The sequence below is a fragment of the Arvicanthis niloticus genome, chromosome 18 (genome assembly GCF_011762505.2).
Source record: "Arvicanthis niloticus isolate mArvNil1 chromosome 18, mArvNil1.pat.X, whole genome shotgun sequence".
Lineage (NCBI taxonomy): Eukaryota > Metazoa > Chordata > Mammalia > Rodentia > Muridae > Arvicanthis > Arvicanthis niloticus.
The window spans coordinates 29,695,751-29,839,929 of NC_047675.1; the positions used below are offsets into that span (position 1 = coordinate 29,695,751).

A 144,179-nucleotide genomic window follows, 5' to 3' on the forward strand; every position below is an offset into this window, starting at 1 on the left:
TTTTATTTCTTTTTATTTTATTTCTTTACATTTCCCTGTCTTCTATTGATTAAATCTTAAGATTGAATCAAGGTATGCTGACTTATTAAGGCTTCATTTGTTAACTCTAGATTAGATACAAATATGACATCCAATTTTATTATACTTTAAAGATTCTTACAGAAACTTTATTATGAATATATAGGAAGCTATCCACTTTGGACCTAATCTGTCAGAGTAGCAGAAGGAGTTTAGAACTCTAGGGGCCCCAAACCCTGAGCAGAAATTTTAGGACAGGTTTAAAATAGTGCTAATGAATCAGAAGCCGAGCAGACAATGAGTGGAATAAAAGATTCCTAAGGCTTCAGTGAAGCTCTGAACACAAACAGTTCCATTTCTCTGCTCTCATTTGCCTGGTTTTTTTGCTACAATATTACACTCACATGTAAAGAACAAGACACATGGGAGACCCCCTGCTTGAACTAGGCCCCTACCTCTCTGCATTACATCTGCTTAGCTCCTAATGTATGCTGCTGCCATCGAGAGTTTATCAGCCATCTGCCCTCTTAGGTTGATATTCCTTAAGGTCAAGCCTGAGTCTTATTTACATCTGTACACCCTATACCCAGGAAGACACTTAGCTCAACACTGGCATTCCAAATAGGCTTGTTGATTGATGAAGTAAACAGTTTCATGTCTCATTATCAAATATAAATCTCCCCCCAAGAAGCTTTTGAACTGATGGAAACCACACAAGTGTTTGTTACCGTCATCATCATCATAATCAGTCACTTCATTTCGGTTGCTGTGTTTCCTGTATTTAATTTGTTTCCCCAATCTTCATTATCTTGTAAGCAGCGGGAGGCTGGGCTGAAATCCAGGCCTCCTGGCTCTGAGTCTGTTCATCTCTCCTCACAACGTTATTACCATTAGCCTGATGGAGACCCATGGAGGTCAACACAGCAAGAGTGTGGTACAGGGCCTTCTGGAGGAGCACATCACATCTATTGCCCCCAGGAACAAGTAGGAGAATTACCACTGAAGAACAAGACCCCTGTGCCATCACCACGCCCATCAGTCAATAAGATTTATCTCTTTTTAATTCTCACAAGAATTCTAGGAGTCACGTAATTATTATGCAAATGAGGAGACAAGCTCAGTGAATTTTCTAGGTAACAGAATGAATAGAGGGCTAACCAGTCATTAATTCTCCAGCCATCTAGCCCTCCTGCATACCCTAAGAACGTTTTTCATATAAGTTCAAAGTTGTTTCGATAGCCCCGTGTTCAAGCAGATTGGAAAAAAATGACAAGACATCTTGCAACAAAGCCAACTTTACTGGAGGCTGAGTAACAGGATAATGCTATTGGGAAAAACAGACAAATTGTTGCTTAACACTAAGTAGGCCTTGAAGACAGAAAGAAGCCTGAGTAGGCACACTTAATGGATACATTTCTATCGTTACCCGAAGCATCTGAGCTCTGAGAAGGTTAATATACTTAGTGTGACTCTGCTCCTAGACCATGTATCTTACAAGTAAACATGTTGAGAGCTTGACTGTTTCAGGAAAAATAAATCTCATAAAAGTTGCATGGGCATCTAAATAGTGCATTCAACTGTACAAGTCGCACCCCCTGTTATCTCAGTCCATAGCCCATTGCTAGATTCTGGAAAAATTGTAAAGAATACATATTTGATTTCCTTTGTAGTTCTGGAAACTGGGAGACCAAGCTGAGGCAGAACAGCCTCATACTGCTTAAAGTCACAGGGGAAAGTATAAGCGCAAACTGGAAATGAGAAGAAAAAAAAAGGAGCAAAATGGGCTGAAAAGGTAGCTCAGTGTGATGCTTGCTACACAATCCTGAGGGACTGAGCTGGATCACTAGCATTCCTGGACAAATCTTTGGTGCTGTGACAAGTGACTGTAATCCCAGTGCCAGACAAAGAAAGGACAAGTGAATCCCTGGAGCTCATTGGTCAGTCAACCTAACCTAACTGACAAGCCCCATCATCCAGTGAGAGACCCTGTCTCAAAAGACAAGGCATGGCATAGTGACATATAGTCTGCTAAAAGGAAACAAGACGAATAAAACAAAAAATAACAACAACATAATGACTAGGTAGATGGCACTCATGGTTGTCCTCTAACCTACACACACACACACAGGGGAGGGGGAGAGGGAGAGAGCGAGAGAGAGAGAGAGAGAGAGAGAGAGAGAGAGAGAGAGAGAGAGAGAGAGAGAATGAGAATAGCTCAACTGACAGCAACTAATACAATCCTCAGAGACCAAGAACTTATTCAATCCTCTAAGAATTAACTCAGTCCCAGAAGGGTGGCACTAATGACTAAATCTCTTATCAGGCCCCACCACCTCTCAGTATTGTGACACCGAGAATCAGATTCCAAAATGAGTTTTAGAGAACCAAACCATTTTCAAACTGTCACAGAGGAACTCACATTAAATAATTTATTAAAAAAAATTTAAAGTGGAACCTGAAATCCAGTATTTTTGTATGCTAAAAATGGCAACTATGTGTTGAATGCATGGGTTATTTATTTACTGCTTACTATAAGGATATTACAAAAAAAAAAAAAAAAAAAAAAAAAAAAAAAAAAAAAAAAAAAAAAAAAAAAAAAAAAAAAAAACTGGCTCTCATAGGCCACTGACCAGAACTGAGACTTCTCCTTCTACTGGCTCTTAGAATGGGCTATATGATGAAAGTATTATCTGTTAGCTTGTTAGAATTTAGAATCACCCAAGAAGTGAGTGAGCATAGCAATGGGAGGTTATTTTGATTGTGTTATTGAGGTGGGAAGAATTTCCCACTGTGGGTGGCACCATTCCCTAGCTGGGATCCTGAAATATATTCACCCTGGGAGAGAGGAGAGCCGAGTAGCAGCAAGCCTTTAACCCTCTCTGCTTCTTGATTATAGATGCAATGTGAGTTGCTTCTTCAAACTCTTTTAAATTGCTTCTGTGTCAGAGTATTTTAGCACAGCTCCATGAAAAGAAATCGAGAGAGGATCCCCATGAATAACTCCAACCATGGCATATAATCCATTTTGGCTTACTAATGCATACAGCCAAGAAGAATGAAAAGTGGGGCTCCTGGGACATAAAGAGGGAGGGTGAAGTATGGAGCAGCAACCAGCAGATAAAACCCCATTATTGCATGGGTTCCATATGGATATTTGCTTTTTAGAGCCTCTGTCCATGAGACTTGATCTGACATCTACAGAGGGAGTTGGATGCTTAACTTTAGAGAGACTCCAGCATATGCACACATTTGTTTCTCACCATGTTCTTCAGTGATAACTGCTTTACAGGCCTTACTTCTTGCAGGACAAAACCTCAGAGGAAAAACATCACCCTGTAGAAAGAGACTTAGTGTCCAGAGTAATAGACCCATCTCTGTATCATATATGGTCCACATCAAGTAACTTCCCCTTTAAGGTCTTTCTTTAGTTCTACAAGATTCATCATAAAATCAATAAGGTTTCTTCTAACCCTGATTATCTTGTAGTAGGGTCATTCCCAGTCCCTGTGATAGTTAGCCTTAATTGACAATGTGACCTGATTTTGGGTCACCTAAGAGATGCACTGCTGAGCATAGCTAAGGGCATCGTTTAGCTGAAAAAAAGAAGACCCACTGACCCAGTCTGAATGTGGGCAGCATGATCCTATGATCTGCAGTTCTAGATTTAATAAAAGAGATAAGGCAGCTGAGAAGGCATCCTTCCCTCTGATACCTAACAGCAAATGCAATATGACCAACTATTTCATGTTCCCACCACAATGCACTTTCATCCATAGTGAAATATATTCCTCTAAATTGGGAACCAAAATAACCACTCTTTCCCTTACATTGTTTTGTCACAAATTTTGTAATATGAACAAGGAAACAACTAACATACCAGCTTTGGCACCATTTAACATGGATGCTGAATGCATACTAGTTAATGTTGACTACAGAGGAACAAAATGTGTCTCATCGCTATATGTGAGCTGACAATGCAACAGAAGAGAGATACGCAAACATCCAGTTGTAATTTCGCATGGGGAGTGCCGTTACTGACTTGTAAACGAGGTACCAGAGCATTCTAAGAAAGAAGAAAAGGGGAGTTCCTGTCCCAGAGAATCTGAGAGGGAATTAGAGAGCAAAGGACTCTGAACTTTGTCTTGAAAAAAGAATCAGAAGAGTCTGGTGTGTTTGAATGAATGGCAATGAGAAGCTCTACATGGGACAGAGAAAGTTCTAGAATGCTAATTGGTAATTGCGTAAAGAGAGATAGGGGGCCCATGCTTCCTTAACAATGAAGACAAAACTGCAGAGCGAATCCTGTTAGTTTTCTGAGCACCCAAAAGACAGTTATTTTTGATCCATCAATTCTTAAAACGTCTTTGTTGGTGATATTAGTTGCTGTAGACAAAATTGGAGCCACCTAACAAATAGACTTGACAACTACACACTTCCAAAGAGGTGATGCAGGAAGTGCTTAACAGCAATGAGAATATATCATTCTGTAAGGTGTTTACTTCATTCATAGCATGAATCCCAGCAGAATGGGCGAAGTTCCCGAAGCAGCGCCCATCCCGACTCTTCATTTCAGAGTGTTTTATAACATCATCAACCTGAACGAAGCACCTAGAAAGAATAGCTGGTGGTTTTCAGGTTGAAAATCAGTGTCTATTGCCTATTGTAGGAAGCTGACACCTCATTTTTTAAGGATGACATGCCATTACAAAGATGCATTGAAAGGTTAACATTCAAGCACACTCTTGAACATCTTAAGTGGCATACCAGTGTGAGAGGGACTCTCATTAGGTGTAATGGCTCTTCTACCTTGAAATGCAGGGAAAGGACACACGCTCCTTGGATAAATAAAAAACATTCAAATAAACCAGGACAAGCAGGATTTTGTTCTGTTTCAAAATGCCAAAGCCTTGCACATCTCTGATTAAATGAATGGAGCCAAAATGTGAAGCCATGCAGAGGCCTACCAGTACACTGTGCTGGTAGTCTAAACACGGGAGGACTCTGATTTTGAGACAGTGGCATTTAGTTGCCATCATCTTTGGGAGTGTCTAAGAATGACATCCACACACCTTGTGAGAGCTAAAGGCTTTCCCTGAAAAACTTTCCCTGAGGTAGCAAGGCTTTATGTTCACTTTAAGGGAAGGAGACAGAGATACCTCAATATTGTATCCAAAGTTCCATTGTTTCAGTGATGGTCCTGGGCTATAACAAGGATCTCGGAGATCAAACTGATCACCTCTCTGCTGAGGACCAGAGGCAGTGTTCCCTCTGATTCACTAATGTAAATCGGTGAAGTGTTGGAATCTGAACCGAGAGCCTCATATTTTTTTTTTCCGATCGACTTCAGCTTGTGCCCTTTTAGTATGCTCCAAATAACACCCTCTCCCAAGCCTCTTGACCATTTTAAGTTTGCAGTCAACTTGCCTCAACAACTGTGGTCTCTGGTATTTCTGTTCTCTATTGAAAGGGAGTCACTTGATAACCTTTAAAATCCTCCTTTAAAGAAAAAAGAAACAGCCATTTAGATTCCTGCTGCAGTCCTCATGGTACAGCCTGCCTCTGAGCTGCCTTTCTTGGCCCCCATGCTCCTTGGGCTTTGTTAACAGCCTCCCTTTCAGCCGAGGGTAAAGAATGATAATTCAGCTCCTTGCAGGGGCTGCAGGAGGCAAGCCTGAAAGGTTTCCAGAAGGCCAGCAGGCAGAGAGCACGTTTTCAATGCACAAGGGCAAAGGAGTCAGGAGTCATTTCTCTCAAGTGGAGTTTGTGTGTGTGAGAGAGAGCGGGGAGGGGCGAAGAAAGGAGGGAGAAAGAGGGAACAAGGGAGGGAAAGGAAAGACTGTTATGACCAGAACAGGAATACATCAATATGAGTTCTTTTAAAGAATATAAGCTCTTCTCATAAAAATTCAACTTTTAGACAGCATCTCAGTTTACAGATAGATTTACAGACTCTGAAATTTGCCCAATTTCAAAGCTCCATGTTGCATTCAGCATTTCCAGCATAAACATTTTGGAGGAAAGGATTATTGTAAGAAAAAATGATGTGTCATAAAATGGAAATTGGGACACCACCCATCTTTTTTTAAAGACATCGACCTACCTAAAGTGTGACTTTGGCCCTGTGGAAGAAAGACTCCCAGGGATGAGTGTGGTTTAAGAAAGACCTTCTCACCTTTATGTCAGAAACTGAGACACATCAAGACCCAGCACCCAGACTGCAGCATACCCATGTACATAGCATGTACAAGAAAGAGCAGAACCAAATGTTGTCGAGTGGCCCCATGCATGGGAGAGTATAGAAAGCAGTGATCCTAGCCACTAGCTATGGTTTTCTTTTGTCCCTTTGAGGTTACTAAATTTGCTACCCACTGACACCATTAGAGCTAACTCTAGAGGTGCCTATGTTCCACTTAAGGCCTCTATCCAACCATCAGTGACTTCTGTCCCATAGTTAAGACAGGCTCTAGGATCCAAAAGATTGCACTAAACCATAAGGAAACTAGCATAGAAAAGAAACTCTGTGAACATAAAGTCTGTATATGAGCACACATTTAGGGCAGAGAACACTGTCTAAACTGTATGCTTCTTTCCTTCCTATAATCTCTTTAATTCAGGCACTCATACCTATATCATCCCAGAACCTACTGTCCCAACTCCAAATCCATCAAGTCAAAACCTGAAACATATCATGCAGAATCTCAGCCAGCCTTTTAAAAGAAGGAAAGTCTGCCATAGGCTCCCACCTGGAGGAAACCTAAAAATAATAAGTTGAGTGAAACAGGCCATTCATAAAACACAAATATAAAGAGAGACACGGTGCTTCATGTCTATGGTCCCAGCATTGGGGAGGCTCAAGCAGGAACTGTTGTGACTTGGAGTTTAGCCTATACTATGGAGTGAAACCCTTACAAAAAAAAAAAAAAAAAAAGGAGGTAGTAAATGGTGAATTCCCTAATGCAGTAAGATTCACAGAAAGAATAACGATTCTCAGCAACATATAGAATTTCACACACTCAATTAAAACTGTCTTTTAATTAAACCAGTGTGAACTAATATAGGAAAACACAAAGTTAGCCATATGAATGAAATACCATTTGGTACTTCTAATATATACTTTCTGTACTTGTCTTAAACATATTGATCTCAAATATTACTATGTGATAGCATATCAGCCGCTTCTTAGCCACACGGTAAACTAGTATTTATTGCCCAACCTTTACTATGCCTTCCTTCAGCCATCTGTCAGTGTTAACCACCAAAAGACTAAATATGGATAATACAGATAGACAGTCAGTTTGATGTGCATATCTTTCATGCGAATGTTTTTAAAACCAAAAATCTGAGTAGCTTTCAAGAAAGGCTTTGCCTTTGTGCCCAACTGCCATTGCTTTCCTTGACCTTGACAGTCTAGTTCCCACCCCTGGAGCTAATGAGTTACACAGTACTTTCTCTATCTTGTTGGAGAAAAATGGGATTTAAAAACTAACTTTCAAGTTTAAATAGAAACTCAGTCATCCCAATAGTGTTGGCTTTATTCAAATGAAGAACCGGGGATGCCTGTCAAGGTGAGCAAAAGACAGAGAGCTGGGCACTCTGGCATGAATAGCTCTCAAGAAGACACATCGCCAGATGAATTACTGAAAAGTGGCAAGATCTCAGTTCCTTGGTGTTAATTAATTATCTTATCCATTTGTTCTCCTAGTCATTCAATCAATAGCATTTTCCCAACACCCCTTCTGAAAACCTTACACAATAAGATATGTACTTCTTGCTTCCTTTCGTCTAATAGGAAGGGGAAAAAATGTACTCACAGCTAGCTAATCAACAGTAGAGTCGGCTGCCTTTTATTAAGCACCCACAATAAGTTAGGAAGTAGACAAATCAAGCTAAACAACCAATGAGTTTCTAATTTCATTCTGTTTCCTGTTAAGCAAGACCAAAAGGCTCTTATTTTTCATCTTAACAACAACCCATTTGACTCCCATATTAATCTATCTTTCTAAACCATCCACTCTGGCCATCCATATAGCTGGCTCACAAACATCAACACTCTTTCACAAACACATGGCCACGTAAAGCTGCACGAGGCACTAAAGGAAGGAAATTTTGGTGTCACGGATGTGAAGGTGACCCAAGAGAGATACTGAGGTAAGAAGAGGAACAAGGAAGAGACCTTGGCAAAGGCTGATACCAAAAGAAAGGTAGATACTTGGGAGGGCAAGAAGAGAGATGAGCTACCAAACTTAAGGGAGAGAAGAATTCGGACCTCAAAGTAATGGATAATTCCATCCAGTGTTATCAAGTAGGATGAGAAGAGATGAGTTCTTAGAATGGATGCAGCCTCCCTGAGATTTTTAGAAAATTGTTTTTATAGACTTGGAGTTGTAAAAATGACCCAAGATTAGAATGGGATACAATGGAACAGATACATGGTCTGTTCTTTTGAAGCAAGTGTTCAGGATATGAACTAGGTATAGAACAGCAGCCCGAAATGGAGCCAAGATTTAAACATTGTAGTGCTGCCTGTTGAACTTGGGCTAGAGCTGAGCACTTTTGTAAACTGAGGCAAGAATATTTATACAGAGGAGTACAGTGGGAATCCATGGCTAAGAAGGATGATGGGAAAAGGATGGTCTTCAGGAGGTGACAAATGCAGAGAGAGAGAGAGAGAGAGAGAGAGAGAGAGAGAGAGAGAGAGAGAGAGACTTTTACATTAAAAAGGAGGAAATATTTCATCCAGATGCCAGCTCAGCTGATACCCATTCTCTACCTCATCATGAAAGGGCTCCATACAGAGTGAGTATGGAGAAACTACAGAGAAGCTGTTGGTCTGTTGGTCACGTGTGTACAGGAAAGAGACTGCTTGGGGTAGCTCAGGAATAGCTTCCTAGAGACCAGAGTGCACCCAGCTAGCCCTGCACAGCCAGTGCTCTGACCCTTGTGATGTCTGTTTCTCTTGGTTTCCTTCTTCCCATTTAGCTTCAGATCCCAACAGTTCTTGTGTGTTTCTTTTCCCGAAGACAGCGGATCATTCTGTAAGGCGGCTAGGAAAATTCAGAGCTCTTCATGACCAGGCAAGCCAGCCTTTCTCCTCGGCAGTTTATGCAAAGCTCATCTTCCTCATTCTGTCTATTTCCTTGTCTGAAGGAACTTTAATGAACCACAAATCATGCAAAGTGCAGACATGGAGCAAACCTCCCCTCCCCCGCTGTCTCTGAAGAGGTCAGCAGCCACCTGGTGGGCAGGAGGCCAGAAAGAAATCAAACTCTCAGCTGGTGGGTAGCATGCTCTGTCTGCCTGTCTTGTCACCTCTGCTATCTACAGCTGGAGCTGATGGCACCAACCGAGAGGCTCGGGAGTATGCCTAGAGGCAGATCTGACCTCTCCCAGAGGACCTGATGTCCATTCTTGTCCACTGTCAGCCTGAGACTTAAACATCTTGGACCCTCACCACCTCCCTTCTCCTGTGATCTCGGTCTCTGGCTCATTTGCAAAGCAACTCCACTGTTGGACCAGACTAAGTCCCTGGCTATATGACCAACTCGGGAACCATAGCACTGCTTCCTTTTACCTTCCTGGTCCCTATATAGCAAGTCCGTCCTTTCCCTCCCCCCACACCACTCTTCCTATTCTCCAGCCTCCTCCATGAGTCCATGGCTGCTACATCAATTTTGAAAACAAATCACGGACAGATGCCTCCTTCTGATTTTTTTTTTTTTTTTTTTTTTTTTTTTTTTTTTTTTTTTTTTTTTTTTTGCCACCTACTATGACACCATTCTATGCCAAAAAGGACCTCCCAGCTCAGAGGCAGCTCAGATCTGAGTTTGAATCAAAGCTTTGATACTTAAATGAAAATCACTTAATCCCCCAGAGACTCACTTATTTGCCAATGAAGCCTCCCCAGCAGGATTTGTGGGATAATAAGTTGAGATGATGCATAGGATACACCTGGCATTCAGAGGCTTTGAATAGATGAATTCCCCCTGCCTGTCCTGAATCCTGAAGAAGCAAACAGGCCACCTGAGACTTTGATGTAGGCTCCATGGGACTTCCCAGAAGAAAGGCATTAGAAGTTTCCCCAATGGGAATTGAGCATGCCAGTAACACAAGGCTGCCCACCTCCTCAAAAGGTTTGAGAATCTGTCCTGATGTACTCAACAATTGCCTGGACTGTTCCCTGCATCTTGACACAAATTTGCTTCTGGAGAGGTTGCATGAGTTCCTCCAAATTAAATAGGAGTCTTAGGACTATTGTCAGGATATAGGTTCAGAAACCACCCTCCCACTCAACAAGAGCCTGCCTACAACCATGTGTCCCCCAGTGCCACAGGTCAGCAGCTAACCATACATTATTACTGAAGGACTTGAAGGGACAGGGACAGAAACATCTGCAGCCCCGTCCTCTGAGCCACACCGAGAGCATAAAAGAACAAAGGGACAAATGGAAGGACTCCTCTCCTGCTGAACCGGATTCCTAGATCATTAGACTGGGACTCTGGCAAGATAACCTTACATCTTTGAACCCTCTACTTCCTCATCTGCAAAGTGGGCATTGTAACATTGCCAGAGACAACAATATGGCCACATGAATGGCATGGGTCTACCATTCTATACCAGTGAGAACTATTATAATTAGGTAGATTTGGGTGAGCAGTTTATGAACTGTGAGGCATCTGGACAAGAAGAGAACCAGGGGACATTATGACACATGCTCTGGGATCAACTACTGCTGGTGCTCTTGTAATAGTCTGCCAACACGCTATGGACACATGTGCATTGCTGTCATTCTAAGGGAGAAAGCTGGATGTCGTGGAGAAGTTAGGCACACTGAGATCAATAGAAGACTATGGTCCCATGTGTCTGCCTCCTGAATACCCGGCTCTGCCAGGGCCTAGGGACACTGCAGAAGGATTGGGAGTTCATGGACCAGATTTCTGCCTAGACAATCCTTAGAAGAGATAATGGACAGTGAGAAAAATGTGTGTCACAATTCACTTTCCTATACCCACCTGGTTGGAACAGACTCTGGAATGAAATGTCATCTAGAAGTAACATGGATGAATCTAAGATTAGCATAGAGCACAAATCAAGAGATTCAGTATGTTCCTACTTGTAACTCCAGAGTCCAGCAGAGTCTTGGCCCTTTGTGCATTCTGTTTGCTGAATCTGCACTGCTCATTCCTTTCCTTGCCTTGGTCTGACTAACTTCTCCGTGTGCCTCAGGTCCTCTATAACATATACTTTGGGGAGGAATCTTCCTAAACATGTCCTGAGCTCCTGCAGTGCCCTGCATTCCTTCTGTATTGCCATCCTTTCAGTTCAGTTAATTGGGTATCCTTGCCAGAACTACACACTCCAAAAAGGAAAGGACTGTTTTCTTCAACCACATTGCAAACAGTGTCACATCCAACCCCACAAAACAGTAAGCACCGTCATCTAATCACACCATCATTAAATGGGAAGATGTGACATATACATGGGTAAAAGGTGGGTGATGAATGTGGGCATCCACACACCTCTGGATCTAGGCTATTGTTACATGTGTCTCTGAGTGGGTCCAATGTTTATTCATCCATGCAGCATGTGTTTCGTGTGCCAGGCTCTAGTATACTTTCCAAAGTCATAGAGGATAACAGAAACCTGACAGTATTTGGAATATAGATGTGTGAATGTAATAGAATATGGAAGGTGTTGTCATGGAGAGGCAGAGAGCTTGAGGGTGAGTAGTATGGGTAGTTCAACCTAGACCCTACAGGAAAGGCTTGTATGTCAATAACGCAAAACCTTCCAGGCATCAACAAATCACGATATACATATGACAACAGTACAGTGGGTAAAGTTAACTATAATTCCAATCTCAGATCATGTTTGGCTACTTTATAAAAATCCTCAAGCAATTCTGTGTGTTTAGTGAAGATTCAGGACCCAGGGCTCCAGGCTTCAGCTCCCGCTCTATTTTTCTGTTGGTGGGGAGTCTGCTGAGCAGTACTGAAGCCACTGCCTGGTATTTAAATCCTCAGTCCTAGTGAGTGTCAATATCATTGACAGATGCCAAGCCATGCTAGGCTGTAACCCTCAACCTTCCAAATTGTCTGAAACATGACAAATAGAGACCTTGATTAGGAAGGGCATTGTTTTAGGGTACCCTTTCTAAACTGAGAATGTTTTCATCAAACCAACCATACCTCCCCCCAAATGTTCCTTCCTTCTTACTCAGATGAGATTAGAAAAATGACCCAGCTCTGGGCTAAAAATATGAATGCTTTATGTTCCTCCACTGGGGGGGGGAGGGGGAAAATAAGACAAGAGAATCTATGAAAGTAACAAGGAATTTCATCCTTCAGTGGACTTCAGAATGGATATTTTAGACTCAGCCATCCATAAACATTGGGTAATGTCATACTCTTGTACTGCAGAATGAATTCCACAGAACAAGCCACAAATCTGCATTAGGATCAGAGAGGGGGCCTTGCTATGTGCTTTTAAAAATCTAAATAATGGCTAGCCTTCTCTGTGCCCAGGTAAACATACTCCTCAGGCATCAGCCAACTGACCAAACCCAACAGGATCTGAAGAGTGTGCTCCTGTGGATATGTGGATTCTGACGAGAAACACAGCCAGGCTGAACTGCACAGGTGCCTTGAAGTATGCAGGGCTCTGACTGAAATTCCAATCATGTCACACCCTGTCTGTGACCTGCCTTGGATTCTACTGACTGCAGCTTTAAAGGTCTTGGGCAATTTTACCCTAACTTCTGCCCACATGTTATCTCCTATCATTTCTCTTTCATTCTTCCTTAAACTCCCAGCTTAAAAGAGCAAGGCTGTCTGTTTTCCTCCTCTATCCTCCATAACCCTCAGGATTCTGAATTGGCTGTCCTCTCGGCCACATTCATTCATTCCCCAGACTTTCAGCCCTCAGCTTAAACAGCACACCTTGAAGGAAGCTCTCCTGATCCCTGGTATGGATTAACTGCCTCTTCTGAACTGACATGTTGATTCAAGGCAGCAAATGCCAAGCCTTTCCAAATGTTCCATGTCACCTCTCACCAGGCCCACTGTGTCCCAGCACCTCTGCTCCTCCTCATAGAAAAATCAAGCTTACTCACACGCATTCACATTCAGGCCCGTTGCCAAATGGCTGGGTTCTTCTTATCTGAGCCTACCAAGATGCTCACATGCCTGAGCCACTGTCCAGGCAGTTTTGCCAGCCACTCTCTCAGCTTTGTCATACTGAATTAAAAAATAAAAGCTTCCTCCACTCTTTTGTCTGAGGAACAACTCAAAAGGAATGTCACATCTCAGACCAGACTCACACAATTGCTTCCTTCAGACTGTGCCCCTCCCTTAGGCCCTGGTGACCCTGTAGTCCCTTTTACCTCTAACAGAAGTTTATTCACAAGCATGTGCCCAAGTAGGTGGATGAGCCTGTATCTCAGCTCAATATTTTTAAGCAGAATGTCCTCTTGTATTCTTAATGGGCCAAAACAACCATTCACAGACATGACATTAGTATGGCTCCAAACATGCAGAGTTGCTCACTCACTTTGGAGGGGGCAATGAAAAAAATGAAATATAAGGGATTCCTTCCTCTTTTTATGCCCTAGGAACCCAAGTCCCACAACCTCTTCTTTCACGCCCATCTTCTTCTTAGAGTTTCATGTCTATGATCATCAAATGCCAAGGCAAATACTGATGATTGTGTCTGCATGCAACCAAAGCCTGCCATCATCCCAAAGAAGAAGGCAGGTATGAAGACTGCACAGAGACGAGTCCAGTGTACCTTCGAAGCCCCTCCTAACTGTTTTAGAGTCCTCATCCTCATCATTTTTAACCCCCACAACAACTTGCAAAGCCAATCCCATTTTCCCTGCTTTATAAAATGAAAGAGCCCAGGTAAAGAATACCAAGCATTCAAACTGGCTTGGGGGCTTTGAGCTCCAGCAGGCTGGTCTAAGAGCTTCCATGTTTGCTCCATGTCTCTGCATGAATTTATTGCAGCGCACATTTGGGATTCTGTTGGAACGTGGAGGGGCTGCAGAGCCCATATATGTTTAGATCAACTTGTCAACAGCACGCTCTCTCACAACAGATCTTTTTCATCCCTCCTCCCCTGACTTGCCAGGCTGACAGAGTGGTATATTGGATTTCCACAGTCATCTTTCATTAGAAAAATATATGTTTTTGATCACCCTCTGCCTTCCCAAAATTGCAAAGGCTGAAGATCAAGTTGCCAACTGGAATTCCATTCATCAAGGAAATAAACATCACCTATCTACTCCCCCATCGCCATCATCAAAGAATGCATCTGCTGTGTGGCAGCTGGTGGTGGGACAAGAAATCTTGAGGCTGGGCTGGGGAGGCCTGGGTTTCCATCTTGGCTTATGTGACTAGTGACCCTGCCACATGACCTTAGGCAAGCCACTTCCCCAAATATGCTTTGTTCCCCTACTCTTAAAGTGGGCATCACCAAGTTACTAAATAACGAATAAGTGAATTGGCGAATTAGGGAATTGTGTAACATATCACCTATGGTCTTGCTCAAAACTGTGTCCCTACAGGATTTTTGGAAGCATTATTGATGATGCAGAACTAGCACATGCATATGTGTAGCACTGAACCTTCTCAATGCCCTCTTAACTAACAGATAACTCAAATCACCCATACTTTCAGCAGGACCAATAACAGTGTGAGCTGTACAGGTATGAAGCCTTCCTGTTTTTCTTCTTATTTAAACCCAGTTGCATCTTTTCACACACAGGTGTTCATTTGCAGCAGGGCCTTTCTAGAGCTACTGACGGTGGATTAGGACATAACTGACCTCTCAAGGTCTCCTTTGGCTCCAGATTCTTTGACTCAATAATAGTCCCGGTGAATAATAGATCTGCTCCCTGACACTGGGAATGATAAAGGGACCTGGCACAGAGTCCTATTAAGATAAATCACATTTAAGTTTAGGAAATTATATGTTTGAATCCTGTAATTTAATGTCACTGTGATGCCTGAAAGGAAGGAAAGGGAACTCAATTATAGGCAAATTAGACCAAGCAATTCACAAGGCCCTGGTTGCTTTTCTGTCTCTGCTAAAATGGAGTTAAGCCCAACCATACTCAACTCCAACCCTTCTAGGCTCAGCCTGATTTGGCCCACCTATAAAATGGGACAAGTCTTTGTGCAAAACAGAAAAGCAAAAGACTTTCAGTGCAACAGAGAAGGAAAGAGCCCTAAGAGATACTCCAGAATCCCAGTTCCATACCACCAACACCACATGCTACCACTGACATGACCCCAGTGGATCTTGCAGTCGAGTTTCAAAGGGTGTGTGAGCTGTGTACAAAATGGTGGAAAAGCTATGTGGGGTCAGGTTTGCAGAAAGGTCACTTATCTCTTCACGTGACTTTCAGGAAGTGGAAAAAGCATTGCAAACCACAATCTTCTTCAGCCTTCCCTTCAACAAAAACTATTTTAAGCATCTCCCTTTGAGCTAGTACTTCATTTCTTTCCATCAAAGACTCTTTCACCACATCCTATTGTGACCTGCCTTGTTGAAACAGTTGGCGGTGGTCCAATCTATCTTCATCATTCCTCAGTATCTTGTTAGACCAATGGCATCCATGCAACTCTCTATGCCAGGTAACTAGAACCCTCCAAAGAACCAACTGATTACACATTGACCATCTTGACCATTTTTCAGAATCAGCCACTGAATTTTCACCTCAATGAAATTCTGATCCTTTTGAATGTTGGACTCCTGGCATTGTCAATTCAGCATTACCACCACTCGAGTACATCTTGGCTCTCCTGGGCTCTCTCCAGGTTTTTCCTACTCAAACTCTGCAGTCTTTAACAGCCATTCCTTGTAAGCTAAAGCTATACACGTGTAGTTCCTAAAGATTCAGAGCAACATATCTAAGGAGCTCCTGAATGTCAGAAATTCAACCTTCAAGGATAAATAATTTTATGTTATCCCCTGAAGACAAGACAGCTAAAGCCTCAGTTGCTATGGTAGAACATTTTCTCCCCAACATCCCTCTCTTTCTTTCATCTCTGAAATCCCATTGGATAGCAAATTTGGGAACATGAGAGAGTTGCTCATTGAGAGGAGGTCACTGGGGAGTGAAATAGTCTATCACAGTAAACATGAAGGTCAAAGTTCTCTTGGAGAAATAAATGCTTTGAGTGGCTCTGTACTGGAATGGAAATTTCAAAATTCACAAGAAAAATAAGTAAGTGCGAAAGGATGGATGAATGCTGGTCCAGCAGCATGGATGCCATTGGAAGAATGTGAGAGAAGAGACCTCTGCCAAGGATGTGCCCCTTCAATAGCAGTGGAAGTAAGTATGATCAAACAGAGCAAGATTGGAGGAAAGATGCAGATAAGGTGAACTGAAACTTAGTGTCTAAGTGTAACAAGGGTACAAGGTTTTTAGGATGCTTCTATAGGTGCCCATGTGCAGGGCCATCATTTTCTGCTAAAGTCTATAGATCAATGGATAAGCTAGGAAGGGTGCCACAAGGAAAAGGACACTTGACAAAGGACACTTATGATAGTGGAGCATACACTTCTGAACCCAAAAAAAGCTATGTAAGGATACAATATGCATAAAAGACAGAAGCCTGAGAGCCATCTAGCCCACAATTCAGTAGCAAAGAGATGCCAAGCAAAACACACTTTGGATGTCTGAGAATGAATAATCATTATAGAAATGCCTTCTTTGTGATGTTGTCCAGCTGAGAATGATCATATAGTTCGTCCCCTGTGATAAATACAACAGATCCTTTCACACAGGCTGAGCGAAGCTTTCAGCTTTAATTTCAGAGTCATAGACACTATAAGGATACAAAGAAGACATCGTTTGAAAGTTGATTTAAAACATTTAAAACTTTTGTGAATTGTGGAAAAAAATAAGTCTTTATCTTTTCATTTTTACTTGGCTCCTATGGTAGCCCTAATAGCAACTATTGGCCAAAACAAAAATTAAAATTAAAAATTTATGAAATTAACAAAAAACTGCAGATAGCTAAAAACGGAAACAGTTCTGCTTTCACATGTGCTGATTTATAAGCAGATAGCATTGAGACTTTTTGAAGTTTTTAAAGCTCAAAAAGGCACTGAAGCTTCTGGAACATAGTGTATTCAAACACACCCTTTTCCATCCTCACAGTGAGGCTCCCACAAGGACATGAACCACTGTCAGCCCCATTTTACACCCAGAAATCCAGAGGTTCAGGGAGGTTCGGAGACCTGCAAGGAATCATTCTGGAGTCGAGGCCAATACCTCCTGGGACCAAAATGAGTGGAAGCCATGAAAAGCTTTAGGGAAGACACCTTCAGATCAGGACATGACATCTCTCAGCAGGCTTGCCAGGCAAGGTGCCTTTCAAAATAGCAAGGAATCTTCCCCATAGACCAGAGTGTAGACAGACTGCAAACCAAAGGAAAACAAAATCTGGGCCTGAAAGAAGATTCTCTCACAGCCCAGCATTCTGGGGAGGTAATCAGAGAAGGCATAAAAAGCCTGGGCTGTGATGGAGAGAGATTGTTTATCTCTGCCCAGAAGGGCCTCTAGGGATGTTTACAGAGCCTGCACAGAGTGTTTTGATTGGGACTTATGCAGACCAGATGGGGAAGGGTTAAGGCACAGTACAAAGGAAGTCCTGAGTGGTGCATGGCATGGAAGTGGATGAGAAATGTGGGACTTGGTGAGAGGCAAGCTCCATGTGGCTGCTCAAATATTAATCAACAATATATTTTAATGACATAAAACACCAGTGAGCTTCTGAAGGAACATGAAGGGCTTTGGGTATCTTGAATAATGGTATTGTCACTCGGAGTTTTTATGGTCTCATCTTTGGCAAGGGCCTCAACAAAACTCTAAGCAAATAGTGAGGGTGCTGTGCCCAAACTCTGAAACGTGAACCAGGAGCAAGACCATAGCTCTCTCCTGCAGGCAAAGTACCTGCCACTCTCAAAGTCACCCTTGCCACCATAGTGTGCCTGCAAATACCAAAGCTGCATACAGTTTGCTATGGAGGGTCCAGCAGTGTGCCACACTCCCACACCCTTTAAGGCTCAGGGAGTATTGCAGAAAAAGGGACAGAAGGATTTTTAAGAGCCAGGGGTTCAGAGGGAGTTTGCTATGGGATTGTTTCCTAGGAACGTCAGAAACTACACCTATAAAATGTCACCAGGATGACTGCCTAAATGTGAACTAAATAAAACACCAAAGACCATGCCAAAATGGACATGGAAAAGACCAAGATGCTCAAGCCTATTCAAAGAACTTCAGGCAAATGAGTAAAGCTGGGGGAGGGAGACATGGTCCTCCTCAGAGAACAGAGTACTAATTGATTATCCAGTTCCAAGTGGTTATCTCTGAAAACATGCATAAAATTAACATTATATGGACTCAGGAGGTTATACTTAGGAATATATATATACATATATACATATATATGCATACAATAACAACTGATGAAAGAAAAGATTATGAATTTGAAGGAGAGTGGTGAAGGATATATGGGAAGGTTTTATGGGAGGAAAGAGAAGGAAAGAATGTTGTAATTAAATTACATTCTCCAAAAAAAATCAATAACGAGGAAAGGCTAGATACTGGGTGACATGGACATAAAACAGAACCATTGGGCTTCAGTTTTGAGAGCTGGGCTGTGGCTAGATTTAAGTTAATGATGGAAGTTAAAGAAATGCATCAAGTGATAAGATCCAAAAGCACCTGCCCACTTGGGGATTCGGTGCATATTCATCCTACAGCTATATTCCTAATGTCAGATGTTCCTCATCATGGCTACATATCAAAGCTGAGAGGAAAATTACAAAACCAGACATGCCTGAAATTCCAGCACTTAGCACCAAGGCTGGAGAATCACAGGATTGAAGCCTGCCTAGGTTACCTAGAAGATTGCCTCAAAAGAAGGAACAAGAAGAGGAGAAAGTTGTTGAAGGGGACAAAGGAGAAATGAGGGATGGAAAAAAAGGAGGAGGAGACAGTAGGTCATTTTTATACAATTTTTAATTTTTATTTTGTGTGTATAAATTTTTTGCCTACATGTGTATCTGTGCACCACATGCACTCCTGGTGTCTTTGGAGACCAGAAGGTGGCTTTAGATCCCCTGGAACTGGAGTGATAAATGCTTAGGCTGTTATGTGTACACTGGAAACCAAACCTAGGTCTTCTGCAAGAACAGTATGTTCTCTGAACCAGGAGCCCCATCCCTGATCCTGTATTTATACAACTGTTCACATAGTGAGTAGGTCTGGAGTTCTTGTCTCTTTGGGGTAAATTGCAATAGCTCTGGGTTACTTCTCCCAGAAGGATCATGCAGCTTTGGGTTTAGGGAAGACTTGGCTTATAATTTACATGATCTGGGGACTTCTGCTGTTATTTTACACCAATAAAAAAAGAGAATGAAATTACAGTCTAATGAGGCCTTTGGGAGGCTATCCGTGGGGAGATGGAAAGAAACAAAATTTAGAGACTGCCTGTGAGAGTTGCTGGCTCCTGAAGAAAGCAGAAGCACGGCTGCAGGCTGTGAGAAGAAAAAAGCAATGCCAGCCACTGAACACCTGGTGTGTTCAGAACACCCTCAAAACTTAACCTTCAGTTAACCTTTAACCCCTTTGTCTTCTAAGAAGAAAGGGATTTAGAAGTACAAGTTCATTCATGGTCAGTTGGTCCTCAGTTGTCATAGTAACACAGGGATCCCAGACTCCAGAGGCCCAATCTAAGTCCTGTAGAACTACCTTGTAGGACTATGAGGTCAGAAGAATAAGAAGATGCCAACACAGGACACCTGAAGGCCATATACATGTACCTATAGTGTAGCACAAAATGAATGGAAATCACACGTAGGGAGGGTATTCTCGACAAGGACAAGTGTTTCAAAGAGGCCCTGTGAAGTCTCGTGGCAAAGGGCTATTGCTTTGGGCTGCAAGAAGAATGGGGAGTGAAAGGTTTGGTGTCTGATTATGCATCATGTCTCCCCCTTTTCCTGGCATTCAAGCAGAAGATTGGACTATTAGGAATAATATCTGCCTAATTCATAAGATTTTAAAAGCCGGGATGAAAAAAAAAAGTGCTTTCGATGTGGCTAATGTTACATAAATGTCACTTGCTTTTTTCTCTCTTATGGAAATATAGGGTTATTCTTCACATGACCCAATGTTCTTGTCTTCTCAAAGTGCCTGGACAGTTTGCACATTAATGAGAGACTAAAAGAGTAGGCTTTACACAAATGCTGTGTGGTAGAAATCAGTCAGGTACCCCACCTCAAAAACAAGCAAACTGAAGCCACAGAGCTGAGAGGGAGGGTCCCCAGTCCAAGTCCATTGACGTATCCTTGATGTTTCTTCATGGGATTTGTCACTTGTATCTCAGGAAATTAAGGGCCAGGCTGTCGACAAGGAGGCCCTTGGGCCTCTCAGATTCTGAGCTTGAAGACTGCATTTCTGGAAACTTGAAATAAATCAGATTGATCCCAAACTCCCTTTGTTTAGAAAAATGAAATGCTTTATCCACTTTACCAACAGGAAATCAGATTTCCGCCCTTGTTACCACTTTATCATTTCCTCTCTGCTGTTATCGAGATCACAGCTTCAGAGATGGCTAAATGTTTGTCACATTAATATTATTGTCCCCATTTTTCACATACAGGAAGCTGGCTGATGTTCACTGAAAACATGGTATTAAAATAGGGCTGTTTGTACAGCTGCATGAACAGGGCTTTGTGTCCACAGAGTCCCCAATGTGTCTTTGATGGCTATGGGTGTGGTCTTCAGAGTTTTAGAGATAATGAGAGCAGAGGATGGTCCTTAAAGAGAGGAGTAGACAAACAAGCCCTTGCATGCATGTATTTTCCAAACACACCATCTGTCTGGTTACCACACTCCTCATTTTTGATGATGTCAACATCTCTTTCCTGAATACTTTGATCCTTTCTTCCATGCTGGTAGCCATTGCTTCAGTTACATCTTTTCAAAGTTCCTCCCATATCTTCCAAACAGCTTCTAGAGTGATTTTTTTAAAGCTGCAAAATAGTCATATGTACTCCCTGCTCAGAGTCCTTCAATGGCTCCCCATTGTCCTTCAGCTAAATCCTAGACTCTATCTGAAGGCTCAACAAAACTGTTCTTGATGTCTGCCCATCTATGTCTGTAGCCTCATCTATTACCTCAGCTGTCCAGCTAAGCTTTAACCTCCTCAGAGGACTCAATTCCTGTGCTCTTGTTCTATCATGCTACCTCTAACTGCTGCTGTGGGCCTTCCTTACAACCTCTGAGATGACAGATTAACATTAACCATAGCTACAAATCCTTTGATACTTCACCTACAAGCTTCTGCATCTTCTCTTGTTCAGTCTGGCAAGGAACTGTGGCCTTTGTGACTAGTGAATCCAGAGGCCATGATGTCCTGCTTGCTAAGAACCTGGTAGGTGCTCTCTTCTCTCCATTCTTCCCCAGAGCTTGGGTTCTGTAAACATGAGTCAAGTAAACATCTTGACTGCCTTACCAGAGAAAGAAAAAGAAGGAACTTATGGAGAATCTTTGACACCATATAGAAGAAATAACTCTCTTTACTTTCTCAACCAAGACACTAGGCACATGTTAGAAGCTTCTCCGAACCAACCAGACCAGACTTGTTTGTATCTAATCTCACTTGGTACCAGATGAACAGAAGAGTCATCCAGCTGAGCCCCAGACAACCTCCTAACCCAAGGATTGTGAAAGCAGACAAAACAGTTGTTTCAATCCACTTAGACTGAGAGCAGGTAACTAAATATTAAAAGCCTAAATACTTTCTCTCCCTCCAGTTCAAGCTTCCTCTGTGTTCCTCTAGAAACTACCCCTTTCCCATCAGAATGATCCCAGCTTCTACTTTCTCTTTCTTGTAACATTGTGAGGTCCCCGGGGGCTGGATCCCATGTGAGCTTACTCCCAGCCTTCTCATCATGTAAGTGTATGAAAAACATGGAGGGAATCATCTGGAACAAAAAAAGAGATTTATAATTTATGGTTAGAGGTTAGTTGTGACCTACTATGGTTTGAATATGGTTGAATATGGTTTGAATAGTCCTCCCCAATATTCACCTCCTTTATTACTATTTTTTGGGATGCTCTGGTAAATTTACCTGATGGAGGCTAGCTATGGGAATCAGTCTGTGAGCAAGCATCCTTAGGGCGGTGACTTTACTGCCTTTGCCTCGTAGCTTCTATGAGGAGAGCAGCTGCAGCCCACCACATTCTCACCACCACAAAGTTCTCCCATACCACAGGCCCAGCAACAGTGGTGCTGATCATCATGGACTGACACCTCTGAAGCACAGCTGTGGTCTAAAATCAATTCTCCCTGTATCTGCCAGGCATTTGTCAAAGCAGCAAAGAGCCTGACCAGGACATAAGCGAAAAACAAGACCCAAGTTCTCAAAGTCTCAAAGTCACACGAGGCAGGGTTGAGCAACTACTGAGACTGTGCAGGAAGATGTCTACATTACACCTTCTCCTTGAGGTTAAGTGTAGTGGTATTTTCAAAAGACATGTTGCGTGACTATGAAATTATTAAACACTCTTTCACACATCAGTATACATAAACATTACCACTAACAGGATAAGACTATTACTAACTACCTCTCTCGGCACTTGTACCTACCTAAACATCAGGTCTAGATAATGTAATCATGTGCATTCCTTTATTCATTTACATAAGCATTTATGAAGTGTCTCCTATGCACTCGATGCTCCACCAGTTGCTAGAGATATAATGTAAAACCCACAAGGTTTAGGGCCATATTAGGTAGATGGGAACCAATCAGAACCAACTAGGTGTTAATCAAGGAAGACTGTCCCCTGCAGGGGATTTGAGCTACAAGGAAGAAAATACCTGCATCAATCCTTTGCCCCAGGTCTCCAAGGATGACACTGCTCATAACAGATAATTATTAAATTAAAAGAAGCAGGAGACTGGGGACAAAAAATGAAAGCAGTAACCACAGGGCAGTGTGGGAGTGAATGCTTATAAGAGGGGCAGACCCAGGCAAAGTCCTCTTGGGTGGGGAGCCAGCAGTGTCAAGGAAGGTGAAACTGTTAAGGAGAAGGGGAGATGGTTTTAAGCTGGTGGCAAGACCTAGAGTCAAAGGCTTAATTAAGAAAGCAGCGATTTTAGGTTCACACAAATAAGCAAGCAGAATCCCCTCGGCCCCTCCCAATCACTGCCGAGTAATTGCTTTAAAGCTGTGGTTTTCTCTGCTTGGATGATCCTTAAATACATGTTGATAAAAGGAATGAAGACACAGGGGAGTGGAGATCAGGCTGCGCCTGACAGGGAGCTGTCTGTGGCTCCATGTGACCAGAGCAGGTGGGCATCTACCTGCTCAGTTTCTCTTGGCCTTCTCACCAACCCAGTGTGCCCGAGGATGGGACTGGGGCTCAGGGTGGGAGTCCAATCAGATGAAGCCTACATTTCTTCTGGTCTCAGGATCATAAGGTCCAGTTCTAAACTTTCATTTAGAACCAAATTCACTGTAGGCCAAACGCCAGTGCCACCCACCATTGATTCACTACCCATTTGATTGAAACTGAGTGCAGTACAAAAGAAAACCCTTGAACTCTTTTTCTCATAAATTAAAAGTAAAATTTTGTGGCTGGGGATATAGCTCAATGGTAGCTAACTTACATAGCATTCACAAGGCCCGGAATTTGATCCCAACACTACCAATTAAAAGATTTTCGTAATACCTCTGATTCTGTGAGAGTTAAGGTAAAGAAGAGTCAAGCATCAAGACAGGAAAGAGTTCATTGTGTTTCTTCATAGACTACTAATGCCTACTCCAGGCAAATGTCTCACTATAAATAGTTCTTCAAGTTGTTAGCACACTGAGCGTCACCAAATACAAGTGCACCCTGGTCCTCCTCCCTGGAGTTTTTACTTTCCCTAAACTTACTTTTTCTAAAGTCCTTTGCATTCAGAGCTAATTCTTCTACTATTGTCACACCCAGCAGGGCATAACATACTTACCTCTCTTTCTACCACCTCACTATTCCCACAGGGCTGGATTCCTGTGAGAAGAGACAGCGAGCCTATTTCTTAAGCTGTTAGATCTATGCTGCCTGGCACACTGGAGACACTTCATGACTACTGTTTCAAATTCATTTTTGAGTCATTTTAGTCATGCCCCTACATGACCACTGGCTACCTGCATGACTTTGCATGCATCTTTTTCATTTTATCTGTAAATTGGACTCACAAATATGTACCATATTTAATCATCACAGGATACTAGGTATCTAGGACCCCTGTTGCCTAATACCAACCACCAAGATAGACAAGAAACTACAAAAAAAAAAAAAAAAAAAAAAAAAAGAAAGAAAGAAAGAAAAGAAAAGAAAGGAAAAAAGAAAAAGAAAACATGCCTATCTAGCATACAATGTGAAAACTATGATTAATAATACATGTCATATCCAAAACTTTTACCAAAAAAAAAGCATATTTTAGGTACTCTTTCTCTAATATAGTATGAATTAGCAATTAAGTAATTGTATAAGATGATAACTGGGTTAACAGGCATGACTATAAAATCGTCTCACCTTCTATCTGTATGTCAAAACATAAGGTTGTATGCTTTAACTATAAATAATAATTGGTATTCTGAAAATGTAAAAAAAAAATGGTGCAATGTTTTCAATCTCTTAGAACTTCTATTTTTACAGCTACTTCAAGAGTTCTCGACTCATTTGGCCCTTACATATACATGGCAATGGAAAATGTCAACAAAAAGGAAGAACTAAAATGAATTAAAAGGACTAAAATGAATTGAACTGGCTAAGATGTTCCTAACTCTTCACCATACTGTTGAAAATTTTGAGCAGATATTTTTCTAAACACTGACATGCCATATTGTTGACACAACATTTTAATGTAAATAAAAAAAATGCTTAGAAGACCTGAAAGATATGCTTGTTAGATCCTGACTGGTCTTTGAATTGTTGAATTTGTCCTATCCACCACCCCATCTCTATAATCATTTGACTCTTGAGCAATAAAGCAACCATGGTTATTACGAAGACTTTCCTCTAAGTTGCTGGCACCAATTCATTGAGTGTTGACATAGATCTATGAAAAGACAGGTCAAGTTTATTTCAGTGCTGTATGACCAGTAGCAACTATCAGATGGTAACCCAGCCTAGATTTGAACTACTAAGTGGAAATGTACACCTTGAAATTGGAGAATTCTATTGTCATCCTACCTGGAGGACAGACAGAGAACCTTCTCTCTCCTGCCATCTTTTGCTCCATTCTGACCTTCAGCTCACCCTGTACCATTTGAGTGAACTCCACTGAGTTCTAACTCAGTCCACCCATCCAGTACTAATCTTGTCCAGAAACTCCTAGAATACTATTTACCCAAATGACACCCATCAGGCCAAGGGTCAAAGTGATCTTCACTCCCTCGGGGCTCAATATCAGAGTTTTGTAAAATGAATGATTCTTGGCTTTTTCTGTGCTAAATGCTCCTTAAAATGTCTTCTGTTAAAATACAGACCTCATAGACTTTGTGTCTTATCTTCAGTTCCTTCTCCCTCAGAAGCTCACTACCCACCATCCTCTCTCTTTCTCTCTCTTATTTGTATTTCCTTTTTAAGCTACTCTGTCTGATAAATTAGGGCTATTAAGGGACAGTTTGTTATTCTGTCTCAGGTTACTATTCTGAGGGCTAAAATACTCATAAATATATGGATGCTTGGACTGTAAATAGATTTACTTTAGCCAGTGAAAATTTCATTTTCTCTAATACACATTTTTAAAGTCTCCTGCTGAAATTCTACACAGTACCTTTCCATGATCTTCTCGCCATCTCTCCCATTTTTATCCGATAAAAGCAAATCCATCGTGAATGTGCTTCCTCTTCTTTGCACGATAAATAACAGCCTGGGAAGGTGAACAACTCCCACAGCACAACAATGTCAAATTTAACCAATTCAGAGATTTATTGTTAAGCCTTCTTAGAATGGGATCCAAGAGTGCCTTCATGCCTATCAATGATCTCCTGGAATCTCCTGAGTTTGGACAAAGACACTCAAAGTCTAAGAGAAGAGAAAGCTGCATATGACTTCAGCACTCCTTGTTGGGTAGAGAGTGTTCTGGGATGCTTGCTACACAATGATGGCTTTCTTGAATACATTACAGGTTACATCTCTGGCCCTAGTTAAATAACTGAAGAAGACCCCTTTTACTCTAGAAATGCTCTGGTATGTATGATAAACTGTGTAGTCACTTCAGTATGAGAGACATAGTACTCCATATTGCCTTTCAAATCCCCATTCCTCACAAGATATTCATCTGGATAACTGAGCCTTCTTTCCCATCCATCCTCTACTCATCCTAGACAGAGGCAACATTTGCGATGTGGAATAAGAGGAGTCAAGAAGAGGAAGGAACAAAGATGACTTCATTGAAAAGAATATTCTTAGAAACAAGAGGTTAGTTTACACCATGGGGAAGGCATTCAACAAGAAGACATTCATAGATGGATGGATGAATGGATGGATAGATAGATAGATCCATAGATCAATCAATAGATAGATAGATAGATAGATAGATAGATAGATAGATAGATGAAAGATAGAGAGCAATAGATTAAAAAGTAGATAGAAAGACAGACAGACATGATTGAAAAATAAAGAAATATGTATTCATTCTTAGAACAATCTCCCAAACGAACTAACATTCTGTGGCTTCTCTTTCTGCACAATCACAATAGCCAGATTCTTTATAAGCAATGTAGTTTGGAGACAGAGATGGAGAGAGAGGGAGAGATAGACAGAGAGACAGTGGAATCACTAACGGATAAACATTTCTTATAGTTTGTGCTTTTCTAGGAACCATACTACCATGGTTGTTGAGGACTTGTACCATAAGGCTAGATGTGTTCATTGCTTCTGATATTCCTGAACTTCTATTTATAACCCAACCAGTGTTCCAGATGCTAATGACTCTTTCTTCCAGTTTTAAAGAAAACACCAAGTATCCCCAAAGTGATCTGGGGATCCAGCTTCTCCTAGTTTTGAGTGCAGGCAAATACCTTCATGTCTTTAAGTGAACTGGCTTGAGGACTTCAAAGCCAATGCTCTTGATTATTTCCTTTACTCCAAGATTCTCTGTGGCCAGCAACTGATTTACATCTGTGGAGCTTCTCTGATCATTTCCTCTCTTTTAGACACAAAGATGCCTCATGATAGGATCAACACATAAGTAACAGACCCCATTTTAAGTCTTATTTTGAACACCTGTTGCTTTGTGACTTATAGTAAGTTACTGAACCTCTCTGAGTCTTGGCTTATCTCCCCATGAAATAGGACTATTCACATGGCCACCAACTGTATATTTATATCCTTTCCTCTATCTCTAGAAATGTCTTCTTAGCACTTGGATGACATCCCCCTTCTGATACACTCTGTCGTGACTTAATGATACACCACTACTCATTGTGCTCAACTTATCATGATTTTTAACCTGTGGAAAAATATGAATTAAAACATAAGTATTACTTTCCTCAATATGCTTCTAAGCAATGAAAACAAAACAAAGAAACCCATGACCCTATGAAAATGGTAGCAGATGGTAATAGGCAAGAGGCATGAGCAGGATCTTGAGGCTAGAAAAATAAAAATGGCCAAAGAGAATGAGTGTTTGAGAAGCCAATGTGCTATTCAGCAGGAGCAGCTGCAAAGTCTGATGGCCTGAGATATTCTTCCACCTTCACAAAGCATACACACACTCACATACAAGGGGGAAGGGGTTGCGGGGGGATTGCTAGGGATGGTGTGGATGAATAGATGATAGATAGATGGATAGATAGATAAACAAATAGATAAATAGATAGGTATATAGATAGATAAATAGATGATAGACGGATGATAGAAAGATAGATAGAGATAGAGATAGATAGATAGATAGATAGATAGATAGATAGATAGATGGGTAGTGTGATAATTTGAATATGCTTGGCCTGGGGAGTGACACTTTTAGGAGGTATGGCCTAATTAAATTGTGTTTTTAATAGCAGGCAAGTTACAGTAAGCAATGATCAGACACAAGTGGTTCCTGGGGGGTTACCTCAGGATGTTGGGGTTACAGCTAACTCTAATTTCCTTTCCTTGCATATTCATATATTTTGAACTTAACTGGGAAAAACAGAAGGAAGGAAGAAGAGAATGCAGAAGAAGGAAAGGAAAGCACCAACTACTGCAAGATGAAGCTTCCTTTCTATTAAGCTTTCTGGTGGATGAGACACTAGTCCAGATGGGCCAGGGGACTTGGAGATGGGTAATTGACTTGTTCTGTGTGGCATCCAGTGTGGGTTTTTGCTCTGGTCCTAAATTCTCTGATCCTCAGTGTTCTTTGTAGGATGAAGATGAAAACTGCTGGACTGGCTTGCACACTGGGTTGCTGTGGCGATGAGAAAGGATGGTGTATGGGAAAGCACTCATCAAACTGCAAAGTGCTTGACAAGTCCTGGAGAGTGTAATTATTACATTCGTTAGTGTGATCATTCTCTCTTGCTCCATTATCCTCTGCTGGAGAGCTGCTTGTCGGGCGGTGAAGTGCACTCAGGGTTTCTACATACGCAAAGAGAAGTATATGAGGCTGTCCAGACCTGTTTCAACAGATCTGGCATCGAGATGTAACTGAATGGATACCAAAATACCCAATGGACACAGGAGGGAGGTATGTGTGGTCATAAGGGAATATTGCTGACAATGGGCAATCCAGGATAGAATGTAATTTGTCCACTGAGAGCTGTGTGACATCAGAGTACCACCTGCCTGAATCCCTTTCATTCACCTGTGAATGAGAAGTCACTCCACTCCTAAGTCTACTGGAGTCATTAGAGAGAATATGACTCATGTGTTATACCTTATGACTACTAATACACCAGCATGAACAATGCCATGTGGTATTAGTAGATAGATAGATAGATAGATAGATAGATAGATAGATAGATAGAGATAGAGATAGAGATAGAGATATACATACATTGTATATAAACAGCAAACCCTATAGAACACAGGTCCTCTCCAGGCTAACATAGAATATAGAAAATAGAGATTGTGTGAAAGATTTTCAGAATCACCTTTCAACTATCTCAGTATGCTCTTGTATATGTGAATGCTCATGAGCAGATGATGATGATGATGATGATGATGATGATGATGACGAGGATGATGATGATGATGATGATTATACTTTTGGACAGTGTCTCTCTTCATAAGCCTATCTGCTCTTGAACTCACTATATAGATCAGGCTGGCCCTCAATTCACAGATCCGCCTGTCTCTGCCTTCCAAGCGCTGAGGGTTTAAAAACATCTTTGAGCAATAACCCCTATTTTATTGATCCTCAAGATTCTTAAAACAAACATCATCCATGTTGACCTAAGGTAAAGCTGACTGCAAATGGTGGCTTGCTCTTAACCCTACCTCTCTGCTACAGAACTCTTGAGCCCTTTCATGTTGAAGGATACATAGCATCATTTACATTCCCTGCAAACCATATATCAGTCTTATTCATCTAGGTGTGCTACTGCTGGATATGCCTCACTCTCCCATCTTCTTTATTTTCATGAATTAATTTTATTAGTTTGTCCACCCCCATCTCTCCTTCTATTCTTTTACCTATTCATCCATTCATACACACATTCCCATTTGTTAGATATGGGAATTGAGGGTTAAGAAGATGAGCTGTCTTGCCTTAGGTCAAGGAGAGCTTAGACTTCAGGTTATAAATATTTAGGTTCAGAGTCTTCTGTCTTTCCACGGAATAAGACTTGCACCAGGCCCATTTTCTATAATCTCTAAGTGTACGTAAGAGAAGAGAAGGGATAAAGCCCTGTGAAGACAAGTAAAGCAGGCAAACACAGGAGGTAGGTTAGCCTGAGACTCTGCTGGCCCCTATACACACCCTGTCTTATAACAACACACTGCTCAACATAGCTCTCTTGCTTTCATGTATTCTGTATGCACATATCCCTCCAAACAATGCAGGCAACCAACTCAGATCCCTCTTGACCCCTTTCCTGCACCAGGTTATACATACTGCAGTCTCTGAACAATAATATACTTTCCTCCACTCATAATAACAAACAAAATTTAGAGACTTTCTACTCAATCATATTCCCAGTGTATCAAATTTGAAGAAAAGAGGGGTTGATCTTCTGTGAACTGATATTGGTGAATTCAGTCAAACAAACTTTGTCCCTCAAGTGAAATCTTAGGAAGAATTCCCTATGTACTGTTGAATGTCTATGCATAATTGTGTATGTAAATTATTAAAATCAGATATATTATGGGAAGGCACATTAGTAAAAATGGATATGTGACATGATTTATCAATCAAAATAGAGAACCTACCATACTATATCCCTTAGTAACCAGCCTCTCCTCTGAGATGCCTCAGAAAGAGACTTCAGGCTGTAGCCTTCTCACCCATGTGGTCCACAGCCACTCTTGACAATATGTCATCCCTGCACTATCACTTTCCTCTGAAAAAAGTTACCCTGCAAATTTTGCAGATTTCTGTGAGCCCTTACTTTAATTCTTAGGATAAGTGGCCAAGAGCCAGAAAAACACCTGGCTCAAACTGACCCCAATCACTGGCAATACAAGGACATCTGAGAGTCCTACAGATTGGAGGAGTTAGGTAAGAAGAGAAGAGTGTGGGCTCCACCAATCCCATGGATTGGTGAAGCCCGCCTATGAGTGTGTCTGTGACAAAGAACTGGAATCAACCTAGTTGTCTGTCTGCACATGAATGGATAATAAAACTTTGGTTCTATGTATATGAATACTATTTAGCTCTAAAGAAAACTGAAGCTTAAAAATTGTAGACAAATGGATAGACTTATTATGTATACCATTAAGTGAGGTCACACACTCTTAGATAGAAATTGCATATTCTCATCTGGAGGATCAAGCCAATTATATGTGTGTGTGTGTGTGTGTGTGTGTGTGTGTGTGTGTGTGTACAAATGAATAGATCTGTGGAAACAGTATAGCTTGAAGAATAGAGAACAAGAAAGGCTAAATACGGGGGTGGGGTAGAAGGACAGAATGCAGGCAATGGACACACAAACATACAAATGCACATATGTATGTGGGGGGGTGGACTAATTGTTTTTTTTTTTTTTTTTTTTTTTTTTGCTCTTTTAGACGTTATTCTGTTATGTATTTTTTTTGTTTGGGGTGGTACATAAACACATAAAACATGTTCAGTACTAAAAGTACTAATGTAATGCCTCACAGACTCATTTGGAATACCAATTCTAACTCTATATAAGTTCATTAAGTTGTATAGACTTTGTGTCTGGTTAATTTTGCTGCGTGATGTTTTTATTTATTTGAAAGGGTCTTTTTTAAAAAAATCAAAATTTAAAACTAAAAGCCTTTTTCCTTCTATTCTTTGTTTGTTTATTTATTTGTTAACTTATTTATTTTTGGAAAAAAAATTCCCAGGGGACTAGGGAGATCTATCTCAGGGAGTGTCTTTGATGAACTTTCTGGAGACAATTAGATCATAAGGGCTTTGACTAATTAATCATCAACAGGTTGTTGGTTCCTTGGCAGATTTATAACACAATAGCTATTAGTGAGAGGTGAAACCTATTCAAGGAGGCAAGCCACTGGAGGCAGGTCATTAGAGGTTTTAAGCAAGCCCTGGCAGCTTCCTGCATTTCCTTTTCTTCTGCTTCCTATCTCCCAAGGAGTTCCACCACTGCCCCAGTGCTCTGCCAATGTTCACAAAGGCAGAGGAACCAGGGGCTAACCTTTTGAAACTCTAAGTCAGAATAAAGAAAGCCTCCATGTAAGTTGCATCTGCCAGGTGCCTTTGTCAGAAAAAAAAAAAAAAAAAAACAAGAAAGCTGACTATCACAGCGATGATGATAACCTTGTGTCCAAGAGCTAGGAGAAAGCAAAGAACCAGCTTATATAAAGGGCTTGAGGATGCTCCTGGCCAGTGGGTCTTGAACTTTTTTCTCCCAACCCGAAACGGTCTGAATAAAAAGTTTGGGAGAGAGAACATTAGTGAACTCTGAGAAGAGAAAAACATGAATGAGAAGCAACATTACTATTGCTATTCATACTAATAATATAGCAGCAACAGCAACAACAAAAGAAAAAAACAAAAGCCTGTCCTGATCATAGGCACTTATGCTTCCTAATGGATTAGGAACTCTTCTTCATTTGTTAGCTGATGCTACATCAGCAGCCTCCCTCTGCGGTAAGCCCTGCACACATTTTCCTTTGCCCTTCATTCATTAACAAAAAAATAAAGTATTCCTCATTAAAAATTGTTCTGCCCTTCAAAGGGCACTGGGTCCAAGGATTTTAGCTGAGGACACGTGGAGCAAGAAAGCTTGACTAATTACGGTACTAATTACTTGAAGCATCTTCCATTTGACAATATAATCATGCCAAGTGAGGTGAAATATCTCAATTACTTAGGGAAAAAAATGGAGCAAGACCCCACCCTGCCTTTTCTGTTTTGGTTCTGCAGGCTGTACTATATACCTCCTTTTGGAATCACAGGTCACTTACCAAAATAATTGAGCCATACCCATGTGATACCCTGACAGGCCCTGTGATACTTTTAGTCTTTCTTCTAAGGACAGTTAGAAAGTAGGTGAAACCATGAGGCCTGCTCAGAGGAAATAAAATATCCAAGTCTCCACTTGAGCGTCATATTATCCTTGGGTAAAGTTCAATTCTCATTGGGGTGTGACTTCCAGCAGGATCTTTAAGAGTGTTCTAGGATCTGCAATGTGAAAGCAAACACCCATTCTTTCTTGTGGTCAGGGCTGGAGCACAGCACATTTGGAATGAATGTCATTTCTGAGGTGCCTCAGATTCAACAGATTACAGGATGCAGAAAGGAAGAGGCTTTTATTTTTTTAAAAAAAATCAAATGTAAGAGGGACAAAGGGATGGAATCTTCGCATGAAGCCATCAGAAAGCTTATAATAAAATGTCCCTGACTTTTTCCTCATCTTGGAAGAATCACACCTTTCCACAGGGGAAAATACCTGGCCTGAGGGGTGAACTGAGTTTGTGCTCAGTGAAGGTCAACAGCCACATAGGTATCACCTGGTGCTTTGTGCGAATTGCAGACTTCTGCTCTCCCTAAACAATAAAACATTCTAGAATGATCCTCCATGTACTCATGTGCACAAGAAAGTTTAGGAGCTCCTGAATATCCTACATCCATGATAAGCTTCCTTTGTACCTTTCTCAGAAGAATCTCAAGGCCACAGCACTACTGGCAGATTCACCTTCTTAACTAGCCCCATACCCAACATGCTGCCAAACAGATTTCTGCAGAAGCATCTGTCAGATCAAGTCACAGGCAGATGTAGCAAATATGTGCAATCTCTTATTGATTGGCGATACCTACCTGGTATATTGATTCGATAAATAATCATTAGACACCAGTTAAATAGACTTATATTATGGATTCAAGACCATCCTGGGCTTTATAGTGAGACCTGACAAAGAATGAATGAGAGAAAGAAAGGGGCAAATAGGGGAAAGAAAGGAGGGAAGGAAAGGGGGGGTGGAAGAATCGAATGAATAGGAAGGAGACACATCATCAATTCGTGACCTCCAGCACACAGATGTGCCCCTTTGTACCTTCATGAGTTTAGAAGACGATTTGGTAGCCAGGGGCTTACATTGGAAGCCTAGGAAATCAACTGACCTGCCTTCTAAACTCTATTCTCAGTTTTAGACCTCACCTCAGTTTTTTACATTTAAGATGAAAACTTCAACCACAGAAGGCTTTTCCTACCCTGATGTTCCTTTATCTCATCCATCTGTGATCCTTTGTGTATCCCATCCTATCTCGCATGTTCGTTCTTCATGTTCTCACAAAACCAGGTTTACAGCAAATCCAGCTTCACTTACAGCACAGCCCGTCTCTCCACAGTCTAGTGGTGCCTGCCTGCTGCAGGGGAAGGAGAAGGAGAGGGAAGGGTGGGAGATGTAGAAAGGAAAGCCTGCCAAGCACACTGGCCTAGAGCAGAGTCCCAGCCTTCCACCTCCTCTGGGCATCTGTTTCCAATGAAAGCTAAAGAAATTCCTCACCCTATTCCTGTGTTCTCTCATGGCTCTCCTGATCTTGCCTCCCCTCTATGGGCTCTGAGTCAAGCCAAAAATCCCCATGTGTTTTCAGAGGCCCAAAAGCAGAACAAGGCCTGGCGCCCTGACTCCCCTGGTGGTGGCCAGCTGCCAATTCTCATTCTCCCAGGCTGTTTAAAAGCACTTGATAGGAAAGACCACTGCTGGGTATTTGAAGCTTGTCACCTAGCCTCTAATCATGGATATGTGGAGAGGAGAGTTCTGGATAAAACCAGACATTAGTGACATAGTTTCTCTAGAGACATCTGCCTGCTTGTATCCAGAACTCGTGTTACTGCTGACGACAGAGAAGTTAAATACACCAAGGAAGTCAGAAGCAAAAGGTGACATTTCTCAAGTGTGAACAATGTCATCCCTCAGGAGACATTTGACAATATCTAGAAATACTTCTGGTTGGTTGTTTCAAGTAGAGAGAAAGATGCTACTGTCATCTAGTAGGCAGAATCTAAGAATGCTAATTAAAAAAAAATAAGACAAATAAGAATCTAGCCCATAAGTCATCAAGTTGAAAAACAATACCACCACCCCACTCTTACCCCACCCTCCACCCCCATCCTCAGCCCCCACCCCCAGTCCCCACAACTCCTCACCAACCTCCCTATCTTCTCACCCCCACCTCCACAGAAAGACACACTGTGTTCTCACCGTGCCCATGACCCTGTTTTGTAGGATGGGAAACCTCGGGGTCCAGAGAGGAATAAGAGTTCCAGGCAGCACAGAGAGCTGGTAGAAGAGCTAAAGGAGGGATTATTCACCTAGAGGCTCAAAGGGGATCGAGGGAAAACAAAAGCCAACCCTAAGGAGAGACCCTCCACTCCCACTCAGGCATGTAGCAAGGAGGTAGAATGAAAGAATGGAAGCTGGGGGATAATGAGCTTCAGGATTCAGTCACCACACCCATAGTAAAGCAGGATTCAGAGACACTTGGGCTTGGTGAAATTAGCATCATCTTCAATTGTAAGGATAATTTAGAAGGGAAAGTAGAAAAAGAAAAAGCTGAAGAAATTTCCTAGAGGTTTATGACGCTGCTTGGAAAATTCAAACAGGATTTAATTTTCTGTTGTTGTTGGAGTGACTTCCAGAAGAACTCTCCAAGCTCCTTCAGAGAGCGCCCCCTGGGGCAGTTTTCATATGTATCTAAGTACATCCTTTGCCAGGCCCAAAGAGAAAGTTCATTAACATTTGGCATCTCTAGTTTAGAGCCTGCAAATAAATACCCATTTTTGGAAAAATAAATGAAATAACTCTTTTTACTAAGAATTTAAGAACTCTTTTCTACATCCCTCTCTCTCTTCCTTGGTGCTACACTTGCAATTCAAAACATGACCACTAGTAGTCACTCTTTGGCTAAATAGGATGAAGGCAAGACTAGAGTCACTGATGTGTGTGGGATGGAAGTCCAGCGATATTAGAATAATCATTATGTCACTTCAAAACACACTGGCTCTCTTGTTTCTACCAGATTGGAGTTCCTCACAAGAAGGGTTCATTTAAATCCTAGAAAGACCTAAAGACAAGCAAAAGGTCTGCCACAGACTATGCTTTAATTTTCTATGAAAATGTAAACAAATGCCTAAATTAATGATGCAGAGCAAGGGTAGTTCTAACGTCCCAGTGAGATTTGGCTGAACCAAATAAGAGCTACCACTTCCAGTGTGTAACTTAATGTCAATCAGCTTAATAATAAACCCATTATCGCAGTGAGAGAAAAATGTAGATAAATAAAAGTGTATTTTATGGGAAAATAAAATATAATGAAAATATATAAAGGAAAGTAGCTAGTGGTGACTTAAGGTAACCAGCTGAAGAGATGACATTTCTTTGCTGGTTTCCAATGCACATTTCTGGGAACAGATTAGGCTGCACATGGAAATAAAAGTACACCATTCCAGATCTTTGAATACAGATGGTGGGAGCCAAGTCGATTCATTTCAAAAACAGAGGATCTGACTTTGAACTGCTTGATAGTGAACAAACCACCCTTCCCCACATGTCTGGCTATGGCTTCTGACTACACCATGAGCCAAGGACATTTAATGTGTGATATTTGATTTGCTGGGTGCAAAGCTCAGATGGGGCCTGCAAAATCCATCTGTACTCTCATAGCTTCTCAAAGAGAAGCTAGGTTAGTAACATCTAAATAGGCTTTAATATAATGATCTGGCCTAGAGAGCAAGTCCATGGAGAAGAGTGAGTAGTTGGTAGAATTTTGGCTGGGGCTTGAAAGTACATTGAAATCATATCCCTCAGTCTATGAGCTTCTGTGTTCATCTCTTTTGCTCTTCTCCATGCTGGTATGGACTATTGTGTGATACACTCTATAGTATGCCTCCTTTCATAGGATATAAAAGGCATTCATAAATTAATCTCTGCTTGTCTGATTTGCTGGGAGGATTTTGTCAACCTGTCTTAAATTAGAATCACTAGGGAAGAGGAAAATTCAATTGAAGAATTGCCTCTATCAGATGGAACTGTGTCTGTAGGGGCATTTTTTTTTTATTTATTTATTTATATGAGCACATGGTCACTGTCTTCAGACACACCAGAAGAGGGCATCAGATCCCATTAGATGGTTGGGTCACCACGTGGTTGCTAGGAACTGAACTCAGGACCTCTGGAAGAGCAGTCAGTGCTCTTAACTGCTGAGCCATCTCTCCAGCCAGAACATTTTCTTGATTAATGATTGATGTGGAAGGGCCTGCACACTGGATGTGGTGCCACACCCGGGCAGGTATTCCTCTACTCTATAATAAAACAGGCTGAGTAATCATGAAAAGCAAGCCAGTAAGAAATGTTCTTCCATGGTTTTTGCATTAGTTCCTGTCTCCAGGCTCCTGCCTTGAGTTCCTCTACCAGCTTCTCATTAGATGCCTGTAGGCAAAACTAAACCTATTCTCCCGAAGTTGCTTTGGCCACTGTTTTATAACAACCGAGAGCCAAACTATGACATTTCTAAGCACCATTTTCTGTAGGCTGAGTAATACTCCACAAAAAAGGCTTTAAAAGCCAATGATAACTGAGCGATATTCCAACTTTGGCACATTGTAATAGCAAAGAAGAGATCATTTAGGCAAGAATAAAAGAAATTGGAACTCTAGATAGGGTTTTCATAAGCAATATCTTCAAATAATTTATTCTTCCACCCTATGGCAATGCCCTTGCTTGGGCTTTTACATCTTTTACAAGTCTAACTCCAATAGATGGGTATGCTTGCACATGTTTGTAATTTCAGCACTAGGAAGATGGAGGCCAAGGGATCAAGGCTTTAAGACCAGCCTGGGCTATATAGGACTATGTGAAAGACTACCTCAAAGGAAGAAGAAAAAAAGAAAAAAGGAAGGATAAAATGAATGAAGAAGAAAGAACTGAGGCTGACTCAGTGAGTGACTGAGAAATGTCTTCGGAATGATTAAATTAACAAGATGATTTAAACAGGATGAACAGAACACAGAAACTTGGCTTTATCAGTATTGAAAGAGCTCAGAATTCAAGCTGATGCGAAGATGTAGACACAGGAAGCATCAGAGAGCTGACATTGTCCTCAGACTTCAGGGATAGAGGTATTGCTGCCATTGTTGGAGTCTGGAATCTAGACCTGTGGTAGAAGCCCAAACCAATGCAGATGCATTTTACAAGAGGAGTTTATGGGGAAGAAAGAATATGGAAAAGAGAGAGATTGGGAGGGAAGGGGAGGGGAGAGACAGAGAGACAGAGACAGATACATAGACAGAAAGACAGAGAGAGAGACAAAGAGAGGCAAACACAGACAGAGAGTGGGGAGAAAGACAGAGAGAGATACATACAGAGAGGCAAACACAGACAGACAGAAAGAGGGGGAGAGAGAGAGAAAGAGGGAGAGAGAAAGAAGGAGAGAGAGAGAGAAAGAGGGAGAGAGAGAGAAAGAGAGAGAGAGAGAGAGAGAGAGAGAGAGAGAGAGAGAGAGAGAATACACTTCCCCCTGAAACAAAGATCAAAGGAAATTCAACCAAATTCCTAACTTTGTTCATAGTCCCTCTTTGTCCCCTGTGTTATCCAAAATACAAGTTTGAGACTGTCATTTTCTCCTTTATAATTTTTTTGTGGTGCTCACTATAGTGTGGAAAAAGATTCCCACTTCCAATACAACATACAAACTTTATCTCTATCTCCATGAATTTAAACCAGATCCAAGCTACTAATAAGATTCTGCCGCTGAAAAGGGCCATCGATTGGCCTTTTGAGGGAGGAGGTGCCTTATCTAGCTGTACTAAGCTGATCTGTGAACAAGAAGGCCTATCCTTGGTGAGTGGAGGCCCTCCAGCTCGAAGAGAGTGGAAAGGAAAACACATTTGTGGGGCTCAGAGGAAACTAGAGGTGGCCTTCAGGCTACAGCTGCCCTGGTTCTAAAGATCACCAGTGACTGAAATGGGTAAGTTGCATCTTAGGAGGAAAAAAAATTAATACCTTCCACGTGAATATATCTAGAAAATTCCAGGCAAATGACAGACAGTGTGAGACCCTAGTTGAAAATACAGCAGAAGCAAAGGATCCTGGATACCATATGAAACACCATGGTGCTGCTTCCAAGGGTATGTAACTTCACCAAGGTGACTTGAGTCCACCTGCAGAAATAGAGACTGCTCTCACCCCATGGTAAAGAGTATCCCAGAGATAAGCTGGAAAAAAAAAATAAGGTACTGTGGTATCTACTGCTGCTCCCCTGCTCCCAAGCCCTGTGGCAGAGGCCACTTCAGGCTCTAACCCAGCTGAGCCTACACTATGTCCCCCCCCCCCCGCCCTCCCCCCCCACACCAACACCTGTACTTTATCCTTTTCGGAGGCAGAAAAGTCAATAAACTCATTTTCTCACAGAAAGACTCTGTCCTCTGCAAGGCCCTCGGGAATTTGGCAGCAAAGTTTAATTTTCTGTTGAAGGATCCTGAGTAGGCAAAGAATCTACGAGGAAAGGGAACATGAGGAAAAATTGAAGGCGCTGACATCTGTTTATGGAGAGTTTATGCCACACCAGGAATTTCACGGCTGTGATTCCAGCCAATGCTTGGAGCCTGTTCCCAAAGTAAGGGCATGTGTAAGAAGCAGAAGGGACCAGAGATGGCCATTCATCTCTCACACTTGATTCATTCAATAAATAATTATCAAGGAGTTGGAGAAATAGCTCAGTCAGTGAAGTCCTTGCCATTTCTAGAATAAGGACCTGAGTCTGATCCCCAGAACCCTTGTAAGAAAAAAAAAAAGCCAGGGTGGGGAGATACTGAAGGGGCTGCCCTCTCAGAGGTGAATGGAAGGAAGAGATGGGGGAAGAAACTCTATGATGAGGGGACCAGGAGGGTGGGGACAGCATTTGGAATATACATACATACATGCATACATACATACATAAAATCATTCTTTTTTTGAAAAAGCCAGACATAATCCTGTGCTTGGAGACAGAGTATGACTGTGAGCACTTGTAACTCCAGTATTAGGGGATCAAGAGCCAGACCAATTTGGGGAGCCAGCCAGGCTAGCCAAAATAGTGAGCTTTTGGTTCAGTTCAGTGACAAACACTGTGTCCAGGGAATAGAGCAAAAAGGGACAGAGAAAGAATGCATCATACATGAGAAGGAAGGACAGGGAACTGGAACAATGGTTCAGTGGCTAAGAATACTGGTTGCTCTTCCAAAAGTCATAGGTTGGATTTTCACAACCCACACGGCAGCTCCCAGCCTGGTCTCCAGTTCCAGGGGATCACATGCCCTCTTCTGGACTCTTCAGGTACCAGACACAGGCAACCACTTGGTGCAGACAGACCTGCAGTCAAAACACAAATACACATAAAATAGATAAAGATAGAAACTTCTTAAAAGAAAGAAGGTAGATAGTACTGAGGACCAACATCTAAGGTTGTCCTGTGGCATCCTGGTGACCACATTTGCATGCATACCCACACATATGTGCCCACAGGAACACACACCTGCATTTAGGCAAACATGCTATAATAATTATAATAGTTATTATCACCTAGTAATTATCATCAAGAAAGTCCAGGTGCTTGGCATGGAGGTAGGACTGGAGTCCCAATGCAAACACAGAACCATGCTTTTCTCTAGGATGTCTAGGTCTTGTATGTTAGAGTGGAAACACAAGTTAGCCCTAAAGCCACTTCCCAGAGCACTGACCTCCGTTATCAGCTCCACCTAATCACATCCAGGAACAAAGTGCTGGATTTTACCCCACCTAGGGCTTGCCAAGTATTTTTAACACAGAGCAAATGTTTTTTCCCATGTTCATAATGTGTTGAAAATCTGGGTGCATCTAACAATTGATGCAGAAACTTAATGTCACGTTTTGTTTGTTCTCTTTCTGTTTTTTGTTTGTTTCCTCTGAAAAACCAAATAGATAACAAAAGAATAAAATTTCTGGTATAAATTAATCAATTAGTGATGTAGATCCATACAGTCTTAAGTTTGAGTAAGTATGGAAATTGTTTATAATCAAGATATTAATTTCTCCCATTTGGGAGGCACTGCAGACTATTTGGGGGAGGATATTGAAGATAAAGCTTGAACCCCCTTTCTCACAGGATACATTACTGTTTGGCTGTTTTGTAACTCTGGCCTGTACCACAAGCTTACCATTCCAAGTGAGTTGATCAAAATCCCTATGAAAAACAAACAGAAAGAAAATCTCTGCTTCTTTTTATTTCATATAATATGATGTTAAATAATATAATATAAATGCAACAATCTTTTCATGACATCGAAGTTATGAAGCATGAGAATAAATCTCAGCTGGCGTCTATCCAATGGCTCCATTGGGGTAAGGACACATATGTATGTATGTGAGAGAAAGGAGCAGTTAGGATCATTGAAGACAGTGTGTCTTCTCCCGTGTTAAACCAAGACATGCCCCAAAACATTTCAACTGCTTGAACCCAAACTGTGCATATATGAATTCACCAAATTTCCTAGGGCCTGGGGATTGAAAACAACATGCAGGTTTTTAAATAGGGTGCCCAGTGCACTACAGCTATCCTTGAAAGTTTTTCCATGTGAAGCACACAGGAATTTTCCCTGATGGATCTAATGAGTGTCTCTAAAAGACCACATGAGTATATGGAGGAGATGAGGTCACCTCAGAAACACAGGGGTTCACCATAAAGTGGTGGCACCTGGGCTACTGAGAAGGTGGGCTCCAGGGCTGGCCTTCCTCTCTCCTCTTAAATGAAATAGGAGAGATTATTTTTTTTAATCACTCCATCTTCGAGGTTCTCTGGGGTATGTTTGTTTTGATGAGATTTCAGGCCTGATTTCCAAGAATAAGGAGGTGCCAACTGTTTGTAAAGCTTCTAAGCCAGCATGATCTCTTGCCCTGAGGAGATTTATCTTTTATTTATACAGAACATTTTTTAAAGCCTGTTACTGAGACAAAGAAGAGATGGAGTGATTTCACATAAAAGGCATCTCCATGTGTGGAGAGCCCGCACATAAAGGACAACTGTGCACGAAGTTACAGAACAGGGAATGGAGACATTGGTTTTAGTCAGTCACTTAAATGCAAACTAAGGTCAGCGCTGTTAGGATTCCTCCTCGGGTTAATCTGCACACAGACACAGTCCTCGGGGAACTCACAGAAAGAAGCTAACTTGCAGTGAACACAGACTTGAGTTTTGATTGGCAGGTGGTGCAGAAATGGAACCAGGGTGTCTGAGGAAGGACTGTGAACTTTCTGCTGCATGAGCACTTTCCAAAAGAGGTGGTCTGAGTTTTGATATATTAAAAGCATATCATCTCAGCCGGGCAGTGGTGGTGCACACCTTTAATCCCAGCACTTGGGAGGCAGAGGCAGGTCTACAGAGTGAGTTCCAGGACAGCCAGGGCTACACAGAGAAACCCTGTCTCAAAAAAACCTAAAAAAAAAAAAAAAAAATCTCGAATTGAAGTCTTGTATGCTACACTAAATGCTACACTATAAACAAGGAGATTTCGTGGCATGAAATAAAAATAGATACTTATTCTCTCATCTTGTTCTAACTCAGGAATTCTGCAGTTGAGTTCAAGAACAGGCCAGGCCAAGGCTGCCCCTCTCTAAGGATTGATTGGGCGGGGTTGTGGGGTTTGTTTTCAAAGCAGCTTCCTCATGTGGTCGGCAAGTTACTATGGCAAATTCAGTGAGGCCTGGATGCTTCACTCCGTAGAACTCTCCACAGAGGGCTGTTGAAAGCATGGCACCTGTCCTCCTCACAGAAAATGACCCAAAGCGGGTGGGGAATGCACTGTCTTTTGTGACTTAGCCTCTTCCACCATATCCTTGGTATCATCCTTCTAGAGTATGGCAGAAAGTTGCCTGACCAGAGGTAGGAGACAATGTCATTAGGAGCCATCTTGGATTCTGGCTACCACATAAGTCATAATGTAAATAGGACAAGAGAAAGTCCTATTTGTCCTTCTGTTGGGAGTTGGAGTGATGAGGCAGGTCTGTTCAGTGGTTAGTGACCATCACATTTGAGATTTTCTTAAGCTTTTTTTTTTTTTAAACCCTAGCTTCATCATTTACTAGATCTCTCACTTATCAGAGAAGTGAGTCATGTTATAATTTATAAATTCCACAATGGATGCAGGGATGGAAGCAGGACCACCTACATCCAGCTGTCCCCAATCACCTTCCCATAGACAAATATGTGAGAAAGTTAGAGCCATTATATTTGGGGATCTCCTTGTTAGAGGGCCCTCCCCTGTACCCTAATACATTAGTTGATGTAGAAAGGTAAGTCTCTAAGTCGAATTCTTCATATCTGTAGAGCTAGAAATAGCAACTTCAGAGAAGTCTAGGGCAGAATGAAATAATGCATGAAAATGTTTTTCCAGTGTCTGGCCTCAAGTTCACACACTTGTCATTGTCATCAGTGTCCTGCTTTGAATTTACAAGCAGTGTTGCCGCACTGGTTGAAATAGAAACAGTGAGTAGATTTGGCAAAGGGTGGGACCCATCCACCAATAGAGTCACTACGGGGAGAGATTTTAAACAACCTTTTTTGGAGAGCCATTTCATAGGAATCTTGAGGATTTTAATAAGTATATTAATGCTTTGCATAAATATTATATACTGGGCTGCTCTGGAGACCAGGATCTATCATGAACATCTTGGTCTTACTAGTTCTCAGTTTCCAATTTTGGAAAATAAAAGAGAAAAAGAAGGGAGAAAGAATGAAGAGAAAAATTAAAAGAAGGGGGGAAGAGAGGTGAAAGCAGGCAGGCCATCCAGTGTTTCTTGCTTCCCTAGGGCTGCACAAAACAACCACAGTAATCCTGCTGTTTATCCACATTGCATATTTTGTTCTGCATAACATTTTGCAGTGGAAGGTATTTTATTGCTTCAGACAAATTTGCAAACTCAGAGATGAACAAATGATCTACAAGTCACCGTCTGGCTCTATGAATCTTCCCTAACCCAGTTGCAGACACCCCATGCCCAGCAATAACTCCTGTTGCAGAGTCCCCTCACTCCTTATATTTTTAGGGGTCTGCGTTTTTCCCGTATGAATTAACAAAGACAGCTGGTACTTGACAGGAGTCAGAGAAGACTTCCTCAGCCCAGTGAGTCTTTGATTCTGTCTGGCCTTGTACACAGTGAAGGAAGCAGGCAGTGAAGCATCCTGCAGTTCACATGTGGCCAGCAATGGGCAAAGAATCCTCCTTCTGAATGCAATGAGAATGTTTGCTGAGAGGATCAAGATAAAGAAATGAGTTAGAACCTAAACTTCCATTGCTGTCCAATGCCTTGGCCCCAAGATGGCTGAAATAATTAAGACTACTGGTTTATTTTCTCCTCTCTTAAAATGACTGGTTGTTTTTTTTTTTGTTTTTTTTTTTTTTAATTTAATTTTCCTACTTAAGTTTTCCCAGCAAAGCCATCAAACTTTTCTTCAGAATTACCCACAGGATGAATTTCTCTGCATTAATGAGCAAAAATGAGCTGACAAGATGAGTCACATCCAAATGGAAAATAAATAAATAAATAAATAACTGCCCAATCACACCATAAGAATGCACTGGATGGATGGATGTCCCCAACACCATACTGTGCTGACCGAATACTTGGCTTCACTTATGTTGGTTACTTTTTCCTATATATGGCCTGCAGCAACTTTCAATTCCTCCTGAAAAACAGCTTTGGAAACCCAACTTCTGATGACATTTCTGACATTTCTGAGCCTCTGGATTGCCTCTCCTAAGGGACCTAGCTAAAGCATGGCCACCCAGGACAGAAATTGAACATAAAAGGATTCTCTGAAGGCATGGTGATAAAAAGGAAAAATAGAGTTGGCTGCTTATTTCGATTCAATGATAAACTCTGAGAACCTTAGGTACTCTTAGCTCAGCTTCTAATTTGTGTAGTCACAGACATCTGGCTCCCAGACCTGTTGGATGGATGGAAGGTCACACTGCATGTCACTATGTAGGACCCACCCCCAAGCCTGGGGAGAGCTGCTTCCTTGACACTGTTCATTTTTCACCATGTAAGGAAAGTTGTCTTTTAAAAACCATATGCCGTTTAGCATTTTCTACAAAAGAAAGGAAGGAAAGACAGAGGGAGGAAAGGAGAGAGAGAGAGACAGAGAGAGAGAGAGAGAGAGAGAGAGAGAGAGAGAGAGAGACAGAGAGACAGAGAGACAGACAGAGAGAGGGGGAGGGAAAGAGAGGAAAGTAAGAATGGGAGAGAGGGAGGAAGGGAGGGAGGGAGAGAAAGAAAAGAAGAAGGGAGAGAAGAAAGGAAGTAGGGAAGAAGGAAGGAGAGAGGGAGGGAAGGAGAGGAAGAAGGACAGAGAGAAAGAAAGAAAAAGAAAGAGAGAGAGAGAAAGGAAGAAAGAAAGAAAGAAAGAAAGAAAGAAAGAAAGAAAGAAAGGAAAGAAAGCAAGCCAGCCAAACCAGAGCTTAATTTTCTTCCTTTGCCTCTGCCCAGCTTCACTCCAGTTGGTTCTCATTTGTGGCAATGTGTACTTTGGAAGCAGAGCTCTCTGCCTTCCCGTTAACTCCCACCACCTGGGATATGTTATTTTGACGGGGGCAGGGATGCTGATGCTCCCACTCTGCACTGTAAAACAGACTGTAAAAGAGGTGATCTTTTTGGGGAGTGGGAGGGTCATCTTGCTTGAGCCCTTCCTGTCAGACTATGCTAAGGAGCCAAGGCCTTGGGTCCAGATTCACATACCCATCCAAGAATTGCAAACCCCAGACTCACTTGGGTGGGGTGATGGCTCTCTGAAGCTGTCTCCTCTGTTTGCATCACTTGAGGGGTGAGTCTAATCAAGATGGGCTGCGTGAGTTCAAAACAGCTGGAAAGCATTACAGGTCAAAAGTTGAAATCAAGTTAAGAACAATCGGAATGTGCAAGCCTGTTGTTTCTAATCTCTGCTTCTTCCTCTAATCTGTTCAGTGCTCTTCCTGGAATGGAATGTTTTGGCCAAGGCTGGTATTGTGGGCCAGTGAAAGTGTAGTCATGAAGCCAGTGTTGAAGAAGTCAACAGGAGGAAGTCAACAGTTTATATTTGCTAGGAAAACGAAGAAGAGGGCAGACTCCAGGTGAAACTAGAAAGAAGGAACATATAAGAGACTAAGAGACAGAGATGATAATGCCAGAGAGGTTACTGCAAACTGTTCAAAATCCTTCCTACCTACAACTGTGAGAAGCAGAACCAGAGACATCCATGTCCATCTCAAAATCACACCACATTGAATGGCTAAACTGCACGAGAGTTTAGCATAGGTAGGGGGCGCCATGACTTAGTACCAAGTGATGAAATTTTCCTTGTTTGTTGACCTTTGGCTGACAGAGCTTCTACTGCTCTTCCATCACTGGTCCACATCTCATCTTTACCATACCCTCTCGGTGCAGTCTCCTTTCACACTTCTGAGTCTAGGATCTTGCTGTCCTTGTGTTATTCTTCTTCTTTTTTTTTTTTTTAAACTTTTTAAATGGTTGTTTGTGCATTTCACATCATGTTCCCCAATCTCATTCATCTCCCCATCCCTTTGTACCCACTTTTGGTCCCCCACCAAATAAGACAGAAAGAAAAATCTCATCATGGAAGCTATAATGTGTCACAGTGTGTCCCACACTATACCCTTCTGTCCACACATCTTCATTTGCAAATCTTCATTGCAATAAGTCATTCTTCTATCTATTTTGAGGCCTCTAGCTTGTGCTACACTATCAATACTGGATCCTCATGGGGACTCCTCTTAGATACTCTACTAGTGTCCTGTGTCATAAAGATCTTGCAGCTTTGGATCTGCAGGACCAGCCCTTTCACCTACACCAGCAGATCATAGACAGGATAGATGTTGGGATGGGTCAACTCAAAGCCCTGGATCTGGGCCTGAGAGGTAGCTGGATTTGTTAGCCCACCAGCCCAGCTCTCCTGCACCGCCACCAAGGCAAGCTATCTAGAACTGCCCAGGCTAGCTCACCCAATGCCACAGCAGGCAAAGGGCAGGCTCAGCTTTCCTGCTCTCATGTCCTCAGGGCCAGCTCGTGTGTGCCATGTGAAGGAGGGCATCTCTCCCTCACCCATCCCACTCCATCCCATGACAGACCAGGGGCAAGGCCAGCTCTCCTGCACTCTTGCCCTCAGAGACTACTTTCCTGAACCCCACAGCCAGGATTAGCTCTACTGTGCTGCAGAGATGAGGGTGCAGGGCTTGTTCCCACTCTTCTGAGTGCTGCAACCCATGAGGAACAAGGCCAGCATCGACACTCTTATGACTTGGTGCCAGCTCATCTGCCTGGCACAGGCTAAACAAGGGTCATGGGAAGGAGGGCATCTCTCCCTCACCCAAGCTACCTCACTGGTAGATGGCAGACTAGGGGCAGGGCCATATCTTCTGGGCTCACACTCTCAGGCTAGCTCACTTCCTCCCCTGCCATTGGGGGCAGCTCTATACTAACCAGGCAAGTGTATAAGTGTCTTTTTTTAATACACACACACACACACACACACACACACACACACACGCTAAAGAGTCAACTGGTGGCTGGATGTGGAATGCCTGGTCATCAGAGAGATCAAATACATTTAAGAGTTGGGATCTGTTGGCCAATCTGCTATGAATTCATGGATTTGCTTGCCTGCCACCATCACAAAGCTTCAAAAACAACTTGGCTCTTAAACCACATTCCTATGTTCCCTGTTTGGAACATTTTGTTTTGGTATCTGTCTCTCCTGTATTACGCTTCTTAAAACCTCGACCAGAGCTTTTTTGCACGTTCAGGGATTGATTAACGGTAACACTGGCGGTAGGCAATGATTAAGAGACCTTTGCGGATTGTTGTGTCTATGTTCTAGACTGTATCCTGTCAATGAATCCTAGTTCCTCTTTCATGTGAGTGATGAGGAATAAGGAGTCTGAATATTGAAACTGCCCCACTCTCTGACCTTTGGATTCATTCATATACCCCATCAGCAGAGGGAAAATACCAGCTCAGGAAAAATTCTCTTGTCTCTGCTTATGTTAGGCCTATTATCCTCCACCCCCCCCCCCTTTCTCTCAGATCCTGTTCTCAGCCTCGCATGCCCACCCACAGTCACGCACACTCCCAAAAACTGACAGGAAGGAAATGGATGAATATTCCCACTGTGACTATTTCTGGGGAAGCAAGATCACTGGCGTATCTGCTTCCTCCTTGTGAATTGCTTTTATATTTTCCAGATCTTCTTTAGCAAATGCTTCATCCTCACAAAATGTAGCAAAAAAAAAAAAAAATAATAATAATAACGAGCAATACATGCGAGTGTGCAAACTTCTTCTATGCGTAAAGCTAACATATTATTTCCTTTGTCATTCTCGTTTGGCTGTACCTGAAGGTCTCTGGTGTTCTAAGTGAACCAACAATAGTGTTCATTCTGTATGTGTGAACAGACAGCCTCAGTTTATCTGCTGACCGTATCAGTAAAAATAGTTTTGAGATTCTACTTCTGCTTTTCTTTCACTTTATGTTCTACATCCTTCTTTCTCTCTTTGTTTAAAGATCTTTGTGCTGAATTTCCCTTTTCTTGAGTAAAGAAATTCTTTTCGGCGTGAATAACTGTCCTGTCGCTTATCTTTTCACAGTCCAAATGCCAGCGTTTTAAAAAGGAGTTTCTCCTTCTGCATCTATGCTTATAAACTAATGGCAGCCTCCTAAACATTCATTTAGCACCTGGAAATTTCCAAGGCAGTGTGTTACATTCTGGTTAGAATCCAGTTTAAGGGAGTGCGCATGAATTGTTCATACACAAGGGAGATGAAAGTCTCCAGGAACATGAATTATCAAGTGCAGATTTGTAACCACAAACATTTCTTCTGTGAGGGGCAGCGAGGGAGTGTGTGGGTGTCACGGCCCCTTGCTGCGCTGCAGGGCACAGTGAGCAAGCACCCGTTTTCTCAGAAGTCCCTCTGCCTCTGTCTTCCTTTCTCTGGCTGGCTAAGGGCCTGACGACTCAGATGCTTTCACAACTTTTCTAAATAGGTTACTAGTTCATGAGCCTGATTTTTTTTTTCCCTGCACTCTTGTCGATTTGCCAGCTCACTGTAACCCAAATCAGTCCAGCTTGTGTGAGATGAATTCAATGAGCGTGGAAAAGGCCTCTAAGTCCCCCATGGCTCCCCTGCAGTATACAGCCCCACCCCCACCCCCACAGCTCCTGTTTTTGGATTCCTTCTGCATTTGCAGTTTGAAGTGAGTCTCTCTAACAGGCCAGAGCCCCCTATCTCTGGAGATTTTTCAGCCCCCTAAACCATCCCAATAGGCTTCTTGGTCATTTCTCATTGCTTAGATCTATAAATATTAATTGCAAGCCTCATATTTTAAAACCCCTTTGAGCATATTAAGTATTTAGCCACATAAATCAATCCTAAACTAATCTTAGTGGTTTAGTCAGAGTTTCACAAGTTCGCAAACTTTCCATTTTAAACCACCACTGCTCATGGGGTTTGCTGGGGTGGGGTTGGGGGTATTTACTGGCTTTTCAATCAGCTGATTCTTCCTTGATGAAGAAGCAGGATGAGAAAGGGGCAGAAAAGAGAAGGAAGGGGAAAGAGGCAGTGACTTGAGAAAAGGAAAGGCTGGGGGAAGGAGGTGGATCAAGGGAAGAAGGATGAACTCTACAGGGACTGAGAACTACATTGATTCTCTAGCTCTCCCCAGGGGTTCTGAGCAAGCCACTTAACCTCCCTGGGGCTGGCCTAGTTGAGGGACTTTCCCCAGCATCTTCCTTATGAGCTCTTTCTTCTTTAGTGCTTCTTTACTGGGACATGCTTGGAAAGGCATCGCCAGGTAGCATAGGAAGCTTTGACCTCTGGTCTAAGAGAGTCGTTAAAGCGGATGGAGGGACCCCAGGATTAATAGCCAAGGAGGGGGCACCAATTCTGGATTCAAGATTAACTGGAGAAGCCTGTCCGGACAGCAGTGGGTTCTAACTCCCCACAGGGGAGGCATATCAGATAACTTGTGTATCAGATATTCACATTACAATTCTCTCAACAGTAGCAAAATTAGAGTTAGAGCATAGCAACAAAATAATTTTATGGTTGGGGTGTCACCGCAATGTGAGGAGCTGTATTAGAGGGTCCCAGCATTAGAAAGTTTGAGAAGCACTGTTCTACAGCTATTGCTGTGTGTCCCTCTTGAGCAACACTAGAAGTTGGATTAAACCTCCTGGGTATAATCCAAAGTAAAATCCGAGGATTATATACACCTCCTTTGTATCATCCATGGGCCTTGTCGATGAAAGCTTGACATCATTGGATGTTTTGTTCCAAACTACTTTACAGGGCACCAAGGCATGGAGGACTAGGTAACAGAGTGGCCCAAAGAGGAGAGTCATTCAGACCAGGGTAGAAATATTGACTTTTCCAATTTCGCAACAATAAACCAGGCACCTCTCCTCAAATCTCCCTCAGATATAAAGGAATGATGCTTCTATATGTTTCTTGGGTTTGTTATTCAGAATAAAAGAGATCGTGCTGTAACACCGATAGCTCAGGGCCTGACTCATAGTTAGTGTTCAATAAATGTGAGCTTTTATTATTTCCATATTTCCTGCATCCAGAGACACCATCGATCGGAAGTCAAAGCGTCAATTTAATAACTTCTCTGGGGGAAAAACAATATATTAAACACACATTCCCATCTTAACACATCACAATTTCAACAATATTAAAAGGCAAAAAGAAATGTGTCTTGAAAAATCAATGATATATGGTCTTATTGTCACATTCTGGAAGCTTTTAAGTCATTTGCTGGTTACCCTGCCTTCCCCTGCTTATCCTGGCACCCTCAGGAGACATACATGTACCTGGAAAATAAAGAAATCAGCATTGATTCACCAATGCACCCTGGGTGACTAGCCCAAATGCCAAGTGAGTTAGCAGATACAATGTTTGGATGCCCTATTAATGCAAGGGGCTGTTTACAAAATCACCATCAGTTCATATGGCACTTCCTCTTATGTCTTTATAAATTCCCATGACTTAGTATCATGCTTGCCTTGGCTGGAGGGTTTGCTTACATATTCGAGTACCTATGCGCTAAGGATTGGAATTTTCCTTGATCCATGCACATGAGATATGGGGATTAATTGGAAAGGACATGTAGAGCACATACCATATTGTTTGACAATGAAATCTTAACAAATTACACTTAAAACTGAATAAAAACAAGGGTAGTACGTTGAACATGACCAGCTTAAAAAGCATTGTTAGTTTTAACACCCTTTACCACTACAGATATACATTAGACAGCCATAAATACCTGCTTATAAAATCAACTTCAATTCCTCCTTTCTGTTTGTATACCAAAAAAACCATCAACACGGAAGTCATCTCCAAGTTCAAAATAATTTTAGGCGTCTATTCAGCAACAAAAACAGTTGTTCAAGCACTCAGTTGGCATTTGTTATGCTCCACTTCATGGTAGGTATATGCAGATGCAGCACGTGAGAAGCCATGTGGATTAGCCTGCAGGATAGGACTTGCACATGAAAGAAAAGTTCCTTATAAATAGAGTCCCATGTCAGTTAGTAAGCAACATTGATTCGGGAAAGAGAGAGCATCAATCCTGTTGCTGCTAGACCTGTTGGCTGTCTAGATTGACAGGGAGGGAGATTCTCTGGCTTTATACTGCTCAACCATTATAGAAAATGAATCAAACCCTAGGCCAGGGGACCTGGCAGAAGCCAAATGATGTTTCAGAGACGTGTTAAACAATTAGAGGGCTTCTTGTGGTAAGAAAAGTAAAATTTTACACATTCAACTGTCTGGAGGACAAGTATAATTACATGAATAAAAGTTGTTTTTCAATTTTAACTTATTACCGGGCTTCACTTTTCAAATAACTAGCACAAATAATAAATGAAGTCCATTTGCTCTAATTGGGGAAAGTGTTCTTGACAAGAGACACTTCTGATGTGTGCTCTTTGTTGATGAGGATGGAGACAGTTTACCAGAGAGCCATAGAGGCAGCTTATTATCAGAACCAAAGAAAGACACGCAGAGCAATGTAGAAAGTGCTGATTCCCATTCTCAGACCTAGACTGGGGGACAAATGAGATAGAAAACATGAGTCTGGAACTATTGGACTGGACTGCAGTGACCAGGCTGGGATTCAACCATAAGAAGACTTTCACTGATGGCCATGCCAGGCTGGGAAAGCACTGAAGCTGAAACAGGACTTTCAGTGGGGCACAAACAGGTAAAAAAAAGGTCAATGACAAATCATGGTCAATTATCAGGAACTTGTTCAGTGATGCTGACTGTAAGAGGAACTCAGAGCTGTGCTGTTTGGATTGTTCTAGACTTTAGATCTTGAGTGTACTTGATGAGCTCGGTTGATAAGGGTTTCAATCTCTGCTACACTGGAAAATGGTGGGACTTATCAGTGACTGGGCTTGAAGGAAAGAAGTCAGAGCATTGGATATTAGAACAGGGACATTAGAACCTCATCCCATCTTCTCGCTTGCTTTCACTTATAGCTAAAAAGTGATTGCTCGACCACAGGCTTCTGTCATGATGTTATGGTTTACTACAAGTCCACAAGCAATGGAGCCAACAGAACATGGGTAAAATACCCAACACGGTGAGCCAAAGCAAACTTTTCCTCTTTTTTACTTATTCACTTCAAATACTTGTTACAGATGACGATTGCCTCAAGAACTTACTACAATACTGGAAAAGTGATACACTGTTTGTCAGCACTATAGACCAGGAAGCTTTGGGCAGGGAAGTGCTACAAAGTAACACATGTTTGAGTTCCAGTAGTACCGAGATTTATCTGCAATATTGAGAAACTTGGGGAAAATTCTTGCAATTGTTCAACCAATGACGGAAAAGGTCAAAGGTCAGGTGAGCAGCTGGAAGGACCTTGGAGATCAATTAGATGAGAAGAGAGGTTAGGGGAAACATCCTGTATTTCTACATTGTGAGAAATAAGGTTGTTAGGTTGTACTACAGAATGTTCTGGAACACTTACAGCAATAGTCTTCATATTGGTCCTCAACAAATTACATAATGACTATGAAACAAAAGAATACCACTTGTCTTGTGAGGAAGTGTATCCTAGGCATAAGGCATTGGCAGAAGTGAATTTTCAAACACAACCCAGAACAAGAAACAAAACAAAAGCAAAACAAACAAACAAACAAGAACTCTATATTCACCTGTAATAAAAGTATTTCACATTATATCAGTCCATTATATTAAGCTATATAAGAAACCCAGGGCACTTCCAGGATGTATTCTAATATGCTGATTACCAATTTTTGCCATCCTGGGTGAATGTCCACTTCATAAAAGTTATATATGTGTGTGAAAAGTTGTATACAAATGTATTCAAATTTTAACTATAGAAACATACTCTTATCTGTAGAGGGAATAGCTTGCTCTGCCTAATGCGGGCAGGCCTTATCCAATTAATTCAAGACTGAGTGGAACAAAAGGGCTGAGTAAGAGGTAGCACCTGCCTGGCTCCAGGGGCTGCACCATCAGTCCTCTCTCTCCTCTGACAGGAAATTGCTTCATCATGCATCCAGTTCTCTGGCATTCTAACTCAGATCAGAACCACACAATCAGCACTCTTGGGACTCCAACTTGCCAGTTGTAGATCTTAGGACTTCTTGCTTCTGTAATCAGTTTGCTCTCTGTATCTCCAGGCTCTGCGTGTCAGGATGCAGTCAATGGCAAACAGAAGACAAAAGGTGTTAGTGTTGAACTGATGCAGACTTTCCCTCTTGTCATTATTCTCTGCATAGCATGATTATTTATGTAGTGTTTACATTTTCGCTTTAGATATTACCAGTAATTTGAGTTGATTTAAAATATATGGGAGGATTTGTGTAAGTTGAATGTAAATACTGGGTTATGTAATGAAATTGAGCATCCACAAATTTTGTTATATATGGATGATCCTGGAACCAATTTTCCACGTATACTTAGGAAGGACTACAGATTCAATTGTACAACATTGTAAGAATTTTAATAAAAGTAACAACAATAATGCTTCCCATTTTGGAATGCTAATGCCATATGCTTCGTAGAAGCTGGTAGGTTCTGACAACAATCTTGTGAAGTAGAATATAAAGCCTATTTAACAAATAAGGAAGTAAAAAGAAAATATCATGTTTGTCCCAAATAGAATAGGGCCAGAAGCTAGGAATCTCTCTATTCTAGACACCACTGTCACCATGGCAGAGCCCAGAGTAATGTAAAAGAGTCTCAAATGGGGGATTGCCTATGCCAGATTGACAAGTAGGAATGTCTGTGGGACGTTGCTAGTTGACATAGGAGGGTTCCACTGTGGGAGGTACCATCCCTAGGCAAGGGGATCCTGAACTGTGTAAACAAGCTAGCTAACCAAGCCACTAAACAATGCTCCTCTGTGGTCTCTGCTACAGTTCTAAGCTGCTGCTATGTCTTTTCTCAATGATGGGTTATCATATGGAAGGGTAGGCCAAATAAACCCTTCCTCTTAAAGTCTCATTGGCCATAGTGGGGCAGAACTGAGAAAGGTAGGAAGCCATATTTCTCCATGATTTCAGCTTCAAGCTCCTGCCTTGAGTTTCTCCCACAGTTCCTTAATAATAGGCTCTAACCTGGAAGAGAACATAAAGCCTTTTCTCGCCATCTTGCTTTTAATCATGCTGTGCCCCAGAGCAACAAGAGAAAACCAGGCCATGTTGCACTAGATGGTCTTCTAATTTCACAGGGCTGTTTCGAGGAATATGGGCATGATTTTTCTGCTTTAGGCATTAATCTGAGAGATCTTTATGACCTCACTTTTCAGGAACAGGCCAACTGTATACCCTTGCTTCCGAACATTTGGGTTATTGACAGGCTCAGAACTTTTGCTTGTTTTCACAATCCCAGCCCTCTAGAATACATACCTTCCTTATGAAATTTTCAACCAAACAAATGAATTCAAGCCAGAAAAGCAAACACATTTTGGATAGAATAGTCATCCTTTTCAATCAGTTTCTGTGTTTCCTGTATAAACCAGAAGCCCAGAGGTACTATTTCTGAGAACATTTTGTAATGGAAAATTTTACCTGAGTGCTATTTAGTGTGATCATTATTATCTTCGTTATTAATAATAACAATTTATAGAGTGGTTGCAACAGACTCTGTCATTCACCGACTAAAAGCACAAGCCTGCTTCCATATTTAAGTCAGCAAACAGAGTGAGAAGAGGAAACTCCAGCGGAAGAAATTAAAATAGATGGTTTTATCTTGGACAGACATCTACCTTCGGGGGCCAAGAAGCAGGTAATAAGAGAAAAAGATTCCAACAAAATGTAAGCCAAGGACAAACATTTCCTCCACTCTGTCACAGCAAGTGACTTGGTCTGTTGAAGGTCACTGAGCCTTGCCAGAGTCTGCAGCAGCTTGACGGATTAACTTCTTCCAATAGGTGGATGTCCCAAGCCAGTTCTTACAAATAAGATTGCTCATGACAATAAGAATACCAGAATCTCAGTAGGAGTGGCTTTGCTTTACACCCTATGCCATTCTTCTACTGAAGGGATTGAAACCTAGGTGAGCATAGGTCCATGTGACAGTTTTACTAATGGGCACACTGCACCACATTGAGACTGCCTAAATAAAAAGTACCCAGGTCCTTGCTTTAGCTAGCAGCTCAGAGACAGTTTCAACTAACAAACAGTATACTCAGAGATGATAGAAAATATCCAGATTCTGCCCTAGATGAGGATGGGACTTGGGGATTTATATTTTAGAAATAAAACTCCGGTGGTTGCAGAATGACAGATTCACTCCAAGTGTCACTGAGGATGAACAACTCTCAATGACATCTGGCAAGAGTCCAAAATAGCACAGACTATGAGGAAATCCTCAAAGCTTAGGGAGACGGAAAGTGTTATCTTCAATGGGCCAGTAATCAGATTCACATCAGTTTCTACCTTTTGATGAAAAGCATATTTCAATTATACACCTTACCTGCATACATATAAGCACATCAATGTTTCAGCAGAGAGTGCTTTCTGCAAAACAATAATAAAATGGAAAATATACTTGAGCCAAATGAAAAAGAAATCCAAGGAAAATAGAAAAGAAGTCCAGGAAAGTCAAGGGGAAATGGAAGGTAAACCCTGAAGGGCAATCAAGTAAGATCTCAGGGTGACAAGCGTGTGGCAGGGAAGCAATCAGTCCAAATGGGGACAGGAAGTTGAGAGGTGCCAGAAATAACCTCTTTCAGAGGAGAACAGCTTCTGTCATCGGATTTGTGTGAAGAAGGCACTGGAACTTCTTAATAGGAAGACTGTGACATGGCTTTGTTTTTTTGTTTTTGTTTTTGTTTTCTATCAATAAGAAATAATAAAGGGATGCCTGGTAAAACACAATGCCTGGAAAGCCCTAAGCTGGATACAGACTCAAGAAAGCAGTATTCATTGGATATAAACAAAGGAAGCATTTCTTTTATGTTAATGATTTTGTTGTTGTTGTTGTTATTGTCCTTTTGGTTGGCATGAGTTCAGAGACATCGAGTCTGTGACTCAGTAGGTACACAGAGTCTATAAGTCCTTCAGTCTGAGTCCAGCGAGGCAACAAGATTCAGTGTAGGCAGCAAGAACAGTCTTGAGTGAATATATGTCACTGACATGGGCAGAGCCATGATATCAAGACCCCCCAATGACTCACCAGTATAGGAGTGGCAAAGCCTTCTCTGGGTGAGGCTCAGAGAGATAACAATGCTTCCTCTGGGCCAAGTGCGAAAGCTGATAATCTGGGCAGAAAATGTCTACCAGTTTTCTCTCCCCTCTGCCCCTGCCCAGATATTTCTGCCCAAGACTGCTCCCTACAGAGACCTCTTCTACTGAGACTAGCTAAATCGTCTTCCTCTATGTGCTGTACACCATAAATCCTGCCTCCTTGTTCAGCTGTGTGTAATAACTCCAATTCTTTGTCCCAGGGTATATAATAAACACACAGAACTTTGGAGGTGCTGTTGTGATGGGGAAATCCACCAGAGAATACCACACAGTTTCCAACCAATCGAAAGTCTATTCTAGCAGCTCTCAGGTATTCTGGACTCAAGGATAGTACTGGGTGTTTAGGGTAAAGGGTTTTTAAAGGCAAAAAGCGCATCTAGATATCTCACTCTGCAACTTCAGGGGAAGGCTTTGCTCAAGCAAGCAGTTTAACAGACATTAAGATAAGCAGTTAGCTAGAGGGGGAGGTTTTCATAAGCAGGCAGTTTGACAGAAGCTAAGTTAGCAGGGCATCTTGACCTTGGATTCCTAGAATAGCATTGAGTAATTTTCCTTGGGGGCTTCCCATCAAGGAGATCAAATTGTAGTTAAACCTAAGATAGCCTCAGCAAGAATAAAAAACAAAACAAAAAAAAAAAATCTCTGCACTGTCTTGCCCTGTCATACTGTGGCTTCTTTGTTACAGAGAGCCCAGCCCCCAATCCTAGTTATTCTGTGTCTGTACCTATGTGACTGTCCTTCCTTGATTCCCTCCTTGTCCAGCTATGTCAATCACTGGATCCATATAGAGCATGGCAATCTGCCTTGAGTTTATGGACACTAAGAAGCCACAAAATAAACTGGCTCTGACAAGAATTCTGAAGCTAGGGACTTCTCAAACACCACGTGTGCCATGCAGAAGCTCTGTGGCCTTGCACAAATTACTTTAGCTCTCTGTACCTCCTGTTATCTCATCAGTGAAATGTCACCCCTGTCACAGAGATTAAATGAGTTGATGCATATCAGATGTCAATAATAGAATCCTGCTGAGGATAAGAACCCAAATATAAAGTGGTATCATGAGTGTTATGATAATAAAGTGTACAAATAATGAGTGATTTCCCATGCAATTACTGCTCTTAAAGTTAGTCGCTCAACAAACTGTAGATGAGCAAATAAGAACACAGTCACATAAAGTAAATACAGAAACCAAGGTGGAAAAAAGAAATAACATAGCTGCAAAGATAGAGGTAAATAACCAAAAGTATATGATGTTATTCATTTATTCACAGAAAGTAGAAATAGCCAAACACTATATAAATATATTAAAAACTTTTCACATATCTATATGCTCTAAATCATTTCATACATAATTGCAATCAATTTTAATTTGTTATTTAATTATCATAAACTATAAATATATGAATGCACCTATAGTAGATATTTGTTTCTGTTTCATCTTCATAATTGATTGTGACAATAGTCAAAATTATTAATCAATGACTTTAAATATAATTTGAAAAACAAGCACTAAACACAACATTTACTAATAACTAATAAGCAGGTGGGGGAGAATAAAAGAAGAGCTGAATTATGACTTATGCAGCTTTGGGGTGTATGCTATGGGCCAGAAACTGCTCTCATAATTCTGCACACTATATGAGTCACTGAGTCCTCTAACAATACCAAATGTTAGGTAGCTTCATCATTATTAGCATTTTACAGATAAGGAACTTGCAGCAAAAGACACCAGATATCAGCCCTGGTCCTCTGACCTAGTGAAGGTGTTGATTCTGGACCACTTCCCCGGCTGCCTTTTAAGAAGCTTTGTCTTTCACAGTGGGAAGTAGAAAATGGTGGTTTGCATATTTCATTTAGAGTAAGGTGGCAAAGGTCAAAGGAAAAAGACACAGCAATAGTGGAATGAACAATGGCCACGCCTATCCCGAAATCTCTACGTGGAAACGCTCTTTGCAGATGTAGCCATTTTAAATGAGACCATATGGGATTAGGTGGATCCCAAACCTGATAATTTGTGTCTATCTAAGAAGAAGAGGAGACACAAACACAAGCAAGGGAAATTCCACTTGGCGTTTGCAGCAGAGACTGGAGTAACAGCTTCAAGGTAAGGGTCAAAATAGTCAGGAAAACCAGGAAGAGGCAAAGAAGAGCCCTTCTCTCCAGCCCCAGAGAAGATGTGGCCCTGAAGGCTCCTTGATTCAGAGTTCTTAGGCTCAGGAACTAGGAAGGAAAAAAAAAAAAAAAAAAAAAAAAAAAAAAAAAAAAAAAAACCATGCGTCTTGCTACCTGCTTATGGCAGGCAATGTTTCACACCTATGAAATAAACCAACTAAGATTTCAAAAGAAACTGAACGTGAATTGAAGGGAGAGTTTCACTGCAGTTGATGGCTTGCACTACTTTTGGCTGAAACAAACAAAATAAAACAAAGCAGTGTGTTACCCTCTCAACATCGTCTCTCTTTCTTTTACCTGCCTTAACAAAGACATTGTTCAAGGCAAGGAGGCCCACATCCCACAGAACTGAAGCAGTCTCTACCCAGTAAATGTATAGGAACTGACAACGCCTTCCACTCAGCCAGCAAGAATATGAAACCCTCAGACAAGCAAACTACAAGGAACAGAATTCTGCCAGTTACCACAGAAGCTTGGAAGCTTGCATGTATATCCTTCCCTAGTCCCACCTAGTTTTCCACTGAATACCTTGATTTATCCCTCTGTGTCCCTGAGAGGATTCAGTTACTGTGTTTTCACAGATGCCGCTATCACAAAGGCAAGTTGTTCGAAGCCACCACAATTGTCATTTTATTATTCATCAATCGCTAGCTAATATTCTCCCGCAAGTAAATGTAACCAAGACAGGCAAGCAAAAGAAACAGTTTAACAAACTGGGACTCTACTTGCCTTGAGCGTTTCACACCCTCCCCTCTGAACGTCACACCTAACAAGTGCTTGCCAGTCTAAGACTCCCGTCTGCACCAAGCTGCACAATGAGATATGTCTCTTCTCCCCTTGAGAACTAGCAAACTTAGAATCTGCCCAATCATTCCCTGCTTGTACCTTGTAGGGAAGATAGGAAGCCAATCCATTCTGAGTTGATGTGGGGAGCATAATCAATTAGGTAACTATGTCTTCAAGTGAACTTTGAAGGAGGCTTTCCTACTTACCACCTAACGCTTACACAGAATTGGGAATAATATGAAATAATATGCACCATAGAAAGGAATATACAAAGTATAAAAATGATCATGTGACCCAAAATAAATTCCCTTGGTAACCAATCCCTTTCTTTTTTAGACATTATAGAAAGAAGCCAGAGGCAAAGCCTGAGAGCCCTTGAATATCTTCACTCTGGTGGCCCACTGCTCCCTGGCAGTGTCTTCTGATCTTTTCTATTGCTTTACTTTAAATAAAATTTCCTCAGACTGCGTTGCAATCTGTATGCGTTTCTGTTTCATTCTTGAACAAGAGGTCAAGAACCTGGTAACTCCGGGTTCAGCCACCTAACCCAGTATCATAATGATGAATGTAATAAGACGATGGCAAGTAGTCAGTTGGAGGGGAGACAGACTGGGAAATCAAGGCATGGGTGATTATAGTAGCATGAGCAGTTTTGTGGAGATGATTAATAGCGTAGCTCAGTGATAACCCATGGATCCCCAGTGGCCCTGCATGTTCTGACTTTCCTCTGCCTGCATAACGACATCTGGAATTTATTTTAAAGCAAGATAATTACTCAAATCAAGGGCAAAAATTCACAGTGTTGTCTCAGATTATATTCATAGTAATCACTGCATCCAACACCCCCAACTCTGTTCCTAGAAGGGGCTGAGTGTTAAACATCAACTTAGTAGGCAACTTTTTTTTTTTTAACTATTGCTGAATTTGCCATTATTATAGCATTTTGATTTTGCTTAATTGCTCCAGTTTTGTTTTGCTTTTTGTTTTGTTTTGTGGTCTGATCTCAGGTGGAAAAGTGAGAAATAGCAGATTCAGCAATAATCAATAATTGATTTTATGAGGAATACAGATGTATTGCACACTCTGATTATTAAAAACACATTGCCTTGCATACCATACACTTCAGTTATGGTTCCCTAGTCCTCAGTGCTCCCCCTGCTTAATCGTTCCCATAAGCTGTATATTCTTCATTCCCTGTCAGGCAGAGGAAATAAATAGTTAAAAACCTAAGTGCTCATCAGACACGAGGCAGAGTTCATAAATGAAAGTGGGCAGCCTGGGGTAATTTAAGATATTGCTGTGAGCTGGTGTTGCCAAAATGATGTACTTATTGAACCATAAACAAAAGCAATTAAGATGAGATGTTGATTACTGTGAAGAAACGCTCCTTGGTAGTATAGTGATTCAGAATCACAGGGGAGTCTCATTTGCATAAGCATCCAGAATCCTAGGATGTCCAGGAAGGTTTACAGGTATTCTTTGCAAAAGGATTCTTAGGAATCCTGGGGGGAAATCTTGAGAAGCCCCAAAGATGACCTTCTTTTGCACAAGGCATCACAAAGTAAGTCGCAGGGCTGACTAGTTAGTTCTTTGTCTGCCACCAAGACAGGGAAACCCTTTGAGATAGATGGACACATGGCTAAAATCATAATCAGAAAGCAGTCCTGGCTAAAAAGAAAAATCACAGCCTCAGTCTACTTTTGAAGGACTCAGTGCAGAGGATGTGAAGGAGACATCCTGAGAGTGACCTTAAATGTCAGTTCCCTTCCTCCAGGCTTGGCCAAAAAGTAGCTGTGATTTTAAGGGCCAGGCAACAGAAGCATGGATCACCATCTGGCCTGATGCAGGCATGCCATGCATCACCGAAACATGCCTGTGCTGGAGTTTCTGCAAGAGAAAAGGGGTGCTCTGCTTATTATAAACCTGGAAACAAAACTAGAGTGACTGGTGTAAGCAAAGAAACAAAACTGTCGTACAACAATCTCCCAGTTGACCCAGCCGGGACCCCTTTCCAACAACTAATGACTCCTGTGGAAAGCTCTAGGCAATGCTTTAAACAGCTTCTGGATAAAAGAAGCAACCCTGATTGTTGAGAATTGTGCCCAGAAATATCTAAGAATGAGGCACACAGTGGGCCCTAGACAACTGTTTACAGGGAGGAGAGGAGAGAGTCGAAAGAAATGGTACCAGATGGTAGGATGGAGAACATGCACCGCTGTGACTGAAGTTAAGGTCAGGACTGACATTTATAAGTGCCTTGAGGAGGCTGAGAGAGTTGAAAGATCACGCTGGGGCGACGTGCCCCAAGACACATCTGAAGCAATGGGCAGGAACAAGAAAGTCAGGAGAAGAAAAATGAGCATCCAGCTAGACAGATGATGTTGGGTCAACTCAATCTTTCCTCGTCTGTCTAGAGAGATGGCAGGCACATGTCACAGCATGCCGATCAGCCCCAGGAAGCAGTGATTGGCATCTGCAAGCCTAGTATCTGGGAGTAGATAGACAGGGAGACAGGTCCAAATGTCACCAGCCGAAGGCCAGAGCACATCTCAGCCTGACTAGGGCCACTCAGACAGGTGAGTGACCGCCGGACCAATGCAATCACCCTGAGAAGTGCTTTGAATTTCATTTCAAGTGGCCAAGTCATATAACTGGGAGCTATGTCCCTGCTAGTACAGATGTGGATTAAACAGGTAGAACCTGTAGAAAGAAAGTTGCTTGTTAAGAGTAGATATTTTATCCTAGACTCCACTAAGAGTGTAACATCATTATGTTGAATAGTTAGAAAATTATTAAGTGGGGTTCAATTTAACGGATAAAGAAATGGATTCAGATAAATTAGACTTTAACTTTTTACATATGGGCTGAGACGATAGTTTATATTGGACTTGCCATGATGCTGAGTCCAATCCATAAAATTCATGTTAAAAAAAAAAACAGATGATATGGCACATCATTATTATCCTAAGACTAGAAGAAAGTGGCCAGGGAGAGGCAAGTAGATTCCTGCCCAGTACTTGCTAGATAGTGACTGTAGTGGAATTGGTGAGCCCAGGCCAATGAGATAGCTTGTCTCAAAAGACAAAAAATGTAGAGGGTTCCTGAGGAATGATAGGAAATTTTATCCTTTGTTGTTTTCCACATACACATGTACACACATGCATATCAGCACTCACAGACACACACACACACACAAGACTAGAAATAAAAACAGGATCAACTCTTGATTTAGTTAGCTATGGAAATCTTGGTGTTTCTACTATTTTTCACTTTAGATATTGACATCTAGATATTACAAGGTATTCAAAGTGAAATACTCCCCCTCCTCCAAAGAGACAAATGAATGTAAATGAGTTTCAATGTATGTTGGACTACTGTTATCACTCTTCTACTGATGAAAGAGAAATAATTTATGGGGTATACAGAAAATCTGATGATATAAAGGGATAGCAAGAAGAAAAGATGTCTTCACTCTAGTGCTGTGTTGGTCTGCTCCATGGTCCAGCATTTCATAATAGCAGATTGAGTTGTAAATCACAAGGAGGAAGGTCTGAAGGTTGAATCATTGTTTCTCCATAGCCCAGAATTCACTCAACAAACATCATCAAATGTCTATCACTCAATACTCTGGCTCCCATGAATACACATATATAGAGAGGATGTCCTGACAATACAATCAGGTTCAATGGTATACAAAAAGGTGTTGACAAGGTCTTGGAATGATCAAGTTTATAGGATTATATTACTTAATTCACTTATTGACTAACATCGGTCAAATGACAGCACCAGGATGGACTACTACAGGTTCTAGGGATGATTCGGTGAACAAGAGGGTCTTAAGATCTCTGGTCTCTTTAGGCTTATGTGAAAGTATCACATATCCTCTCAAGAGCATCTATCATGTTTCTTCTTTACATGTCTGAAAAAAAGCACTCTGGTCATGAGAACTAAGGGTATAATTCTTAGACATATGAAACTGCAGGTTAAAGTCTGGGATTTCTCACATCCTCGGAGATCACCAAATAAACTATTGCATTGGAAAAATGTGTCTCCAATTCTAACATTTAAGAAAATGATATTTTCACTGTAAGACATTAGAAGAACTAATCAGAGAAAGCTAAGCTATGCAACCTAACGCCCAAATACTGGAAGCAGGAAAACACAAGTTTGCCTTCATTAAATCTGACTGTCTTAGCCAATCTTTTGTTGCTATCACAGAATACCTGAGACTGAAAACTTATGAAGAAAACCTATGGCTGGGACTGGAGGGATGAGAGTGCTCACTGAACAAGCATGAGGGCCTGAGTTTGAATCCTCCTCACTTCCACAAAAGGCTAGGTATAGAGACTCAGGGACCTTTAAGCCCAGCACTGTGGGATGTTGAGGCAGGAGGATTACCAGGCTTTTGGCTACCTGAAAAACAGCAAGCTCTAGGTTTAGTATTTAAGATCATGTCTTAAGGGAATAACATAGAGAGTGATATAACAAGACATTAGGCATCCTTCTATGGCCTCCATGCATATTCACAGGTGTGCATAGACATACACATGCTCGTGCATACACCAAACACACATATACCCAAAAGAAAGAAAAAATTGGGGAGGGGGCTATTACTCAGAGTTCTAGCAGCTGAGAAGGTTAAGATGAAATGGTCACATCTGGAAGGAGTGTCCTGCTGCATCAACCCATAACAGAATAAAAGACAAGTGGGGACATTTGAAAGAGCGTGAAAGTCAGCCTGATTTTATGACAAACCCTCTCTTCTTCTGATAACCAATTCAATCCCATAAGCGGAAGAAATCACTCAAAAAGCCATAAATACATTCATAAGGGCTCTACCCCCAACCCTGAATAGCTCCTACCTCCTAACACTTCTGCAAAGCAATCACATTTCAACGTGATTTTTCAGAGGGGGCAAAACCTATTGAAATTATGCACTGCACATGTCAGCTCATAAGCTTTGAATTTCTACTTCTCACTGCAATCCTGTCACCACAGTGGATCTTGGATTCTGGGATTCTGGGGACATATTTATGGTTTGAAAATGCTACTTTCATTAGAAAATAGACAACTCCGAATTTCTAATGGCAGAAGAGGAAGGAGGAAAAGGTAGAGGCACGGAGACTAAGATGAAATATTTCTCTTGTCACATAGAGTGTGACATACAGGAGGAAGAAGAGATTTGAAAGATGCCTTAGAAGTACTCTCCTACAGGTCAAGCCTATTGATGGGATGCTATGGTGAGAGAAAGGGAAGAATTGAGCATTGCTGGGACCCACTGTGGTTTATTAAGCAGAAAATAGAGCTAGCAGTAAAGACTCAGTTGGAGCCAGACAGATTAATGAACTGTAGGCACATTCAATATGGCGCCCCCCAGTGGGCATTCTGGAGGTAACAGCACTAGGAGTTGGGTCTGATATTCTGTACTTTATACTAAGCAGGACAAGAGATCAAGAAGAGGTATCATTAGAATTCAGGTGGTATTGTTCATCGCGAGAATAAATGATTGACTGGGAAGAGCTAGCAGAATGCGAGGGTCACTTTTTGCTGTCAATTTGACGGGATTTAAAAATCACCTAGGACATTGGTGAGACACACTTCTGTATTTATCTGTTGGAATTAGTAGAGTACAGGAAGACCCACCTTGAGCATAGGTAACGTTATCCCATAAACTGGAACTCAGGATTGAATGAAAAAGGAAACAAGAGAAAGGGAGCTGGGCCCTGGCATTTCAGCCCTTCCTTCCTTCCCTTAAGTTGCTTCTGTTGGGTACCTACTCTCAACGGTGAAAGCGACTAAAGCGAGGAGCATGGTAAGAAGGAGCAGTCCACCATCTGAGACAGGGCATCTGATTCAACACCAAGAGCAAAGGAACCCTGCAAAGTCCTGTTCCTCTCACACCCTTGTCAAGATGAGCATGGCAATAGTTCTGTGAGACCTACCTTCCTCCACTGGGTACAGAGAGATATGAGAAATCATATTAGCTTTGCATAAGGAAATGCCACACTTTAGGGGACCAGCCTAGAGACACAGAGTATTTGGTCAATGATTGAAATCAAGTCTGAAACGAGAAACTGAAAAGATGAAATTTGCCTATTTAGATTTCCAGAACTTTCTGAATAAGTCATCTTTTCTCCTCTTGTGTGAGCTAGAAGTGTTCAAGAAGCCCCACTATGACCCTATCAAAAATTCTTTAGGTTTTTTTTCTTAACCAGACCAGCAAGATTGATGAGTTTAGCTCACTGAGACAGACGCAATTGGGATCATCACTATTTGCCAGTATTTATCTACGTTTATGTTAATGGTTTTGTTCTTGATCAGAGCTGTCATGAAATTCAGGAAATGTTTATTGCACTCCAAGTTTGCCTGTGATAAATTATATGGGAGCCACAGACTAGCCAGGACATATATTGTGCAGAAAACATTTCCTTTATTTATATGGTTTTTTTTTTTTTTTTTTGATCCCAATACCACAGGCTTCCTGCATACTTGGGACCAAACCAAGTCAATTTTTCATATTCTGCTTTGTCATCCGATTGATTGAATGTTCCTTGTGGTTGGTCTTTGCAGAGAAAAAGAACACACACACATTTTCCTCTGTCTGTCTGTCTGTCTGTCTGTCTGTCTCTGACATGCTTTTTCTTGCCTATTTTCCCCAAAGGGAAATTTCATAAAACTTAGAGGGCTGGATGTCGGTCCTAGTGTACACTTTTTCCTAGCTCCTTATGATAGGGAACATGTAAGACAAAGGAAAATTTTGTAAGGCACTTTCAGAAGTCGGGCTATCTGTACACTTCAGATGCATGCATTGTCCTATTTAATCTCCCTGAAACTGTTATATTCATGTTAGATCTGAATAAATATCTGCTATGGTGGCCATGTACTTACTGCCCATGGCCACAGCTGAGCTCAGCTTTTGTTTCCTGTAACTCAACTATTCTTAGAAGACAACTATTCTTATTCCCTAATATCCCATTCATGTCTATGTCCACGGCACAATAACAGCTGAATGGCCACAATGAAGATCATCAGGTTTATAAAGCCTAGAGTGTTGACTATCTGGTCTTTAAAAGAAATAGTCTGCTGATTCTTGATTTAGAAAATATTATGCCCACAGATTGCACATTTTTTATGGTGACAAAATACCTTAATTGGATAATGTATATAAAAAAAGAGCTGTAGTTAGATTATAGTTCTGGACGTTCAAGCATGATGTTGACTTCTGCTGGGCTTTGTTGAGGGTCTCATACAGATGGACTCACAATGGCACCCACATCTGCAGGAAAGATGATGTTTTTGAATACCAGGTTGCTCCAGTAAGATTTAAGTCTGTGAAACCAATGACCTAACCACTTTCTGCCAGATCCCACCTCTCAAAGGTTCTATCACTATTTAACCCCATCACAATGGAGACCCCTTTAATGGCTAGTTTCTATTGTCAAATTGACAAAATCAGTAATTAACTAAAATCCAAGTGTCTGGGTTCACCTGTGAGGATTTTTTTTTTTTTTTTAATTATCGCAATTGAAGTGTGAAGACCCACTTTTAATCTGTACCTTTTGAGGTGTAAAGATCCACCTTTAATCTGCCACACCTTCTTCTGGCAACCTATAGAAAGGACAGGGAAGAGGGTAGCTTATTTTCTCTTTGCCTGCTTGCTCTTGCTCTCACTAGCAAGACCGTTACTTCGCTGGCATTAGGGCTGATTTCTTTGGCATTCTGCCATCTACTGAAGACCAATTGAGACCTCCACCCTCATGGACTGAATGACTACTGGATTCCTGGACCTTCCATTGGTAGACATCCATTGTTGGATTAGCTGGACCACAGCCTACAAGCCACTCAAATCTCCTCCATGCATTTGTTCTATCAGTGCTGCTCCCCTAGAGAACCCTGAGTAGCACGCCACACCTACAGCACACGAGGCCTGTGGGCCAAACCACATCTAGACCGCAGCAGCGGACAACTGTGATGACAAGGCTGTTTTTCTAACTCACTCTAAACTTTCTGCTCTATTATATAAAGAACAGATTGACCGAGGTAGTCTGTCTGTTTACTCTTACCCACAAAAGTGACCCAACCACAGTCTTACAAACCAGCAAGTTTCTCTGCCACAGTTACTGGCAGCAGCAAGAATATTAGTGTGGGGCAGACACAGAGAAATAGATGGTTTTCTACAGTTCACACCACAATGGGATGCCTTTTCTGCCTCTTTTCTTTTCTGAGGAGCAGCATAGAGATTATTTTGAGTAGAACCCTACTTGCTCTATTACAGAAGAGTGCCTCAAAAGGTAGAATTTGGTATTACCTGCTCATGTTATGGATCATATAAAATGTTCAAAATGCTTTTAAAACACATGTGAGAGACCAAATTTTGGGGTTCAGACTCCATCTTAGAGAATCTGAACTCAAGGCTGGTACCTAGCATTAGTTTCCAAGTTACCCCCTAACAAAACCTGAGCCTAGCTCCAGTTTCTAGGCTAACACCAACAAATCCAGCATGTCTAAGTTAGCTTTCCCCCAACAAGTCCAGCATTAAACCCCCAACAAGCCCACCCTCTCTCTACCTAACAACCACCAATTAGGAAGAAATCAGAAGTTAAGTTTATGGTTTGGCTCCCAGCACTAGCCAATTATGCTAAAAGCCACAGCAACACACCAATTAGATGCTTGCCAGGTTAGAAACAGTCACCCCTTGCTTGCTGCTTTCTATAAAACCTTGTCTTGATGAATGAATATTCAGGGCTTTTTCTCCACTGAAACTATCCTGCAAGGTGGCGGTGAAGTAAGTCTGAGCTAGCTTGAATAAAGTCCCTGGTGTGATTATGGCTGATCCACTCCTAACTGGTCTTTCGGGGTTTATGAACACTTCCTTGGTACTACACATGCAAAAAGTTGAAAGATGGTTTTAAAGGCACAACCCCTCTAATGGTGATTCTAGGACAAGCAGGCAAAAGAGAATGCTAGAAGCAGCCATTTACTGAGCATTCACTACATGTTCCTGAATCCATATGAAAACAGTTCATGCTCTACTATTTACAAGGGTTTTTAAAGGGCAGGTTATCTTGTAACACAGTGAAACAGACACTGAGAAACCCAATGAGATTTAACTATAATACCATAGTTAGCACATGATACAAACAGCATCTGCAGGCTGTTCTACAAACAAATTCACTTTCTTTCCCATAATACACTCTTAAATAAAGCCAGTAGAGTGCAAATTAAGTCTGAGATTTGGCTTCTATGATAGTTTTTGCTATTTGAAGAAGTGAATCAATCATTTAAATCAGTGAATCAATCGGGCTTCAATCAAAGGTAGAGATCCATAATCTTAGAAGACCTGAAAGTCTAAAGACAAGAGAAAAGGAGAGGGCACTCACATGGAAGAGGTGAGGAATGAGGGACTATAGGGAGTAAACTGGAGAGGAAAAGTTTGGTTCAATGTTATTTGACCTCAGAGATCTTTAGAGGTCAGTTGAACCAAATGAGCAAGAAATAAAAAAGTAGAGAAATCTTTTGGTGGATGTGAAGTCCATAAGACACCAGAGAGTAGATAATTTACCTGTGGTTTTGATTTGAGATGAGATTTCCACAATAGATGGTTTAATAGCTTGAAGAATTGTAGAGGAATTTCTGAGTCATTTGGTCTGATCATCTATGTATCACTAGCATCCCACAACGCCCAACACCAGGAAGTGCTCAGTCCTGCTCCATCACCTCTCTTGACAGGCACCTATTCTAATACCAGGTCCAGTCATGACAGGTGGTAACTCTGTGCCTTGTTCCAAAGGATCTCAGCTCCAGCTCAAGGAAAACAGATAAGACAAACCCAACCATTCTTCCCTATACATTTTTTTGGAATGCACAAATGCTAAGCATCTGGAAATCATATTCTCCAAGTAAACCCCCCAATAACCATTTATAGCTTCTTCTATGGGCATTCTACTCATTGACAGCTGCATGCCATGTCATATTCCTTCAGGTTTTTCATTCTGATTTCCTGTAGACGAGAGAGAAGACAGAGAACATGCGTAGCCTCATGGTAACTTAGCCAGAGGGAAAGAGACAAGCAGATCATTCTTTGAACCTGAGGGTTTCCACCTTTTGTAGAAGTATGATAATGCTATTCTTGACAGGATCAAAGCACTAAATAAAATAGTGATCGTGTTTCATTTGATGTTTGAATGCATTGACAACAGGAGTAAACAACAGTAAATGATGAGATGAAAGGGCATAATTTGGTAGTAGAACATGCACTTAGCATCTATGAAGACCTGGCTTCAATACCCAGCATCAAAAAACATTGTGCCTTTGCTTGTTTGATTGTTTGTTTGTTTGTTTAAGCTACAAGTAGAGTTGAGTCAGAGGTATAGTTGAAGTGCCATCATATAAAATACCTTTGTGTGCCAGGAGAGGTAGCTGATGCCCATATTTCTAACACTTGGGAAATGGAGGCAGGAAGATTAGAAATTCAAGGTCATCCTGAGGTCAGGAAATCCTGACTCAAAATTAAAAGAAAAAAAAAATCCTTCTTTGTTGTTCTAGGAATTAAATGAAAATCAGTGATGTATATCTCTAAGTTGAGGTGAGAACTTCCCCCAGTTTTCGGAGAAGAAAACTCTATTTCCTTCCATTTATCAAGGAGTAAGAATATATATTGCATAATTAGATAAACTTCTCCTCTGTCATTTTATAATCAATAACATCTTTAAAATCTACTTTCATGATAATGTCTTCTAATAAAATGCATCAGAAGAGGCTGTTTCATGGGCTATAACTTTATAGACAATGAGGTTAATCAGAGTGGGTACGTTTTCAAAACTGATTACGACTTCTCCAGTCTCCAAGGTCAAAAGACAGAAATCAAACATAAAATTTTGGTTTTAAGTGACATCATAAAGACAATTTCCAGTCTTCCCTCTTTCCATTATTATATCCAACCTTTTCAAATCAAGAACTAGCCTTCTGTGAGTGCATTAATGAAGTTGTAATTCCTGTGGAGGAACTTTAGTCCATTGCTGTTGAAACCACCCACAGCCACACAAGCTGAAACTTTGACTTCTAAAGGCCCAGGGCACCTACTGTCTGACACACTCTCAGTTTTTGAATATTTTAAAGACAAGGGGGATAGACACTTCAAAAATAACAGATTCTGCTTTGCATGAAAATATAATATGTTTCCATCTTAATGATGTAAAAGAATAGCTTGTTATCACAGTGCATCTGAAGGAAAAAAACAAATTACACATGCAAATGTTTTTGGGCTAATTAATTCAATTCTGAAGATAAAATTGGGACAGTGCATAATTGTGAGCAGATTCCTAATAAGATCTCGATTCTAGCAAATTTTAACCAAGGTACCAGAACATATATTTCTGGGAGGGGCAGCTTCTTGCAGCCCCCTATGCCCTGATTCATTCCAGGTTTGCAAAAAAGCCTTAGAACGCTCATAAGTTATATGTCCCATCATGCCTATTCCATAGGAAACTTGGGGTCAAAATTTAAACTGAATAAGTAGAAATTCTAGTTACCTTATACAAGTTACAATTCCACCCAAGAAACTGCAATTCATCAACAATGCTGATTCTATGTCAGTTCCACAAACTGGCCTGAGTCTCTGAATACTCCAACCCACTTTAACTTACTGAGAAGAATGAACATGGGTCTATTGTAACACTGACGTACATTGGAATAATGGATCTTTTGGTAGTTTGCTGTGTGAGAGAAGAAAGCACTAACACCCTCATTATAACCTCAAGTTTTCATCTGTAAAGTGAGACTGAAAATATCCATGCTTGGGTTTGTGTGGTTGGTTCTGATGAGAATTATAACCACCCCCAAAGTGTTTGTGTTTGGGGGAAAAAAAAGAAAAAGAAAGAAAAAGTCTTCACAACCCCAGCTGCCTTTTATGTGCATTCAGTCCTAAAAGGAAGAATTCTTTTGTTCTGTCATGAGACCAAAACTCTGCAAAAAAAAAAAAAAAAAAAAAAAAAAAAAAAAAAAAAAAAAAATCACAAAAGCCTTGAGAAATTCTTTTGGCTTCCACAAGGCCAAACTAGACAAGTTGATCAAGCTTGTCACATTCCAGATTCAGGAATTTAGAAGCTCTCTAGATTGCATGGTAAATAAATCATCACAGAGCTAGTTATAAGTAGACTCCCTCAAACCATTTGTGTTTGACCCTTCTAGGGACTCTGACTCTATGCTACAACATCCCAGGTTTTAAAAAGTAGTGAGAAGTTCCTTCTCATGGGGCACTGAATCCTTTCAGCCCAGCAGAGAAGGAGGGGGAGGAGGGGGAGGAGGAGGAGGAAGAAGAGGAAGAGGAGGAAGAAAATGAGGAGGAGGAAGAAGAGAAGAATGAGGAAGACAAAGAGGAGGAGGAAGAGGAGCAGGAGGAGGAGGAGGAGGAGAAAACAACACATGTTTTCATTCTACCTCAAATAATTGACGAGTAGACTAGAATGGGACAAAGAATAATAGGAAAGAACTATAATATACAAGTGTGCCTGAGCTGGCACTATAGCACAGTGGTCTTCAACTAGAGGGCATAAAGCTCTGTGTCCCTCCCTATAGGGTACTAACATTGAGGGAGAATTCTAAGGGAAATATTTAATACTCCATTCTTTCTGTTCCCTAACTGTCCAGACAGATAGATATTTATAATTACCATTACAGCAATAATAACACTTTTACATAGACCTACCAGATATAGCTATGCATAGTACTTGAATTATCCTCATACAATGTCCCTATGAAACGAGTGACATTGAAGCATAATGATTAAAATAACTTTCCTGAGGACAACCAGCCATTAAAACATAAAGCCAGCATTGGAAATCAGTGCATGGTAGCTACGGAACCCAGGATGCAATCCTCTATCTCTACTGTGTTCTTATTTAGAGATGGTAGATGATTGTAAAGGACTCGTTTAGTCCAAAGGGATACTGTTTTTTGGTACAGACACCCGGCAATGTCCTCAATGATGCAGTGCTCTGAACACAATGACTGATATATCATGAATTAACAGAAAGAACTTTCTTGTGAGCCACACCTGTTCTTACTTGTATCACATGACTCCAGCCCTAATAGGAAATTAGAAAAAGACACGGGAGAAGTCAAGAATGTTACTGGCCTGTGTTATAAGTCTCCATATCTACAGGCAAGGCTAGGACTGTCGAGCTCCAGTTGTCTCCTTTTAACCAAATGTTGATATCCACAGTCCCATATCCATATGCTGATATCCATAGCCCCACCCATGTGGGAGTGTGGAGAGGAAGCAAAGCACGTCATCTTTGTGGGGTTTTTTTCCTTTTAATTCCTTTTTTCATCTTTTTATCACAAGTTCCTTGGTAATTTTCCGATTTCAAAGGAAATATTTGGAAGGATATCTGAGGACTGAATGTGTTCATGTTTTACACCAAATGCTTTCAACATGAGAATCCGCCCAGTTGTATCTAATAAAAATATCCTTCCTGAGCTGGTACCAGGAGGTTTCATTAAAATAGCAGTCGATAAGCAGAGCTGACTTGGCACCAAGGAAAAAAATCACAGGCGTATCAGGCCTTTGGAATTCAAGAGCAGCTGAATCTGGGCCTTTTTTTAGATGTTTTAGGACCACATTCTGGGTGTTGCCTGATCAGATGCTGAGGAACATACTGAAGGGGAGGAAAAAAAAATCTTAGAATCCCATTTCAGGTTCATGGCTGAGGCTCCTTTAACAAAAGACAGATTAAGAGGAGAAAAGCATACACGTTTGTTTAGCATGCTTTATGACACAGGAGACTTAGAGATGAAGCAGCAAAGCATTGGAGGAACCTATGTGCTTTGACGCTATGTTGGATGAAGAAGTAGACTGAATGGCAACTCAATGAGAGGCATTCGGCCAAACCTCTGTGTTTCTAATCTTCTCGATAACCCTGTGTCTTCAGAGGTGAAGATGTTCTTAGCCTCAAGACACAGGACAAGGGTAAGACAAGCATGCTCTTCCTGATTCTGATGTGTTCCCAAATGCCTTGCCATATTTTGAGATAGCATGTCATGAACCTTAACTTTTCATAAGAACTGAAGTGTGTTTAATTGTCCATTTGAGAGAAGTGTTGGAGATGATCATTTAAAATCTCCATCATGCCCAGATAGAGAAACCTGAAATGAACCACCGGCAATGTCCCAGAACTAAAGATTTCTTCTGCTGGTGACCTAAAGCCTAGATGAGCTTTCCAAGGAGTTTCTTCCCAGTGCTTCATTTTCTTAACACAATTGCCCACTCAACAGAAAGGCTGAGCTGCTACCCTGGTGCTGGTGCATCTTAGCTACTTGAAAAGCTGATACAGGATTAGCAATTAGAGATCAACCTGGACACCTCAGGAAGACTCTCTGAAAATATTTTTTAAACGTGTGTGTGTGTGTGTGTGTGTGTGTGTGTGTGTGTGTGTGTGTGAAAGCACATGCTACAGCATGCATGCAGAGGTCAAAAGACAACTTTGTGGAAATGGTTCTGTCCTTCTCCCTTTACATGGGTTCCAGAGATAGAATTCAGGTCTCCAGGCTTGTATATATCAAGTGCCTTCACTTGCTCAACTATCTCACCAGCCCTTTAAATAAATTAAAAAAAAAAAAAAAAACTTTTAAGTAGCTGAAGGTGTAACTCACTGGTAGAACACTTGCTTAGTGTGTCTAAAGCCCTAGGATCAATCCCTCACACCACACCACACACACACACACACACACACACACACACACACACCAGATCAGAAGCCTAAACAAGTAATTCTTAGTATGCTTTTTATAACTTCCAGCTATATAGTGCTTCTCCATGGTGGGGTCTTATGCAAGGTGCTAAAGATACCAAATTAACAGGGATCTTTACCTGTAAGGCACTCATCATTCACCATGGAGGTAAGGCCTATACTCAGTGCGAGGCAGGAAGCCACCATTGCCACAAGAGTTTGAGAGGAAGAAGTAATCGTGGGCAGCTGGAGAAGCATGCAAGACTTCCTGGAGGAAGTGGAAACCAGGCTTGAAAGGAGGTGCAATGTGGACACCACGAAAGGGAGTGGTCATCCTTGGACAGGTAAGGAGCATAAAGCACACAGGGCAAGGGTCGCCAGGGCATTCTGGGAAATTCAGCCTTCCAGAGTTCAAGTTGTGTAGAGCCAAGCAGCCAATGGAGACCCCTACTGACTGGCGTCTGCTTTCTGTGGGTGACTTTACTCATAGCCCAGGATCTGGGCTGAGATCCTCCACAGGACTATTTATTTCTCATTCTCCCTCTGCCGTCTGGCCCAGCAAACACTTCAGGCTTCTTTCTTTAAAGGCAGTTGTTATTGAGAGCCCAGAATTGAAACCCTAGAAATCAAAAGCATCCTTGAACCCCCATTGCCATTCATTCATCCATTCATATTCTGATGTCTGCACAGGGCACACTTCTCAACCTGATCCGCTTTCCTCTCTCCTCTACCCTAGGTTCTTCTAACCACTGAGCTCAAGTATCACGTTATCTGTGAAGAAAGGCTGCCTCTGCCTGGCCATCTGGCAGCTCAGACCTGCAGCAACTCTCCTTGGAATACCTATACGCTGCTATGCCAGCCAGCCAGCCTCTGACACACTGAGTTCAGTTTATCTTAAGTAAAAACAACTATGGAAAAGACAGTGTTCTGAGCACTCAGAAAACTACTCCATTATTACCTCAAAGGGTCTAGGACAGTTATAGACTGCAACTCTTTTCTACAATGAAGAGCATGTGCCAGGAGCCATGACACCTGGGTTTACCTCCTATGTCTGACACTTAATTCTGTGACTTAGATAATTTACTAGCCTCTCTGGGTCTTGATATTTCTCATCTGAAATATGGGTTATCAACAGTGACCACATCATGGGTATTATTATCATCGCTGTGAATCCTATTGGGAAATAGAGGCCCCAGAATAACAGAGGTTCCTTGTTACGCAACATGCTTATGCTGTAAGTGTTCTGTGCAGAAATGGTTAACTTTTTCATTACATTTATTCTTTCTGTATGTGCGCATGTGCCTGCTTGCAAGCGTGCGTGCGTGCGTGCGTGCGTGTGTGTGTGTGTTATGAATGGGTATGACTATGCCACAGTGAATACGTGGGGGTCAGAGAATAACTCTCAGGAGTCAATTTTCTTCTTCCTGTCATCTGGGTGACAGGGAGCTACCTCAGTTTCATCAGGTTTGGAGTAAGCGCACCTTTACCTGGGGAGTCATTTTCCAGGTCCTGGGAGTGTTTATTTTATATGCTTATTTTTAAACTTGAGTTTTCTGTGCCTAGAAGCTATCTTGAACACACTGGGCAAGTTCCCCAAGGTCCCTTCTAGCCTCCAGCATTTTTTCAGTCCCAGCTGCCATTCTGTGTCCTCAGAATCCCTGGGGAACTTGGAAATGTCATGTGCTGTCCCAGTATACAGGCCACCTGCTTGCTAGGGAACATCCAATCTTCACATGCCCCAGGTAACGCCTGAGACTCAGGGGTAAAAGAACTCTCTGTTTCAAAACATTCAACTCCTTTTGTTACTGTTATTTCCAGAACATAAATTGGATCTTTAAGAAAAAAGAGAAAGAGAGAGAGAGAGAAGTAACTGATATGTTTTGTGCCAGAGCTGTCTGGTTTCTCCAAACACTTAATCCAGCCGCTCTCATTGTCTGGGATCAAAGAGCCTTCCCCACACTTCAGCTTTGTTCTACTAGGAGCAGAGGAACAGGCTGAAAGCACAGCTCCTCTAGGCTTCCGGAGCAGGGTGGGCATGGGAGGGTGGGGACTCCCTTTTCCTGAACTTTGAGAGAACAAAGAGAATTACCAGGCAAGAATCCCAACTATAAGGTGCTAATGATTGGAATTACATGTTTGGGGGGACTTGGACAAGTGTTCCCTGAATCAGAAGGCTTCCAGGAGGGGGAGGGGAACAGCCAGAAAAGAAAAAAGAAGCAGAGATCCAAGAGATAGCATCTGCCAGCCAGGAACTCTGTAGCAAGAGGAGCCAGGAACAGAACCTGGAACCAGAAGGGCTCCCGCTCATCTCAAGGCATACAGAGCACTCTGACAAGTGTATCTTTCAGGAAAGATGGCCTCCATCCCTCCACCATTGCTGATGGGTTCGCTGTTCTTGACATACCAGGATGGGGCTCCACAGGGTCCTACCCCTTCCCCTTCTGGTGCTGTGTCTCAGGCATGCTGAGGATGATTTAGGGGTTGCTGAGAATGGCAGAGGACAAACTAGGAGGGCACTGTTTAGAGTGAACAGCAACTGCCCTTGGAGCTTTTCTACTCTGTAGGTGATTCAGCCAGATGTACCCAGTGCTGGTGTAGCGGATTTACAAACTGCTGGGGGATTTGCAGTTCCATGGAGTTCCTGGATGCCGCTGAATCAGGGGCTGTTCTTTGAGAACCTGTGTTCTCTACAACGAAGTCTCCAGATTGTTGTACAATTAATCAACCAGATCCTGTGATGGTATCTAATCTCAGACCCCAAGAGTGAAGAAACCCCATAAGCAAGGAACAGACTCATGGCCACAAGAAGGATTCCATCCTCAAAGGTGTATCCCAGTATATTTGGGTCAGAACAGAAACATGCAGGTCATACTTTTAAATCTCTCCATAAAGCCAACGTTGGAAGAGGAGGTGAGAGGTACACGGGGGGTTAAACCAGGTGGTAAAGTGCTTGCCCCACAAGCATGAGGGTCTAGGAGCAGATCCCAGCCAGGAACAATGCATAGCTGTAATCCCAGTACTGGGGAGGCAGAGACTAGAAGAGACAAAAAGATCCCTGAGGCTTGCTAGCCATTATAGACAAAACCATGAGTCACAGGTCCCAAGAGAGACCTTGTTTCAAAAATAACGTAGGGCAGAATTGACAAATTCACAGGAAGTCTACCTCTTGCTTCAGTTTTGTGCACATACAAACATAAGCTTGCATGCCTATGCAAGCATGCACACACACACATGTGTACACACATGTGTGCACACACACACACACACACACAGAGAGAGAGAGAGAGAGAGAGAGAGAGAGAGAGAGAGAGAGAGAGAGAGAGAAACAGCACTGTGAAAAAGCATGGTGGCAAGCAGGTAAAGAGGAGAGGAGATTTTTAAGGCACAGTGCATGCATGTTACAAACTCACCTCCTAGTTAAAATTCCCTAAACCCTGTTAGCCTCTGTCTCTTCACTTAAAAAAATGGGGAGCAAGCCTACTTAAAGCCACATAGCCAGAATCTCATATCAAGCTTTGTAGCCAGTGTTATTTGTTTAAAGCCTTTCGAACATACCTAACCCGACTCTTTGCCCTAGCCATGCCTTGCCATGGCTCCCCTATTGCTTACAAGCTGCGACAGGGGATAGGATGCTTTCAAGTTCAGTGAACTAAATAAATGGCATCTACTAAATTAGTGGCATTAAAAGATTTTCTATTGAGCAGAAAGAGATAACCAAGATTTCATCTGTGTACCCCACCGCCCACCTATACCCCAGCCAGCAAGGGCACATGTGTGACTGTTTAACTTGGCTACTCCTAGTCTCTGGCAGTCTCGCTGATGTACCAGCCTGCACTGCCAGAGAGACACCTGTTTCAATGGGCCCTTGCTGTATGAAGTGCCTTGTTACTTTTGTAGGCAAGAACTGGAGCAGGGGGCACTGCTATCGAATTTCAAAACACAACCTTTGGAAAAGGGATATCAGCTCCAGTTGGCAGAACAAATAGATCCCCAAACAGTTCTATCTGGAAGAAATACAAAGAAGGTTTCGTTTAATCGTGGTGATTTTTCTTCCTCTTCTGCACGTTGGTAGTGGATGTCTCAGGACTGGGTCCCCTAGGACTCTACTCAGGGAAATGTGAAAAAGAGAGGAACGTTTGCAGGGTGGAATTTGGAGCATTTTCTGTCCACTAATTGTCTGAAATTCTCCGTGAGGAAGTTAAAGCCCTGTGTGTGGTCTTGAAATAATCGAATCAATGGCCAGATACTTCCAAAGTCACCTAGCTGCAGCATCTGTAAAGGAGCAAGACTGCTCCCACAGGCAGCCAGCTGGGCTCCAAGTCATTCCATTATCCCAAGCAAGAAATCAACTGCTCAGAAACTCCAGCAAGGGTCTACTATGTCCAGACCCAAACTGCAGATGTCCATAGAGGTGTTAGAACAGCCTGTGAGTAGGAGCACATCATCACCGACAGTAACTGAGCATGCTGAGAAGAACGAGGGAGGTCCAGAACACGTTTCCAGCCATCAGGAAAAGAAATGTCATTTCTAAAACATGTGTGACCACACTGAGGTGCTTCCAATTAAACAAGTCGTTTTTACCCTTAGCAAAACCACAAAGGTCCTGTTCTGTGGTCTTAAATGTGGGGGATCTCAAAATGGTGGTGTTGTTAACATCTGGTAGGGGTTGTCTCGGAACCAAACAGCCACACTCAGACCACAAGGCTGTTAGACAGTCCAGTGCTGCTTGGTTCCTTTCCCTCCTCAAACAAATTATCACAAGACAATCCAGAGCCTGTCTCTTTGTCCTTATCCAATATAAGTTAGATTTAAAAATGTTCCAGGTAGTCTCTGGCCACAGCAAAGCTTGCATTGAAAATCTGCTATAGTGGTCTGTGTATACTCATGGGTCAGAGGTCCTTAGTTTTTAGCTGGAGTGTCTTGCCTGGTGTGATAGGCTGAGTAATGGTTCCCCGAGTTATCTATGTCCTCTTCCCAAGGACTTATAAATGTCTCCTTAAATGGCAAAAGGGATTTTGTCGATGTGATTACATTAAAGGCTTTGTAATGGGGAAATTATTTTTACTATCAAGGTGTGCAAGAAAGCGATGTATCTTTATAAAAGGAAGGTAGAAGAAATGGAACTGCAGAGACAGAAGAAAGCAAGTGGTGTGATGGCCACAGCCAGATGTTGTGCCTTGCAGATCCGGGAATGGCCAGAGCTAGGGCAGGCATGTGGCCAGCTCCAGATGCTGGAGAAGGAGGGGACTCGATTTGCCACTATAGCCTTCATAAAGAGCCAGATCCTTGTCCTTGATTTTATCTTGGCAAACATGGCTTTAGACTTCCACTTTCTAACTGGAAAAGAATAAATGTGAATTTTTTTTTCAGTCACCAGACTTGGAGATACTTGTTATAGCAGTGGCATGAAACTAGTACAATTAGACAGGACCCAATTGCTCATGTATTCATCTATATCCTGCTTTTGATGTTGTTTCCTCCGAAATCCCAAGATCCCACTGGTCTCCTATACTGACTGATTTGGCCCATAAGTGACAGTCCCCAGGTGACATCAACCGAGGCTGACACTGGGCAGAAAAGGTCTACAATGTCTATATCCAAGTTTTTAAAGCATAGGAGATGTGCACTACATGATATGGACCAGGAAATGCAATCACTCAGAGCACAGGAAATATGATCTCAGTGAGCTTGGACGTGACGCCCGTGTTTTTAACAGCAGGGATTTTCAAATGAAAACAATGTATTCCAAATGAAGACAACAAACATTTTGTAGGACTTAGGTGAGAATCAAGTCAAATGAGTTGTGTTAGTAGCTAGCAATGATTAACCTCTATGGGATTAAGATTTTCACACTGATAGCCTATGACATATATGAGTTGTTATGTGGCAGAACACAAAGTATCCCTTTGCCACAGGTCATATTTATTATACCCACTGTACAGATAAAGAAAACTGAGTTCTAGGAAGGTTTGACATTTTAGGCAAGGTGACATGGCTGATCTAGGTCTGACAGGTGGTTGAGCTGAAAGTAAATCTGCATTTAGATTTTAGAGACCCTCTCCTTTACTATCTCATGTCACTGCCCTAAGTACAGCCGTATACAATGATCAGCAACATTACAGGTCCCTTGGATCCAGAGATGGTGTGTGTCATCACTCCTGCCCGTTGTCGCTCTAGATGCTGCTATGTCATTCCTCAGGGTTTAACCACTGAGAGTTAGGTCCTTTCAGTTTAGAACACATTAACAAGAGCCATAGCTGGACAAAGATGAGAATCATCTCCAAGTCCAGCATTGTAAAATACAGTGTTGTAAAATACCAACAAGCCATGGTTTTACTGTAGCTTTCTTCTTTTTACATCATTTCTTTGGTATGCATCTCTTAAATCCTTGTTACTATATGCTGACCCATGGACCTGGAATCAAAAAGAAGGTAGCTCGTCCTTGTGGCCTGTAACATTTCATTTTAAAGTACCCAAGACTCAACTAAGTGTGACAGCCCATACTATCAGTTTCAAGTCTTTGGATGTTAAATTAGAAGGATCTAGAGTTCAATGCCATTCTCAATGGAAAAGCAGATTTAGGACTAGTCTGGGCTACATATGTTCCTGAAAAAAAAAAAAAAAAAAAAAAAAAAAAAAAAAAGACGTATGTAACTTGGAGAACGTAGAGCACAAGGCCAGTGCATACGTGACCATCTGATGCTGGGGACCAGAGAAGAAATAACTATATATGCCTGGAAAAATTGAGCAAAGATTGAGAGACATTGCAATTCAGCTAAGTTGCTAAGACTTGACAGAAAGGAAAGAAGGTCCTGTTGACTAGAGGGAAACATTTATACACACAAAGTCCTAATGAAAAAATCTAAGCCATGTTGCTAGAATGCAGGTTTCCATTTGGTGGGGAGAGTGGGAGACAGAGAAGGTTGGATTTCTACCCTGAAGGCAAAAGATGGAACTTCTATTTCTAACGAAGACTGGAATTATCCACCAGGCTGCTACAGTTAAATCTCAAATGGACTGAGCCTCCAGTCTTTCCTCCCTCTCTCCCCTCAAACTCTTGAACCTGAACTCTTAAGCATGTCCCAGTGAAGCTCCCATGTTAATGAGGGAACGGCAAGGCAAGGCATCTCATTCATATGCAAACACTCTGACACAGACGCTATATGAAATGAATTCAGATGGAATATGCCAGCGTGCTTTTTTCCCCCTTAAATCCTTTCAGAGAGTTATGATGTTGCTACGTAAGTTAATGAGAGGAATGGAAGAGCAAACGCTGCTCTCAAAACCTGTCAACAGTATAACTATTTAGATGGGTATTAAAGCCAGACACTGGCACATAATTTGAGGGTATGGTTGAAGACATCTTAAGAATATTTTGTTTCTGACAATTGAATCATAATTCTAATAGACATCTCCAAAAAAGAGTAGCAGCAGCCATGTTACGTTTATTTAGAAGCTGCTGAAGATCTTTGATTCAAAGTGCTGGCTGAAGTGACAGGACCCAGCTCTTAGAATGTCAGACCTGCCAAAGGGTTTAAATTTTATTATAACACTAAGTGCTCAAGAAATATCATCTCCATAAGTGATGCTACGCAGGGTGCCATACATATATTCTTTGTTTAATCTTCACAGCACATTTTTTTGAGGTAGCAACTTGCAATATCCTCACTTTATAGACATGTAAGTGGAGGCATAGAGAAAAATCCATGACTTGCCCAAAGCTACATAGCTCAGGAGTAATAGAATGGAGCTGTCAATGCTTACAACCTGTCTTAATTCTCACTCACTGCTCTATATCCCCCAGGAGTAATGAAATCCTATGGAGGCAGCCTGGCCGAATCTTTCTTCATGGATACTTTAGAATAAAACTATTTGCCTTTAACCACCAGTGAAAGTGAGATTTCATAAAATCTTGCAAAGAGGTAGTGTCTTTGGACAAGCTGAAATCTGGCTTAGAATCTAGATTAGGGGAGATCCATTAGACATACAGTCACAGACAAATGTTTAAACTTCGTCTACCATGGTTTGGTCATGTGCATCACAAGGGTACTCTAATCTACTATATAAAGCTGTCACTGGGAAAACACAGACTCCTAAATCAAACTTTATGCAAAGGAATCTTTTTTTTTTTTCAGTTATCCTCAAGTCTCAGTCTCTCTCCCTCTCCCTCTCCCTCTCCCTCTCCCTCTCCCTCTCCCTCTCCCTCTCCCTCTCCCTCTCCCTCTCCCTCTCCCTCTCCCTCTCCCTCTCCCTCTCCCTCTCCATCTCCATCTCCCTCCTCCCCCCTGTCTCTCTGGCTCCTACTTGCAGATTACAATGGAAAATCTTAGCTAGTGCCCCAACACAGTGCCATATCTGTCTGCTGACACATTTCCCATTATGATGGGTCATGGACCCAGGCTCTGAAACTGTAAACCCCCAATAAACTCTTTCTTCTGTAAGTTGCCTTGGTCACTGTGTCTCAACAGAGCAATAGAAAAGCACCTAAGGCAAGAAAGGAGATCCCTGAGTGAAAAGAACTTGAGGCAAGCTAGAGATGAGACAAGCACCTCAAAGCCAGCCATTCCTGCCGAGAGACTCTCCTTATGCATAAGCACATGATTTGCTGACCCCGGTCTAGGTTGTATGGCACTTTGTGTTTCCAACAACCTTCTGCAATGGGTTGGATTATCTTTCCTTACACATGGTAGAAATTTGGCTTTTATTGACTAAGTACCTCGCCTACACATTGCCTGTAAGCAGTGGATCTGGGATTTGAATAAATCTATCCAGATGCAAAGATTCCTCCCTTGGCCAAGACTCTGTTCACTATTTCCATAGAGGGATCATTGTATCTACTTCTTAATCCTAGGCAAGAGCTGATGGATTATGTTGCTGTGTGTGAGAAAGTGTATCAAAGTACCTGGATCTCAGCGTGTCGATTTTTAATCAGTCAATATCGTCTTACAACTTGCTGGTATCTACAAACCAAACAAGATGACTAGCATGACAAGTCCCCAGCATGTGCTCTGACAGCATGGCGTTGGAAGGCCTGACCCTGGGTGAACACAGTGAATAAATGAATGGAAGCCAAGGAGCACTTCTCTATGATAGCACGGCATTTCATCCTCACAGTAAACTAAGAGGCAAATCTTTAACCACCATTATCTAGAAGAAAAAGTGAGGGTTGGAGAGCTCAAAGTGACCGAAAAGAATGCTTAAAGCAGTGTTTAAGCAGCAGACACTACCGAGTCTATTAATATACACGGAGAAACTTCCGCCAGGATAGCAACACCCAAGCCTGCTGCTAAGACAGCAAATCCTCAAAATCATGTCAAGAAGAAGCCTCTCTTTACTTAATAAAGCCCGATGAGCCTTTAAAAATAGTGCTGCAGGTGATTGTATTCCTGGAGCACAGGGCAGCAGAACAGAATATTTTAATGCTATGTTGAGGAAGGCTTTCACCAGCAACGCAATAGGCAAAGTCTTGAGGACAAGCTAGCCTTGGAATGTTTGGACATACACATTCTGCTTTCTATTTTGAAATCTTTCAGTACTCTGCCCTCCTTCTCTGAAACCAGGGACAGGATATGCTATGCGGGGATTTGCTGCTTGCTTTGTGGAATTTGCATATCATGGTTGAAATGCTGAAATCAGGAGTGGGTCTAAGTCATCTTCAGCCATTCCATCCATAAATCCTGACCCAGTGGGAAGCTCTCCTGCTGACTGCATCTTCCGCTAAAGTCCTTGTAAGCACTACACCACCGGCACCCATTGTGTGCCATGAGAGAAAGACAAAAAGAAAAGAATAGCACTAACACCACCACCACCAACACCACCACCACCACAACAACAACAACTACCACCATCACCACTACCACCACCACCACAACTACCACCATCACCACTACCACCAACACCACCAACAACAACAACACCATCACCACCACCACAACAACTACCACCACCACCACCACCACCACCACAACAACAACAACTACCACCATCACCACCACCACAACAACTACCACCATCACCACTACCACCAACACCACCACCACCACCACCACCACAACAACTACCACCATCACCACTACCACCAACACCACCACCAACAACAACACCATCACCACCACCACAACAACTACCACCATCACCACTACCACCAACAACACCACCAACAACAACACCATCACCACCACCACAACAACTACCACCATCACCACTACCACCAACAACACCACCAACAACAACACCATCACCACCACCACAACAACTACCACCATCACCACTACCACCAACACCACCACCACCACCACCACCACAACAACTACCACCATCACCACTACCACCAACACCACCACCAACAACAACACCATCACCACCACCACAACAACTACCACCATCACCACTACCACCAACAACACCACCAACAACAACACCATCACCACCACCACAACAACTACCACCATCACCACTACCACCACCACCACCACCACCACCACCACCACCACCACCACCACCACCACCCTGCCTTTTCTCTTATTCTTGACTGCAGGGTTATATTCAAGGACCAGAGCAGAAATAACAAAGGAGGGTCCACAGAGGACCCAGTGGACACAACCTGAAGGGGACCTTTCGCTTTTCCCATGAATCTCTCCAAGTTCAAACAGATTCATCCCACCCCCCCAAAAAAACCTGAGCCAGAAATCTGATTGCAATATAAGGAACAAAGTAATTTTGGACCACATCCCATTGTCATTACTCTGCTAATTGGTTTGTCCCAGCTTTGCTCCTTTTTTATGATCTTTGGACAATAAAAAAATGTCACCGCTGAGTTTTAATTTGTACAGTATGGCATGCCTCTTGATTCCAGTTAAAGATGGCCTCTGGGGCCAGAGGTGACTCTTAAGATAGCATTGCTTTCTGTCCAGTTCGTGACATGTTCTCCCCTTCTCTGGTGTTTGCTGCCATTTTCAAAGCTCCTCATCAGCATCCCCACCTGCTCACGTGTTCCGGCAAGGGTCTCAAGGCTAAACACCTGTTATTCTAGCACTCCAGAGACAGGAGGATAGCAAATCGAAGGCCGGCTATGGTGAGATCGAGAGGTACTGGGAAGAGGGCATATTCACTTCCCCAAAGAACTCAACCCCTACCTCTTTCCCCAAAAGCAAAAGCTGCAAGGCTCAGGGCTTCACCTTCATTAATTAGGATCAAATCTCAATCCCTGGTAACCCCAAGAAAAGAAAAGGCAGCCAATCATGCTAAGAGGCTGTAAAAGAACTTCCTCTAATCCTCCCAAAGCACTCAAGAGAAGGCTTTCAGCCAAGTCAGGGTCATTTAATGTAGTCTGCTTTGGAAAAGATATTAAAACAGATTAAGTTCATTAAAAAAGAAAGAAAAGGAACCTCGTCTAAAGCAATGACCTCTGCCCAGAAGCCTTGTTAAAACAAGTACCTTTTTTCAGGATCTGAAATGTGTTGGAAATTTCAACAAAACTATGCAGAGAGGCAGGGCACACCCTCACCAGGGAGCAGATCTGTCTGCCTAGAAAACCCAGCAGAAACCAGAAGCAAATATTACTGTAGGTCCAGCACTGAAGAGGAACGGAAAGGGGCAGTGGAGTCTCTTTTCTCAAATGTGGCAGCCTGGACAGGAATGACATTTCAACAGAAAAATAAAACTGCCTGACAACACACAGTGAACACAGCAAGAGGATCCCCCCGAGAAAGGACTCCCACTCTGAACCTTCAGCAAGGAGTCAAGTCTGGAAGAGCACAGAGGGAGATTCTAGGCAGGAGAGTGTCTGGAGCCAACACAAGCAATTGACAATGAGGACAGTACACAGTTAGCCCAGTGAGAGGGTGGGAAAAGCAGATCGTATCCTGCAGAGCTTAGACACAAGCCAATGAACTGTGAGCTTGTCCTAAACATCAGAGTGTGGTATGGTTGCTTTAGCTCTCTCCTGTGGCAAAACACTTGACAGAACAGCTTAAAGACGGAGAATTTATTTTGGCTCCTGGTTTCCAGGGATTCAGGCCATGGTTGTTTGCTTTCATAAGCTTAGTTAGATCATCACAGCCACAGAAGCTCATAATAAAGGACTTTCTTTATGGTGGAAGAAAAGCAGAAAGGAGTGGAGGAGAGGAAAAATCCAAGAAAAAATATACCCCTTTGAACACAACCCCTTGAACCAACCCCTCCCACTAAGCCCCACCTCTTTATTATTTTTTAATCATCTCTATAATTTTTACCACCTCCCAAGAAAGCCATCTCATGCTGAATGAATCAAGGGATTAATCCATTCATTGGGTCAGAGTCCTTACGATTTAATTTTCTCTGGATATACCCTTACCTATATCCCCAGAAGCATGCCTCATTCATCTCTTAGCTCCCCCAAATGGTCTTGGTCTTGTTCCTACTCATATCCTCAGAATGCACAAGTTTCTGTTATATTATTTCCATATATATATATACTCTCAAGAAGTTATCAGCTAGGGCCATCCACAGAGTATTTGGACTCATGAATACAACGGGGGGAACAAAGATGGCCTTTATGGGTAGTAGATAAGGGCACAAAATGAACTTATTGCTCAAAGAAGAACTTCCCTGGGTGAGTAGAAACATGCTCATGCCCTCTGTAATAATAATTATAACAGTAATAAAACAATAACAATAAAATTGTATATCAGCTCTATGGAATAACCTATACACCCTTGTTGACAGCACAGTAACATTGTGTCTAGTGGTTTGTTGAGTACATGGATTCTTATTATGACTGAAGGGATCTCAACTATGCCCGGCATCTTCTTGTCACTCTAGTAGGTATATTACCCATCAATATAAGAGACCTTTTAAAAAGAGGGAAAAAGAAACAAAGAGAATGTTATTGTTCCCTCTTCCAGGAGTTTCCAACCTAATGAGATCCCATGTAATCTCCCCAAAAATGAATCATGGTTTTCTGTCCTGGCCCAAAAAAGAACAAATGTGCCTCTTATAAGTATAGATGCTGACGACTGGGGATATAGCTCAGGAGAAAAGCAATTGTGTATCATGAAGGCTACACTGCAGTCACTTGCCAGCCCTGAAAAATCCAGTGGATGCCAACATCAAAGATAGAAAATATTTAAGGCATGCTATTGCTACATTGACCATTATATCTCTCAGAACTTCAGATAGCTTCTGTCACAATGTAGCTAAATTTTCCAAAGGGAAAACAAAAGGATATCTCCCTTTGTTGTATGTTGTGCCAAAATGTGATAGGCTGAGTTATTTCTGAGAGAATCTCAAGGAAACTGCAGATACCTCATGCAGCTACTGACATTAAAAAAAAAAAAAAGATAATTTTACAGGGTGCATTTAGATGGAGTAAGACCTCGGAATTGTGCTTTGGTTTTGTGAGAGGTTAGGAAAACTTAGATTCAAGAAATCCTTTCAGGCTCTAATCAAGAAAATTTAATTTTGGAGCAATATCCCATGATGTACTCACTCAACATGTACTTCTGAGCATCTACTGTAAGCTGGAAGGCCAGGCTTTGTTTGCATGCACTTCAGAAAGACAACTAGAGGGCTGAGGAAATGGCTCGATTGATAAAATTTTTGCCGTAGAATTTTGAATAGCTGAGTTTGATTCCCAGAACTCTCATGAAATGCGTAGGCATGGTGACACTTGTGCCTATACTCCCATTGCTGTGGAAGGAGAGATGGGAGGAGCCTTGTGGATTCGCTGACCAGTTACTGTACCCAAATTAGTGAAGATCAGCTTCTGTGAGAGCCCTTATCTCATAAAATAAGGTGGAGGGCAATTGAGAATGACATAACACACACACACACACACACACACACACACACACACACACACACCATGTGCACACATATACAAAAGAGAACTAGATCACGGTTCTTACATCCTCAGCAGGACCCTACTAAGGAACCTATTGATTTAAATCTAAAACTGAAGCTTCTTTGGATACCCTCAAAGATTATGATAAGGGCATGAGATGGCTAACATTGAAAATGCCCTGTACGAGTTATAAGAATCACTGTACAATCTTTTCATGGGGACTATCCTAGTACTGAGAAAGTAGGACAGTCTATTGTTTGGGTTTGCAGAAACTGAAGGGTCTCTGGGGGACATGCCAGGTAAGCTAGCTGCTGTAGGTGGGGAAAACCATCCTTTCAAACTGAGTAGGGCTCAAGTCCACAGAGGTGCACTGGTGCCTGAGCCAGCCCTTGTGATTTTGCTCCATTCCAACTTGCATCTCTTCCTGCTTGATTCTGGCATCTCTAGGCTTCCCTCCCTTTATTCTGGCTTCTATCCTCTTAGTTCTGAAGGGTCCCCTACAGGATTTAATTTGGCTTGTTCTCGGAATTTTTAGGGGGAAGCACAAAGAGGGAGGGAGAGATAGAGTCAGAGGGACAGAGAGAGATTGGAGATGGGCACATGGACACAAATGCCATGTTACATACATGTGTGGAGATCAGAGGACAACTTTGTGGAGCTGGTTCTTTCCTTCTACCTTTGCATGGTTTCAGGGACTGAACTCAGGTAACCAGGCTGGCTTTTGTGGCAAGAGCCTTTACCCCCAGGGTCTTTATCCATTGGCCTAAAGTCCTATGAGTCTTAGACAGTCATGACTACAATCTATACATGCCAGTACCCAGTTCTACCACTGAAACCAATTTAGCTCTACTACATAGATGAAAATTCTCATGGTACAGATTAGAAATTGAGACTTGGTAGATTCAGGTCCCACGAGACCAAGTTTTAGCCCCTTGTTAACAGAAGACCTTGGAGCCCTGTATCGCCTTCCCACCTGGATCATCCTCCAACTCTAATTAAAAAAAAAAAAAAATCAAAGCAGCACCAAATTTGAGGTCTTTTTTTGGTACCAATATTCTGCTTAGAAGCCAAATCAGACAAGTGACCATGCACTGAAATAGTCCAATCTATTAGATAACAGGTTCTAACCACTTCTAGCAGATTTCTGTGAATGTAGCAACACTGTAGCAGAATGTCCAACCCTTGAGAACAACATGGAGAATTGCTACCATCTTGTATCAGGTATTAAGGAATGGCATGGTTCAGTCAGTGTCTGGGACCTTCTTCATGAGGCTACCCTAGAATGAAACCTTATTCTCTACCTTTGCCTTCCTGTTCCCTGCCCCCCCAAACCATAATAATAATAAAATAAAAAGTAGAGATGAAGAAAGAGTGTCAGAAAGTCCATCCCGCCATTCCAGTCTTAGCAATACCTACATACAAGTCAGTAAATGGTTGACAGAGGAAAGTCTTCTGGCAAAGATCCCAAGCTAATAGAATTAAAAGCTGCTGAATTGGCATTCACATCTCTGATCCAAGCTCATTTTTCTGACTTTCCTCCTGAGGATTCTGCTTATGGAGAGAGTAGAGGATGAGAGAAAAGAAAATCAGGGAGTATCTTCCAGAATTCTCCAGTCTCAGCTTTCCTAAGGTCTTCCTCCTGGAAGGCCTCCAGAATGTACATTCTCTTCAAATCAGGCAAATGTGGACTTTGGAAAGCTTCAATCCGGTGTCTGATAAGGCTGCTTACACTGACAGTTAGAAACCTGTTTATGAGAATATCCACCCTCCCAGGCATTGGGATTCATGACTGGACTCCACAGAAAACTGTCTCAGAGTTCTGTGAACCCCCTGAGAAACATCAAGCATTCTATGCCCAGTCATGAGCATTTTTCTAGGAGAGAGGTCGTGATTTTTTATTAGGTTCTCCAGATAGTTTCTAACTCCAAACAAATTTGAGGCTACCTCTCTGCAGAAAATGTGTTCCTTAAAGAGCAAGGATGTGAATTCCATCCTTCCCAGCCTCTTCAGGCTCTGGACACATGTAATTTTAAGTCATTATCCAGACTACTCGCTAGGCTTGCATTTAAAAGAATGATGTTTCCCCAACTTAATGTAATATTGCTATTGGCAAATAGATCACTTTTAGAGTTATTGAACCTGCCAACTTTTATATCCACCAAGGTAAAAACGCTCACCAGATTTTGTCTTTTCATTCTCTCAAAGGGCTTTAATAGATTCCTGTCTAGGATCAAAAGGTTGGATGAATACCGGCCATGCATAAAGTCTTGTGGGTTAATTAAGATGACCATTAGCCACTCAGGCCCATGCTTAGCTCCATGATTTGTAGGTAGCAGGTTTGCATCCCTCAGACACAGTTGCTCCACCAGGACCTGCATGTACCTGGAGAATGGTGAAGCAGATAGAAGACCCTCGCAGCACACCCAGCTTTCCGAGGCCCTGTTCTGCTGACTGCCATCTGAATTCCTCTTCCTTTGATTCGACACTCAAGACACCGTGGAAGGAATTTTCATTTGAACATTTATGAGCAATGCTTTCACTATTTGGATTGAGTCCTTGTATTCACTGCTGGTATGTGCCTGTACTATAGACTGGAAGTTGAAGCGGTGTATCCATTCTGTCTCCTCCTTCTCTACCTTTTATTCATCATTCAACCACCCATGGAGCACATAGTGTGCTCTACTCAGACTGCTAGATGAGGGATTAAAATAAGATGGAGTATGCAGTTTGTGTCCTTACAGCCAGTGCAAGGCAAAGGAGAAACCGGGACAATGTGGCAACCGATTAAGTGGAGGTAAATGGCCTGCTCTGGATAACTGTTGTTGTACCTTGAAGGACCAGAAAAACTGAGATGGGTGAATGGGAATGATTGGTGAAAGAGGTTATCACAGTCAGGAGGAATGGACCCTGTGAGATAGAGCAGAAAGGTGGCAGTAATAGGATGTGTTCACAGTAGCCGGACCTCTGTGGGGACAACCATTTCTCTTCCACAGATGTGATCAGTCTCATCAAGGTTACTTGATTTCTTGCTGTTCCCGTCAACCAAATGGGATAGTCACATGCTGAAATCCTAACTGCAAATGTCACAATTAGATTTCGATAGCATCCTAAGGATAGCACCCTGGTGATAGGATTAAAGTCCTCATAGGAAGAAATAGATACAGAGAACTTTAGCGTGTACCCTAGAAAGGCCCTGGGATCGCTACAAATCAAGAAGTCTTGCTTCACTAGGAGTCAAATCTAGGGAATCTTGATGTTTGACTTTGCAGTATGTGGAACTGCAAGAAGGAAACACATGCTGTCAAAGCCACCCAGACCCTGCTGCTTCATTATATCAGGCATGCTAACCGAGAGCTGCCGCCTCAGGAAGTCTGACAAGCTGTGCCTGAGTTCTCAAACCCATAAGCCTGGTTGAACTGTCATGCCTGGAATGGAGCTGTTTGGAAGTAGCCACAGCCAAAAGGAAGAGAAGGAAAGAGGGAGGAGTGCTTCACGCTTCCGATGGCCATGACAAATAGTCTCCTTGTGCCCTCTTATCTGGGCAATGAGAACACAAAGGGTTAAGAGAATGAGAACCTTCCAGTCTTGCATGGTGATTTAATCAGTAATCACTAACATCTCTATCTTTTGAAGATACTGTGGGTTTAACTCTTTGCTAGCCAGACCCAATGCCAATTCACAGCCATTGCCTATTGCAGAAACCCAAGAACTCTGTGCTAAGTCGCATACCTTAGAGATCATCCCCATGAATGAACAGAACCAGAGTCTTAAGAATATTTTTAATGTGGATCTGGGGTGTTAGCATTACAAGCAAAGTAGACCTTATACAAGAGTATGAGATTTCAAAAACAGCACTGTTCACTTGGTTATGTGTCTTTACAAGAGGCACTGTTGAATGCAAATACATTACCTGATAAATAACAACTATCCTCAAGTGCTTTCTGTATGTCAGATGCTCTGCTGGGTGTGTCTAATTATGGCAGTTACCCAGCCAAATACCTGTCACTTTTCAGGCAGACGGAATAGTTCAGGGACTACTCCAAACCTGCAAAATCACACAGTGTGAAAATCTTCAAGGGAAAGTTGATAGGGACAAGAACTTATTTTCTTCAAATTAAAACAAAAACAAAACCACAGCAAAAGAGTTTAAACAGCATATCAACAACCCAGTATTCAAAACACTTTAAACAAGTCAAAACAGTGAACTCAGAATAACTAGCTGGTTGCATTTAAGTTTAGTTTTGTTGTTGTTGTTGTTGTTGTTGTTGTTGTTGTTGTTGTTGCTGTTTTAACAAACTATACATGAAGGGAATGTTGAAATGCCCAAAGGCCTTTGAGGGACCTCAAACTCAATGTTGGCAAGAAGTATGTCTTGGTTGCCAACATGAATTTAGCCTTCACTGGTAGAAATAGAATCCCACTAGGAAAGGATGTTTTCTTTGGGGATCCCACTTGCTGAATGACTATGGTAGAGCATGTGAATCCTCAAATTCTCTGGAGCTGAGAAAACTATCGGAAGTTACTATTCCTTCTGCCTGTGAAGTGGAAGATATGGCAGGAACAATCATCTGAATGTAAAGAAAGAACAAGATGACAGAGTGCTCAGCCCAGCATTGATTGATGAAATTACCTCTTGAAACTAGATCCTTGAATCTGAAGGGCCATGAGAGGGCTAGAGGTAATTGAGTCTCAGCAAAATCAGATCTGAAATGTTCATGGAGAATACTTTAGGTAAAGACTCAATGGAGATAGAACCTTTGCAGAAACCCAGAGGATCTCTGGGATGACCCCAGGAAATGTGTTAAGAACGTTGTTAGTGTGGACGTTCAGACGGTGAACAGATCAAAAGGTACTTGCAGCAGCCCAGATAAGGAGTTGTGCAAATGCTCAAGGTGTTTTTATACTAAGTAAAATTTTCACCATGGAGAAAAGAATCCCTTTGAACATCCCTAAGGAAGATTTAGAATCACATCTAATCATTTCCAGACCTTGAAATATCTCCCCCTTTTGCAGGACTTCCATAGAACTTCTCAAGCAGATGCTATGAATGTTGCAACCTAACAAGACCATTGTCTCAAAATTTAAAATAAATAAAGGACCAGGGATACCATTTGCTAGTAAAGACCTTTCCTAGTACGTATGTGGGGTTATATTCAATTATGACTACCACAGTAGAAAACACAGAGAAAGAGGAGTGAGGCAGAGCAAAAAGGAGGAAGGATGGAGGAAGAGAGCCTACTACTACATCACATGTATATTTGATGGCAGATGCTCACAACAGAGACCTAGGAGAAATGGACCCTGTTCTCAAGGAGGCTGCCATCTGGTCAAGGAGCTGGATACATACTTTACTACTTGTGAGACACCATAGGTCAAAGCCATAAAGCATGTGAGAATGTCTCTTGAATTTCAAGGTAATAGGGTAAAAAAGAAAATTCTTACTCAGTTATTGTATTTTTAACAGTATCTCGTTTTTGAAAACCTAAAATTAACAACTGAGAGATACGATAGCAGATTTACACCATGTACTGTTTTATATACATGGTAAATTCCTTTCAACTCTCTTGGTATTTCTCCTAGCAGTTTCCCCTTAAAAATCTTGGGGCAGAAATGGGGGAGAACAAGAGGCATAGAGTAGTTTGTCTAGGAGCTGTCTTTTCCGTTTTCTCTTGATGTCACTGGATAAAGCAGATTGAGTTGTACATAAAAGATAAAATTTAATTTGACACCATGACTGTTGGCTCAACTCTACAATCTCAAGTACTCCACAGGCTGAAGCAGGAGGACCATGAATTCAAACCCCGCCTTGGTTACAAAGTAAGTTCAAATCCAAATAGAGAACTGAGCAGAAACTATCTAAAAATTCTGGGACCCCATCCCATTGAACCATACAAATCATATTTAGGGTGTATTTTCCCATATCAATGAACCTAATCTAGACAACTTCTCACAGATATACCCAGAGACTTATTCCATGGTAATTCCAAATCCTACCAAGTTGAAAATCCATATGAACTCTCACAGCTTTGCCCCAACTTGATATGCAAATACATTATTTTTATGCTATATGGATCTTTGGCCCCTTGCCTTCACAGGCTCATAGCCATATTGTAAAATGCATGAAGTCCAACACTTAAAGTTCCCATATCTTTAAAAATTCCAATATTGTTTATAATTTAAGTTTCATCTGAGATGCAAGGCATGATCTTAACAGTAACCTCAAATTTTAAAGAAAAGAAAGAAAGAAAGAGACCAAGTTGCATACTTATTTCCAGTATACAATGGTAAAAAATAAGCATTCCTATTCTAAAATGAAATGATGGAGGACTAACAAGGAATAATTGCACTAAAGCAAGCCCAACATAAATAGAAAGTATTGAAGACCCCCATACTCAGGAGACCCTTCCTCAAGCCTCCAGAAATCTCGACCACCCAAAGATCACAAGAAACCATACCTGGATGCAATCAGCAGAGGCTTTATTAGGGAAGTAAGCCGGTGGTCAAAACGACAAGCTCTTTAGCTCCAAGAGCAAGGTTTTGGCCCTGAGTGGTGGGTTAAAGGGTCTTTTATAGCATGGGGTGGGGGAAGGAAGGCATTTTTGCACGCTTACACATGAATGGTTGCATTTTCACTCAGTTACACATGATTGGTTGTTTTACAAATTTTGAACATAACACTGGGAAGACCAAGGGAGGGGTAACCAAGAACAGTGGAACATTTCAGAGAATCTAGCCCAAATGATCTAGAGTCATGTGAAAATCACTCTGCACACTCATTCTTCTCAAAAATGTGGTTTTTTCCATGCTATTGTGTCCTATCCTGCCATTTACCAACTATTTCAGATTAACTATCTTCCGGCTATAGCCCCACCTAGGTGGCAGCATCTTTTATCTGTGGTCAGGAATGTGTCTTCCTGCCTTGGGCCCCTCCCACCCATAGGTGGGAGAGGCTTGAGGAATGTAATCTAGCAAGTGTCCTTCACCTGGAATGCGAAGGCCTGAAATCTTATTTTCAGTTCCGAGTTCTGTAAGGCGAAAAATCTACACATATTTTATAAAATGGCCTTTATAATTTTTCATTCTACAGTATCAAACTCAAAGCTCTACATTCAGCATCTGAGGATCATGACAAAAATCATTGGGGTTTCATATAGCTTAGGTGAACCCACCCTTTCAGCTCTGCTGCCGACAGCACTCATAGCCTTTCTCTTTGGCTGGCTTTATTCCATGCCTAAAGCTTTCCTCATTGGAGGCCCTAGTATTTGGCATCTCCAATATTCTGTACTCACCTAGGCTTCACCCTGACAACTTTAAACTGTGTCCTCTACAGGGTCTCTAACCTTCCCACACATTGTCCGGTACTCTGGAACTATGATCCAAGACTCCATGACCTCCTCAATCTGCATCCTTTTTAAAGTGTAAATCTTGCTTCCAAGCTCTGCTGTCAGCTTGGCTTGCAGCCTGACCCTCATAGACTACAATTTTAGTAGCTTCTTGAGAAACACTTCCTTGGGCAACTGCTTTTGGGGAACAAGGAACACCTTCAAGTGATACTCCATTTAGTCTTTCTGTTTTCAAATGAATTTGCATTCTCACTTATGGAGTCTTTGATGAGTGAAATCTTGCTTTCAAGACATCTTTCCTGATGTCCCACTATAGTGGGTCAGGTTTAGCTTTAACAGAACTAATCTTTTTAACAATTAAGATGCTTTCAAACCTGATTTATCTGTAGGCTTAAGCTTGTTTATACTCTGTTATTCTTCAAACTTCATATTCTTAGCATCCTTTTGCTTCACTTTTTGTTCTCTTTTACTGTAGACCATGAATGAGAACAAAAACAGTAATCTTACCACAGACTCAGTGCTCTACTGTCTTGAAATTACTTCCATTAACCAAAGTAGTTCATTATTCCTGTATTCAACCTTACTCTAGTTCTCAAGACATGGACAGAATATTGACACATTCTTTACCACAGTGGTACACAAATGCTCTCTGGTTCACTCTGGTCCATGCTGTCTTGTTTCTCCACTCCCTGAAACCCAAAGATCTGGGGCTTCAGTGAAAGAATTTATCTCAAAATTCTGGTAATCTAAATGACCACCAGAATCCCCTATGGATTTCTGCTTACAGCATGCAAAAGGGCTCTTTTTTGCCCAAAGTTTCAAACTCTTCCATATTCCTCCCACAGCCATTTCCAAATATCTAAGAACTACATAGCCAAGTTTATTGTATTACTAACCCCACTTCTGATACCAATTTCCTGTATTAGTTATTTGTCTTGATGTTATAACAAAATTGACAAAATCAATTTAAGAAAGGAAGTTTTCATTTTGGCTCACAGCTTGAAGATATGGTTGAACATAGTCATGATGGCAAAAGATTAAGGAATCTGATCATGCTGGATTACTAGGCAAGAAGCAGAAACTCATGAGTACTTATGGTCAGCTCATTTCTTATTTGCGCGTGGACACCAGCCTATGGAATGGTATCATCCACATTTAATGTCATTCTTGTTATGTCAATTACCAGTTAACCAGTATAATCACTCGCAAACATCACCAGAGATTTGTTTCCATGGTGATTTAAATCCCATCAAGTTGAAAATCAAGATGGACCATCGCAACCGGTAAGGCGGTAAGGCTAATCTTGTTAGTGGGGACTTTCTCCAGTATTAATCCCTCATTAATACAGGTCATTATGTGGTAAGAAAAACACATTCATGAGGCAGGGCCAACTTGTTCCTTTGAAAGAATGACTCTGAAGATAGTCCATTAACCTTCTAATCCATGAATTGATCAATGCATCCATGAGGGTAAAACTCTCATGACCTTTTTGCTCTTAGAGGTCTTACCTAGGCCTTTCTCCTAATTTCCCCAAATGGGGATTAAACCTCAGCATGAGTTGTAGTGAGGGCATTTGAACCATAAAACCATAACTGAGGACACTGAAGAACACACTACTCAAAAACATTTGCTATAATGAGCACCCATGAGAGACTAAGTCCTCCAGTTGAATTTTCTTCAACTTAGCTAGGGTATTTTCTGTAGATTTTTTACCTGGGATAAATCTCACAACACACCCTTTGTATTGCTGTTCTTTCTAGTTTTATTGCTACTGGTTTTGTTGCAAAAATAGGTAACTTCACAAAAAACAAGGTTAAGAAAACCGCATAAGTTGAGTGCCAAGAGCTAGATATTCATAGTCACACATTCATTGGTCAAAAATGCAGTGAATGTGGCTGGAAACAGCTATTATCTTTATGGAATGCATTTCCACTTTATTTTCATTTCTATACTTTTTTGAATTTCTAATGCGCCCAAATAGAATTTTACTTTCCTAATTCAGAAGAAATTACTCCTTGATTTACAACCAAATAAAGAACTATTTGTGACACCCAGGGACATTCTTTATTCACTACTGTGCCAGTTGTAGAAATTAAATTTTTTTTTTTTTTTTTTTTTTTTTTTTTTTTTTACAAATACTTGGAAGTATTCTTGAATCGCCTGAAGATGCTGAGATATGAAAATGGACAATTTTTTGCACAGACTATTTTTGCCCAGTAGCTTTACAAGTATAATTCCTAGGTCAGTAGCATCATCCCAAAACAGAAATACATATGCTTCTTTTTTCGAGCACACACACACAAACACACAAACACACACGTGCAGACACATGCACATTCACAAACCCCCTCTTCTGAGTCAGAGATCCCACAGGTAAGAAGTTTTAACAAAACCAGAATGGAGAGCCAGAAAACCACTTGTCCAAAGCTTAGAGACTTGTAGGCAGGCTTTTAATGTTAATGGTAGATGGGCAATCCTGATTTTTTTCCTTCTATCTCCCACCCTGTTCACTTGTTTATTCTCTGGGTCAGCAGAGATCGTGGATACAGCCATTCTACGCAAGCATATTCTTCCAGGTGTCCGTGAAGAGTAACAAGTTACCTCTTCTTAATCAGCCCTCAGCTGTTGATGTTTTCATTAGTGAAACTGCATCAATCAGCAAGTGGATCCTCCAGCTAAATTGCATCAGGCACCAGAACAATAATAAGGAACTTCCCTATTTTCCCTTACTGGGGTTACCATGCTTCCCATCATCCCTCATCCGGAGCCTGGGCTTGCAGGTGCCTCACTAGGGAAACAGAGGTTCCCTTCCCTGGTTTCACTGTGTCCTATGCCCTGTACTTGTGATACCCACAGAAAGTTCAATGACATAACTGGACTGGCAACCAGACATCTCACTCCCTGAACTCTGGAGAACTGAACATGTGACTGCCACAGAAGAAAAGGACAGGGCACAGTCCACATTGTAATTCTGAGTTTCTGCTCTCCATTCACATCTTTCTGTACCCTAATGGAAACAGAATATTTTTTTATGAAATAAATACACATAGCAAGGAATCAATCACCATCTTGTTATTGCAACAGATATAATGGATACGAGTCGATATCTGTCCTCTGTCTGCCACCATTTAAAATGAGCCTACCAGGGAGGACAGATTGCAAATGACACAAAATGGCCCCGGATGATATTCTTTTTTAGAGCGGTTTGAAGAATCCCAATCTGCCCTTTCTCAAATCATCACAATCAGCAACCATTTTGCTTCTGGTCTTTGCAGGCACTGCCAATCCCTGATTGAGGCAGTGGGAGGTTCTGGGTAGAAGTGACAGGCTTCCAGCAGTCCCATCCTGCCAGCTCACTCTCAGCCTGACCTTGAACACATTCCTTAAAACTTAAGGGCCTCAGACTCCCTGTGTTTGAAACACAGGGACTCATTAAGGAACATTAAGGGTCCTCCCATTGACATATATCCATACAATATAAAATTCCAACATGTTTGGCTTTAGGCAAACAAAAATGTCCCCTGAAAGCCCTTCTGAGACAAGTCAGCCATATTTGTGTCCACACAGCCTTAGTCACTCCAGCAGTAGATCCATCCAGAGGTTCAGTCTGGTTTGAACTTCCTGAGAGTGAGACATCTTAACTAATTTGTCTGACCCTACAGCCAGTGACAGCCTTGGCAGGCCTATTTGGCATTCTGGTGACATTTGGCTTAACGATGGCTCCAGCAGGACTTCTCCCAGGCTCTGTGCTTGCCCATCTTAGATATTCTGAAATCATAAAGTAGAAGCCCACATGTTGAAACATCACCACTCCCATCTAGTGAATCTTGAAGATTCTTCTGCCATTTACAACCCCCAAAAGAGTCTGTCCCCACTTGGGCAGCAGGAGTCAGTCTTAAATTACCTAAAGAGCCCAAGTGCTGGGTCTGGGCTCCATTTGTTTACAAAATAGGCACTTTCAAAGGCCCTTTACTAGGGACTGGCAATTCCCAGGTCCCCTGCTATAGGCTGATGCATAATGCATAAGGTGCTGGGAAATGTGTATTCATGAGGGCGGCTTGGCTTTTGTCAAAAAGAACTGTGAAATATTATGATGGAACAATTTTCATTTCTGCCACATTGTTTTTATAGTGCATTCATGACTGGGGATTGAGGGCTTTTTGAGTTTTGTCTGGTGCAGATGTTGCGGTGCGGAGAGCTGCTTTAGACGTCTGTATTTTCCAACTTTGTTGCTGACAATTACATGAAGCAGAGAGAGGGGCCTCTCCCATGGAGACAAAGGATGCATGTCCTCAAGTGATCTGGGGCCTGATTTACCCAGGAAGGTGGGAAAGAGGAGTAAAAGATGGGAAGGGAAGAAAGAGCAGGAGGGGAGGCAATGGCAGGAAGGAAGGGAAGGAGAACATAATTCTGCCGCCATGCTGAGTATCAAGCATAGGCTGTGGCCTCCATCTTATCTTTGACTCTCACGAATTCCTTATGTTCCTGAGGAGGGAGTATTATCTTCACTTTACCTAGGAGGAAGGAGAACATAGAGGCCTGGAAGAGTAAGCTGCCTGTCTGAAATTACAGAACCAATGACTGCACTTGAACCAACATGTATATAGGAACATGTATGCATCCTACTGGAGAAGCAGGAGGACCAAGCAAGTGGAAGTGCTACCTACACTGGTATGAGAAATAGTCCTGACACAGGGCTAAGAGACTGCCACCTTACCATTGAGTTCCAGAAAGCAACGAAAATGTTTGGGCATGACAACTGGGAACTGGTCTCCATTTGGAAGCACTCAGGCACAATCACCACTGCTGTGTGCACATGTAGAAACACACACACACACACACATACACACCACACACTACACACAGATACAATATATCTCAGGAGACTCATAGACTTGCCTGAAGTTCAGCAGCCCCTTCACTTAAAAAACAGTGTGTGTGTGTGTGTGTGTGTGTGTGTATGTGTATGTGTGTGTGTGTGTGTGTGTGTGTGTATGTGTGTGTGTATGTGTGTGTGTATGTGTGTGTATGTGTGTGTGTGTGTGTGTGTGTGTGTGTGTGTATGTGTGTGTGTGTGTGTGTGTGTGTATGTGTGTGTGTGTATGTGTGTGTGTATGTGTGTGTATGTGTGTACAGATGCACGAAGAAACCAGAGTTTGATGTTGGATTTCTTCCTCATTTACTCTCATTATTATTATTATTATTATTATTATTACCAGTATCATCATCATTTTAATACTTTTGATACAGAATCTCTCTAGTATGTATCTTTGGCTGCTCTGGAACTCACTATATAGAGCTGGATGGTCTCAAACTCAGAGGTCCATCTTCCTCTGCCTCCCAAGTACTGGAATTAAAAACATGTACCACCATAACTGTCTATCTCTATTTATTTATTCATTCATTCATTTGTTTATTTATTTGTTTGTTTGTTTGTTATAGACATTCTCTCACTAAATCTGGAGCTCAGGAACTGGGCTAGCTTCAGACACTCTTCTGCCTTAGCCTCTTAAACACTGAGACTATAAACCTCAGCCACCACACCTGATTTTTCTGTTGGTGCTGACACTCTAACTCAGTTCTACCTGCATGGCACACAAGCACTTTGCCAGCTGGGCCATCTCCTAGAGCCCTGCTCCTACATCTTTGTACCAGCATTCTAGCTCAGTTAAAACATGTTCATATTAAAGAAATCTCTCATGACAGAATGGGTAGCATTCTATGTAAACTATAAGACAGACGGGGGAGGTATGCAGTCCAGGACATAAACAGCGCAACTTAAAAGGGGGAGATGATATCAAGGCCATGTTTCTGAAGAAAACTTGGTGTTGGGGCATAAGATAAGAGGCCTCTACAGGCCAATGCATACCCACTGCATTGACTCACAGAGACAGCAATGCATATAATAAAATAGAGACTGTGAGAGGAGCCTACTCACGAGTAGGTATGTCCACTTATACTGGCAAAAGCCAGAGCTAGCATCTGAAAGCCCAGGCACTATGGTTAAAAGGTAATCCTTGAATGACACACAGCCTGGGAGGGTAGAGTCCCAGAGCCACACATGAAGATGCTGCTACATCTCCAGATGACCACACCACACATGGACTTAAAAGTTGTGAGTAGTATCATATACCTAGCTTCAGAAAAGGCCCTAGGAATATAGTATTTGTGTAGCACACATGCATCAGACATGAAGTTCTCAGTCCCATCTCCAGCACTGCATAAACCAAGCATGCTCATGGACTCCTGAAATCCAACACATAAGAAGTGGAGGCAAGTGAATGAGAAGTTCAAGGTTTGAGTCCGTATCAAGATGAAGATCGTAGGATACATGAGATGATGCAGAAAGAAAAGAAAGAAGGGAAGAAAAAGAGAAGGGGGAGAACAGAGGGAGGGGGAAAAAGATAAAAGAACATCATGAGGTCATCCTCTTTCTTTCCCAGGCTGGAGGCATCATTATACTGGAGATCTGTACGTGGAATGAGAATCTGGAACTTCTAATGATCATCACTTAGCTTATGGTGGAAAGATCTCTACAAATGCAGCCCCAAGACACCCTCCCCTTCCTAAAATAGACCTAAGCTCTTTGTCACCTGAGACTCTTTCATACTGGCTGTCCCCTCTGCCTGAAATATCTCTTCCCTTCAGAGTCCCACAGCCCGCCTCAGTTCACCCGTCAGGCCTCAGTTTGTCCAGGAGTCTCTCTCATTCTGGGTCTCCGGTGTGCACAGCTGGCATCCGAGGCAGCTGTTGATGGCTGTGATCTTTGCTGCTGTGCTTGTTTGCCTCATGCTACGAAATCAAATCCAGAGCCGCGGGAGTCAGGGTGTCATCTGTTCACCCTTCTGTACCCAGCACTGAGCATCCTGGCCAGGACATAGACAGGGCTCAGCAAACGTTAGAGAATGAATGAATCTGCTCACAGTGTGATACACAAGAGCATTAATAGGGCGTGCCTAAAGGGATTTAAATCCAACACTTCACTCGTGTTCTGCACGGGGCACTTCTGCCTGTCAGAATAAGCTGCACAGGCCAAGGGCAAGCAATAAAGCATGAGGGAACAGATCAAAGCTCTCAGCAAACCAGTCCAAGAACCTTCCCCAGCCCGCCAAGCCCTGGGCAATAGGGCAGACTCTTACATAGACTTGGAACAAATGTGATTTCTAAACTCCACATTCACAGCCACCAATGTTGTAACAGTTAGCCGGAGTTTCACCACCAGCAGAGAGGACAGCAAAGCCCCGCTGCCAACATTGCCAAGAATATTTATTGACTTAGAGGGATATCTTAAACAGGTAATTTTGCTCCTGGGGGATGTTTAGTAATGTCTAAAGACATTTTTGAGGGGTTGCTGTTATTGCTGTTCGTAGATTTAGAGGAGAGGATTACTAAGCATTCTGCAATACACAATACATGAGATAGCACTCACGATAAACGACCCAGCTCAAAGGGTCAACAAGGTTGAGGTCCCAAGGCACTAGAAGTCTGGACTTTTCAGGAGCACTGTGCCAGCAGCTGTCCCTGTAAGCACTTGTAAGTGGCTTATTAACTTTCCCAGGTTTCCGAAGCTCCCATCTGCTTGGGCTTGGTTCATCCATTGAGTGAGTTAGTTGGATCCACCCTCCATCCCAGCTGGTCTACCTGAAACAGGTGGCAGAGGCGAGTGGTGTGTATGGTCCCTGAAGTCCCTTTGTCGGACCCCCGAGAGTGCCTCCCTATTTAAACTTTTAGGGGCCCCAGAACTAACCAGCTTGGTACCCTGCCCAACCAACCATCCCAGGTAGATCCACTCACCACCCTAGCTGGTCTGCCTGGGACACCCTGCAGAGACAGGAGCCTAGCATAGCAGTCTTCTGAGAGGCTCTACTCGGCAGCTGATTAAGATAGATGCAGATACCCACAGACAAATATTGGATTGAGGTTGAGGACCCCTGTGGAAGAAAGAGTTAGGGAAAAGATTGGAGGCACTCAAGGAGATGGCAACCTCACAGGAAGACCAATAGCATCAACTAACCTGTAAAGCTGGGAGTTCCCAGAGACAGAGCATCTACCCAAGTAACATACAAGGGCTTGTCTAAGGCCCCGGGCACATATGTAGCAGAAGATTGCCTTGTCTGGCCTTAGTGGGAGAGAATATACTTAATCCTGTAGAGACAGCCAGACTCTAACTTTCAGAAGTGGAGACTTGCAGGACTAGCTGCCAGAGCAGCTAAAAAAATATTTCATTACAGTCATTCAGAGTTTGGGCACTAAAAAGGCTAGTCACAGCTAACTCTGACCAGACTGTGTAGGTGAAGCATGTCCCAGAAGAAAGTGAATACAAGCAGAAGCTATCTCCACAAGGCTGAGTGACATCAGAGATGTCAGCATGCACCAGTGATGGGGCTCCACTTGACCTCTCTGTGCTTCATTGTCTGCAACTGTGACATGGGGTCAGTCACCTCTTTCCTGCTTATCTGTTGAGTAAACCAGAGGACAGAAGAAAAAAGTCATGAGACACTCAGACAGTGAGGAAAGTGAAGAGCTATCCTTGGCCAGTTTAAAAAAAATAAAAATGATTATAAGCCACTCCAGTACCCTCCCCAGTCATTAACCCAATCAACTAACACAATTTTACAATCTTTTAGTACCAAGTTACTATTGCTTAACTACCAGGCTGCCACCTTAGATTTACTCACTTGGTTGTTCAGTGTTTGTTCAAGTGTTAAACTAAAATCACTGTGAAGGTAGCAGCCTTTGTTACAGTTATGGCTGTCATTTGGTCACCCATGCACTCCCAGAACATGTCTATATACTATATGTGCTATATACTATATACAAGATTTCAACCATGTCCATATGTATATGTATCTATACATATATGTGTATATATGAAGGTTGAAATCTTATATATAATAATGGAACAAATGAATGAGCACAATCTTCATGATATTGCAAATAAACTGATACAAACATCCCCCAACCAATCACTCCTGGTGTCCCTGGGCTGGATAACTAAGTGTCTACTTCTGGTAAAAGCCATTATCTCTCCCCAGCATCTAGACAGTTAATAAAGGTGTCCAGTATTTATTCTATTCCTTAGGATGACAGAGGCTTTCTTATCTGTAAATGACTTTTAAACACGGCTCAGGCATCCTGAAGCGGTTAGTGGTTTTATTAAGAGTGTCTCTTAAAGAGGAAAAAAAAAAGCTGGGTTTGTCATCCAGGCTCCAATAACCACATTTATATAAGCAAAACCTGAAATGGGCACTGTTGGGGACACTTTAAAAGAAGTACAAGCATAGGAAGTTACATGCCACTTTGCACTGGTGGCACAACGCATGCCAATTATTAAAACTTGATGATGGAGAAAGCTAAAGATCTGCAGACTTTTAATTAAGAGTCTTCTGGTTTCCAGCATGCTTGTGCCCTGCAGCTGTATTCATGGGAGAAATAGGAAAATAGTATCTGTGTTCTACTACCATTGGTATTATGTTATTTTGATCCACTTGCGCACACCTGCGTGTGCACACACACACACATGAGCACACGGGTGTGCACATGTACACACACACACACACACACACGTTTTGAAAATAAAAATGTACACAAAATAGTAGTTTTTAAATCCCAGTATCTTGTTTGTTTATTTTCCCCTCCTTGTTGCAGCCTAAGTGCCCCCTGTTTTCTATGTGATCTCTAGCTAAGTGCCTCATTAACTTGGTCATACGCCCATTTGGCTGAGGAACAGGTGGACAGCGTAGAGGTAATGGTACTAGAGTGAAGAGATCGAAACAACTGAATACTTAAAGGCCCCAGATGATTAAACAATTACTGTCCTCATATTATATATTTTAGAGCAAAAAGCATTTACCCTAGACTGCATTTGTCATCTGCGAAACTCATCTGCCAGGGGTATGTGGGTCCCTTTACTCTGTGATGAAATTTCATCCCCTGGTCCCTCTTAGTGAGCAGAGGTTTCTGGTGTCTGACCAAATGAAAAAAAAAAGGAGAAAAAAAAAAGCTCGTCTTTTCTCCCCCTCATTGTTCATCAATATCTAATTTCCAATCACAACCTCCTTCCGATAGTCCGATACACTATGTGGCTTCTCTCCCCATAGTAATTCTGGAGCTAGAACAATTTTGCTCCATAGGGTGTACTGAGAGAAAAAGGGGAGACGCTCCTTATCTTAAAAAGATTTCCAGTTCTGAGATCACTCTTTTCAGATGCAGGTGACCTCAGGGGTTTCACAGGATGGTGAAGAGCAGACCACATTCCTGTGAAACCATGTGCTTCAATCCCCCTCAGCTGAAGGCTTAAAAGTTATATCTCAGCATCTAGCTGGGAGCTTGGGAATTTGGGGATGAATGTGGCTTCCAAGATGCTGAGGTAATCCAGAATAATGACAGCCATCCTTGTTTACATCCGTGTAATAACACTAACACAAACAGTCCTGTTTGTTGAGATACATAGAGGAAGGCATGGACTACGAGGTTGCTCCTGAAAACGTAAGATGATGATAGTGTCAAATTGGACCAAGTTCAATGTTTCATATAACTTAAAGCTATCTCTCAAATCTAGCAAAAAAAAAAAAAAAAAAAAAACAGATTGGTAGAATTTGAGAAAGGTCTGCTTCTGAGCCAAGACTTGACTATGATGTGCAGAAGACTCGGTCTCACTCTGCTCTATACTCTTAAGAGCTGTTTTCACCTCCAGCCAGCTTCTCAGAGGATGCACAGAGCTGTGGACGTATGGCAAAGTTCAGACTGTAGAGGAGAACTAGAACAATGTCAGCCTCACACACTGAAACAGATGAGCCAGTAGAAAAGACAGTATGACCAGCAACAGCAGCATGGCCCAGGACTCAGGAGATGCACCGCTGTAATGGTATCCCATTACAATTTGTGAATTGGAGTCTGCATTCTAACAAGAACCACCCCCCCCATTTGAAAATCACTGCTCCTGAGAGCATCTGCAACCCATGTGGGGCATGGGGGTCGGGGGACAATGGGAACTACAGCTCCTATCTGGCCACATTTAAGGCATTAGAATGTGGGCTCTGTGAAGCAAAGCCATTATTTTTACCCCAACTTTAATAGGTTCGTGACGAAGTTTCAGTGAATGTTTACACCTGATGCCCACATTGCTTGTGGTGCATAAGCCCTAGACACTTTGTTTCTGGCATCAGAACCAGGACTCTAACTTAAGGTTTGCTCACTAATGAGCATCATCTATGGTCATCCTGTTTCTGACTGTTTGGGGTTAAGCTCAAGATTAGTACCACTTTGTATTTCTCATAAGAGCTCTGGGGTGATTTTCTGTTTCTGCCTCTGCCTTCCCCTTGCAGTCCTTTGTGATAGCAGGAATCACTTCCTATTTTCTATCAGAAGCCTCAAGTACAGAACCTACATCTATCTTGTTTAATGCTATTGAATTTCCCTTGAAAGAGCCACGTCCCAGGCTTTGTGTGACACTGTTGAACTTCCCCCAGGGTAGCCATGGAGCAGCCTGTGGAGCAGTACTCAATGTCTCACCAAAAATGTGAACCATGATCTAAGCTGTAATCGATATATCAGAGACAACAGAACACTACATGAACTCTCTCGTTTTCCCATCATACATTTCCGAGGAGATTACATCAGGTGCAATCCAAGCTTGTCTTTAATGCATGCCATCATAAAATAAACAAACACATGACTGGTTTCAAGATATTGGAAGGCAGGCTGAGACAGAAAAGAGTGGGCAATATCCAACAAAAATTTTAGGATCATTTTATATTCTTTCGTACATGCGGTGTGTAAGAGCCTCGGAAGCACAGACATCCATTGAACACAATCTTATTTCTCACTTACAAAATGAGACTGCCTTTTAACTCTCCCCCTCAGTCTTAGAGTGTCGCCCTCCTTCCACTCTGGCCTTCTCTGTGGTCTCTGACATCCTTACACTAGATCAATGGCTGTCCTTCCATGGTTCCATTTCGTCCCTATCACCCACATGTAGATGAATTAGGTCAGAAGTTTCTTTCTTTTCTCCTTTGTCCCTACCTTGGCAATCCAACGGGAAATGTTTGGTTTGAAGATGAGATGTGAGCAATCTGAAATCCCAACCTTGTTCCCTGGCTACCTGATGACTTGGAGTTATTCATTTAAGGTCTTTATATCACAATTTCATCCTCTCTAGAAGGTTCCACACTAGGGGTTAGAGAGTTAGCACAGCAGTTAACGGCATCACTATTCTTTGCCAAGTACCCACTTCAGACACTTAACAATCACCTGAAAATCCAGCACCAGGGGTCTGATGATACTCTCTTCTGGCCTCCACAGGCACTTATATAAAACACACACACACACACACACACACACACACACACACACACACACACACACACAAATAAAAATACATCTTTAAATTTTAAAAATAAAAAAATTCTGTATCAGGTTGTTCTGAAAGTTTAAAAAGCTAGTTATGGGGCTGGATGGATAGATGGCTCTGTGGTTAAGAGCAGTGGCCACTCTTCCAGAGGACCAGTGTTCGATTTTCAGAAACCACACAGAAGCTCACAACCATCTGTAATTCCATTTTCATGTGATCCAACTACTCCTGGCCTCTGAGGGTACTGGGCGTATATACATACACTCAGGCAAAACATCAGTGTTCATAAAATAAGCATTAGTAGTAAATATGCATTTTAATAGCTAGTCCTTAAATGGCACATAGGACAATGGTTAGTACATACTAACTTCCCAGTTTCCTTCACCCATCCCTGCTAGCATCGTTTCTATGGGGATCGTTAGAAATCAGGTATGTCAAGAGATGGGATGGTGACAAGACCATGGGGTCCCTATTTTGCCTCACATCTAAATTAGACTCCATCAGTTCTTTCCCTCTCTTCACCAGAGGAAACACACTTGACAAGCCAGGAGTAGAATCACATGACCAGGAGAGGATATGTATTCTTAAGGGGGAAACATCCCTTTTTTCAAGTCATCCAATAGCTGGGTCACTTAACTTTCTAGGCTTCTTTCCTCATCTCCACACTGGAGACAGCTGTAGCTCCATGCAGAGTTTGGTAGAGGGCGGAACTAATGCCTTACAGCATCTAAAACAGAGGGTGAGTAAGTGGGAGAATTCATAGTCTTTCTTGGAAAAAAAAAAAAAAAACAGGAAAAAGGTTGCTCCTTAAGCAAGAACAGCCATTTCTAAGCCACCAGCTAGGTGATCAATGCAGTTATTCATTAGCATAAATATTTCACAACAGTGTCATTTAATGTTCCCCAAGAGCACCTGTTATCTTCCCCACAAATTGGACTCTCTATGACATAACTCATCAAGAAGCACTTCCCAGGTCGCTTAAGTGAAGGACTGCCATTCCAACCAATAAAGCAGATACTAAACAAAACAAAGCCCACGCTGTGACGGTAATAGTTGATCAATTTGCAGATCAAGGGCTTTAATTCTTCTCAGCTTTGGTCTGCCAGCAGGATGTGAGTTTCCACTCTTAGAGATAACTACTTTAGGAAGAAACAAAGGCACACATGGCTCCTCCTTATCCACAGGTTTCAGGTCCATGGACCTAACCAAATATGGATAAAACACGTGGGGGATAATGTATATGGAAGATATACAGAGTCTCCAAACAACATAGTATAAGCACCACGGATATTGCACTTATATTACATTAGATATCACAAGCAATTTAGCGGTGGATTAAAGTATATGGGGGGATTATATAGGTTATATGCAAATGTTACACCTTTTTTTTAATATAAAGCGATTTGAATATCTCTAGGTTACGGTGTCTGTGGGTACCCTGGAAGCAAGCCCTCACATAGACTGAGGAATAGCCACAAGTACATAACCCACGGAATATGCCTATGAAAAATTAAACCACAATACAAGGCTATATAATTTTCAAGTTGTGGGGGGAGGGCCTGTTTCAAACAGGACCATGTGAGCCTTCTGGGGTTGCGTGAGAGAGTTTTGTTCCTAGTTATTTATTTTCACTCTGTTTATTTGATGCTCAATTTATAGAATCTGACCCCTAAGCCCAGCATGGATCTGGGTATGCACTGTTAGGAAGTGTGCAGTGGAGAAGCAGATCTAGCAAAGCAGAGAGACGGGGCTGGGCTCCAGTTCAGCTGCCTGCCTGCCTTTTGGATCTGGAGTCATTTTAGCCTAGAGAGGTGCTGTCTTTGCTACTATTCAGATGTCATTTGCTGTGTTTAACTTAAGGGTACTTTGTGTTAAAGCAATATCAGGAAATGGTAGAGCCCCTACATGTACGTCTCATGATGTATGAGTATATGATCATCTCTCATTGTTTTTCTACTCCTGGACAACTTACATTTGGAGATAGGAAAGGAGACGGCATGATGGTGGTTATAGGTTAAATTGTGTTCTCTACATTCATGTGTTAAAAGTCCTCCATTCCCAATACTTCAGAATGTGGTGTATTCACAGATAGAATTTTAAACAAGTAATTAAATTATAATAAGGCACTGGTAAGACCATTATCTAGTCTGATGGTGTCCTTCTAGGGAGAGGCAGTTAGCATGCTGGCACTCACAGATGTAAAGGCAGCTAAGGACAAAGAGAGAAGGAGCTATGTGTCAACCGATAAGAGATGATACAGAAGAAGCCAACCCTACCCATGCCTTGACATCAGGGCTTACAGTCTCCAAGACTTTGGAAAGTTTATCTGTATGAGCAACCCAGGCTATGGTAGTTTGTAATGGCATCCCCACACATACAGGTGACATGCTCTTTATCTATGTTTTCAGTTGATATAATGAAATTCTTGGACTTTCCAAATGTCCAGTCTAGTTTTCTTTGGAAAGAGATAAGTCATTTTTCTTTAGCTTTGGAACAGTGAGAGTAGGGAACTTCCCTTTAAAAAATATTATAATTTGCTACTTTGATGGTTTCTCTTTCCCCTTTTTAAAATTAACTCATAGAAACTCATTTGATCGCAGTAGTCAAATTGTCTATTTGAGCCAATGGCGTTAATAGTTTTAAATCAAGAAGTTTGCCCTTCAGGGCACTGGGGAGCATCATAAAAATGGCCCAGACACACAGTCATGCTTGCTATCATGGAGCTCAGCTGTCTCTGAGAGCTTGGGATATGAGTGACATCTGTGGTGTGGCTAGGACAATTCCCTGTGTCCCTTTGTAACCTGATGCCTCTGTCATACTGAACATCTCCAGCCAGGAGAAAGGTACTAACTGAAGGCATGTGGTTTACTGTCCTTTAGAGAGGAAACTGTTCCGAAGACCCTCCCTCACCTCCGTGCCTCTGTCAGTCAATCAGCACTCAAGTATTGGCAGCTAACCGAGAGTGAGCAGAGCAGCAGCAAGAGTGGTTGGAGAAACATGCAGAAATCTGAAGAAACAGAGACGGGACTGGGCAACATTGTTACAAATTAACCAAAAGAAACAAGATCTGGGGTGGGGAAGTGGGGAAACCATTTTTTTCTAGGCAATCCTGCTATGAAGCATGGCCTGCATCAATACAACCCTTTAGGATTTCCCCTCATTTAGTCCTCAGTACTACCTGTATTCCCTGCTTACTTGTTGCTAGGGAGATGATTCTGGTGGACGCTGCCAGACATTAAACACACGCGCATATGGACACACACAGGCATACACGCCTACCTAAAGCTAATTTCCCCACTGTTGCTATAGTCTCAGTAATTTTCTCTAACCTTCCTTCCAATCTTTTCTTCAATCGCCACAGAGTGTACAGTTGAGGACTTGACATTTCCTTTGAATTAAGGCTGTGAGTTAAGTGGACATTTTCCCTTAGATGGATGGCTATTCTGGGCCTTCCCACAGCTAATCACATGGTAGCCTGAGATCTCACCTGTTCCTTTCATACGCACACTCTCTGCTTGAAATTTGCCAGCAGGTCCTCAATAAAGAAATAGCCCTGATTGCTCATTAAAAGCCAGAGAGAAAGCAATTAAAATACAAAAGGCAGTGCAAAGATTAACACGCAGGAAGCTGAAAGTTGAGCATTAGCGTTGTCGAAGGCTGGAAACCAAAACAGGGGAGAGAGCTTGAGTACCCCAGTCAACGAAAGCAGGCTTGCAAACAGACTAGGCCTCAAGCCTGGTGTCCAGCACTTAGATTTTTTTTCAATTTCATTTCATTTCAATTCAATTACATTCATTCAGTTCATTGGAGGGAGCTAAACAGGAATTATTGTTTCTGTCCCCCCACCCCTGCCATTCCCCCCAGCAAAGTTCATATTTAAGACAGTGCCAGCATTCACAAGAATGTACACTCTGCAAAGAAACAGAGCACTGCTTGCAAGGGCCCCCAAACCTGATCTCAAGTTCTCCTATTGCTTTCTTGAATTTAACCTCCTCCGAGCAAGGGGCCCTGTACCTGCATTTTGCATAGGCACACAATCAACACTCATCGTTGGTTATTAGATCACAGACGCTCTAGTTGTCTCTATTCCATTCCCAGCATGATCCTCTTACCTATGTACTTGCTCTCTCCTCCTCTCTCCCCACCTGCTGCTCTGACCCTCTCTCCCCCTTTCCTCTCTTTCCTTCTGGCACAGAGAATTGAAAGGAAAGGAAGTTGTGCTGTGCGGCCTTTCCATCCTTCCCCTTTGCAGTTGTAAGATGTGGCGTCAAAGGTTCCTGCCTCCACTCCCTTGAATACATAGGCTTTGCCAGACTAGATAACTTGGTATGAAACTTGCCGTGCTCCTGGAAATCTATAGGAGTTGGTAACTTTCTTTGTTATCAGGGTTTAGAGGGAAGGCTTTCTCTTCTCCATCACTGCGACAGGTGGCCATGGTATTCTATCTAGTCTAAAAACTGTAGAGAGTGTCTTTCCCTTAAGTATCCCCATCTCTCCGAACATTGCTCCATTTGGATCTGAAGGCCTGTTCACCCTCTTCAAGTCCTCACATCCTCCTAGAGTTCTTCTGGAGAACACTGTCAGTTCCTTTCTGTGAGCCCACGTTTTAAGTTACAATGTTGAAGATTCTTGCTTTGGCCAAACTTTGGGTAAACTACTGAATATTCTCCTAGACCAACCTCTGAAATTCAGTGTCAGGCAAGAAGTTTGCCTGGTCAGTTTAGCAAGAACCATCCATCCTTGATGTCTGGTCAGGTATCTAGGTCTATACCACTGTGTCAGGAATACAGTGAGAGAGCAGAGTCAACTTAACATATTAAAGAAGACATTTGACCAAAAATGCTGCAAACTTTTTCACCTGGACTGTTGGTAAAAAACAAAACAACAATAACAACAACAAAACCCAACAAACACAACAGACAAAAACCCCAAAAACAAAACAAACAAACAAGCAAAACAGCATGAAAGAAGGCAAGTGGCAGGTGTCATGTACATGACCTGTAAGTGGCCATTCATCTCATGACTTTTCAGCACATGCTTTTTTTCCCCTTGGCTCACCTGCCAGCTCCTGTTCTCAGAATGGTTTCCTTTTTCTTAGTAAGTTCTCTTGTTTCTATACCCAACCATCTATGCTTTGTGCAGTTCTTTGCCCTGGGACCCAAGACCCTGGAAACTCCAGTAGGTGCCCTTGAGAATTGGGTGGGCATCTGTAACAGCATCCTTTGAGTGCTGCTGATCATCCCGGGCTGTCTTCAGTAGGAATCCTGTTAGGATAACTTAGCTAGACTCCCTCTATTAAATCGAATCTTGGTTGTCAACTTGTCACACCTGGAAAGAGGGGAACTTCAGTTAAGGAATTGCCTCCATCAGGTTGGCCTATGGACACGTCTGTGGGGACATTTTCTTCATTGTTAATTGATGTGGGGAGTACACTGTGGGCAGTGGCATCCCTGTGCAGGTGGTCTGGGATGTATTAGAAAACTGGCTAAACGTGAGCCTAGAAGGAAGGGATCTAGTAAGTAGTCTTTCTCCATGATCTCTACTGCAGTTCCTACCTCCAGGTTCCTTCCTTGAGCTCCTGCTCTGGGTTTCCTAGATGATGACTGTACACAAAAGCAACTTTCTTCTCCAAGTTGATTTTGATCAGTGTCTTATCATCATAACAACACAGCAAACTAGCAACTCCTCTTTCTTCTAAGAGTTCCAAATAGTCATTTTCTGCCTATTCACCACTTTATCCTGTTACTATTAATTCCTTGCTGTCTATGATGTGTTTAGAGTTGTGTCCTGTATCTCCCTCCCACTAAAGGTCCATCATAGTAGACTCTATGCCATCCCAATGGTTCTGAATAGTCCATCTTCCTGGGCTATAACAAACAGCAGTGGATAATTTTTTTTTTTATTTCTTTAGTATACAAGTCTGTCTTGCTATTGGAATCATTAAACATTCCAACCTTTCTATACGTTTTTATACCTTGCTCTAGAACCCAAGATGAAGTAAATCTTCCTGCCCTAGACCCCTGCAAGTCTCTGTTCTATATACAGATCCTCAGTTGGTGACACTTGCCAATAGAATTGGAGTTGGCCGAAAAGAAGACTTGTGATTGATTAGAAGTAAGTATACAAATCCTAGGTGGGATTTCCTAGAAAGGTTTTTGGTTGACCCCAAGTATTTGTGTAGAAATTTGAGTCTCCTTTGAAATTGTTCTGCTCTGGGGTGAGTAGCAAAAAGCCACTATCACCACAGAACAATGTACCAAGCAATAAAATCCATCCTAGGTGTTAATTAGCTCAATATTTATCTCATCTAATATGCAAATTAAGACACTGTGGTCTCATTAGCTTCATCTGAATTTCCTTTAAGCAAATGCAAGAAACAGAAAGAAAAAAAAAAAAAACAAGAAAAAAAGAAAAAAAGAACCCAAACATCAGTATTTCTCTTTGAAGCTAATGAGGATGTGATTTGGTTCTTCCTTTGTTATGAGGTAGTGAGTTAGGAAAAACACATTATAAATATGCAAAGTGTGGCCTGACCCCATCTATCAGCTGTAAGAGCACAACCTTGAGGATGTGTGGTTGGTTATTAGGTTTTCTGCATCGAACTTGTCCGCTGGATCCGGGTCTACAGAGCAGATGGGGGAGCTGGCGATGAGTCTGCAATGGGGAGATTAACAAAGGAAGGAGATGCTGCCTGTAAGAGCCCACTCAAAGAACAGATGTTATCTCCAGGACAGGAGCAGGAGACCATTGTTTTTAATGCTATGAATCTTAAAAATAAGAAATTGTGTATCAAATTCAAAACTTGCAAAGAGACTTAATCCCGGGCATTCTGTTCCTTCTTACCGCCCAGTTTTAGGATTTAAGAATTTATACAACAATGATGAATCAACAGATTCCCATATTGTGTCCCAAAAGGGAGGCCACAAATGCTGGAGAATATAACAGTCCCACAAAGTCATAGCTCTACAAGTATCTCCAGCCTTCTAAATCTTGGGCAAGCGACTAAAAGTTCCACATTAACCAGGATCAGGGTATTACCCAAAGATGTTGTTAGAGTTAAAATCTAGCCTGTTACATCACAGGTGCTGGGGCTTCACAGGCTGGCCATATTCCACATCTTCTCTGCCCTTCTACCTGATGTGAAGAACTGACAGGGAACACATGCAGTGCCATTGACATCTTTCATCCTTTGCTCTGCAGCCTGGGAATCAGTCTTAACTCAAACACCTACTATGGCTTATTTATTAACTAAGCCTGCAGCCTTGTGGCACAGGACATCTCCTATCCATCAAATATCTCTTAAGAAGTAGAATATGCTTTAATTGTACAACTGAAATCTCTCCCACTCATCTGTTCCCCCCTCATTATGTCTTTCTCTGTGTTACTCCTTGTCTTAACAATTCTATCCTGGAAGGGATTCACCTCAGCACCCTTCTCTCTCGCCTAGCACTTTTCCTCTCCATCCTGAAAGCCTAACACACGCCGGAGACAAGTTAGTAGTAAACATCAGATTTATTCCAATGGCTGTCAATTTGAAAAGATGGAAGTCGCCCAACTTTAAATCTGCATCTTGGGTTCTCAGGGCGACAAGAACCTTTAGTGGGAATGGGAAGGAGCATGTGACCGCAGGGCTTCCTTCACTGTTACGTTTTGTTTATCTTCTTCAGGATGAAACACTGCAATGGACCTTCACCTCTTGCAACTGTGTTCTGTATTTTCTTAAATCACTTTTCTACCAGTTAAACCTCACACTGGTTTGCGCGGAACCAAAGACCAAAAAGGAGAGTTATGAAGTTAGAAAAACACATGCTCTAGGTTCCATAAAGCTAAAGACTATTTAGCAGTTAATATCTTCCTTAGACTGATGCCCGAAAAGGAGCCAATGTCAATCTGGCTCCCATTAAGAGGTGGTGCCAAGGCCGGGGATTGGAGGGGTGGGGGCAGATAGAAAATAAAAGTCAACTTCAAAAGCATGCCCTCTCATCATGTGACTACAGGAGACTCCACAAATATATCACTGGTATATCAAGGATTTCCAGCCTTTGTTTTGAAATGCTACAGCCACACAATATAGACCGCGGGAGAGTTACTCCTTTGGCTGATATACTTACATGTATAAAGGACCTCATAATAAGGATGCTACCCTCTCTACACTGGAGGAAAGAACTAAATCACTGCAGATCTTGAATCCATGAGGAGATACCAACAGATGACTGCATAACAAGCCTCACTTTTATTTTCCTGGCCATCTTGTCAAGGCTTGCCCTTTCCTTCCCCCCTGTGCTTCAAAGAAGGATGTATTCAAGCCTGAAGTCTAAGCTAGCTCCTTGAGATCTATTCTAGAGAGTCACTTATTTCACTTCGTTATTTTCCAAGCATATAGAACACAGCCATATATTAAAGACCTATTTATTTTTTGTCCTATTAGTCTGTCTTTTGTTCAAGGAAGTCTCTGTTCAGATACATGTGAGGCAAAGGACAGACAAAATGGCTTTTCTTCCCTTACGATATGCCTTACTTAGCTTTCACTTCTCCACTAACTCAAGTGGCCTTATTCTCTTCCAACCCCAACCCCAACCCCCCACCCCTCTTTTAGCAGGTGATGACATTTGGTTCAGAGCAGTCGGTCACTAGTCCAAGGTCATGCAGCTTAAATTTTGCCCAGGCAGAAGAGATAGATCAAACGAATATGGCAGGCCATAGGGAGGCAGTCTAATTAGTGAGGCGTCCTGCAGGCAGTAATGGAAAGGCTGAAAGAGTAGCAGACTCCATCTTCCCCCCTGCATGCACCTTGTGTGGATTCTCCACTTCCTAAGGCCACAAGCCCCAGGTGGTCCTTTACTCTCTTCCCTTTCCTGATTTTGACAAGTTACTTGAGAGCTTTGTTGTGAACACAGTCAACTCTCCAGGGCAGGAGAGAGACCTGTCTGCATTCCAACACTTGCTGGGCCTGAAAACTGAAAACTATTTCTGCAGGCAGACGGAAGCTGATTTCCATATGTCGCAAGTCGTGTCAAGTGTCACAGGCAGAGAACAAGAAGAATTCTCTGCTTTGGTGACCTGGGACCAGCAATAGAAGTAGGAAGATTGCTCTCAGAGGCTTTGAGAGGAAGCAGGAGAAAGAGGCCATGACCTTTTTCTGACCTTTGGCTCATAAATGACAGACTCCCCAGAGCACTTCTGTCTAGTTGGATTCTGTACCTGGGAACTCAGCCTTTACCTAGAAGCCAAGCAGCTGAGCAGAAGGCAAGGTAAGTGGATGTGTCTAGGCCATGGTGGAGGGACTGGGGGGTGTGCACAGGGCAGTGGGATATGATGCTGCTTCCCTTTCTGCCAATAAATCCAGAACCAAGTGAGCCATCAGGAAGTTCTGTGGACAGAAGTTATGACATGGTGGTGTCTTTATGTCCCGTGCTAGAAGTTCAGGGTACCTCTTGTTTTCATATTTAAAAATATATAATTACATCACTAATTATATATTACTTCCTTTCATCCCTCCAGCATTGCCCATGTCCCTTCCTTCCAGCCCCTATTATGTATCCTTAACTCTCAAATCAATAGACTTCGTTTTTGTTTATTTTTGCTTTATCGATTAGATATACATATGTGGATATAGATGCAGATAAATAGAGATAAGGATAAAGATAAACAAACATATATATACAATATACTGAATTCATTCTAGTCGTATATTTTTGTATATATTCTGTATAGGCACAAACCCTATTTGTGTGTATATAGGGTTTCAGGTCTGACAGTCTTGTACTGAATAATCAGTTGGGGAGTTCATCCCTGGGAAAGGCTAATTCTCCTTCACCTAGCATCATTAGGTGCCTACAATTCTTTATCTGGGGGTGGGACCCCTGAGATTTTCACCCTTCTGTGTTAGCATGTCTATTGACATTGTCATTATTCAGGTCTTGTTTGCACAGGCATTCCTAAGAAAGGCAGTTGCACACAAGGCTTCCTGGTATTCTCATGCTTATAACTCTTCTGCCAGTTTTTCTGCTAAGTTCTCAAGGGCGTTTTTAAAAGTATGGTCTTGATATTTTGTCACTCACTGAGAGCCACAGCATGACCCAAAGAATATGTGTGTTCACTGGGTGGAAAGCTTGAAGCTCATAAAGGCAAAAATGTTTTTTGGGAGGCAGAGAGACAAGGAAGCAGGCTAGAGGACATGTGCAAACACATTAGTTCTCTGCTTGTGTTATCACCATTGAATAGGCATTGTTGTTCCCATTTTAAGGACCGAGAAACTGAGACTGAGCATGCCTAGGAAGGGAAGAATATGGGAGCATTTGTTGAGTGCCTGATGTTGTAGGGAATGGGGAACACAAGTAAGGAGACCCTGCAAAACAGAAACAAATAGAAGAAATAAAAAAGGTTGGTAGCTTGGGCATCGCACCTACAGAAAGACAATTAGAGGAGTGGCTGGGTTGTTCTTTCTCTATAGGCAGAAAAAGTAAATATTACATGATGGCTTGCCAGTCAAAATAATGCTTCTATTCCTGTCCCAGGACCAGAACTATAGTAGCATACTGGGAGCACAGCAAAGCTGAACTTAGGCTGCATTCATCTCTACGCCAAGGAGGCAGAGGTAGACATAGGAGGGCAAGCTAATTGCCTGCCCACTTGAGTGTGAATGGGGTGGGTTTGTTGTTGTTGTTGACTGGCCTTGAGCTTGTGGTCATTCTGTCTCATCCTCCCAAGTTCTGGGATTCTAGTTGTGCACCAACACACCTAGCTGAAAATGGATTTTGAAGCCTAACATTGCATGGAGTCTCTGTGTCTTTTGCTGTTTGTACGTCTCCTGATTGATGATGTTTTGGTTTCTCTTCCCCTCCCCCCCCCCACCATTCAATAAGCTTGTTAACATAAGCTTGCTCTCAGAACGATTGCCTTGGGTTTCTTTAAATTATGTAATAGATTTTTGCAAAATGAAATATACATGAGGGATAGGCAAGATATAAAACAAAATCATAAAACTCAGGCCCACGTGAAGACCACTTGCCTTGAGAAGTAGATTGTCATTAGCATGCTGGACTCTCTGAACGCCGCTCTCTCAGAGTTTGACTCCTAGCAATGTAGTCCATGCAACTAATTTTAATGAAATTCGTTAAAAATTATACTTCATTGAATGCTATAGATCTTAGTGATTCATTGACTCCTGTCCCCATTTCACAGGCATAGATGTTAAGCCTAGAGGGATTAAAATAAATCATTCTGTCAACATGTGTTTAGCAGGGCCAGGATGTGGACCTGGGTTATCCTCACCCCTGGAAGTGGTACATTATACAATTCCAGGAGCCCACACCTCCTTATGCTGGCCAGATGAAGACTGGTTCCCTTTTTCCAGGGCTATGTGCCATGGGACCTAGCAAACTCCTGCTTCTAACTCTTTGCTTTGCACATTACATAGCGTGGAGACATCTTCAAGTGCCTGCCAGGTGTCAGTGACCACTTTTCTGGAAATTTGACTCTGGTATTTGTTTTATTTCCCATTATTTGATTTGCAACGGTGCATCTACTAAAAATTCTTCCACATATAGTACCATCCTGGACAAATTACACTTCGAATTACAGAGAAAGTATCTCTTTTTCTTCATTGTCCTGGTACCCAAAATGAAATGTAAGCACAGAATGATACAAGAGTAGGAAGATGATGATGATGAAGTCGAAATGAGATTTCAGCTGGTTACTAGGGATGCTGTGTGATTGTATTCATACTAATGGGATTAAAATGTAGCAAAAGTAGAGGAAGGGAGGAATTGTGCTTACTGAGCACTGCCAATAAGCCAATACCCAAAGGAAGGTGCTTCATACTTGCTTCTGAACTCAACTGTCTCAGCAGCCCTGGCAGCCGTGGACTTGTAATCCCCTCTTTACAGAGGAGCACACTGAGAATTTAAGTAACAAAGGATAGAAGCTGGTCAGATTGTTGGTTCGAACAATTTTCTTCTGAGCCAAGCCCCTTGCTCAACAGAGAAACGTGTCGAGCATCTACTGAGCATATAAGGTTCAGCGAGTAAAGACTCTGAGTCTGAGAACTTTCTACCAGAGCAAACAGCCAGATCTCCAAAGCACAGGAGGGAAGTGAGAGGTCACCTTCCGTCTTCCACTAGTTCTTAAAAGAAGAAGCAATGTTGTGTCTTACGGGAGCCACTGTCTTAGGGTTTTACTGCTGTGAACAGACACCATGACCAAGACAACTCTTATAAGAGCAATATTTAACTGCGGCTGGCTTACAGGTTCAGAGGTTCAGTCCAGCATCATCAAGGCAAGAGCATGGCAGCATCCAGGCAGGCATGGTGCAGGAGGAGCTGAGAGTTCTGCATCTTCATCTGAAGGCTGCTAGTGGAAGACTGACTTCCAGGCAGCTAGGATGAAGGCCATAAAGCCCACACCCACAGTGACACACTTCCAAGGCCGTACCTTGTAATAGTGCCACTCCCTGGGCCAAGCATATTCAAATCATGACAGTCACTCACTTCCAAGGCTGCCCTTTCTGAGACACTCAGACGGTGGAAGGAAGTCCATGTCTGTATACCCACTGCCACATGAAATTTACATGCCAGTTCATAAAATATTTGTCTTTGGATAATTGAGATTTATTGAAAAGTTACAGTTATAGTCAGGGGAGGTCTCAGAGGCCCTGCACCCAGTTTTCCCTTACGCTACTGTCTTCTAGAACTGCCGAAGGCTTGGCAAAATGAAGGCATTAACATCAGTATAAACAGTATGTTGACCACAATATCAGTATTTGGATATCACCCCCTTTTCTACTCACATATTTTTTCCTATACCGGGATACAATCTAGACTATTAGATACTAATTTGATTATTTTAAGTCTCCAAACTTTTGAAACACCCTGTTTGTCCACTCACTGGGTAATGAGAGTTTTGAGAAGGCACAAGCCCTGGGGAATGAACAGAAGGTGGGTGATCACAAAATATGTGCAATGGACCAACTGCTTGGAGGGGCTGTCAGTAACAGAGCTCCATAGGCTGCCAAGGCTCCCCTAATCCTATCCTACCCACACAGCTAAGACAGTAACTGTTAAACCCTTCTTTAAGTCTTCAGAGCCCAGAGTGTGTGAATACTTCAGAATGTATCTCCTTAGTATTCAGCCTGCTGAAAACATCTGTGTGAAAACTACAAGACTTAATATCAAGAAGTCAGGCTACACTTTTATGTCTCAGAGAATAAGTATTAAGGATCTTTGAGTCCCCTGATAATGTCCCTGCTGATGAAGACACGCCACCCACCCAGCTTCTCGTTCAGTCCACAGCTTTCCAGTCTGTTGTTTAGCTGTATCTCCTTTCTCTCCCAACTCACGGGTCATTAAAACTAAGACAAAACCATGAAAACTTTAGGACCAGTTGGGAAAAGGATCAGCAAGAGAAGGAAGATAAGAGAAGACAGGAGGGAGGGAGTATTTATCAAAATACATTATATACACATTATATAGGTGAGAAAATGTTATAACAAAACATCATGGTAATTAATATACACTCATTTTAAAAAGCCCCTGAAACCCCAATATTCATTCTCTAATGTTCACTTTTTAGGCAGTGGCCTGCTCTTGAATGAACCTGACTCTTCCTTCTCAAACATAGCCCTTGAATATTGACCTTCAAGTGGCAGATAGCCATGACCACTTACATATTACTAAGTAATATAGACAGCAAAAATGTATGACAATACATGTTATTAATCTATGGGAAAGCCTAAAATGGCACTAATACCCCAGCACCTCCTTCACCTATCCACTATATATACATTTCCACTATAATTATATTGAGAATTGATATACAAAGTCACAAGCCATGTATTGTAGTGTTGTATACACACACACACACATACACACACACACACATTGTATCTCTCTAATATAGAAAACACACGCAGAAACATATTCCATTATTAAGGATGTGTTTCAAATCAACTGAGAGATGTTAGACAATTCAGTGAATGATTGAGAGCCCCTGGCTATTCGTTTGACATAACCGATTTGATTACTACCTAGTTCCTACCTAATACCATTCACAAAGTTTGAGAATTATTAAAGTGTCAAATATTGAACAAGTTAATATATTGAATGGCTAGAAGAAAGAGGAATGTACTTATAACATTGAATAACATCAGACCTTTGGAACACAAATATTATGAAAGGAAAAAACAAAATATTGGATTGCAAAATTAAATAAAAAAAAAAAGTACTCAAAATACATAGCAGTCCAAAGATTGATAATGGGAACACCTAAAAAAAAAAATGCCTCGATCGATAAGCAAAGGCCCAGATACACCAACAGAAAAATGACCTGAGAATTCATATTGGCCATTCACACACAGGGAAGCATAAATAGCTGGTGACATTGAAGCCTATTTATTTTCACTGGTTATCAGGACACAAAATTTCAAGCAACCATGAGATGCCGTTTTCCTTTTTGTTGCCATAGGGTGGGGGTGGGGATGGAGAAACCCTAGGAATAAGCCGGAATCTCTGCCTGGCTCTAAAGAGTGTGAATGTACTGAACTATCAGACACAATAGCAACAGAAACAGGCTGATCCAACAATGACTCCTGTTTAGCCATCAAAGGCCAATGGCACATCTGCAGACCACAAACTGTTGGAGTGTCTCCCAGAGGACCATGTGTAAAGGCTTAGTCTCCAGCTAGGCACTATTGTGTGATGATAGAATCTTAAAAATGACAGGACTTTGTAGGGGACATTCGGATCATGTCCTAGAAAAGGATATTGGAACCCAAGCCCCTCTTCTTCATGTTTTCTTTTGTTTTTTGTTGTTGTTTGTTTGTTCTGTTGTTTGGTTGGTTGGTTTTGGTAAGTATGAGCTCTAGTGTTTTAACTCCATCACGTTCTTTTGCATGATGTTATAGTGCCTCCACCGTTAACCCCAAAGCCTACAGGTAATGTCTCTGTCGGATCTGGGGACAGAACCTTCAAAACTGTGCACCAAAAATCAACCTTTTCTCTTTAGTAGCTGGTTCTGCAGGTACAGACTAGAGCAACAAAAATCTGGCACAGTTTGTTACATTTCAGACCTCTAACTGGGTCCATGCGGCACCTGAGAGATGGATGCAGAGCTTCAAGGCTCTCCCTAGTCTGCAAAGCAATTTATTATTCTGTAGTCTAAATATCCAGGTCAGATGTGTCGGTGTTAGGTAAAAGGGTAACTCAGGAGCTGCAGCCCCAAGTCAGGACTTTCTCTAGAGAACCAATGCTGTTTGGTACAGGGGGCATGAGTTAAAAGCAGAGGAAGAACCTCAGAGTGTTTTCCTCGTAGATACCATGTCACTGGGCGCATGCGCTGTGTCTGAACACTCTCCCAATCTCACTCAATGCCATCCCCATACTAAGGGCAAAATCAGGATCTGAATGATTCAGCAGAAGGCAGGAGGCCCACAGCTATAAACACAGTGAAGCCATTATCGCTAGCCCCTCATATGACTGAGTATCTGGCAGTTTCTAGTCCAGCCCCAGAGCCCTCACTGAGAAAAACCTTGTTCCTGATTTCCATAGGGCCAACTGCCAGGTTCTATGCTCAACCTGGAGGAAGTTCATCTAATGCTTCTTTCTGGAAAAACTACCCTCCCTTCCTCTCTCAAACCCCTTCCATTCACTACAGTGCCTGAACACCCAGAGGCCCTGACACAGCACCCACCGGAGCCGCACTTTATCTTTTGCAAGAGTCAGTGTTGCTATCCCTGAGAAAGGCCAAGCATTTCAGGCTCTGTCAAGGAGCCTTGCATGACTTACGAGGTTTATTTAGAGCCTAGGAGTGCCTTCCCTCTGGTGGAGAGAAGCTATGTCTCCTCCTGGCTATCGGCCTGGACAATTATGTGCTGGAAGATTGGCTGGCAAGAAGCTGCTAGCCTCTCTCCAAACGGCAAAGCAATTTATTCTGGAATCTGAAGGTCCAGGCCAGGAGTTGGGGTATTGGGCAAGAAGGTACTGGAGACCTTAAAGATATTCTTAAGGAAGTAGCTCAAATGCCTTCAAATCTGTGCTAAGCAGATCACAACTCAAAGAGGCAATACGAGTAGTCACGCGCATGCTCTCCAAATGGCAATAGCCTACATTAGTCAGAAAGCTTGGTGACTGAATGCCTAAACCCATTTTACTGACAAGAACATTCTGTTGCTACTGATGCTAAATTCTCTACAGATACAGTCTTCTCTACTCTGTACTGAGAGTGAGTTATGCTGACTATACTATATTTCATTTCTTTCTTTTGAGACCTGGTTTAAAGACAGAACAAAATAAAACCACTGTTCATTTAAGGTAAGAGACAAGACACCAAAGACTGTAGCGATCTGCTTGTTGATCTGACTGTCAACTTGATTTGGATTAAGAAGCACCTGGGATGTTAATAAAACACAGCTAAAAAAAGGTAGCTGAGGGCCTTTCCGAACACAACCAGGTCCTGGAAACTCTAATCTACTCAGCCTATGGTTCTTTATGGAAATATAAGATGGTAGCAATGCTGTTGGGAAGTGGGGGGTAGGTGAGGAGTAGTAAGAGGCACTTGGCTAGAAGAAGCAGGTCACTGGAGCTGTATGTCCATGGGAGCAGAGGGCTGTGTCTTGCCCTTCCCCGCTACGTGTATTCTCTATTTTCTGTCTGCCGTGTGTTTAAAAACCTACCATACCACATTGATTCCACCGCCATAGTGTCCTATCCAAGTCTATGGGGCCAGTAACTAGGCATGTCCCATCCCAGGATAGTCTCCGTAATACTCTATAATCCCAGGAATCCTCTGCTTGAGCACTTGTCTTATCCCAAGATCTCCCTCGTTCCCTGGGAACTCCAGCCCATGCTACCACACTGCAGAGAGTAGCCTCAGTGTCTGTGTATTTATTCATGCCATCTCCTCAGACTGTAGCCCCAGCCCATCACTCAGGTTTCATCTACTGTGACTTTAAATCCAGCCCACGCCATAGATTCCCCAGCTAGACAATACTATTGGGCTCCAGAGGTTCAGTTCAACCACAAACACCTGCTGAGCTGAACTGTTTCTATTGCAAATCAATATACTTATGTGCATCATAGTAACCCTTCACCATTCAACAAACCCTATCTCCATTGCTCCTTCCCTGGGGTGTCCTGAGATCTCTGACATCTCAGATCTATGCTATGGGCATCTCTACCTCAATGAACTACCTATATCCCTGGGAAGCTAGATGTCTCACCACCTTGAGATCCCTATGTTATGCAGGAGGAAATTAGCTAAGCAGGCCCAGCCACAATGCTAGCACATGCACCTCTGACACTTTCTTCCCAAGCCAACCTAGAATCTCCCAGCATGGCTAGGACTACTGATGCTGAATCAGGCAATGGAGCAAGTCAATAAGAAAGAGACAGTGCCACATCTGGCTACTTGAGAGCCAATGGGATGCTGGGAGGTGGGTATAAAGGTTTGTCCAGCTCTTACAATGAATGAGTCTGCTTTTGCCACTTGCCTGACTCCTGGAGTCTGTGCCATTGATTCTACCCCTTCTTACCCTTGCCCCCAAGGGTCTTGGTCAGGCTTGCAAGCAACACTATATCTACATGCTTCCTAGAGTCTGGTTCATACTCGGTGAAAGACAGGAGAAAAAACCCACAGTTTGAGGTTTCTAATTCTTCAGGCAGCTAAAGGCATTGGGAAGTTAAAGATATGAACTAAAGGGCTGGTTTGCAGGTGGGATTTCATGAATAATATAAAAGAGTTTCCAGGGTCTGCAGTCCTCGATGTGAAAGTACAGAGAGCAACCTCTCTGTGTGAAAGATAGATTGTTGGTCTCTTGGGACTATCAGGCAGATTGAGAATAGGAACACTGCAAATGGAGACTAACATGCAGAAAGCCACAGGTTCCCCATTCTGCTGCAGTGTACCTTAATACACTGTAGAGAAAGAGGGCAGGTGACAGAAAACCTGGGTAGAAGCAGAACAGAAAATTTTCAGGGTCATAGATGATCTCTGCTATGTGTCAACACAGACACACAGACACCAGACAGATCGGTGCACCTCTGGGGGTGAAGACCAGTGTTCCTGACCAGTCTCTGTTGGAATCCTGCTTACAATAGTTACACAACTTCATATCCAGACCATCTGGGCACTGCCTCATATCAGAACCATGCCTGAGTCAGGCAACTGCAGGAAAAAAAATAATAAAGAAACCCAAAAAAAAAAAAAAAAACAAAACCAAAAAACACCACAACAAAACCGCATCTGACTCCTGGAGGCCTTTTGTCCAATTGCGATCCTGCATTTACTTTCGCTGTTGCACAGTGAAGTACTTTAATTTTCAATCCTCTATTTATTTAAAAAGGCACGTGTGTGTGTGTATGTGTATGAAGGGGTTCTATCTTAAAACATGATTCTCAGATACTTCTAATAGTCCCTCATCCCTTGCCTCCTACCATAGGACTGAACCTGCCCATCTGGGTTCTGAGAGTCATGTGAATTAGAGAAAACAGAATGAAAACAAGAAGTAAGTATTTATTTCTCCTGATAAATTTAGTTGGCTGGGTTTTCCCAAGTCATTTAAAAAGGAAGGAGAGATAGTTCACATGTTTCCATAAGATAACTCAAGTTCTCAGAGCCTTTAATAAGCAAATAAACACCATGTATGAGCTGACTGTAAACCATCAGTTCTAGAAGGCTCACCATATGCCATATCTGAGCCTCTCCTAAACTTGGATCCCCTCATTCCCTCTAACAGACATTCCAAGACCAGGTTTATATGGAACATGGCTTCAGAAATCCTAGTAGGGCAGAAAGAACTACTGACTCTAGGCTTGCCATGTAATAGAGCTTTTGGGGTAAAGATGAAAATCTTCATCATATCGACTTGGTGGTAGGTTTTTTTTTTCCCTTAACTTCATTTTCTGAAATTTCTATAAGCACTATTTTAATATTCACTCTTAAAATTTATGACTCGGTGCTTTGAAAACTCCTCCCAAACCCTCCAGCCTTACCGCTTAGAAGTATAAACTTTGAAATTTTCCATGTAGTACTTTCAAAACACTTCAGTAAGTAGGTTTTGTTTTTAGAGCATGGTTTCGATGGCTGCCAGCTCTGGTTGTTGCGGAGAAGCAGGTGAAAAGGCCCCCATGCATTATTGACCCAGTACAGTGCTTGCCCACAAATATTGGTTAAAATTAGCCTCTTGCTTTGGGACTGGCAAGCTCAGGCAGGAGCCCTGTGTCAGTTGCTTCTAGAGCTGATGACTTCCAGAAGTTGTGGCTCCATGCAGATTCAGAAAATTTACACCTTCCTGGTTCCTTGGAGCCTCTGAAAGAAAGCAAACAACTGGGCAAAAAGATATGTGCATCTCCCCCCTTCAAGGGATCTTAAGGGCTCCTTCCCAAGGAGTCCCTTTGCCTGCCAGAGGCCAAAGTGCATTCCTCAGAGTGATGCCAAGAGAAATAACTCTGCTCAAGGGGGCAACGTTCATATAGGAAAGAGAAGCAAGGTCTCCACGTCCCACAGCAAGAGCTATCTGTTCCCTCGACTGGTTCCCTCCATCCAGTTCCAGCCAAGCTTGGAAAGCTCCTCATGGATTTCCATCATGGTCAAATTACTCATTTACAAAAAGTGCTGCTGCAGATGGGTAAGTCCCTACAAAACCATGCCAGGGACTCTTTAGGGCAGATCCTGCTACTTGGCATAAAGAAGCCCTGATTACTGCAGCATCGAGGGGTGTCGGGTTTGCCAGAGGCCTGCTTTTAATGAACTTTACCATCCAAAGTTGGCCCAGAGAATACAAGTCGGATTTTGCCAATCAATTGGAATTGATTATGTCTCAAAAATTTGGGTCTTAGCTTGCAGGAAACATAGACAAAACACACCCAACTTTTGAGAGTTGGTTTGATTTTTTTTTTTTTTCAGAGAAAAAGGAGCTCCCTCCAGTCTGAAAGAATGATAGAGCATGTTCCCAGAACACTCTGTAGACAGACATAGTTTCCCTAAGGGAATGTGGGTGGGTAAAGAAAGCATAGGAGCCTCAGAGCTCAGATAATCCCTGGTGTGTTTTTCATATATTTATTCTTATCCATCCACCTACCTATCAGAGCTTAGCAATTCCTACTGTGAGTTTCATAGCACCCAGTGGTAGAGACTCTGACTATCATGAGGTTAGATTCCAGGCACTACGATAAAGAGATAAATAGTCCCTACTGATAGTTGGTTGTAGTTCAACGTTGAGGCTATGGGATGTCAAAGATGAGACAGCCTCCGTCCAATGATGGGACCAAGCTTCTGATGAAAGCTCTTCCTGAAAGTGTAGAAAATGGAGGTTTAGGACTAGGCTGAGTTTTGAAGAATGAACTTGTGTTCTCTCGAGAGCAAAGGGAAGGGTGCAACAGTCTTGACCTCCCCCCCCCCCACTAACCCTTGGATATATCCACTTTTTTTAACAGGATATAAGATGCCTCCTTTGACTTTATTGCTTGAAAGAGAATCTTCTCAGACTTGGCTCTGTGTGGACATCTGGTCCTGATCAAGAACCACAGTATCATGGTACCCACATCATAGACCACATACCCCTTAGTATCATCAGATGTCTCTTGCCTGTAGGATTTTACCAAGGGAACAGAGCACAGTACAGAAAGCTTATTTCAACAGTGTTGGTCTTTAGATAACAATAACACCATCTCTGGTGCATAGCAAATGCTCACCACATGTTCTCTGAATGCAGAGAGTAGGAATGGTTATAGTGACAACGGGGTGTCCCTGGGAGAAATTGGGATTGGGATACACAAGAATGGCATCCACTAAGAACCCCAGTATGGATGATGGCCACTGTGGCTCTCACATGCACCATGGGAAGTGGCAGCAGAAGGAAGTAGAGTCCCTGGAGAGGAAAGGCCACAGATCAAGGGAACTTAGCCCACAAATCTAAGCTTCTTGCCCTTCAGTTTCCCTGATTCTCCAAAGTGCCACCTTGAGAATGATAGAGACATCAATGCTTCTGGACTCAATGGACCTCATGCAGGGCTGTGTGTGTGGTGTGTGGTGTGTGGTGTGTGGTGTGTGGTGTGTGGTGTGTGGTGTGTGGTGTGTGGTGTGTAGGAGGCAGGGCTTGGTTAATGGCCAACCACAGATCTGAAAGCTCTCTTCTGATGCCCATATCTGAGATATCAGGCAGAAGCTAACACAGGGCTTAGAGATCACAGCACAGCTGTCCTAAGCTAGGGATGGATATGGGCCTGGCAGGGAGAGCTGAGTGGAGGCACCTGCTTGGAGCAAAGGAGGGGACAAATCAGGCAGGGAGCTGTCACAGCAATAGAAAAGAGGAGGCAAGAACATGGGAAAGTGGAAGATGGGAAGGGAAAGAAACATAGGCATGGTTAGAGAAGGAGAAACCAAAAAGCAAACAGAATCACAAGAGATAAATAAACAAGGTGGACCCAGGCTAAGAGAGAAGAGAGACAAAGGGAGAAAGAGAAGGTGTCCAGAACCAGGAAATCATTTAAGAAAACTAGATAGTGACCTCCACCCTCCCTAGGGCTTTAAGTCCCACAGCCTTCCTATTCCACATGGGCTGTGAATGTCTTCATCCTCATAGACTCAACTCTGTTGAAATCCTCAGATACTCAACTCCACTGTGACACTCACATACCAGGTATGTGAAGGTTGCACGGGCAGAAGATTGAACACTGAGCTTCCGAAGGTAACCTCTCTATTCCTGTGAGATCCTAGCCCTTCCCTTCCTCTTGCTCGAACACTGAACACTGAGCGACTAAACACTGGCTGGCCATCTTCAGGTTGGACATTGAACACGGAGTGACCAAACACTGGCTGTCCATCTTAAGGTTGGCCCATCCATGTTCCAAGGCAAATTTTTGCTATAGCATGCACTGCACTGCTCAGACCAATAGAAGGGATCACTGGGTCTATGATCCTGGACACTGATGTCAAGCCCAGTTCCTTCATTTCTTAAGGGTTGGATTTTTTTTTTTTTTTTTTTTTTTTTTTGCCTCACAGTCAACAGAATGCTGAGTTATATGGACAGTTTAATTCTGATTAGAACCAACGTGTGGTCTCTCTGCCTATCTTGTGCCCAATGTCCCTAGCTCATCCTTCCTATAGAATAAACTGATCCTTACATAGCCAGAATGTCCCTCCCTCCCTGCCTCTTTCCCAAAGAGTGCACAAAACAGTCCTGAGCAAGATGGCCAGTCTTACTTATTTTCCATTCTCTAGTTTACAGTTGTCATAAGCAGGGGAAAGCCTGTCTTTGCTTTCCCTTCTATTTAACCTATAGATATCTATACTGGTTTCTCCAGAGCCTGCCAAAAGAGCCCTGTTTCAATTAACGTACAGTTCTTTCTTAATGAGCAGAAGCACAAGATAATAGGCATGTAAAGTTGGAAGGGGCCTTGGAGAGCTTCTAATCCAACCAGAACATTCTATAGCCCAGGAGGGACATCCAGCCCAGACAGACAAGGTCAAAAGCTATATAAAGTCGTCTATATTTATAGAGACATTGGGACGTGAACTTGATTCTCCCTAACCGCACATTTAGGTTGTTTACACAGATCCACTACCATCCATCTGCTTGCCTTTTCATTCATTATGTCATGCTTGGCCTTATATTGCACAGCTTTTGGTTTTAAGTTCCCAGGAATCACTCCCCATTTGTTAGTGTTAGAGTTAACAGCACTTTTTCTACTTCCTGGGGCTCAAGCGGAACCAGTACCCATTTCCCATACCTACTTAGAGTAGAGTGGAAATATTGGGAGTAGATATTCCAGCATGCACTCAACTGATCTCCCCTCTCCTCCCAGTCAGGAAGGAAGGAGCAAAGCAAAGCAAGACAGGGAGCAGCCATTAGTACCAGGTCCCTTCCTGCAGTCCAGTGAGGCTCAGCTGGTCCCTGAAAAGAAAACAGAGCTACCCACATGCAGGTGTGGTGTGAATAGACTGCAGAACCAGGAAGGTGGGGGCGGGGGGGCAGGTACCCAAGTGGCCTCTCAAGAAGCCCCATCTTCACAGAAGACAGCCATCAAAGGTGGCATACAATGCAATTGTTATAAATGCAAATTGCTGAGCGTGTTGGCACCCTGCATTGTCCCAACACCCAGAAAGTTGAAAGAAGAGATTCACAATTTGGGGGCAGTCTGGGCTATATAGCAAGGTTTTATCTCTAAAATAATAATGATAGCAGTAATTTACAAAATAATGAAGAACTATGGATGAACTTTAACACAATGCATGGTCCTAGATTCAATTCTTAGTCCAAATAGGCAGCCCCCATTTATTTATCTTTGTTCTGTCAGCCCATTTAACTCACAAACAGTACCAAAAAGGAACACACCCACACCATTTGCCCATTCGTTGGGTGAAACAAGTGAGCCTTTAAGAGCAAAAATGTCACGCCCCAAATTCTAAGTCCTAGGCCAACCTCAAAGCCAAGTTGTATCACTTTCCTGCATCTATTTTTTTTTTTTTTTTGATAGACATTTAGGAGTAGACAGTGGATGCCCAAAGGAGACAAGTGGAGGAAGAGACGTTCTTTGTGATTAGTGAGACAGTAGTTATGAATAGTGAGATATGGGTTATGAATAGTGATGCATTGATTTTGAATAGTGTGCTATTGGTTATAGTGAGCTATTGAACAGTATCTTGGAGAAGATGCCACAGGAAGCAGGACCAGGGAAAGAAGATGCTAGAGAATGAAAAAGGGAGAAAGGAAGAGGGAGGGAAAGGGAGAGAGAGGGTGAGAGGAAAAGGGAGAGGAGAAGGAGGGGGTGGGAGAGACCAACGAAGGAGGGGCCTATTGTTGTAGGTGCAGTTCATAGTGCATGCATGAAGTCCTAGAATCAATCCCCGTCATTAACCAATCAAAGAGGCCCGTGGATCGATTCTGACACAAGCCTTCCTTATCATTTCCATTTCCAACCTACAAAGTCTCTGCCATACCCAAAGAGTAGCAGCCATCAAAACAGTACAGAAGTTTCTTTTCAAAGCAGCCTCTCTTTCTCGCGCTCCCCCCTCTCTCTTCCCCCCCCCCCCGTTTCCTTTGCTCCTGGATCAATCCCTGCCAAGGGCAGTGGAAGTTTGGAGTCTGAGTCCCCGGGTGATCCGAGGTGACAGGCAAAGGCAGGAAGACATCTATCTGTATTCTGCAGAGCCTCTCCGCCGCATTACTGAAAAGGCATTCCACAACCTTTAGCCGGCTTTCTTTAAAGGCTTCAGCAATTTCGATATTTTGGTTCAGTGTCACTATAGAAAAGCTTTACAATTCTAGCTTGGGAATTAGAAGATATATTTGTAATAAGAATTGCTAACCACTGTCAGCTGGCAGGCCCATGTCCATGCATGAAAATGATGCCATTAGCTTTCACAATGGTGGGCAAAATGTAAAGATCATATAAGAGAACAGGAAGAAAAAGCCACCACCCAGTCTTAGCTCCAGGGGATTTCTGGAAGTCAGAGTGTGTGGCTAACATGTGTGCATTTAGCCCCCTTGATGAGGTAGAAAGCTCAATACCACTTGTCTTTGCAAATACTAATCCCCCCTGATTGTATCTAACTGCTTTCTCCAATAATGTTGATGAATCATGCAATTGCATTCTAATGAGGAGACTGTAGAGTCCCAGAGACAGTCAGGAGGGAGGAAGCAAAGCAAAGGAAAGAAAGACAGGGAGCAGCCATTAGTACCAGGTCCCTTCCTGCAGTCCAGTGAGGCTCGACTGATCCTTGAAAGGAGAACAGAGCTACCCACACTCAGGTGTGGTGTGAACAGACTGCAGAACCAGGAAGGTGGGGCCCACGTTCCTGCTCTCTCCTTTCCAGGCCATATAAGCTTTGTTTGCTGGGTGATAATCTCACACCTATCATTTCCAGTAAGATCAGTTCCCAGACAATGGGAGACAACATAGCTGCATATCTGTTTTAAGGGTTCAGAATCCTCCAGTGAAGAAAGGACATTCCTGATTTTGTAATCCTTAGGTTTAGACACCAAGAACCTTAATGGACTTGACGTTCATGAAGGTTCTACAGGCTAACATAGCCAAAGGGCCAGGAACACAGGGGTGTTTAACTGATGACAGTTTCTTCTATTTCTTAGTCACATGTATTTGTTACATTACCCAAGAAAGCATACTCTCTGTAGCACTGTTTCTAGACAAGGGAGTAGGAGAAGGTGACAGGCTATGAGGATTTACTGAGGACAGACATTCCAAAATGCCGAGCCTTGCTGTCTGAGGTAGACCGTGAGCTGTCATCGCCCCTTTAAAAATCACAAGGCAGTTTCCAGGGCTTGAGCTCTGGAAAGGTTGGACAGTAGTTCCCATCACAGGGAGTCATGTGGCATGGCACAAGGAAAGGCTGGGAAACACTTCCTGACTCATTCTAGAGAGTAGCGATAGGAGGGTGGAGGCTTGTGAAGAGATTGGAGCCTGAGATCCTTTAGCTGGAGACCAAGGGAGAGCAGTCAGTAGAAGTGACACTTGACAGAGTTAAGGGACCGGGACTCAGAAATCAGACCTCACATCTGTCACCTCAGGGCTTAAAATGAGGCTTAGTACCCCTGCTCTTTGTCAGTGCTTGCTTTGTAAGTTACATAGGTTTCCAGAGTAGGCTCCCTTAATTCTAACCCCTTATGAATTACCTACTATTTGGAAAAAATTCTTGTTAAACATTAAATGAGGAGCTTGTTGTAAAGACAATGTAAAGACCATTACTTTTTAAAGGTAGCATTCAGAAGATTTGAAAGTTTGCAAGGTGCTTCTCATAAGACACTCCTAAAAGTGTCCCCTTAAAACCTGGATATAGGGGCTGGAGAGATGCCTTGGTGACTAAGAGCACTGGCTGCTCTTTCAGAAGATTTAGGTTAAATTCCTAGCACATATAAGACAGCTTCCAACCATCTGTAATTCCAAATCTGGAATTGTCTTCTGGCCTCAGAGGGCACCATGCATGCACATATATGCTGACATACATTTAAGAAAAACACTTACAGATGAAATAAAACTCTCAAACAAAACAAAACAAAGCAGATATATACAGAAAAAAAGAATGAAGTCATGACTCTAACCTTCCACAACTGCCTTTTAGAAAGTCCCATATTCAAGCCTAAATTTCTCGACATCAAATCAGTCATGTTATCTCACCACAAAGGCCTCCCAGAGGATGAATCAAACTGGACTGAATTCTAGCCATGTACCTTGCACACACAGCCATGATCCAATGACTACAAACATAGCCTTTCTCAAAGTGTATTCCTCAGGACACCTATGTAGTACCCAGACTCCCTGGGAGCTTCATGGAACTCACTTATCAAATCCCATCCCAGACCTGTTAAATGGGAATCCCTAGGGACAGAGTTCAGACTAGGGTTATTAGTCAACAAGTTTCCCAGAGACTCTTACTAGGGATCCACGACAGGAAGATGGCGATTACTGTCCCTGCCTACAGCTGACGAGAGAGGGGCCATGGAACACTACCAGCTTGCCCAGTTTATATAGCTTGGCCTGGTGTATGAGTTCTGTTTCCAGTCTTTATTATTCACAAACCTATGGGTCAACAAATAGATTTATGGAGATAATAGTGAAGTACTTCCACAGGGCCAAGAATGGTTCAGGTTCATATCATCAAACCAAACTGAATTCTACCTCCTTATTTCTCTAGATACCAATTAGGATAAGAGCCAAAAGGAAAAAAGTAAATGGGACTTAGGCATAAATAAAGAGCTTATGGAAACGTGGAGCATCTGGAACTGTTTATGGACACCATGGTAAGAATTTCTCAAAAACAATGTACTAAGTTCTATTATCTTGTTTAATCGGCCAAGCAGCTATGAAGAAGCGTTATTACCATGCACAGTTCAGAGAACTGAGTATCATGATCAGAGAGCTTAACGGAATGGTCCAGGGGCTTACAGTAAGTAAAACATGAGCCAAGTGTCTAATTTCTCATTATTGAGCCCTATCCTGGGAAAGTCCTCTTTCCCCATCCAAACTCCTGAAGCAAGCAGACACCAAGCATCAAGCTACTGAGTTTAGTTTCTTCTGCAGTTGTGTGTAGTTGATTAACAACATCCCATCAAACAGACAATGTTAATACCTATAAGCTAATGTTATAATGTAATGATCATTAGAACAGCAATCAACATCACCTGAATACTTTAATGAATTACTGATGACTTTCCGTTGCCTTAAAGGAAAATACATCTCAACAGCCAATCCCAGCAGGACATAGAAGAGATGTATCATGATTAATAAATCAATCCTTTTAAATGGGTTATTGTGCTTGGGAATGGGTTGTCACCACATTCTGAGAGCTCAGACTCACTGCAGATGTTATACAAGTCATTCATGTCCTACCAATATCTAGATTCAGAAGACTGTCACCAATCTATTCCTTTTCCCACGGCCATTTATGCCCTCTCATTTAACAATAAAGGTTCAATGATAAGAAAGAAGTCAGCTTTTGTTGTTTATTTTTTGTTTGTTTTGGTTGGTTGGTTGGTTGGTTGGTTGGTTGGTGGGTTGGCTCGTTGGTTGGTGGGTTGGCTCATTCCTTTCCCTACCCCCACTGCTCAGCTTTCCATCATTGAGACAAAATGCCTCAAATAATCATCTTGAAAAGAAAAAGAGTTGTACGGATAACAGTCTTGGAATTTCAGTTCATGGTCAATTGACTTCATTGCTCTGGGCTCCACATACCATGGTGGAGAAGACAACTTACATTATGGCAGCCAGGAAGTCAAGAGCAGCTAACACTGCAGTAATGCCACAATACTCCCTTGGAAACTATGTTCCCAGTCACCTAACTTCCTTCCACTAGACCCCTGCTCCTAAGGGTTCCACCACATTCCAGCAGTGCTGCAGGCTGGCTTCTAAGCCTTAAGCACACAGGTCACTAGAGACAGTGAAGATCTGAACTGTAGCACTACTTGTTTGAATGGGGAGGACTTAGCACTAGGAACAAAGCCAGTAACACATTGATTCAGCTGTAGAAAGCAGTTGTTACTGCAAGGGCTGGGAGAGAGAAGAGGCAGGAGGACCCCAAAGCTTCAGACTAAAGAAGCAATACTCACTGCCTGGGACAGGCATCTCAAGAGGCAGTGATGGGAGTTTTCTGCAAATACTATAGAAACTGCATGGTGTTTAGGGATGATGAGGGAGGAACTATTCCATCATGGGAGGGTGCAGCACATAGGACCAGGAGCTGACAGGAAGCCCAGAGAAAGGGCAAAGTGCAGCCCAGGAGTCTCTTCTCCTGGAGCATTTCTACATTAAATGTTGTCTGTTTTTCTGAAAACCATCTGGGGCATCAGTGAGCACTTGGGATTTGGGTTTTCTCTGACACTGCAGTGTGCCAAGTCTGAAATCACAAACAAACCATTCTGTTTTTGTACCTCCTAGTACCTGTTCTGTGCCGACACACCCATCACCTTATTCAGCTTTTCTCATAGCCGCTGATGATCATTCTATTCTAGTGCCTTCGGCCAACTTCCCCCTGAGAAGAGAGGTGCCCAAGACTGCCTACAGTCACACAATTGTCCCATCCCATCTTCAGGAAGCCCGCACCCCAGTTCAAACACAAGTCTTGACAGAAGTTAGCACTTGGCACTTAACAGGGAATGTCTACTCTTTGTGAAGCTCCAGGTCCCCTGTGTTAGTTAGTTGGCCATGAATGTGACCAAAACACCTGAAAGAACAACATAAAGGAAGAAGCATTCAATTCAGCTCACAGACTTAGGAGGTTTACTCCATGGTTTCTTGATGGCATTTATTTTAGTGAAACACCATGGAACAGGTAAAGGAGTCAAGTTCTTTACCGCATGACTGATGGAAAGGGGGGGGGGGGTGTTTCACTGAATGATCTGGCTTTCTCCTCTCTGCCTTTACTATCTTTAGAGTTCACAGCCTATCTGACAGCATCACCCACACACCACGAGGTGGGTCTTCTCTCCTAGTTAATGCTTTCTGGAAATGTCTTCACTGACACTCTCAGAATTCTAAATCTAATCAAGGACTTTACAAAATTGGGATAAAGAGATGGTTCAGTAGTAGCTAGTAGATCCAGAGTTCAGATTTCCAGCCCCCTATGTAAGTGCTAAGTGGGCTTGGCAGGCCATGTGACAGCCCCGTGCTCAGGAAAAGGAGACAGAATTCCCTAGAGCAAGCAAATCTGCTGAGTTCTGGGTTCAAATAAAAGACCCTACCTCAATACATAAGAAGAAGAGTGATTTAAGAATATATCTGCTATCAATATCTGGTGTCCACAAGGTTATACACACATGGACACACACACAGCCATACATTTGAACTCACGTGCACTACATCCACATATAAACACATACAAAACTCCTCAAAATTATCCATCATACCCTGTGCATACAGAAGGCAAATGGGACACAGAATGCCCTCCTCCCCCTAAACACATTCCAGAGAGCATATAAGACAGCTGTCAAAGTGTATCCTTGTTGCATGCATCACAACAAAATGCCCTGAAGCATCTTCCATGGTGATTGGTCTTAAGAGATGCTCCAGGGAAAAGTCCTGTCTTGCCAAATGCATTTGGGAGATGTACTGATGCCATCCCCTCTTGGAGGGTCACTTAGCAGGTTGGCATAACAAAGGCTCTCAGAGAAAAACAATGGCATGCCATTAAAGAAGTTATTTGATTTGGTTCAGTTAAGTGTGCTGCAAACTTATGCATCCACTTTTTTCAGCCTACAACATTTATTAATATTCTGTACACATAGTCTTTTGTGTTACATACTTGGAGTTATTTCCCTGGGGAAGAAGAGGCTTGGGTGAGACAGAAGAAAGGCCATTGTTGTCCTTCTTTTAAGCAGACAGAGGCCATGATCTCTGAGCTCAGAGGCAGGGGGATGGGTCACACTCTGGGATGCTGGAAATCCTGAAGTTCAGAGGGGTGCACCATCACTGAGGAGGAACGATGTCAACATGTAATTGGATGTCCAGATCCTAATGGAGAGAACAGAGACAAGGAGACAGGAACAGTGCATCTGGGAAAGGCTCACTAATTATCTCAGACAGCAGCTTTTTAACCTGATGCCCTTTGAAATGCTTGCTGCGTGGCATCTTCAAGTCTCAGTCAACGTGTATAACTGATGAAGAATTAATATGCAGGGCATATTAAAAACTCATACAAATCAATAAGAAAAACAACTGATGCAGCAGTGGGAACAAGAAAGGAGGGAGCAAATCTCAAAGCGGAGACAAAAGTCAAACACAGGTATATGGAAATAATCACTGGAGTGTAATTAAAATAATTTTTAAAATTTCCATTGAATTGTCAAGAACACTAAATTGGTAAAGGCGAGTCTTCATAGTTAACCTGGCTGCATCAAGAAACACCAGGAGATGAGTAAAATACATCTCTGTATGCACTTATGTGAGCATGCCCAAAGAGGTTCTAAAGGGAGAACAGTAAATATGAGTGAAAAGCAGATCCATTCCACTGCCTGGGAGATGGGAAAAAAATAACCCAGATAAAAAGAGAAAGCTTGCCAATGCTTGACTTCTCTCTCCCTCCGGGCTGCCAGTGATGGGAGCTGCCCAGTCTACCATGCTTTTCACACTCTGATGGTCGCTGCTTGGCTCTACCACACATTCCATACCATGGAGGAATCTGTCCAGTTTACCATGTTTTCTACACCATGGTGGGAGATGCCTGGCTCCACCACACTTTGCACATCAGGGTGAACCAGAATCTCTGAAGAATCCTTAGATTATTTTCCCCAGGTAATTTTGTCACAGCTATAAGTAATTCTGACTGGCATTCTATTGAATACTGGTAGTGTTATAAGAAGGCCTATGTAGCCATTTCAGGGGCTAATGTGCTCATCGAAATGTAAACCGTATGAACCACATCTGCCCCAAAAGTTTCACATATTCAGTCCTATTGTAGGCAAATGAACAGTGAGATTTAAGGCTGTTGTCTTACTTTTGCATTACTGTAACGAAATATTTGAGTTAAATCAAATTTAAAGAAGAAACATTTATTTTGGCTTACACTTTAACAGGCTCATGGTCCTTGGCTCTACCACTCTTCAGCCCATGAACAGGAAGATCGTTTCAGGTAACTCAAAGTGAGGCAAGGCACTCATCATAATAGCTGAAAAGCAAAGCATGATGGGATAGTGTCTGGATACAAATACCTCCTTTAAATGCATACCTCGGATGGTCTGACTTTTCTAATATACCACTTTTACTGCTTCCTACTGCACTGCACACTGAGGACCACGTCTCTAGAACAAGGCATCTAGAGAAACATTCAAGAACCAATCAAGAAAAGATGTTCCACTCAGCACTGTTTGTGATTGACCTAAATCAAAACTGACCCAAAATTCGCATACTATGAGGCGGCAAATGACCATTTAAATGCCTGGCTTCCACGTGTGCATATCCTAACACTGCAGAGAGACCCAATAACAAATCACCATGTAAGAGACCCAAACATGTGTTTACACACAAAATAATGGTTATGTCAAATCACAAGAAAAAGACTGGAGGGAAAGCCTTTAATGTCGGAAACTGCCTCAGGATGGAGCAGCTTTGGAGTTAAGGCATCAAGGAAGACCCACAGTTTATCTTTGATACTTGAAGCTCTCTAACGAGAGCATCTTTGTATGTGCTAAGATGATTTATCAAGCAAAGCCATTTTAAGTGAAGCAGTAAATCAGTGTATGGTGTAGCAGAGTCAGACGTGTCTTTCAGCTGACAGGAAATAAAGAGAGCAGAACATCTGTGAATGGCTGGAAGGGGTCTTAAGCTTCGCGAGAAGTACCAGCCAAGTTGGCATGTGAGGAAAAAAAGCCATATCAGACTCAGTGCAGGAGACTTTGCAAGTTCAGAATCAATCCAGTATGGAGATGGAGGTGCATCAGTTTGCTTGGGAAACAAACAAATAACCCTTGGTTTGTTTGAAATCTAGATGTGCTTAGAGACATACACTAAGGTCCAAAACCTAATGATATATATATATATCATTATAATGATATATATATATCAATATATATATATATTAATAGAATATATATATATATATATATATATATATTTCCAGGAATATTCTCCTGTAACAATATAACATGTTTGTATGCAGATATTATCAAATAGACAAGTCGATAAAGAAAAGGCGGGACAGACAATATGGAAAGTGTCAGGAGAAAAGAGGTGGCAAATCTTAAAAAGAAACAGTCAAGAAGCATAAGAAAACACATTCATCTTAACAACTATCAGTGGAATGCAAATTTAAGCAAGAAAATTGTTGCTTTTCTTTTTATTAGATTAGCCAAAAATAAATTTAGCCTGGTGAGACAGAATGCTGGGAGCCCGGTTAATGGCTTTAGCCACTTTGGAGAGCAAACTGACATTTATAATTAAAATTTAAAACACACATAGTCTCTTTCCTGACCATTTTATTTCTTACAATCAGTTATAACTACATCGACAGTTAAATTTAAGGCCTGCATAACTATCATAGTACTATCTACTGCCTCAACAAGTTGTGTGTCTATGACTGACAGTTAAATGGGAGTGCATTTGTTCCTTGGGGTACGTTTAGCAATGTCTGGAGACATTTTGTGTAATCTAAACTGAAGGAAGAGGGATACTCCTGGCATCTAGTGGGTAGAGGCCAATGCTGTTAATACTCTGCTGTGCCCAGTACAGCCCTTCAGAGCATAGGATTTGCCCACTCCGAATGGTAAAAGCAATGAGATTCCTTAGACCATACCTATAGGAATTACATGAAATCAGATATCTTCAGGAAGGTCCTGGCAAGGTCAGCGTAAAGTACCCAACTTACGCTTGGTCTCTGAACTTAAGATTTGCCCAGTTCCTATACTCAGATAATATAAGCAAGTGAAAAATTATTGCTCACTGCCCTTTGGACCAAAGAAGCTCACGTTCTCTCTGCAGCTTGTTGGGAAAATAAATAGGAGGGCAGAAGAGCTGACGCCTGTCAAAGATAATGCTGCTACAGCTGAGGTAATGCTTAAAGAACGGGTGGAAAATAGTCTCCTTGATTTTTTTTCTCTTTCGCCAGGGAAAAGGCTTCTGATAGTCTGAACCCATTAGACTAGGAAAGTGTGAGGAATATTAATAAGTAAACAGAAATAGCCCATGTTGTATTTGGAGTCTGTTCTTTTCTTTTTCTGATCAGATAGCATTTGAATTTGAAGATATGTTTGGATAAATAGTCTTTCTGAGCATTTATCAACTCTCCTTTCAGGATGGATTCTTCTCATTTTCAGCCTTTTAAAGTCTATTTCCACTAGTGAAAAGGTGCCAGCAATAATTAAAGCCTAATTCTATCCCTGCATTCATTACAGAAAAAAAAAAAAAACAGAATATGATCTGTAAAGCTTTCAGAAATAATAGTCTCCATATCTTCCCAGAATAACAGTGATTTCAAATAGATAAGGTTCATGGGAGAAATATCCAAAATGCAGTGAAATTAATTGCTGTTTTAAAAGAAGCTGTTTAAAATGCAGCTATTAATTGACCTATTGTTGAAGACAGTTTCCACACAGTTACTAGCCTAGCAGCTCACTCTAGACACACGAAGACAGATTTTTGATATTTGAAACCAGAATGAAATGATACAAAGTGCCACAATTTGGGTGACATGCAGCATAGCCAGACGGGGGTTCGTGAGCTATCATTTAAGCTCTGTAAAGACAACATGTCACCAGTAGTTCTGAGAAATACACTTCCAGGCTGTCCTGAAACAGGTACATCTCTTACCCAGTGGGTAGATTATATCTGGAGAGAACTTTCTCAAGGAGTTGGTGGCTTTTAGGAAACATGATATTGGGGCCAAGTGTTCCACTTTCACTGGTCTTGTGCACAGGCCAGAAGTCAGCACTCTGGCTCCCTCCTCTGGCTCCTCTCACTATCCCTGTGATTGTTCATTGTAAACGTAACTTTTCTCCAGATGTAATTGTCATCTCAGAGGGTTACTGCTGAATAAGCCTCACCCTTTTCTAGTTCTTTCTGAACTCTGGCTAGCTGTATCAATTCAGCTGTTCTGGCTCAAACTCCTCTCCAAGATGACTGAGTCAAACTGGCTTCTCTGAGATTCTCACCTAATTGCTCTGCTTCACCTCAAACTAACTCCCGTGGTTTGTTCTAAGCTACTGGCTCCTTATTCTCTGGCTCTTTCTGTATTAAACTGCAACCTGTCTCTAAAACTGTCCCAGTAAAACTTCCTCCTCTTTCTCTTGCTTTCTGTGCTGGTCCCTTAATTTGCCTTTCTTACCTGTCCAGTTCTTCTGAGAGTTGGGCATATCCTATCTCTGACTCATTCTGTTCATTCTTTCAGTGACTCATCCCCTTGTCTGCTGTTTCACTGATTCATTGCTTTAAAACATGGCTGCTTCCTTCTACAAACTAACTTTACCTCCATTGTTAGGGATTAAAAGTGAGGGCTTGTTTGTATTCCAGCCAGATTATACTGAAATTCAGAGCATCTCTGCATTCTGGCTAAATCATATTTTTGGATGTGATGATACCTTGCCAGAGCAAGCATGTTGACATTGGGAGCTCAAAGTCTTAGCAAACACTAAACTTCCATGAAACTTTAATGTTGATTTATAAAATATCAAACCCATCCCTAACTCCAACTCTCATTTCTGTTGCCCTTGTACTGAAATATGTCTGTTGACATATTTAGAGAACATTGACTCTATTCTTTCAGATGGAAACAATTGGGAGCGTTTGGATCTTCTTTATCATAAAGTTGGGATTGAACTTAAAAGTTTTTCCAAAACCTGTACTAATTTACAAGGTTGGTGTTGGGTGTCACATTCCTTAAGCCAGGACTCATGCCACAGAAATTGGTGTGCCATCCTTCCTAACCCAAAGACAAGGAAACTTCCTGTACTGACTGGTTTTATGTGTCAACTTGACACAAGCTGGAGTTATCACACAGAAAGGAGCTTCAGTTGAGAAAATGCCTCCATGAGATCCAGCTGGAAGGCATTTTCTCTATTAGTGATCAAGGGGGGCGGGCCCATTGTGGGTGGTGCCATCCCTGGGCTGGTAGTGTTGGGTTCTATAAGAAAACAAGCTGAGCAAGGTAGGGGAAGCAAGCCAGTAAGTAACATCCCTCCATGGCCTCTGCATCAGCTCCTGCTTCCTGCCCTGTGTGAGCTCAAGTCCTGACTTTCTTTGCTGATAAACAGCAATGTGGAAAGTGTAAGCTGAATAAGCCCTTTCCGCCCCAACTTGCTTCTTGATCATGATGTTTGTGCAGGAATACAAACCCTGACTAAACCTTGCTAACTCTGGTTTTATGTCATTGTTCCTTCAGGTTTTGTTTTTGTTTTTATTGTTTCAGTTTTTACCTAGGTCAAAAAAACAATACTCTGAGTATGTGTCAGACCATCATGAAATCAAAATTTCCCCCCAAAGCAATATTCATCTTTGTCTTTGTTTGCTTTCCATTGCTGTGGTAAAGACCATGAACAAAAACAACTTGGGGAGGGAAGGGGTTATTTCACCTCTCAGCTTACAGTTCATCATGAAGAGAAGTGGGAGCAGAAACCCAAGGCAGTTAACCTGGAGGCAGGAACTGAAGCATTTCTTGGGTTGTAAAAGGTCAAGTTTCTAATTCTCTCATACTCAGATCTTCAATGTTGTCTACGGTTTTAGAAAGCAGGCAGTTAAAATGTAAAGTTGAGGAGTTTCCCTCAAAAGAAGTCCAGCAGTCTGGCTTTAGATATGGGTTTCTCCTGAGTCACTAACATCTTCATCCTATTCTTCCTCCTGACTGCCATGACAATTCTATATAAACTACATTTCTGTCATGAAAAGTACAAAACAGAGATGCCAGGCCTCCAGCATCCATGAAACTGCTTTTGGCTGTAGGGAAAGAAGTTTGGTAGGAGGTCCAAACAGAGGCTTTCCTGACTTGGAGAATTCTAGGGGTATAAGAGTCATATTAGCGCCTGAGGATTACAAATAACTGTCTTCTTTTTTTCATACATAGTTATTCCACCTAGCCCTTTAAATAGACCATTAGTGCAAGTGCTTGAAAATAATATTCACTCACTTTTCATGATCTGTTCCAGAAGAATCCCAGTGGCTTCACCACATTGATATTCTACCAAACACCTCCAACTTGGCTGTGTGGATGTGTCTGTTGGTCGATACTCATTAAGGTGATTTTACATACAGGAACACTTAAATAACTAAATCAATCTACCATGTAAAAAGAGAGTGAATAATGATAAAGAAACAGAGAAAATACCCTTGAGGTATTAGGTATTGTTGGTATTAGGTATTGTTGAGTCTTAACTGATGTTCAAAAAAAAAAAAAAAAAGAATTCTTCACAGCCTCTGACAGCACCGTTTTTAAAACTTAATATCTGCTCTTAATCATTTTTATATGCTTCCAGTGAAATTTGCTGGTTGCTTTTTAGTAAGTATTACAATATAGGCCATCAGAAGCCAGGCTGCTAAGTGCTGCTTGTTTGGAGGACTCTGCAATTTTGTATTCTAAACACCTGCTTTCTAAGAA

At 42.1% G+C, this 144,179-nt stretch overlaps 2 long non-coding RNA genes across 2 annotated transcripts in view; both read right to left on the reverse strand.

Annotated features, from left to right (window-relative positions):
- LOC117722923 (uncharacterized) overlaps positions 1 to 34,199 on the reverse strand; it is a 56,262-nt gene extending 22,063 nt beyond the window's left edge. Inside the window, exon 1 of the long non-coding RNA XR_013104746.1 lies at positions 33,870 to 34,199. This is a non-coding gene — a long non-coding RNA (uncharacterized LOC117722923). The remainder of the gene's footprint in view (positions 1 to 33,869) is intronic.
- A 4,840-nt stretch (positions 34,200 to 39,039) lies between these two features.
- LOC143434893 (uncharacterized) lies at positions 39,040 to 102,326 on the reverse strand. The gene is made up of 4 exons (XR_013104747.1): positions 101,902 to 102,326; positions 55,684 to 55,727; positions 53,192 to 53,387; positions 39,040 to 40,009 (listed from the first exon to the last, which is right to left on the reverse strand). It is a non-coding gene; the product is annotated as an uncharacterized LOC143434893 (long non-coding RNA).
- Between the last annotated feature and the right edge of the window lie 41,853 nt (positions 102,327 to 144,179).